At 32.6% G+C, this 142090-nt stretch overlaps 13 protein-coding genes and 1 long non-coding RNA gene across 26 annotated transcripts in view; 7 read left to right on the top strand and 7 right to left on the bottom strand.

Moving 5' to 3' along the window:
• Nucleotides 1-17398, bottom strand: part of LOC11434186 (structural maintenance of chromosomes flexible hinge domain-containing protein GMI1) — a 20637-nt gene extending 3239 nt beyond the window's left edge. The window contains exons 1-32 of one of the 2 annotated variants that reach the window (XM_039831711.1): nucleotides 16918-17398; nucleotides 16433-16819; nucleotides 16106-16135; nucleotides 15250-15336; nucleotides 15104-15159; nucleotides 14386-14469; nucleotides 13581-13653; nucleotides 13203-13258; nucleotides 12973-13081; nucleotides 12800-12865; nucleotides 11602-11688; nucleotides 11356-11406; nucleotides 10540-10657; nucleotides 10313-10374; nucleotides 10094-10222; nucleotides 9179-9275; nucleotides 9059-9093; nucleotides 5521-5596; nucleotides 5243-5428; nucleotides 4879-5037; nucleotides 4367-4388; nucleotides 4163-4280; nucleotides 3970-4086; nucleotides 2970-3073; nucleotides 2618-2798; nucleotides 2429-2537; nucleotides 2240-2334; nucleotides 1087-1185; nucleotides 846-912; nucleotides 476-561; nucleotides 117-398; nucleotides 1-45 (exon numbers count right to left, since the gene is read on the bottom strand). The exon at nucleotides 1-45 is cut by the window's left edge and continues 96 nt beyond it. In XM_039831711.1, coding sequence (XP_039687645.1) covers nucleotides 1-45; nucleotides 117-398; nucleotides 476-561; nucleotides 846-912; nucleotides 1087-1185; nucleotides 2240-2334; nucleotides 2429-2537; nucleotides 2618-2798; nucleotides 2970-3073; nucleotides 3970-4086; nucleotides 4163-4280; nucleotides 4367-4388; nucleotides 4879-5037; nucleotides 5243-5428; nucleotides 5521-5596; nucleotides 9059-9093; nucleotides 9179-9275; nucleotides 10094-10222; nucleotides 10313-10374; nucleotides 10540-10657; nucleotides 11356-11406; nucleotides 11602-11688; nucleotides 12800-12865; nucleotides 12973-13081; nucleotides 13203-13258; nucleotides 13581-13653; nucleotides 14386-14469; nucleotides 15104-15159; nucleotides 15250-15336; nucleotides 16106-16135; nucleotides 16433-16810 — 3264 coding nt within the window. In that variant the 5' untranslated portion in view covers nucleotides 16811-16819; nucleotides 16918-17398. The remainder of the gene's footprint in view (nucleotides 46-116; nucleotides 399-475; nucleotides 562-845; nucleotides 913-1086; nucleotides 1186-2239; nucleotides 2335-2428; nucleotides 2538-2617; nucleotides 2799-2969; nucleotides 3074-3969; nucleotides 4087-4162; nucleotides 4281-4366; nucleotides 4389-4878; nucleotides 5038-5242; nucleotides 5429-5520; nucleotides 5597-9058; nucleotides 9094-9178; nucleotides 9276-10093; nucleotides 10223-10312; nucleotides 10375-10539; nucleotides 10658-11355; nucleotides 11407-11601; nucleotides 11689-12799; nucleotides 12866-12972; nucleotides 13082-13202; nucleotides 13259-13580; nucleotides 13654-14385; nucleotides 14470-15103; nucleotides 15160-15249; nucleotides 15337-16105; nucleotides 16136-16432; nucleotides 16820-16917) is intronic. The other variant, XM_024776237.2, reaches the window with a different exon arrangement.
• Nucleotides 17399-34773: 17375 nt separating this feature from the next.
• On the top strand, nucleotides 34774-39219 carry LOC11431317 (protein IQ-DOMAIN 1). Of its 2 annotated transcripts, XM_003588457.4 has the most exons (5): nucleotides 34774-35007; nucleotides 35115-35234; nucleotides 36449-36742; nucleotides 37841-38233; nucleotides 38406-39219. In XM_003588457.4, the coding sequence occupies exons 2-5, from the start codon at nucleotides 35121-35123 to the stop codon at nucleotides 39057-39059; spliced, it is 1455 nt and encodes a 484-aa protein (XP_003588505.1). In that variant the 5' UTR covers nucleotides 34774-35007; nucleotides 35115-35120; the 3' UTR covers nucleotides 39060-39219. The 2 variants fall into 2 exon arrangements, with proteins under 2 accessions (XP_003588505.1, XP_013465693.1); XM_013610239.3 differs by lacking the exons at nucleotides 34774-35007; nucleotides 35115-35234 and adding an exon at nucleotides 35248-35386.
• A 4488-nt stretch (nucleotides 39220-43707) lies between these two features.
• On the top strand, nucleotides 43708-45873 carry LOC25481855 (uncharacterized protein At4g00950). Its single transcript, XM_013610238.3, has 2 exons — nucleotides 43708-44395; nucleotides 45577-45873. The coding sequence occupies exons 1-2, from the start codon at nucleotides 43832-43834 to the stop codon at nucleotides 45643-45645; spliced, it is 633 nt and encodes a 210-aa protein (XP_013465692.1). The 5' UTR covers nucleotides 43708-43831; the 3' UTR covers nucleotides 45646-45873.
• Nucleotides 45874-52141: 6268 nt separating this feature from the next.
• Nucleotides 52142-55931, top strand: LOC11425660 (protein ABIL2). Of its 3 annotated transcripts, none has more exons than XM_024775195.2 (10): nucleotides 52142-52425; nucleotides 53489-53622; nucleotides 53716-53798; nucleotides 53879-54029; nucleotides 54347-54446; nucleotides 54600-54692; nucleotides 54795-54837; nucleotides 54932-55020; nucleotides 55122-55267; nucleotides 55393-55931. In XM_024775195.2, the coding sequence occupies exons 2-10, from the start codon at nucleotides 53527-53529 to the stop codon at nucleotides 55561-55563; spliced, it is 972 nt and encodes a 323-aa protein (XP_024630963.1). In that variant the 5' UTR covers nucleotides 52142-52425; nucleotides 53489-53526; the 3' UTR covers nucleotides 55564-55931. The 3 variants fall into 3 exon arrangements, with proteins under 3 accessions (XP_024630963.1, XP_039687639.1, XP_013465691.1); XM_039831705.1 differs by having other exon boundaries at nucleotides 53486-53622; XM_013610237.3 differs by lacking the exon at nucleotides 52142-52425 and having other exon boundaries at nucleotides 53362-53622.
• LOC11423169 (uncharacterized) lies at nucleotides 54839-57854 on the bottom strand. 3 transcript variants are annotated; one of them, XM_024775196.2, is made up of 5 exons: nucleotides 57734-57854; nucleotides 57319-57391; nucleotides 56986-57041; nucleotides 56367-56511; nucleotides 54839-55247 (listed from the first exon to the last, which is right to left on the bottom strand). In XM_024775196.2, the coding sequence occupies exons 1-4, from the start codon at nucleotides 57769-57771 to the stop codon at nucleotides 56397-56399; spliced, it is 282 nt and encodes a 93-aa protein (XP_024630964.1). In that variant the 5' UTR covers nucleotides 57772-57854; the 3' UTR covers nucleotides 54839-55247; nucleotides 56367-56396. The 3 variants fall into 3 exon arrangements, with proteins under 3 accessions (XP_024630964.1, XP_039687642.1, XP_003588499.1); XM_039831708.1 differs by having other exon boundaries at nucleotides 56388-56511; XM_003588451.3 differs by lacking the exon at nucleotides 54839-55247 and having other exon boundaries at nucleotides 56214-56511; nucleotides 57734-57853.
• A 1007-nt stretch (nucleotides 57855-58861) lies between these two features.
• LOC120579448 (uncharacterized) lies at nucleotides 58862-62871 on the top strand. The gene is made up of 2 exons (XR_005645292.1): nucleotides 58862-60280; nucleotides 61146-62871. It is a non-coding gene; the product is annotated as an uncharacterized lncRNA (long non-coding RNA).
• On the bottom strand, nucleotides 60289-67205 carry LOC11429786 (putative aminoacrylate hydrolase RutD). Of its 2 annotated transcripts, XM_003588450.4 has the most exons (11): nucleotides 66837-67201; nucleotides 66560-66752; nucleotides 65938-66020; nucleotides 65675-65775; nucleotides 64448-64543; nucleotides 64065-64118; nucleotides 62827-62975; nucleotides 62535-62652; nucleotides 62320-62407; nucleotides 60814-61039; nucleotides 60289-60678 (listed from the first exon to the last, which is right to left on the bottom strand). In XM_003588450.4, the coding sequence occupies exons 1-10, from the start codon at nucleotides 66982-66984 to the stop codon at nucleotides 60834-60836; spliced, it is 1236 nt and encodes a 411-aa protein (XP_003588498.1). In that variant the 5' UTR covers nucleotides 66985-67201; the 3' UTR covers nucleotides 60289-60678; nucleotides 60814-60833. The 2 variants fall into 2 exon arrangements, with proteins under 2 accessions (XP_003588498.1, XP_024630962.1); XM_024775194.2 differs by lacking the exons at nucleotides 60289-60678; nucleotides 60814-61039 and adding an exon at nucleotides 61881-62023 and having other exon boundaries at nucleotides 66837-67205.
• A 3031-nt stretch (nucleotides 67206-70236) lies between these two features.
• On the bottom strand, nucleotides 70237-73246 carry LOC11429785 (uncharacterized). The gene is made up of 3 exons (XM_003588446.4): nucleotides 72958-73246; nucleotides 71146-72002; nucleotides 70237-70955 (listed from the first exon to the last, which is right to left on the bottom strand). Exons 2-3 carry the CDS (start codon nucleotides 71958-71960, stop codon nucleotides 70505-70507), a joined length of 1266 nt encoding a protein of 421 aa, XP_003588494.1. The 5' UTR covers nucleotides 71961-72002; nucleotides 72958-73246; the 3' UTR covers nucleotides 70237-70504.
• A 4342-nt stretch (nucleotides 73247-77588) lies between these two features.
• On the bottom strand, nucleotides 77589-80532 carry LOC11421378 (reticulocalbin-2). Its single transcript, XM_003588445.4, has 6 exons — nucleotides 79900-80532; nucleotides 79191-79293; nucleotides 79036-79101; nucleotides 78774-78935; nucleotides 78558-78654; nucleotides 77589-77829 (listed from the first exon to the last, which is right to left on the bottom strand). Exons 1-6 carry the CDS (start codon nucleotides 80429-80431, stop codon nucleotides 77704-77706), a joined length of 1086 nt encoding a protein of 361 aa, XP_003588493.3. The 5' UTR covers nucleotides 80432-80532; the 3' UTR covers nucleotides 77589-77703.
• A 4309-nt stretch (nucleotides 80533-84841) lies between these two features.
• On the bottom strand, nucleotides 84842-87195 carry LOC11432813 (glucan endo-1,3-beta-glucosidase). The gene is made up of 2 exons (XM_003588444.4): nucleotides 87006-87195; nucleotides 84842-86765 (listed from the first exon to the last, which is right to left on the bottom strand). The coding sequence occupies exons 1-2, from the start codon at nucleotides 87082-87084 to the stop codon at nucleotides 85708-85710; spliced, it is 1137 nt and encodes a 378-aa protein (XP_003588492.2). The 5' UTR covers nucleotides 87085-87195; the 3' UTR covers nucleotides 84842-85707.
• Nucleotides 87196-94142: 6947 nt separating this feature from the next.
• On the top strand, nucleotides 94143-98421 carry LOC11424466 (3-oxoacyl-[acyl-carrier-protein] reductase FabG). The gene is made up of 4 exons (XM_003588443.4): nucleotides 94143-94234; nucleotides 94314-94510; nucleotides 95778-96007; nucleotides 97684-98421. The coding sequence occupies exons 1-4, from the start codon at nucleotides 94143-94145 to the stop codon at nucleotides 97960-97962; spliced, it is 798 nt and encodes a 265-aa protein (XP_003588491.1). The 3' UTR covers nucleotides 97963-98421.
• An 8905-nt stretch (nucleotides 98422-107326) lies between these two features.
• LOC112419151 (uncharacterized) lies at nucleotides 107327-112371 on the top strand. The gene is made up of 2 exons (XM_024776202.1): nucleotides 107327-111820; nucleotides 111949-112371. The coding sequence occupies exons 1-2, from the start codon at nucleotides 107327-107329 to the stop codon at nucleotides 112369-112371; spliced, it is 4917 nt and encodes a 1638-aa protein (XP_024631970.1).
• A 4406-nt stretch (nucleotides 112372-116777) lies between these two features.
• On the top strand, nucleotides 116778-121019 carry LOC112418701 (ubiquitin receptor RAD23b). 6 transcript variants are annotated; one of them, XM_024775192.2, is made up of 4 exons: nucleotides 116778-117049; nucleotides 119878-119999; nucleotides 120095-120256; nucleotides 120734-121019. In XM_024775192.2, exons 2-4 carry the CDS (start codon nucleotides 119934-119936, stop codon nucleotides 120872-120874), a joined length of 369 nt encoding a protein of 122 aa, XP_024630960.1. In that variant the 5' UTR covers nucleotides 116778-117049; nucleotides 119878-119933; the 3' UTR covers nucleotides 120875-121019. The 6 variants fall into 6 exon arrangements, 3 of the variants coding, with proteins under 3 accessions (XP_024630960.1, XP_024630961.1, XP_024630957.1); XR_003008719.1 differs by lacking the exon at nucleotides 116778-117049 and adding an exon at nucleotides 117056-118044 and having other exon boundaries at nucleotides 119418-119999; XR_003008717.1 differs by lacking the exon at nucleotides 116778-117049 and adding an exon at nucleotides 117056-118044 and having other exon boundaries at nucleotides 119385-119999.
• A 7774-nt stretch (nucleotides 121020-128793) lies between these two features.
• On the bottom strand, nucleotides 128794-133338 carry LOC11429597 (WD repeat-containing protein 44). The gene is made up of 8 exons (XM_024775187.2): nucleotides 133170-133338; nucleotides 131515-132726; nucleotides 131299-131389; nucleotides 131022-131179; nucleotides 130888-130939; nucleotides 130537-130616; nucleotides 130331-130424; nucleotides 128794-130210 (listed from the first exon to the last, which is right to left on the bottom strand). Exons 2-8 carry the CDS (start codon nucleotides 132637-132639, stop codon nucleotides 129681-129683), a joined length of 2130 nt encoding a protein of 709 aa, XP_024630955.1. The 5' UTR covers nucleotides 132640-132726; nucleotides 133170-133338; the 3' UTR covers nucleotides 128794-129680.
• Nucleotides 133339-142090: the final 8752 nt, after the last annotated feature.

Genomic DNA, 142090 nt, shown 5'->3' with positions numbered 1-142090 from the left:
ATGTTGTGCAACATCTTTCACATTGGACATTTTAATTACTTGAACCTGCAGACATATCTCACCAATTATAATTCAAAACTGCCAAAACTTTGTTAAAGATAAAAAGAAAATATAACCTTTCGAATCAGACATAGCTCTGTATACTGCGAATATGAAGCTTCAAAGCAAAAACTCCCCTCAATTTCTGGAACACGAATAGATGGAACTGTACAGCGTCCATGCTTAAAAGTGTACCGTATAGATTCATCTGCATTAGAAAGGCCCGATTTAATTGTAAGCATATGAAACTGGCATTCTTGATCGTCATTATGAATCTTCATATCTACATCTCCATCAGCATTGACAATTTCAAATTCAATGTTTTCCAGCTGACCACCAGTGGCACAAAAATCAGGCACCTGAAATTGAACACAATACAGCAGTTAAAATATAAGTAAATACACAATAGTTCTACCAATTGTTTTAAAAAAATAACCTCAGATGCGATTCGCAAGATTCTTCGTGCAAGTGAAAACTCCTGCCTGAATTTTGGTTCACCTTCGAACATAACAGATATGGATGCTGCACCATGAATCAAACAGATTAGATGATGAGAAAAGATGTAACAATGTTACAATTTGTAACCATGAAGTAAAGTTAAATAATAAACTAGTCATGGCATCATGCCCACAACCTCTGACAAATTTAACCTACATCACTGTGTAACAATTTGAAGTTAAAGAGAAAAATGGTAAGTAACATAGGCAGAAAATTTAGATCTGTAGCTAAGGTTGAGAGTATATTTAGTTGACCATGAATCAAACAAATTGTAAGCATATGTAACATCATATTTAAAAGAAACTTACCATTTTCTCCAAAACCTGCTGTTAACTTTAGTTGACCACCAAGATCAATTTTTCCTTTATCATCCACCTGTAGATCAGAATTTTCATTTAACACATGAGGAAAAAACAGGGAAACAAAAGTTCATGCATATATTGATATGAGGATATATACATATATTTCCCTACATATATGTTTGTCCAAGTACAACCATCAATGCGAAATATTTATCCCAGTATACTCGAGTTTGTAAGAAAACATTACCTTGTATACAGTACTGCAATTATTTAACCTTTCAAATCCTTCCAAAAAAATATTAACCTCCACGCCTTCAGACACATGGTTTCTATATGTATCAAACATCTGGATAATAAAAATACAATCAAATATGTCAAATAGAAATATTGGGTTATGCAAATGTTACAGAAACTTAATTTGACAAAGTTAGAAACACAAATATGTGGCTGTGAGTGTGTTTGTAGTTTTACATAGATATTAGCATGTAATTGTCCATACAAAGAATTAAAAAAACATAGGAACAATTTTATTAAGATCAACCAAACCAAATTGTTTTCCATGAGTACATAATGATTAAAGGAAGAATGCGAGTGAAAATGAAATACTTAGCAATCAAATTTAAATTTATAAAAGGAAATATGTACTTACAAAAGTATTAGAGATTCAAAATTTCATAAATGGTATACCTACACAACTTCAGATTTTTTTCTTAAAAAAATTGATGTTTGGATATGCCTACACACACTTGCCTTTTCTTTTTTATTACTATTTAACTAACAAATCAAGCAATCATATGTATATTAAAAACACCAAGTAAACATTTGTGTGATAAAAAACGATGTAAACTAGAACTCTAGAAGGGGAAAAACACCACAAGAAAATTGCCACAAAGCTTTGACCTACAAGATCGGCATTGCAGCATATACTGACAGAAACCGTTGATTGATTCAAAAGAACAAATTGTCCAATAACACCATTTAATCCATATACCATTCAATAGTTTTGTTTTGTTTTTTATCATATCACCATCTACACATTTGATTGAATCTTCCCTGGAATTTCTCTTGTCCAATAACACCATTTAATCCATATACCATTTAAAATATTTGGCTTTCTCTTGTCTAATCATTTTCTTTGTATCTTGAAACATTTGTAGAATTCAGCAGCTGAAGCATTGATCTATAATTTTAAACTTCGTCAAACATTTTATTTGGAACTAAATTTCCAAACACAACCTTCCCATATAGTATTACTTTTAGGTCACAGCACCCATAAGTGAATGAACACAGCCCTCCCATATAATGTTACTCTTAGGTCACAGCATCCATAAGTGAATGAACTAAAACAAATGAATCAGATAAAGACAAAATGTACATCAATATATTTAATTTTGAGATACCTCAAATGCTAACTCCTTGAAAATGAAACCCGGAAGTAGTTGGTCTTCTCTTATATTAGGCTTCAGTTTAGCATATTCGAGATAACCAGGAGAAACTGAATACAAAACAAATAATAAGCATAAGAATAAACAACACTGAAAACTAATTTATTTCCTGATGAATGAAAGACACAAATCAATCAAAATCACCTCGACACGGAAAAGATACTGAAAATGGAACATTTTCTGAAGCAATAATTAAAGTAGTTCTATAGCTAGGCCTTATCTTGTCCAGTTCACTACTTGTAATCATTGCATCCTGTGTTAAACATTCCAAAACAATACAATAGTTATTTATTTTTCAATTAATAAGACTGAAGAAGTAAACATTATGCATACCATAATTTTTAAAGTCATTTTATCAAATGAGAGACGAGTCTTTGCTCCATGCACTTTGAAGTACAGGTCTTTTGCTGCCTGAAGTTCAACAGTCACATCATCTGGAATTTGTTTAAAAGGTGCTCGATTGTCATGGATGTCATAACATGCAATGGCTAAGGATGGAAAGGTAGAACCAACCCTGTACAGTAAATCATTTGTTGAACAATTACATACAAAAGTAAACATTCTTGATCAGAAGTAGAAAAACAGGAAGTTAAAATTTCACAGTATTTTCCATGTTATAGTTTTGTGAAGGAGATACATGTTATAGTCTTACAGAGTTATGAACAAATATCTATAGCCAGCATACCTCACATCAAGCTCTTGACATTGGTCATTAGTTAGAAGTTTGTACTTCAAAGCACAATGAATACGTTTCACTGTCATTCTTTTGTCGGCGCTGATTGAGTCCACCTAGCAGATAAAATCACCAAGGCACTATATTTCATTACATGACACTCAAAACAATAATTTACAAAGGCAAACTACAACTTATAATATATCCTTCAATTAGAATTAAATTAAATAATATAGACTTAACTTGTGATAATGAAATCATGCAATTTTCGAAGGTTAATGAAGATTTTTAAAAGGTCCTTGAAAAATTTAACTGTTCAATTTCTCATAATTTTTATCTCGCTTGAGTTAAAGTAGATGAAATCTTCAAGTAATTTATTAAATAATTAAATGTGACTTATTTTTTTTATTTTTTTTTGAAGGGAAATGTGACTTATTTTATGTCGTGGCATATGACATGTAGCAAAATATATATACACACACACACACACACATATATTTGCTTTCGTTGCTCTTAAATTGAGATGTTTCAACTCTTCACAAGACCCTTGTTTACAAGAGAAGAAAGTAGCTTTCATTCATGAATGTAACATAATGTATATTAATTATTTACACAGGCACCAGACACGCTAATTATAGACACTGAACAAATCAATATCATTTTTTTAGACAAATATTGTTAACATTTCCCTTTTTATAAGACAAATTGGCGTCGTTTGATGACAGATTATCATTTCAAATCTAATCTAAATAATAAAAAATATATAAAAAAACAAAAAAACTACCAGGAATAAACTTTGATGATACCATGTCCACGGGAGGAATGAGAATTCAACTCATATTTAAAGGATTGATTTGTATACACTGACAGTGTAAAAAAAATTACACATGGATCCAATCAAATTATAACAAATATTTGGTCGGATGCATGTAACAAAAAATTACATTGTCAGTGCATAGAAATTAGTCTCATACTTAAAATGAAGCAATCTACCTCCAAATAAAATACTTACCACATCAACCTGCTTTCGTTTATACTGGTTTGTGCCTGGCGAGTCAATGGAAGCAGGCAATTTCTGTTGTATCTTTTTAAGTTGATCCTTCCATTTAATATTATCAACAGCTACAAGCTGCTACGTATTGCTTAGAAGTTAGAAATTATATAGCTTTTCCACCGTATAAAACAAATATACAACAAAATTTAACCTTTTCGGTGTCGATCACGCTTATAGGTAAAGAAAAAGAGCTACCGATATTCAAGGTGGGGTTTTCTTCATTACTGACATCAAGAGAGCACCCATTATCCTCTGGGATATCTATTGGCCTGTAAAATCAAGCAACGCACAGTGAATATAGACAAATTTATAGGATTTTAGTAGGCAGAGTTTTGCAAAAATATGTACAACGAACCTGCATATGATCCGAGCTTCTCCTATTAACAAAAAAAAAAAAGAACATTGAAAGTGGTCAGCTCTAATTAACTTTTCAGTCAAAGCTTAATTTATAGTGTTATGTTAAAATCTTGATGACAGAAAAAGAATATCTCACTTGTCAAAAAAAAGTTTATGCATACCCTCACTCATTACCAAAATGACTCTTTTTGCTTATAGTTTTGCATTAGAAAAGAAAGAAAACAGGTTTCCACTTTTTTTCACTTATTAATACTAATTTCTCTTTTATTTATGGTACAATTAAGTATTGACTAATATTGAATGATATGAAATGGAATTATAATAAATTCTATAATCTGGATTGTTTAAATACATCTCATTGCATTTTGTTCAACACTCCCCTTCTTATTTACCTCTAATTGGGAGATATGGGATGGAACAACCTTTATATTCTATTTCATTCTAGGTTAATTATAAAAACAAAGAGAAAAGGTTATGCTTTACTTTATGTGCTACATTCGGGAATCTTACCACCCAGGTCTCCTTCAAAACCTTCAAGCAAAAAGTACTCTATGGTTGCATAAACATCGCTGTAGTGAAACCCTGAACATGCTCCCCTTAACACTTTAATTTTTTGTCCATGACACCAAGACTTCTCCTTTCTCTTCAGAACCCGATGAACTCTAATGACTTCATAGGAGTAAGAAAAATAGAATGAGAAAAAGGAAGATACGATTTAGTCTAAGAGCAGTAAATATATAAATTTTTAAATTTTCACTACATTGAGACTAGTCTAGTGCAACTGGTTTAATATCCATCCATATCATAAATAGAACTGCCACAAAGCAACAATCATAAATAGAAGCAACTGTCATCAAAGTTTTGTTAGCCATACCATCTTCAGAAATGCCAAGTGCTTCCTTGTTCGCTGGATTGACAACTATAACTGGCTTATCCTCACCGGCATCAGCTTCGTCATCATATTTTCTGTGCATTTCTAATATCCATTCATGATATTCTTGTTCTATTTGTGAAGGAGTTAATATTTTTGTAGCCGTGCTAATTTTGACCGAAACATCTGCTGATTTTAAATAACAGATGATTGAATATTTTTAATATATAAAAAGATAATAAACTTGAAACAGTGACGAGAGATTTATAATCAGAAAATACCGGTCTCTTTATCTGAAATTTTACAGCCCAAGTTCTTCAAAGCAATGGTAAAAGGATTCTGGTGAGCTAAATCCGTCTGAAAAGGCATTAATATTCTGATTATCCTTAAATTAAGATTAACAATAGACAAGACAAGATTGTTGTTGTATATTAGTCAATAATACTATACACATAATAGAACGGACTCATTAGTTTAATATCAAATTTTACTGTTTTCCAACTCACTCTCCCATTGTTTCTACTTTGCAGCAGTATACATGTATACGTAAATATGAAAAAAGCACGAGCACTTGTATTCTCTTGGGAGGAACAATGGAGAATACATGATGCATCTTTATGAGGCACTTGTATTCTCTTGGGAGGCATTAATATTATACATGTACAACAAATATGAAAAAAGCACGAGCACTTGAACTCTCCTGGGAGGAACAATGGAGCATACATGATGCATCTTTATATGTGAACAATTGAATAATATTTCCTTTGACTAATCCTCACGTGAATCAAGCATTCAACGACAACGATTTTATTCTCTTCTCATAGTTGACCTACAATCATTTACATTAATATCGTTGAATGCTTGATCCACGTGAGGCTGAGTCAAGGGAAATATTATCCAATAAAACATATAGCATCAATAAACCATGTATCTCAAAAAGTCATAGGTTGCCGTTCACTATATCAAGTATTAAGAGCACTAGGCCGCTTGAGATTATTTACTCAGATGTATGGGCCAGCTCCTATTAGGTCATTAGATGGTTACTTATACTATCTAATTTTTGTTGATCATTTTTTGAAATATATTTGGTTATATCCATTGAAAAATAAATCAGATGTCTCTATTATTTTTCCTAAATTCAAAAGTGTTGTTAAAAAATATTTTAATTTGCCTATCATTTCTCTATATTCTGACAATGGTGGGGAATACATCAAACTAAAATCCTATCTCTCCTCTAATGGTATATCCCACTACACATCACCACCTCACACCCCTGAATTAAATGCCTCTGCTGAAAGAAGGCATCATCACATAGTTGAAACCGCTAGAGCCCTACTGAATTATGCCAACCTGCCATCTCAACTATGGTCATTTTGCATTCAACACAGGAGCCTACTTAATCAACAGACTACCAACACCCACTCTTAGAATGCAATCAATCACCTTATCACACCCTTCATCACCAAACAAACATTCGCCATCTTCACTCTTTTGGATGTTTATGTTTACCCTGGTTGAAACCATAATAAACTCAAACCTAAATCTATTCCATTTGTCTTTGTAGGCTACTCACCCTCTCAATATGCTTATCGTTGCTTAGATCCTACAACCAATAAATCTACACATCTCGCCATGTTGTCTTCCATGATAACCACTTTCCATATACATCCTTGATACAACCGAAACCCTTCACTTGCTCACATACACAGTCCATCCCACAAAAACCACATACTATCCTACCTCTTAACCTACCCCAACCAAATACAGCCTTGTGCACCTGCATCCATCCCTGCCACCCGTGCTCACTACTCCACCCACATCTTGTGCAATCCCTCAAGAGGCACCCTTGCATTCAGGTATTGCATCAGGTAATGATCCTATTGCTGCAACATCTCTTTCAACCAATCATATTGTTACTCCCAACACTTCAGGAGAAAACAATGATCGCTATCATGTTGTTACTAGATCTCAAAACAACATCTTTAAACCAAACAAAAAATTCTACCATACATCTCTCTATCCACTTCTGAAAATTTGGAGCCCTCTAGTATCAGACAAGCCATGCAACATTCTCATTGGAGACAAGCCATTTCCGAAGAGCTCAATGCCTTAATTCGAAATGGTACATGGTCACTTGTGCCACCACCAGTGAATCATAATATCTGAAAATGGTTGTTTCATATCAAGAGAAATCATGATGGTACTACAGCTAGATACAAAGCACGATTAGTGGCTAAAGGCTTTACTCAATGCCCAGTGGTAGATTTCAAAGAAACCTTGCACCAGTTGTTCGGCCTCAATCCATCAAACTAATTCTCACTATTGTCTTGGGAAAAGGATAGCATATGCATCAATTAGACGTAAACAGTGCATTTCTTCAAGCATCACTCAAGGAAGAAGTTTACATGACTCAGCCTCCAGGACTCAGAGATAAACAATATCCAAATCATGTGTGCAAACTTCACAAATCAATTTATGGTCTTAGATAAGCACCTCGTGCATGGCATGATGGTCTCAAAGCTTTCATCACATCCCCTGGTTTCACTACCAGCAAGAGTGACCTCTCCCTGTTTATATATACCTCAGGTCCAATCATTGCCTACTTCTTGGTCTATGTTGATGATCTTTTGCTAACAGGTAATGATGCCCAATTCTTACACAACTTTATTCACTCCATTTCCAATAGATTTTTCCTTAAGAACATGGGAACGCCACACTGCTTCCTTGGTATTGAACTCATCCCAACAAACAAGGGTCTGTTGTTGTCTCAACATAGATTCAACCGATAAATCCTTGAGAAGTTTGACATGGCTAGCGCCAAACCGGCACCCACACCTCTGTTCCCTACAGCCACACTCACTCTGAATGATGGAACTCCTACCACAGAATCCACTCATCACAGGAAAATATAATAGGAGTGCTGCAATATATTAATCTCACAGGACTGATCTTTCAATTGCCATCAACAAGCTTTCTCAATTCATGTACAAACCAACATCACTTCATCTGCAACATCTAAAGAGACTACTTCGTTATCTAAAGGCTACCATTAATTTTGGCATTTTTCTGAAGCAACCATCATCCTTCCATCTTTATGCTTTCACGGATGCAGACTGGGGTGGCAATATGGAAGATCGCACATCCACATTTGCATATCTCATTTTTCTTGAAAGTAACCCCACCTCTTGGTTATCACGCAAACAACGCACTGTAGCACGTCTTCAACTGAGGCTGAATACCGTGCAGTGGCCACTGCAACTGCTGAACTAGTGTGGCTCACAAGTCTCTTACATGAACTTCGTCTACCAGTGTCAAAACCACCATTGCTACTATGTGACAACGTTGGTGCAACATATCTCTGCTCCGATCGAATCATTCACTCCAAAATGAAGCATATATCTATGGACTATCATTTTGTTAGTGAACAAGTTCTGGATGGCAAGATTCAAGTCTCACATGTGTCAACAAAAGACCAACTCGCTGATCTTCTTACTAAGCCTTTGGCTCACACGCGATTTAATGATCTCCTTACTAAGCCTTTGGCTCACACGTAATTTAGTGATCTTCGGTCCAAGATGCAAGTTACTGATGGCAACTTCATCTTGAGGGGGCGTATTGGATAATATTGCCTTTGACTCAGCCTCACGTGAATCAAGCATTCAACAACAATGATTCTATTCTCTTCTTATAGTTGACCTATAATCATTTACATTAATGTATTTAATCATGTATGTGTATGTGTATGTATTTAAACTCCATTCATTGTGTACAGTAATAGCACATTTATTTACTAATATTTTCGACGATTGCAAGTCTAACCTTTGACTGTGTAGGCTTAAAACCGGCATCGGTTTCTGCAAATTAGAAAGTCTGGCTCAGATGACCAAGCAAAGAAACATAATAAACATAAAGTGCGCATAACATACGGTTATGACATACCAACATAGCATTTTACCCTCAACGAACATCTCTTCAATATGCTTGCCGTATTACTAGTTACTCTTTTGTTCCGTAAGTCCATAAAAGGAAGGAAAGCCTGACCCAAAAGAATTGTAACTCGTCAGCAATCTCTACAGGATTATTTTCGCTCAATTACGAAAAAATAACTAATAAGTTCTAAAGGATTATTTTCACTCAATTATGAAAAAATAACTAACAAATTAATCGACTTAAATAAAACCGTAAGTTAATTGAAAGAAAGTTAATTGAAAGAAAGTTAATTGAAAGTTAGTATCAGTGACTAATATTGATGTTTATAATAATAAACTACATTAAATAGCATGTTTGGGTGTGTTTTTTTTATAAAAAAAATAATAAAAAAGATTTATATTATTTATTTGAAAATAATACCCCTTTGAATATTTTAATTTACTTCATATTATTTATATAAATATAAATAAAGTAGTAATCTTATTAATATTTATCTCATTTGAAATATTTTAAGAAAGGAAATTTAGTGAAATGAGATAAAACAAATGAAATTACATTTATAATTTAATCAGTCAACATCTGTAGCATTTGCAAAATTACGACGACTCGCTGTGATTTTGACATATCCACCGTAATACCAAACATGCACTTAGTCCTTTAAGTATATGAAATCTGTCACTTTAAAATGTTAATGACATATATGACAAAATTTCATATATTTTAGAGATTAAAACGAAAGATTTCGTTACTTTAGAGACTACTTATTACATTTATATAATATAGAGACTAAGTCGATGATTTATTGAATAAAAAATACCAACGTAATGAGGAAAATATTTTTAGCTCAGGAACTTATTATACTGCCAGAACCAAAGCACAAGACAAATTTTATCGACAAATTCCAATAAAAGGTTAGAAGTTTACCCAGCGAGCATCTGGAAGGAGACGACCAAGCCGCCTAACAGAGACCCGACTAAAGTTTTGGAAGTTTTCTTTTATAATATGACCATCATCCTTCAAAGTTTCCAAAACTCTCTCAATACTCTCCTTTCCCTGTAATTACATAACATTCATTTGACTGGTCTTGATTATGAGATCCAAGATAGACAAAGTCCAATACTATAGGCAATTTATTTGTGTTACCTTTGTGAAAGGGAAATATACAAATCTAAGGTGTGCATTTGCTTCTTTGGATTCCCTTGAACCTAAAATATAGTAATTCAAATAGAACTCAACACTCACATTTCTTTAAAGTTAATTAGATGAAATGGATATGAAGTAATAATATAGGACATACTGATTAAAAAAAATATCATTTATCATATCAAAAACTAAACATTGCTAGATAGAGTTATAATTCATGTAGATACCATGGTCTTGATTATAAGACATCTGAATCTGCAGAACAAATTCAGGACCATTGCAAGAATGCAAATTGGTAGTGGCAACCTCCCCACCTTGAATCTCTGCTAGATTAACACAGTTGATCTACAAAAGAACCAAATTTATTACAATCTTATATATGCTTTTCCATGACATCAAGTAACTCTTTCATGGAACAAAAATTACAATATTATGCTTTACAATGTTGAATGTGACAACAGTAAATTTGACTGTAGTAGAAAGGTATATATGATTCTTCAGCATATCTTAGTTGAAAAAGGGAAAAATATGCTTTAATATGAAAGCTTCTTCACACATAAAGTCATATAATAGAAATATAAATTGAGAAAAGGAAAAGAATGATGAAAAAAATGTGTTCATTGCTTGTATTATAAAATCTCATTAATGTTTGACACAGTAAAACTCAAGGAGTAAATAAGAGAATCCTCTGCCAAGATCAGAAATTAGGCCTTATTTTTCTCTCAATATAATCTGCTAAGCAACAAATCAAAACAAAATGTACAAAGCAACAATACTTGTATATAACAGGTTTCCGCAATACCTGATGTAACAGTGTAGTTCTGATTTTTATTTTTAATACTAACACTAATGCCAACTCGGCAAATATAACTAAACTAACTGAACACAAGTATAACCGAGTTACATTGTATTACTAACTTCAAAGAGTTTAGTGTAGTCCTGAGTTTAAATATTTACCAAGTACTTAAGACAAATATGCTAACAGATTAATCCATAATAGTATCATCAATGAGCTAGTTAAGGTGTATCAGTGGAGAAAGGACCTGAAATTCAATTGGTGTGATAGTCCTCCCTTTGTCAGACAAGTCATCATTCTGCATGAATGAAACAAATATAAATGCACATGTTCAAGATAGTAAAAACAATATTTTGTCAAGGAACCATAATGATTAATATTAATTCTTTTATAACATTAAAAGAAAAATGAACATATGAAGCAACAATCATACAAAATTTACAAGATACAGTCACATATGTTCCATTGATTCAATTCACTGGCATGTTCAAACCTGAATGTAGGGGAAGTATATGTCCTTGAGGTGGCACTGGAGTTTCTTAATATCAACATCTTTCACTTTTGGTTTATAAATATCAACCTGCAACAATATAAAAATATTTGTTTAATTTCATCCTTACATATGTTATCCCACTCTTTCTTACTACAACTGCATTTTGAATTTCTTATGTTTCCTTTCTTCAATCTTCTGCAAAAGTAGTAGTAGTACTACTACTACTAATACTACTGCTATTAATCTATACTATATATAAAGAAAACAACCCATTTCAGCCCTTTGGGCTGGCTTTTTCTTTCCAAAAATGCCCTTAATTTTGAATGCAAATAACACATGTAACAAATAGATAAGAATAATATTAAAAAAAAATAACAAACACGATATGAATATATATATATATATATATATATATATATATATATGTCTGTTTTTTTCCGTTATCATTTAAAAAGTGTAACAAACTAGATAACTATATTTATACTTATTTTTTCATTATCTCAATTATACCCCTAAACAACTTTTTCTATAGTAAAGATCGTTGTTGGTTTCATTAAAAAAAAAAAAAATTGGTTATAATTTTTTTGTTATATTGTTGGTGTCATTGAAATAAATAATCATGATTAGTTTGGTTTGTTATGACATGAAAGCAACAAACATTTATGTTTTTAATTTTAATCCAAATCAAAATTTCATACAAAAAACATTGTTAATCATTTTCAAATGTTAGCGCAATAAAAAGAGCGGAAAGACGGGCACATGAGTGCCCGTCTTTGCGCTAGTAATAATAATAATATTAATAATAATAATAATAAGGTAATAATAATAATAATAATAATTTATAATTTTCCTTTCTTTCCCCTCCACTTCAACCATATCATATAGGACTTTCACTTTCACTCCCCTTGCTCTCCTTCCCTCCATTAAATTTCTTCCTCTCCCGGTCCAAAGAGTTGTGTTATTTGAACATCCACATATGTGACAACTTTTGTGACAACCAAAATTTTACAAAGGAAATGAGGTAGTGACACAAAAACCAAAGCAATAGAGAGAGAAAGTAAAAAGATAATGTGAGTATGAGAGAGAAAGTTGTCACAAAAGTTGTAAAAAAATGGTTGTTCAAATATCATTTCTCCGGTCCAAAATGCTGAAAACAGACAAGAGAACAAATAGGCCAAACACGAGAGATGTATATTACCTTTGTAAAGCTTCCTTTAGAACTTTTGACTTCACCATTTTGGGGTGCCCTTATGCCACCAGTTGTCTACATGAAAAATAAAATAAGTAACATGATACTGCTAGTTGAGAATATTAAAATAAGACCTAAAGAAAAAAACAATAGCCATTGCATTGATAAGGAAACATGAATACCTTCCATGTGCCTTCAGAGTTAGATTTATTATTTAACAAAGCTTCTCTGTGAAGCCATAACTCGTAGACATTCTTTACATGCTTTGTCTTGGAAGAAACACGGGTATACCTGTAAAATGATAATAGCAAAAATAAGAGAGAGAGAGAGAGAGAGAAATTCATAAAGAGATAAATTTTGGGATGCTTGAACAGAATAAGACAGAAGTAGATTTATCTTAAAAAAATCATACCTCCCCAGATGCATAGATGCTATAGGTCCCCCATATCCAAACATTCCAAAACAAGGCTGCACATCACAATCAATACAACAAAGCAAACCATAATTTTAAAATTTCTGTTTATAAGCATCACAAACAGCAATGTGTTACTAGAAGTTTAGATAAAGGAAATACTTCCAGTCACCAAGATATGATTTATGCAGGTATGCTCTTCTAGCTTAAAATGCTTATCCTATTTGAGCACGTTACAACAAACGTGTTCAACAAAAATAAAAAAATATTTTTTAATGAAGGTAAGCTATTATAGCTTCAAATACTTCTATTAGGCATGTTACAACAAGCATGTTCAACGATAATTGAAGGGTGAACAGGCACGAAAATGAAGAATACCATTAAGTATGGCGGTTTTCCTCCAATAGCCTGTGATTTTGATTGTCGGTGAAGGGAAGCACCCATCTTTCCCCTGCACAAGAGATAAGAAGTCCAGAATCAAGAGAAGCCAGTGGAATATGCAAACAGACAAATCATAAAAGGCATGGTGCAATTAGATTGAAAGTCACTGAAAGTGTGAGTGTGATTTAATATTTTAAAATTTAAAAGTCTGGTGTGTTTAAGACAAATCTTCATTTATTCAGAACAAAAGCTAGCAATGTTTAAATACTGGGTGTAATTTAGAAAAGTAATATAATGTTTTAGCATAATTGAAATTTTAGGACTTGTTGTTGGTTTTGAGAAAATGTTCATGTTTTCATGTTTAGATTGCATCGTCTATTACTATCTTTAAGCAGTACAATCAATATAAATCTCTCCTTTATATCCATATTTTTTGAGATACTAAGCTTGATTAAATTGAAAAACCTAAAACATTTAACAGAATTCATGACACCCTAACTCTGAATCTCTTTGGCCATCAACGTAAAAGAGTTTAAATTGATCAACCGGCAGAAATCATTAAGCTAGAAAGTGACATATTCTGATAGCAACCAAGGATTTACATGCAATGAAATTGAGTTAAGCAGAGAAAAGTTTACATCCGCTGACCAACTTATCTAGCATGTATCAAAATTTTAAATAATAAAAAGTTCAAAAGGATTCAGAAAGTAAGTTTATTTAACACAAATAACAGGATATGGATATCAGAATCTACTTTGCAACTTCAGAAAGTTCATGAAATAAACTACAATCAGATAGCTACCATTTTACTATGGAATTCTCATCCGAGTCATCCATTCCAGACCCACTGTCAAAAATTGTAATCTTCTTGTTACTCACATTTACTCTGCAAAACAAAAAAGTCATGTACAACAAGTGGTAATTGATTTCACCGGTATAAGAAACCAACCAAGGAAAAACAATAGACAATAAATATCAACTATGTATTTCTCAATATATTTTTTTTCATCTTTTATTACGATAAAAAAAAAATGAGAATAGTTTGTCAAAAATTATGGTGCCAATCAATTATTAAAAAAATCAACAACTTAATTTCCATAGAAATTGGAAACATTAAATATAAAGTAACAGTATTTCCAACATGCTATGAATTTCCTCAAGAGTTGGTAAGAGTCAGAGCTTAACTGCAAATAAACTGAAGTTCTATTGGGCTCTACTTTGACAACTATTATTAACAACAAAACTATGATTGCCAAAAGATATATATGTAGTTTGTCAAAAATATATATATATATATATATATATATATATATATATATATATATATATATATATATATATATGTAGTGTTGCGATCAAATTATCCATTTTAGAAAGAAAATAACTTCATTGGCCCTAAAATACCTAACTCTTTCTACAACATAACACTAATGTTAAACAGCGGATTTTTTTTTTCTCAACTCTTTTCTCAAATGATTATTAAAAAATGATGGTATCAGATTGATGTCATAGGACCGTACCCGATTAGCTTCCTGTTATCTTTCCCGTTGAACCACACAGCTTGCAAAGCATTATCCTGGTAAATAAATGATAGTGTTAATGTTGATATGTGCAAAATCTTTATAAGAAAAATTGAGTTTATAGTCTGTTTTGCTAAGGAGCTCACAATCAAGTCAGTAATAGCCGCTTCAAAATTATAATCTTCAGGAAGCTCCATTAGCAGATCTATATCTGGTGTCAAGTCCCACATATTCTGCATTTCAGACAGATGAACATTAATAGTATCAAAATCACAACGTTCAATTGCTAAGAGAAAATTCCAATTTCATTTTCCCTCCTCTTATTTAAGAATTCAATTTACCTAATGAATTTCTAAAATAAGTATCAAATACTCCAAGTCGTTTACCAACATAACATTTGTCCAACTGGACTCGATACCTTAAGCAAAGTATTAAGTTTGAGCCTAGTGGATGGAAAAAATGTGATTGTGAGGAGAGACCCTGGTAGAGTCTTCGCATCAATAACATGTTAGCAAAAAAAAGTATTCCAAACTTTTGTAACTTTCAAGTGACATTTATGTTCGCAGTTTCACCACAATTAAAAGGTTCTCTTATTTATAAAAAAATGGACTAAATTGCAATTCATGTTTGTATTTATACACGAAGGGAGGAGACCATGGTTATTAAAAAAATAAATGAGAAAGTGAATTTCGAAGGAAAGAGAGTATGTGACCAAGAAAGGAAAGAGTATAACTTATTCTTAAACTAATAAGTTCATTCTTGCATAAATTTTATTCAATTCTAAACACTTCGTCTTTGGGTTTAGTGGAGCTCATTAACCGCCGGCTCTTTAAAAACATTATATATCTGACAAAATTGAATTCTCTGCAGTCAAAGTGAACAGAAATTCATGCATTTGGAACATCGATGACCTTCCAATCTTGATCGAAATATCACCCATGTCCCGAATGTGTATAATCTGATTAAAGGGGGAGGGTACAGAAAAACAACATAAATTCTAACCTCAAACCATTCGGGAAATTCGCCAATCCCCTGATTGACAAGAAATAAAAAAAGCAACTATCAAAATCAAAGTAAAGAAATACACATATACACAAATGTTTGGTTTTGCGGTGACAATAATTGATTTTGAGATAATTGATTTTGACTAAAGTGAGTTAAAGGTAAAGTGGGTTTGTGTTTAAATACAGCTATAAATTATAGCTTCACTCATAATCAATTCTGGAGGCAAAATCAATTCTACTCAAAAACAACCAAACATGTCATAATCAAATATGACCACTTTGGAACCAAACATACACTAAACGAGAATGAGTATTTGATACTAACATTAACTTTAAGGCGTAAAATATGGCACTTCTTAGGAACGAAGTTTCCGAAATCAACAACATCCTTGATCTTATTATCATTGGCATCTTCAAGATACAAATCATCACAGTTCCAATTGATTTCACTTTTCTTCTTCATGGATTCGGAGTTTTTCCGAATTTTCAAATACCTAATTCGAACTAAATGAATAAATTCCTCAAACCGCATTTCATCTTCATTGGGAATCCGAACTTTCAGTTCCACAATTGTTCCATTTGGTAACAACACTTTGAACCTTCTTATCCTTTGAAGAACTCGAATATCTTTAACAGCGTTGTTGGTTGTCATCATCATCACTTGGCGTTTTTTAAGAGGGGGTTTAATCATTCCCCCTTCCATTCTTCAACCCTGTAAAACAGAAACGATTCAACCAACATCATCACCAACAACAACGCAATTTCCATGCTATTTTTCTTCAACAAAAAAAATAAAAATAAATTATATACCTAAAAATAGAAATTAAATGCAATAATGATTTCATAATCAGATATCTAAAAAATAGAAGCTTAGTTAACACGCTTCTTCAGAGTTTTTCAATCGAAGCTGTTTTTTCAGATTTTGAATTGAAGGTTAAAAAACGAGAGCGAAGTGTGAAATGTGGATTTATTTAAGCATATGGTTCGAATGTGAAGAAGAGAGAAATGAGTGTGATTTTGGAGAATGTGATTGTTCCGTGTAGAACAAGGAAATGAAGTGAAATCGGAAATGGATGTTTGGAATAATACCATAAAAGTGATTATGAAAAGCGCTTATGCAATAAATGAAGGTTTGGGGCTATGGAAGGAAGTGAAAGGGTTTTGAATGGGTTTTGTGGAGACTGGAAGAGAAAGCGACGTTGAGTACTTGAAAGTGAGAAGAAGAAGTGAAAACTGAGAAGTAACACGTGGAAGAGAGAATACGACAATTAACATGAAGTACAAGTGGCTTAAGTGTTTGACCTCTTAGGATATGTTATTGATAAAAAAGATTAGAGTTAAATACTATGTTTTTAATCCTATAAAATTACAAGTTTTCAAATTTAGTCTTTACAAATGAGCTGCAGATGAAAGTGAGTTGAGGAGGAATGCTAACAATATAATTTTCAACACTCTTTTTGATTAATTAAAATTTACATTAGTCGCATCAAATTATGTGGGTCCGATATAAATTTAGAGTAGTGATATTTTGACAACCATTTTGGTACAACATTTGAGACAACTTTATTGTTCTCTCTTCTCATTAGTCAAAAACAATAGAGAGAGAGAGAGAGAAAGGTAGAAAGAGAATAAAAATATAATGCGAGTGTGAGAGAAAAAATTGTATAAAAATGGTTGTACAAATATTATTTCTCATAAATTTAATGGTTTCATGTGAATTTTAATCAATAAAAATAGTGTATTGAAAAGTGTATGTTGATAACATTTATTTCTCATGAGTTTGGAATATAAATTTGTATCTTATAATCAATTCTAAAAATCAAGAGTTATAAATAATAGTTTCAAGTAGAATTTGCTATTAGTCCCAAAAATTGATTTTGATTTCTAAAAATAAAATAAAAAATAAAAGATAATTTTATAAAATTAAAATTGCTTTTGGCACTTGAAGAGCACTTCTAAACGTTTAAAAGTGAAACTAAATACTTACATTAGTCGGTTTAATGTTTGATACTTGATTGATATGACTCAGGTTTTATACTTGACTGATGTATATGATTATTTGTTGAAAGATAAACTTTGGATGGATTTCAAATGTTTGAGATTAAGATAAGATTAAGAAGTTTAAAGTTTTGTTAAAACTGAATGAATGAGTATACTTTGGTTAAAAGAAAAAGCAGTTTAATGCTAAAACAAGAGCTGCAGCCTATAAGAAAATTGCTGTAGCCTGCAAGCTATATGAATACTAGAAAAAGATATGAAATGAAAAGAAACAAAAATAAAGTAAGAAATAGTGGGAAATGAAAATATGATCCTATAAAGAAAAAGCTGTAATGAATTGATGATTACTTTAGTTAAGAAAAAAACAAAACTGTAAAAAATGTTGATCAGAGAAAAATGAACAAATAAAGGATAAGGAAAGTAGTAAGAAATAGAGGTGGAAGAAAAGTACATAAATTGTTGAAAATGAATGTAAGACCATCCCCAATGGTTTTTACCATTCAACACCACTTTTTCAATTCCCAACACTCCACGTCATTTTCTCTCTCTTATTCAACACTCATTCAACATTTACCCTCTCAAATGGTTTTTCATTCAACACTCTACCCCACCACTTTTTATCTCTTATTCTTATTTAATTTTTGTTTTTATAATTACATAAAATTATCGATTATAATTAAATTAAAATAATACAATTAACTATTTATTTTTTAGTATTTTTGGAAGAAAAAAAATTTGTAAAATAATTTATTTTTATTTTCTTAATTTAAAATGCAAGTACAACAAATAAGATTAAAACTTCACTTAGTTTGCTAATAGAAAGATAATAATAGTGAAAAATTTGGTTTTTTTTTTTTTGTGTCCAAATCAAATGATCCAAGTCTCTATTTATAGAGAAAAAAAAATCATGAATTTTGGTATTATTTTATTTTTTTTTAAAATTAATTTACAACGAAATAATTGAGGTCAAATTATTAAAATGATAAAAATTCGGACAACCAATTAAAACGCGCCACATGTCCTTATCTATCCAAAAACCGTTTCTCTCTCCGCATCTCTGACCGTTCACGCGCCCGTTTTGGGTCAATTTGCTTGCGCCACGTGGTATCCGTAGCAGGATTAATTGTTGTTGAATGTATTCATCTTCTCTCTCTTCTTTTCCCCCATTCAACACGCATTAAACAAACCATTGGAGACAAAAAAGGAGTTGAATGGCCCATTAAACATACCATTGGAGATGGTCTAAGACATGGGTTGCATGAGTATTTTTAGGCCAATAAAAATGTAACACGTGGCTTATGTTGTTAAAGAGTAGGACTTATGTTGTTAGAGAGTAGGAGTAATGTAACACGGTACAAACTACACAGGTTGCTTGGTATGTTGGAAAGAGAATCTTGGTTTTCAACCACAACCACTTGTTTACACGATGAGAATAGGATAGGTCGAGTTAGGTTTTGCAAGGTCTAAGTTTGGTCTGTCATATTTTTTAAAAGTTTAAACCTAGTTTGTGGTCTGTCATAGGCCTACTTTTTATGCTTGAGTCTGGCCTTCTGAAAGTCTGATATTGTTTGTTAGCCTGTTTAAAAGCCTATATCTTATGAACATCTCTAAATAAGCAATGTGATCTAAGTTTAAATGGACTAGTGAACTAATAGTTCAATTAAATTAAACTCTCTTTTCATAATCAACACAAGGTTTTAGCGAATTCGACTATATATTGCATCATATTTCTATTCTAATTTATAATAATACATTTATATATGCAAAAAATTAATTTTTTTTTTTAAAGAAATATGCAAAAAATTAATGTATACTAATAAAGCTTAAATTATTGAAAAAGTTTACAAATTTATATTTTAATTCAAAGTACAAAATATAAATTAATAATAAATAATATTATTAATATTACTTAAATATGTCGGTTTAATAGCCTTAAAAGGCTTTTTGAGAGCCCTGTGACTTGGCCTTTTAAGGTAAATAGGCTTAAAAAAAAGTATAGGTCTTCTCTATTTAAAAAAAAAAAAAAAAAAAGGTCTGGCCTAGTCTGGTCTGTTGTAGGCTAGACCGTAGATCCCTGTAGGCCGGCCTGGCTTATTCACATTCATGCATGTCTATCTCTATTTAGAGATCATTTTCTTTATTCTGAAAAATATCATTTATCATCTACCTTTGCATACAACGGCATAAACTCAACTAAATATCGATAAAAGATAAAATACTATTATTTATTGAAAAACTTTTAAGTAAAATTTTGTTGTTTTGAAAAGTTGATCTGCATAATTTCATGTATTTGATTTATCCAAAAATAATAATTAAAGAAAAATTGTTCTCTATAAAAAAAATTGTTTAAATATTAAAAAAAAAAGACGCAACCTAAAACTATCTTCAATGATGAGGTCTTAAACATTTAAGACCCGGTACTTATTAAGTGTCTCATTGAAAAGAAAAAATTTGAGGTCCTATAGGATTCAGGGTCTCACTTAAGACCTTCATTCTAAAGTGAAACCCACATTGTTTTAATATTAAAAATTGATATGTAATGATATAAAGTTATTGATAGTTGATTATTGAGTACTTATTAATACTACTATTAAAAATTATAAATAAATGATGTGTGCAGATAACTTATTAAAGTATCCAAAATTGAATATCTCTCTTGTGGATGCTTGAAGAGAAAATTTTTACAACATGTGTGAGATGTGAATACTAAAAAAAGATGTGAAGAAATAAAAGTAAACAAAGAAATAGGGGGAAATGAGAATGAGAATATGCTCCTATATGAAGAAAAAGGTGTGAAATGTTATTGAGAATTGTTGTTGACACATATGTATTGGCTGTGTCACACTAGTAATTTACCGAAATGTTCCTCCGCAGTTAATTGTCGAATTATGGAACCGGCTGCAGTTAACTGTAAAATTTTAAATAAATTTGGGTGTAACTAGTTTTTTTTGGGGTGTAACTAGCACCAGTCTTATTTTAATGTAGAAAATATAACAACATATTATACCTTAAAAAAAATCATTGTGCACAATTATTTTAACGATTTTTTTATTATTATTTGTATTTAAGTAATGTGCAAAACAATATTAAAATGCTTAATTTTTACATTGATTTAAATGCTATTCCTATTAAGATATATACGAATAAGTATAATACTACAATGGTTTGAAACGAACCAAAATAATTATTGAAACATTCAAAATCAATAAATATTATTAATGACAATTTATGGTTTTTGTCAAAAAAAAAAAACAGGTTTGAGGTTTCCTCGACAATTAACTGCCGAAGTTTTCAGTTTTCCTCGGTAGTTAGCTGCAGCTGATTCCATAATTCCGCAGTCAACTGCCGATGAGCATTTCGGTAAATTACTAGTGTGACACAGCCTTATGCAATGTGTCAACAACAATTCTCAATGTTGTTTGCTTTGGTTAGGAAAAAACAGAACGGTAATATATATTTTTGGTCAAAATAAAAAAATGAAATAATAAAAAAAAAAGTAGAAAAAAAAGGTGGAAGAAAGGTAATCGTTGGAAATAAAACGTTTTGGGTGTGTTGTTAGGCCAATGAAAACATAACACGTGGACTATACTAATCTTTTATTTTTGAAAGAACGTGGACTGTATTAATAAATGGTCAAAGTCCCCCAAATAAAAAGGTCAAAGTCCCATCAAAGAAATGGTCAAAGTTTTATTTTGACTTATAAGTACCAAGAAAAATTTGTTTAAATACTTCGTCTAGTCCTATTTATATGAAACATTTAATTTTTTTCATTCATTGTATAAATTATGTATTTAGTCTATATTTTAGATAAGATACATCAATTACTCATGAATCTAAAAAGTCAATTTTTTCTTATAAATAAAATCGGAGAGAGTATATGGTAAAATTAATTGTGTGCATCTAAGATTGTTTATCGAGATTAATCACCGTCAAACGATGATAGTGACAATATCCAACTAATAGCATGAGAACTGAACAAGTGCGAACTGAGAAAATATTTAGAGAAAAACAAAATATATACCTTGAGGAAGTGAAGTATGGGAACTGAACAAGTGTGAATCGACAACAGCGGTGAAATCTAATTACACAGCGTAGTGGTGACGTAGACTGCGGTAAGAGTTGAGAGTTGAGAACGCAAAATTCAAATCAATAAATTACACAAAATTAAAAAATATAAAAAAGAAACACAAAAAATGAGACAAGTTTAAAAAAAAACACACGGGATTTGAAATATTAAATTCTTAAAAAAAAAAAAATATCGAAAAATTAACCTGCAAAAATGGTAGTTAATTGTAAAAGATGGTGGTAAAACAAATATAGTGGTTAATTGAAACTAATAGTTGATCTAATAGTTTACGCTCGAATGTACGATACAATTGACAAGATCAACCCAATAGTTTTCAATAGACAATGAGACCAAAATCAGGTTTTAATAAATAAGGCCTTATTGTCTACACCCTCCGGTCACTAATATAAGCAAAAATTCACTTTTAAGATACATTCATTTAAGGATGTATGTGACATATAATAAAGACCACATACATCATTAATTGAATGTATCTAAAAAGTGGATTTTTGCTTATATTAGTGACCGGAGGGTGTACGTATTAGCCAGTTTTACCCTCGAATTAGCCTAGTTAACGGCAGAGGATCTTTTCTCTTTCTATCCTATTAACTAGTTGCACATTGAGTAAAAAAAAAGATCCACACAAACTAAATTATACAGTTTAAATAAACTATATTAATAGCCAATTTAATGGGCATGAACCATTTAATTTGTTTGGATAGCCAAATTTGAGTTAATTTTGATATTGTCGTCATATGATGTTTTGTCAATGTCCATCTCAAATCTAAATAGCATGTAACCCTAAACTCAATATTCATAAGAAAACCCTAAAACCCAAATATGTTTGCATGTGATTTTCATATTAAAGCTCTCTAAATTCAAACCGAAAGTATAATTCTTAAATTTGATTCTCAGATCTATCAGATTCTCAGATCTAAATTTGTGATTGTCCCCTCATTACTTTTTGCGTTAGCTTATTACAAAACCTGTAACGCTATCCATAAAACGCAGAGTCATGAAATATATTAAAAATAAGAGGGAAATAAACAACAATATGCTTCAGGCAAATTGAAAAATACACCAATTTATGAACATCTTGTTCTTCAACGACCATTTAGAGAGAAATCTATTGCACATATCCCAAGAATAAAGCAAGTTGTTTATGTTACGATATAATTGATTCATCTTGGAAATGTAAACCATAATTAAATTGTATCAAGATCATATACCTGATTCGCCTGTTTGATCTGATTACGCTTGAGCTTAATGTAGATCTAGGTATTCTTTTGCGCCTCAGCAAAATGTTGATTCAATCTCAATGATAGATGTTGCAATCTTAATCTTAGAAGTACTTATATATCATTAATTACTCAACATGGTATTGAGAAAGCGTATAGGTTAGAAAATGGGCCGGCCTAAGGTATTCAAACCCTAACCATGTTAAACAACATATAAATGAGTCAAATTAGATTAAATTAATTTGAACACCTCCTTATTTTAATTTTAATTTTTATTTCTTTTGAAAGATCCTCCTTATTTTACTTGTAAGCTACTCTTTCGCACACGTTTTATTTACACAAAATACTCATTTTTGAAATAATTTATACAAAATACTATTTATTTTTTTTAAGTTTGTAAATGAAAAATAAAACTTAATATTCATAATATAGCACACCCACGTATATAGTTTTTATATCCCTTTAATTGAAAATCTTAATTTCTAAAATACAAATCTATACACTTTAAAATTCAATTTTTGGAGTCATACTTCGAATGACATAAACATGTGTCACCAATGTAGTTGTATTCATATGAAGCAAGTAGTGGATACAGAATAAATTTATTATATACTAGCGTTGATACGGGAACTTCGTGTCCGTTTATCCGCTCTTTTATTGTGCTGATACGTATAAATTACTAACCGTGTTTGTATGAAATTTTGATTTTCTCTTGAAAAACAATTAAAGTTTGATTCTGATTTTCATTAAAAATATAGATATAGATATAGACATTTTGCATTTTTTTTATTGAATCAAGAGTGAGGAAGACATCAAGGAGCCGCTGGACATCCCAATTAGGTCGGTACCCCCAGGGAACTCCAATCCTATACCACTCACTCATATAATATATATAGAAAAAAGGGAAAAAATTGTACAAGAGGGGGGATCAAACCAAACCCTCAAAAGAGAAACAAACAAACAAAATCAAAGAAAAAAAAAATGGAAAGCGAAAATTAGGTAACCCATTACGGTCCCTAAAGAAATCCCCCCGAACAAACTCGGGCATAATATCCCACAAAAAAAAAATAGCAAAAATATGTCTGTGACTAGCAAGCTTGTCCGCACAACCATGAGACCAATATTAGCTAGCAATGTTAAACTGTATCCTCCTCTCCCATATCAAAAACTGCTCAGAAAAAATGAAGAATTGTTGTGCAGATTTTGTCCTTTCTCGTTCACAATAGTCTCCCATTTTTGTAAGCTATAATCATAAGTAAATTGTCTATCAATATCATTTCCCTCACCAGGCCCATCTTGCTTATTATTCTTGCTCTTTCAACATTCTGCCTCTCATCCTTGGGAAAATAGAGACAGATTGTGCGCATAAATTGCAGCCACAATCACTTATCTTGAAAACAACACATTGATTTCTAATGTTCGAAAAAAGAATTTTCATTGAGAAGGATTTGGTAATGGACCCCGGGAGCGGGTTTGATATCATTTCGTTTTCTTCCGGCTACTTTTGGATACAACAGTGGTAAACCCATCTTCATCCACCACATTCGAAACAACGAGAGCCTTTTGAATTATTTCCAAGTCTTTAGTAATAATAGGACAACGATGTGGAATAACGGTAACAAAAGGATGCGATATTTTGCAATCTGCTTGTATTTCCACGCCATTCCTTTCACTGTCAGTCCCCTCATCCTCATTGAGTACGATGGAGAAGGGAATAATATCCTGTTGTAACTGCAAACCTGGTGCAACCACTAAGGGAATTTCGCTGTTACCGACAATCGCATCAGTTGCTTTGTCAAGTGCCAACATATCCAAGCCAACATTTTCACTGTCAGTTCCCTCCTTCTCAATGAACTGATTTGCGATAGGTTGTGGAGTAATCTCACGTTGTAATTGCAGCACCGATTCAATCACTATGGGAATATTATTATTACGGACAATCTCATCAGCTACGTTGTCAAGAGCCAAGCGATAAGAAAATACAGATTTATCACCTATGAATATACTTAATGATAATATGAAACCCTATGAATACAGATTCCACACAAGTGCAATAGAGACTATATGCACGACGTTCGAAGTGTGGAATCTGAAAGCTGGAATCACGATCACAGCAAAGCAAGCAACAAAGCCTCTAGCAAGTCCACACGAACAGTGCTCCTCCAAAACTCGGTGCTAGCCAAGGAATCAGAAGTTTCAGAGAAGTAGGGTTTCTCAAAAACGTGTAACCAAAAACTTCAGCACTAAGGTTCTATTTATAGAACTCCTAGTGTGCTCTGCAAGTCAGAAGTCACTATTAGGCTTCATTAAGCCCAATAACGAGTTTAGTAATTCTGCTAACTAATTAGCGTTATTTACTAAACACACCCCTTATATAAGTCATACTTATATATTTCTCTCTTGACTGTTCTTTGTGTGTTGTAACACCCCGTTTCCCACAAATCAATTAATTAATAAAACATGCATCAGAGTAATTCCCAAACGGGCATGTCATACTACATTTAACAACTCATAGGTAACCTCATGTAATATCATAACAACATCGCATTCAACAAGATCATCATAACCTCGTCATACTCATCAACATAAACAAAGTAAGAGTACACCACCTCTTAGAAAAACGATAAAGTAAGAGTACACCACCTCTTATAACAACGACAAGTAAGAGTACACCACCTCTTATAAAGACAACGAGTAAGAGTACACCACCTCTTATAAAGACGACAAGTAAGAGTACACCACCTCTTATAAAAGCGACACGTAAGAGTACACCACCTCTTATAGAACGACAACGTAAGAGTACACCACCTCTTATTGAACAACAACGTAAGAGTACACCACCTCTTAGAAAACGACAACGTAAGAGTACACCACCTCTCACAAAACACCTAAACATAAACAGTCACCGACAACAGCTTCAACTACGACTTCAAGAACTTAGACAACATCAAGAACTTAAGAATCCAATACTTTGGAATACTTTAGAAAGACAACTTACAACTTTACAACTTAGACCAACACGTACAACTTGATCAATATACAACAGCAACATAGGCAGCACATAAATATTTCAAGATATAACAATGTCAAATAATATTCAATCATCAACTTAAGCATTTTATATAATTCACATAATGCATATACAAATAATCACATTGCTAACAACATCAAATCATATTCATCAGCATATACATTCATATAATAATTCATCAATCATGAACAACATATTCATCACCTAGCAATCATTCAAATATCTCCATATAATCATGGTACAAAGCAATGATAATAATTATAGAAGTGAATAATGAAAAATAAGCAAAGACCAGTTAATTTGATTATATAAAAATAGCAGATCAAATTTAGCTATCATATATTAACAATCATGCGACAAGTAGAACCTTCAAATAGCGACAGAATAACAGTATTATCAGGAACTGAGAAACATTATATGCATAAAGATTATATCACATAGAGATGTGAAATTAGTAGATTATATTATATAATTATAACGTGAATGGAAGAGAAAAGTAGTAACAAAAGCATAGAAATAAAACAAGAAGAGATATCAACACATCATAGTAAGTGCCCTTCTAAAGAAGCTAATTAGGTTTAGTCTCTCTTTGTTTTTTAAAAATAAAAATAAATCACTTTAGTCATTATACAATATATAGGGCACAGGAAGGACCAAAGAAATCACTAGTTCTACCCATCAAAAGTTACGTAGAAGTAAACAATCAATTTTTGAACTTAGCATATGATAGAGAATGACGTAATCTTCTGATCAGCGATAACCGACAAAAGCAGAATCCAAAAATTCTAATAGCAGGAGGAAAACATAGAGGTCAAACCAAATCAAATATTCCATAGCAACCCTAATAATCGAAACTTCAAAGAATATACAAACTCGCTCACTTTTATTTTTAATCTTTAAAACAGAACATAATCATATTGTAAATCATGAATTTAACACATTAAAATACGAATTTTAACATGAATTCGTCAAAAGTTCATGAAAAATAATGGAAAACAAACCCTTTTTTAGAATTATACAACCTATTATTAGAGAAAGCTAGTCTCACCCTTACCTTAGATCGATGAACAAAACTCTACAGAATCTGATTCTCCCCACTTGGCTCTTCTCTTGGTTTTTCTCCCAAAACTCTGTTGTACGTGAAAACTGTTTCTCTACTGATAGTTTCTATTTTCTAATAATTCAGTAAAACATAACCTCCCACTTAATTTCTATTAATTAAAATAAAACCCCCAAGACTCCAATTAATTATATTTCTCACATTATTCTAAATTCCCACTTATTCTATTAAATAGTAAAATAACTCATTTAATAAAATATAACACACCGCATAATCAACATAATTATATAAAATCATATATATAAAAAAAGATTTTAAATCAACCAATAATAATTAAATAAAATTGAGGCGTTACATGTGTGACCCTATAGGTTCTAGTCACGTTGGCAATAATATTAAATCTAATATTAATACTATAAACAATGAGCGGTATCTAGCAACACATCATTGCTACCAAAGTGACAAGAATGTCATGTGATCTGACGAAACATTTTCCATGATAATATTCATGTGTACAATTACTCCTTTGTCTCGATATCTTTATTGATCCCAAGACATAAATATTGTCACCCTTGTATAGATCAATGTTTATATTTCTTGATTCCAAAATATACTGAGTAACGAATCAGTCCAATATCTCATATTGACTTAGTTCTGCATGGCCATGCAATTTTACAGTCATATTTCATCAAGAGGCCTAAATATATATCTCCTATTTATGAGGATGGACAAATAAATCCCATCTAGGACACTCATGTCCCTCAGCATGATTCATCAAGTGCTCGTCAACCAACGTTATGGTTATCCTTTTACAGACAACGTTAGAATGGCAACAAAGCACTTGAGTCCACATCTAGGGATCATAGTGGTTTCAGGTCTAAGAGCGATATACACTATTATCATTGTGAGAATATCTTATGACAATCTCATAACTTACTATGTAGTATTCTCACGGTGGGTTAATCCAGTATAAATATTACTCCTAATATTTATACCTATGTATAGACTTAATATCTCATAGCTATGACCCATGAGATGCGGTCATCAGTCTACATACATAATAGTCTCGACGCTTTGTTATTATCCTTATTCATATTAAAGCTTGACTACGGATACATTTAAAAATAATGTTCTTTATGATAATTTAATCTCATGATTAAGTTACACTTAATATATTATTACACGAACACTTTATTAACATTACTATAAATATAATAAAGAGTGGCATAATTCAGATTTTTTATTTTAAAAAAATAATTAAGAAAATTGCCACGTCATCATCACATCACAAAAGTTGCATAGTTAACAACTGTCATATAGGCGACAACCAAATCAACTACTAAATGGACTCACGTACCTTTTTAAAGACATAATTTTATGCAAGGGTCAATTAATTTTTTTTTAGAAGGGATGAAAATCAAAATTGTTATATTTGGCATTTGCAGGGAACATATTTTAGCCAAAAAAAGAAAGAACAAGGATGAGTGTCTGAATTGTACTACGACCAATTGATGTTAGATCAACCAGGAGCATATATTTCTTTCATTTTATTGGACATACAAGAATAAAAGAAGCAAATTCTAAGGACTGATATCTAATTGTTGAATAAATAAATGATTGCCGAAAGCACCATTCCATCCCTATCCTTGCAACACACATTGATATGAATTGTTTAACTACGACTTTTCATTAACCTTCAAGCTAAAACTTAACCTAACATTAAGAATGATGATGATACCTATATTTATCTCTCTTTTTCTCTTAACAACAACTTTTAGCTTAAGTCTTTATTACATACACACGTTTACACAAATCCTACATACTATTAGAAATATACTTACGCTTTATTTTTACTTTTAAGTTTTGATATTTTTTGAAGAAGACAATCAAGCTTATTACGTTTAATAGTAACTTTTTAAAGCAAACAAAATTCCGTATAAATTTTATGGCAAATTCTATGGTACACTCAAAAATTTGAGTGTATTGGTACACCCAATCAACAAATTAATAGTTAAATGTGTTATTTTTTGAAGAGAAAAATTGTTTTCCATCACCTATAATTATAATAATTAAATCTTATTAACCAAAAACGTCTACGAAATAAAATTTAATTTTTCTGAGTTTTTAGTACTCATAATAGAGAATTTTGATTATTTTTTACAATAAAATGTAAAAAAAATTAGTATGATTTTTATAAACAATGAAATGACGTTTTTTTCTTATGAAATGACATTTTCTAAAATATAAATATCAACAAATAACTCTTTATTCCATAAAAATAATAGTTAATTTAAAATTTTTTGAAGTAGAAGTATCGGTTCACCTTAATTTGCGGGTGTGCCGTAGAAGTTCCCAAATTTTATACCTATGTAACCTAATAATTGAGGTTTACTTACCCATCCATCAATAACGACCTGATGCATAAGCGCATCTTCAATGAGAGATGTTTTAACTACTTTAGTTGGAGAGGAAATAAAAAGCATTGCTATTGAGATGTAAGACTTGTATAAACATTGTCTCTTTTGCATAAATGTGGTTCCATTGTATTCTTTATTTAAATTCTTTCATCAAATTTTAAATAAAAAGTTAATGCATGAATTCAATGTTAAAAATAGAGTGATTTTTTAAGAGTTGCGGAATTGAAGTGAATGTGTTTTATTAGACATAATTAAAAAAAAATTTAAAAAATGAAGTGGATATATGATATGTACGCGGAAAGACAACTTAAACAACCTCTTAATAAGACCATCATTAAAGACGCTCTAATACACCCATCCTTTTTCTTAGAAGAACCTCAATTTGAAAGTATATTCGTCATACCTCCATCCCTCTTGCTCGTACAAAGTTTATTACTCAAACTCAACACATCTATCTTATCTTATACCCATGATATGGTTACCTCCATTAGCCCACCAAAATGAAGTCATAAGCCTCTGAATCTCATTCTCCAAAGGAAGAAGACTATATAACAAAAATATTCATGAAATACGTAGGGATAGATTGCAGCAAATTTGATCATCACATACTTTTTTGGCTTTAGACAAATACCTCTCCCTAAAAGTTTATTTTTGGCCACACCGTATACTTTATAAACTTAAAACGGTCCTTCTTATTTCTCCCAATCATAGATGTGAACGCCAAGTATTTGTCCTTGCCTAGAAAAATGTCAACATGCAAAATATACATCATATATGCTCTTTCATTCTAGGTCTCGTATTTCTACTATAGAATACATTTGACTTTTGAAAATTAACATGTTGCCGCGAGGCTTGTCAATGCGTTAAATGTGAGTTAAAAATTTTACATTGGATGAAATAGTAGATGTTAAGCCATCATATAAGGAGAAGACTCATACCTAATACCTTAAGATCTTGAGCGAAGATGTGGTGTCCAAATTAAAATCACTTATGTGCTTGCTCTCAGCCAAATATTGATCCACCTGGTGTAGGATTCTCCGAAAGTCCCAACAGTGGTAGCAGAGCTCATTTCAACTTTTTTGGGGAGTGAGAGTGGTTACTAGTATTAGAATATCAAGGATTCGAAAAATCTCACACTTTAAGAAGAGAATGTAGTTGTGTCAAGTGTGAGTTAAATAATTCACATTAAATGAAAGAGTGGATGTTGACCAACATAAGCAAGAAAGACTCAAATACTGATGCCTTAAAATTTTGGTAGCTATTAACCCAATATTTTGATCCACCCAAACTTGGCCGAAAGTAAAGAAAAACACATTACTATCTAGCATACTAATAAATCTAAGAAATACCACAACAAACTATACAAGGTAACATTACCGACTATTATTGTCAAAATTGAACAACTCACGGTCCCAGTAAACAACTAAGTTCCTTCTTTTTATTAGCATGAATTTGCTTAAAAAGTAAACAATTTAAATCATGCTAAAAAAAATTACAATTATAACATTTAATATTATTGTAAATTGATTCACCGCTTGTATCAATTAACAAAGAGAATTGTTTAGAAATTTATCGAACTTAGATGAATGCATGTTTCATTAATTAAGAGAATAATTTTTTTTAAACCCTAGCCGTTACTCCTTTCTTCTTATTCTTTTTGTAAGAGAGGTGATTTAGGGGTGATTTAGGGTCAATTTTTGACCCTAAATCACCCATCTAACTCGTTTTTCTATTTCCCTTTTATTGAAATAAGTGATTTTCACATCTATTTCGTTTTTTTATTTTGTGATTTCGTCGTCTTCTTGCGACGTTGGTTTGTTCGTCGTCTTTGTGCGACGTTGTTCGTCTTTCTTGTTTCTCTCAAGTATTTGATCGGTCAAGATTGTCAGACCAGCTTCGATCCAGTGCAGATCTAATCAATGACTTTGACGTCATCCACGTTGCAGACCTGGAGACATGGTTATTCCGGAGATTTAAATATAGTCATATGTGTAGACATTTGTACCTTGCCACTTTATGCTATTAACATGGATGTTGCGAGTCTGTTCACAGATTCATCATTTTTGTTTTTAGCGAATTTGCATTATATCGATGTACTCTATCAATTTGAATGAATGAATATCTTTTACTTTTGTCAAAAAAAAAAAATTTATAAGGAAAGAGCAAAATGACATGGAAGGACCAGGAGACGTCCCAACGAAGTTGACACCCCACTCTAAGCCTACATTTGCCAAGTACTTGCATATATTATTAAAACATAATTAGATGAATACGTATCTCTGTCATTTTTTCGTGTATTAAAAATGACTCTTTGAATCATTCATGTCATGTGAGAATAAATATTATATATATATATATATATATATATATATATATATATATATATATAAAAACATTTATGTATTATGTATCTTTTATCTATCAAATAACTGTTTTTTATTATAAAAAATAGTATAACTTTTTTTTTGACAAAATAAAAAAATAGTATAACTTTTGTAATGTTTTATTATTTTATGAAAAAATTATAAATTACATCATTTGCCACTTTGAAATTAGACGAGAAACATAAACAACATTATTTATTTACCAGCGAAAAGACAGGCACTTACGTGACGGTCTTTCCGCTCTTTTATAGTGCTAACACTAGTAAATTATGAACTGTATTTTATATAAACTTTTGATTTTTATTCGAATTATAATACAAATATTTGTAAATTTTAAATTGTAACAGACCCAAAGAATCATGTTTATCTTTTTCAATAATTATAGTAATTTAACAAATATAATATAAATTTTTATCTTTTTAATATCATTTGTTTAGGGTTATTTCTTTTTATACCACTTATGCACTGTATCATTGTATCACCCATTTCGGGTTGTCTTTGTGGTTTACTTGGTCAGGTACATGCCCCCCAATCTTGTACTTCCTGTTTCTTTTTTAATATATTTTTTTGGTTTAAAAAAAATAGTATCACCAACAATGTAACATTACTATAGAAAAATTTGTTTGGGTTTGGAATTATAAAAAATTCTGCCTAAAATCTCAATCCCTTCATATATAATATTGATAATACTGTTTCGATTGTAGTAAGATATTTTCTATTTTAATGTAATTTATTTTTTAATTAAAATTTAAAATATAAAATAGTAAATAAAATAGTTTAAATGAAGGATAAAATAGGTAATAAAAAAAATCAGGCCAAACTCGTGTATTTTGAAACTTGTTTTCTTTATAAACTCATAATCCTGATTATATTATTTCAAAACAATCGACCAATATAATAAAAAAACAATGAAAAATGTAATCAATCCAAAAATGTAATAAAGCCTTGAGAAACCAACAAGCGCTTTATCATTCTATTTCATACAACACTATTCATTTGTGTCAATAACAAACTCAAATTTTGCTGTAGACATTATAAACAATCAAGATAACCATTATACATTTTTCTCTTTCGTGTGTCAAGTGTTTCGTAATATATATAGCAATTCTCTTAGCATACTATTACAAAATATTTAGTATCTCTAAATATTTATTTATATATATTTTATATTGATGTTCATTCTCCCTCAAAGAAAAGGAAAATATAATTTCAAATCAACTTTGATGTCATATTGACACATCCATCTTGATCATTAATGTGCCAAGTAGGGAGTGGAAAAAATATGGTTATATTCTCAACCAAACTGATAACCAATCCATTCCCCATTTTAAAAAGTCAACCCAATTTGTAAAAGAAAATTGCTCTTCTCCTGACAAAAAACTCACTCCCACTCTGACCAAAATACCCCGTATAAGTTAACTCATGTTCGGTAAGCAGAAATATAACCTACGTGAGTTAACACACGTTGGACTATAACCTAATCGAGGAGCTTAAATAAAAAAAATCTTAAGGACTAAAATAAATAAAAGAAACTTAGGGGATGAAATCAAAATAAGAAAATATATTTATATTTTAATTAATTTGGTTTGTATTCTTCATCTCTTCAACTTAACATTTATCCATCTTCATGGCTTTAATTCAATATTCACCCATTCTTCAGACTCTGACTCTCTTTTATGCAAGAGGTTGTTAGAAAGAGAAATATATTAATCATCTTTTCTTAGAGTGTGGAATTTTTGGGGATATTTTGGCTAATGTTCTAAATTGGCCAGGTATCTTGTGTGTTCTTCCTAGTATGTCTTCCGATTATGCTATTAATATTCAATTCGACGGTTCTTCTTTGTTTCCAAAAAAGATCTCTTCCAGCAATTGATTTGGTTGGCTTCCATTTGAAAAGAAAGAAACTTTCGTATTTTTTGTCACAAGGAATTGGCTTTATTGCAATTGGTAGATAAAATGAAAGTTATTGTATGGTGGTGGTTAAAAGCCATGTCTCAAAATTTGACTTTTGAGTTGAATTCTTGGTGGAATAATCCATTACTTACTTAGCCTTGGATGTTCCATTCTCTAATGTTGTAGCTTCTATTTCGTTGTTTCGTGGTGCTTCCTTTTTAGATCCTTTGACATTGTTGTTTGTTCCATTCTAGACACATTGTTGTGTTTAAATAGCTTTTTAATATAAAATATATATCATTTTAACTTTTAAAAAAAAATTGCATTTACTATAAATAAATACATAAACATTAAAACTAGGTACTCTAGCGGATTTGGCAGGAACTTGGTTTAGGAGAGCTTAATTTTATTTTCCTCTTTGTAACAAAAAAAAAACATTAAAACTAGGTGAAATTGAGAGAAGAAAATCGTTAAAATCTAGACGAAAACATAAAAGTGATAAAGTAAATTAATTAGTTATGTATTTATTGGTCACAAGTAGCAACTAGAGTCTTAGGGTGGCTTCCTCCAACCGTATAATAATACTATGTGCTAATTTACTACTCTATGAGGTCTAACATCCGTGACTTTGATTAATAATACCAACCAACACTTGCGCGGTCTTGCACTTACTCTTTTCACACTCTCTAACTTTTCTCTCTTCTTTCTCTCAATTCTTCATCCACAATAACCTTTTCTATCAATCTCAAAAACTCCATGCACAATATGTTGTGAAGTTATATCCAAATTAAGCAGTAACATTTCTCTCATCAGGTTTGTATTGTACCTTAATTAGTACATGCATACATACATATATATTTATGTCATAGTTTTAGTTAATTTGTTATTATAAGGTTTTTGATATTGTAATAATCCTTCAGTTGCTGATGGGAAGAAAAGGAGGAAGTTGGTTCTCTTCTGTCAAGAAAGTTTTCAAGTCTTCTTCATCTTCTAAGGACACGTCAGTGCCGGTCTCCACGCCGGTGCAGCCGGAGAAAAAGGTCATCAATTCTCATCTTCATTTAATTATAGGATCATATGAGATGTTAATCCTTCTTCATTTCTTTTCAAATTGTCGAGGAATTTTTCGAGCACCAGAAACAATAACGGACTAATGACAAGGACTATTAAGAGATCAGAACTACACGAGATAGTAAGTGGTGTCCTGATGTTTTGATAGTTCAAGTCATTAGTTCGTTATAGTTTTTGGTGCATTGCTCTCTGGATTCTGCGACATGAATTTTCATGTTTTATATTTGGAAGCCTTAGTTTAAGTATTTGTATAACAAAATTATGTATTATGTTTTTGATGTGTAATGTCTTGTTTCATTTGCTTGACTAACATAACATTTTCATCTCATAGAATATAACTCCTAAAAAACCTTAATCTTGCATTATGACATAATTAACCACTAATTTACATCAAATTTCTTGAATTAGTCAGGGATATTTCCTCAATCCTCAAACCCCAAAATGTAACAGAAATTGTATTATATATCAGCATCAAAATCATAACTGATCATAAGCTATTTCTGCCATGTGCATTAAAGGCTTAAAGCAACATCCTTAAGATAAGTGAACATCATGTCATTAGTTTCTTGCTGTAAAGTTTGTCTTTTATGTGTTGCCAGGCTCTTTCTCAGTTCTTAGGACCATCATACCAAATACAGCATGTAATTTATGTTGTATTGTACATGGTCCCCTTTCATTTTCAACACGTATATCACACAAATATGCTTGTTCTGTTGTTCATGTTTATGTGTCACATAGTTATCATACCACCACCTAACCAACCCATCGCATCGTTCATTGAGCTTCAAGTTACTATGATAGTTCACCAAGGTCTAAAATCGCAGTCGTGTTTCTAAGAATAATTGTCAAAATGTGTTTGATATAGTCTCATTCGCAGTCATGTTGCAGAGACGTTAAAAATGTTTATGTTGCGGCCCAAATTACAGTTACAAATAACTTGGAACATTTTGTTTATGATTTTATTAATATATAGATGGTTAATTATTTTGGACTGTCTGATCAAGATTAGACGATTCATATTTCAATGCAAATTTAGATTTTGTTAAATAAAAAGTATCGAACTTGAAATTCATACCATCTTATCTCGATCAAACGATCCATATATGGCCTTATGACAGCACTCAACTCTGATCCAAATAATTAGATTATGGAATTTGATCGAATATTCTTTTTTTGTTTTCAGAAGGAAAACAAAGAGAAATTGGAGCATGAAGTGGCAGAGGAGGTATCCTTTGAGCATTTTCCAGCAGAGAGTTCACCTGATGATGTGACAAATGAGGGGAGTACAACATCAACACCAGTTAGAGATGATAGAAATCATGCCATTGCAGTTGCAGAAGCCACTGCAGCAGCAGCTTCAGCTGCTGTGGTAGCTGCTCAAGCAGCTGCTAGAGTTGTGAGATTGGCTGGTTATGGACGCCATAACAAGGAAGAAAGAGCAGCAACATTCATTCAATCACACTATAGAGGATACCTAGTAAGATCTCATCTATCTTCTATTTAGGGTCCGATTAGATTCACTTATTTGAGTTTATCTATGACATAAGCACTTTTAAAACTACGTGCCATAGTGTATTCAAAAAACGTATGACATGTCGGTATAAGTTGTTTTCAACTTATTTCTATAAGCTCTTCAGAATATCTTACAAAAGCAACTTATACTAACTTAAATGAAAATAGATTGACTTTATTTTATCTTTTGTCATACATAAGCTCTTAAATTATTTACTATCTCAAAATAGCCTTAACTAAGAAAAGTCTTCACATTAGTCAAATATTGAACCATATCTTTGTTAGCTTGTACTATAATAATACAAACCTCATCAATTTTATTTTATTTTTGTTTTTGCTTTTGGGTGGTTGAAATGTCGTTTATCGCTTAAGATCACAAGTAATATCTGAAGTACTAGTTTATTGTGGCTCATAAAAATTTAGCACCTACTACCAAACTTTACATTATGTTTAATAATAAAGTCACCTTAATCATCACTATGTACTTTTTTTTATTTTTATTTTAAGAAAATCATTACTATACTTTAAGATTGAAATTTTATGGCCAATAAACTTGCAGCACTATTGCTACCTGTCCATATTTTAGACTTTTATATGTTGATTATGTTTGAAGTCAATTATCTACCAAGCAATCTATCATTTCAACAATGAATTAAAAAGGAAATGTATAAGCTTGTGTGAAAAGCTTTGGATTTCACTTCCAAGCCTAAATAGGGGACTATGGATTAATTAAGGAAAAGAGGTCCTATTTAGTACTAGCTCTATGAAAGCTGATTATTGTTCATTGAATACTTATAATTTGTGTTTACCTGTCAATTGGTTGCATTGACTAGGGTACTGTACGCTTCTGAGTATGTTATCATTTATGGACTGATGATATTAATAACCTTCAATTCTTGCTTGCATAACGTTTCTTTTATTTTAATTTTATTTGAAGAAAAATGCAAACATGTGTACTAAAGGTACATTTTAGTATACCAAAAATAAAAATTATGTATTAGAAATTGTGACAATTTATTTTTTATTAGTTAATTTTATTTGTTATCATGTGATTTATAAATAGGCTCGACGTGCATTACGCGCATTGAAAGGGTTAGTGAGGCTGCAAGCGTTGGTGCGGGGGCACAATGTGCGCAAGCAAGCTCAGATGACAATGCGGTGTATGCAAGCATTAGTGCGGGTGCAGGCGCGAGTGAGAGCACGCCGAGTTCAATTGAGTCATGAATGTCTCGAGAAAGCAATGGAGGAAGATGAAGAAGAAGAATTTGTGAGGCAACATGAGACTATTACTAAGCCTATGAGTCCCATGAGGAGGTCATCAGTCAGTAGTAACAATAATAATGGTTGGGATAACAAGTGTCAAAGTGTAAAAAAAGCTAAAGAAAATGATTTGAGAAAACATGAAGCTGCAATGAAGAGGGAGAGAGCTCTTGCATATGCTTTCAATTATCAACAGGTAAAGTTACTCAACTCTCTATATCCTAGTTCTATTCTATGTATGCGCGCGCGCACACACAAACACACTTGGTTAAATTTCTCATTTGATTCCTTAAAAAAAAAAATTATCATTTAAAATATCAAAGAGTGAATAATGGAAGGGCGAACATGATGTAGCATTTTGTTTGCAGCAACAACAAAAGCAGCATTTACATAGAAACTCAAATGGTGATGATGTTGATATGGGAACCTACCATCCCAATGATGATGAAAAAGTCCAATGGGGTTGGAACTGGTTAGAACGTTGGATGTCATCACAACCCTACAATGTAAGACACATGGTCCCACGTGAGAGCTCTTATATGACACTTCCTTCAACAACATCAACAACAACAGATAACATGTCTGAAAAAACAGTAGAAATGGACATCATGGCAACACCAAGCAGAGGCAACTTCAATATGGGCCCCATGGGCTTGATGGCCCAAGAGTTTCATGATTCAAGTCCAACTTTCAATCGGCAGCATCAACGACCACCAAGCCCAGGTAGGCCAAGCTACATGGCCCCAACTCAATCCGCAAAGGCTAAGGTTAGGGCTGAAGGCCCGTTTAAGCAGAGGGCTCCATATGGACCTAACTGGAACTCATCGATAAAGGGAGGATCAATTATTGGATCGGGGTGTGACTCGTCTAGCTCGGGTGGTGGAACGTCTGCTTACAAGTTTCCGAGAAGCCCAGGCCCGAAAGTTAATGGTGTTCGTTCGGAGTCTAGAAGGACTGTGGGTGGTAGTCAAGACTATACCGAGGATTGGGCCGTTCCACTTGGAGCCCATGGTTGGGCTTAATTTGGTTTTTTGAAAAATAATAACAAAGTGTGTATATGCTATGTGATTCATCATATATGATGTGGATTGGTATTTATGGACAGTTTAATAATGTGGTTGATGTCATGAACAAGTTTTTGAGATTGTAATTTCTATATTTAATATTTTGTATTACATGTAAGATCGTATTTGTTTTTTGTATAATATTTTATGATGATCAGATTGAAGTAGTGTTTGATTTGATGGACACATTTTATTGACCAGATCAAGATCATAATTCTTAGAAAGCAAACTCTTCTCACTTTAATTTTTCCTCTTCACACACCGCGAAAAAGAAAGTGAGAAGAGCAATTCTTAATTCTTATACAAGGCCCAAATATTATTAAGCCCCGAACATACTAAGGTCCAACCCAATAATGATAGAGGCCCAACAACATGTGAAACACTTGATAATTGCTATTCTCCCATCTGTTTTTGCTTATCCCCGTCAAAATAGCTGAGCCTGAGTTAACTCGCGCATGTGTATTTTCAGCGTGAGTTAACTCACGTAGGTGTATTTTTCAACGTGAGTTAACTCACGTAGGACGGGAATGAGCAAAAACAAATGGGAGAAGAGCAACTCTTGGAACGGATCACCAGCTATGCCTCAAACTACAACACTTTGTAATACCTCCGCGACGCCCAACAACGGATGCCGGAGTTCGACGTTGATGGACCGGTGGCTCATCAACTCTCCAACGGCTCCATACCCTCACCTATAAAAGACTTCCTTCAACTTCAACCTATTTGCTATCATACTAACTAGAATTTCGGACGTACCACACCCCCAACTTCAACCTTGACGGATTGATGCTCGATATCTTAATATCGACCATCCCTTCTAATCACCTTGGATAAATAAGTTACACGATTATCCATAACTTGTAGACGTTTTTTTTTTTTAAAAACTAAAAGGGTTTATAATTTAGAATAACTAAATAGTAGGATATATGTTACAAAATTTTATTCATTACAAATGGGTGACTCTAATTATATTGGATGAGTGCTAATACCATCACGCCAAATCACTAATTAGGAAATTCCTTGACAGCCTCCAAAACATGGTGAGAAAGAGTTGTTATCAAAGAGATTCCCACTTGATTAGAGTTGAGCTTAAAGCGTATAATACATATCCACGACAGCCATTGTATTCCTCGGCAAAAAACCCCACCAATAATAATATGTTTTAAAAAAAAAGTTGATCATGTATTTGCCATGTGTTAATACTTGTATTGACTTTCTATCCAAAAATAGAATTTATTTACATTTGAAGCAATTAAATAATCGAATTGTCTAGTGTCAATGTTTGGTACACACAATGCATGTTCAAAGAAAATATTTGAAGCAATTGAACATTCCTATACAAGTGGATATCCAGTGTGTCAAAAGGGTCGATCCACCATTGAACTGCATGAAAAATGTACATTAAAGTTTTCAACGTTCAATTCCTTGATTGACAATAAATAACAATCACAACATGGGCTTCACTTGTGTGACGCAAGACGGATGAGATTGGTGCCCTAACCAAACATACAGAAACTGCTTTAGGATAGCCTGCTTGCTCAACTTTTCCTTGGTGGCTACAAAAGTTAAAGGAAACGTATACTTGCAATCTTAAAACATGAAAAAGATAAACACCATGTAGAGAAATTAGATAGAAAAAATGAAAACAAGTCATGTTGAACAACTTGTATAGGAAAATTGTTTTTTTAGGCCAAGTAGTCTAGTCATCTGATGGTGAGAGCTCACACATTTAAATATGGAGAAATGTGATGTTTGGGGTTCGAACCCCGACCCCTGCATAAAATATGCAATATCCCTATCAACTGAGTTAAATTCACGATGTATACAAATATTGTTAATGCTATTGGTTCTTTTACTTTATTTTGTTACAAAACTATTGTTGGTTCTTTTTAATATATATCAAAGATTTAACGTATATATCTACTACTAAAGTTGAAAATATAATCGTGTACTTAACAACAAAGGGAGAAAAAGAACTCATGAAAGTAATTGCGGCTTGTTTTTTTTATTGTTCTTATCCTTTCTCTTTTCAAATTTAGTGAGGTTGATCATGTACTAACTTTCTATTGTGTTGGGATAATGACTATAGTGCTAATTCTTTAATATTGCCTTCATTTGATGTTTGGAATTTCATTCATATATAATGCTCTTTTTTTCTTTGACTAGTTTCATAATATGCTTGGTTAATTATTGATAAAGCAACCTCAAAAAATTATCAATATTGGACAACCTTAAGAATTTCAAAAAACTCATACAACTCAGCGACTTTAGATAGAATTTGCATTATATATTAATGTTTTATTTAAAGACATTTTTTTTTCTTCTAAAGGGGTTATTATAAATGTGAGTTGTATTTTTATTTCTTTTTGTTTCTCTAAAAAAATAGATGTGTGATAGAGGTTTTCTATTATTGATTTTCCAACACTTTTTCTAACAAGAGTTGTTCTTACAACATACTTTTAATTTTTATTTTGTCAAGACATTTAATACAGTTTTATTTGATCAAATTTTTAATTTGGTTAAATTATACCCGTGGTCCTTTAAGTTATTAAATTATAATAAGTTGGGTTTTAAGTTTTTTTCGTACAAGTTACATCTTTTAAGTTATTTAATTGTAATAACTTTGTCCTTTAAGTATTTTTCGTATTATATAGGACATTTAAGTTATTTAATTGTAACTTTTAAACACCGAATAACTTACATTTTTAAGATTTTAAATCCCCTAAATTATTACGGTTAAATAAATGACCTAATTGATACGGAAAAAACTTTAAAGATTAACTTGTTACAATTAATTAACTTATAGGGTCTAAATGGTACAAAAAAAAACTTAAAAGAACAACTTATTATAATTAAATAACTTCAAGCTATCCGGTATAATTTAACCTTTTTAACCATAAAGATATACTCTCTCTTTGTCCAACTATATATTAGATTTAAACAAAAAAATGTTCACACTTTCAACTTTCAAGATATATAATTTTAATTTATTTTTTCAATTGCACTCAAACAAAATATTATGTGTATCACTTTGCCTCTTCAAACAAAATATCATGTGTATCACTCTTAAATCATACTTTTTTTTTGTCTTAGTCCATCTGATATTCGCATAAAAGAGTCTCGATATCCAGAGTTTGACAAGGAGAGATAAATAAAATCTAATAAACAATTGTTTTAAACAAACCCAAACTTAAGTTTTCCTCAAACAATTTAATTTGTCTTAACTCATTAACCAGTTTTATCTCAATTATCACTTAATTTTCATACTAACTATCTTACAATCTGGCGTTAATTAACCTATATACATGCATGCTATATCATTCTAATTAATATGTTTATCCCTTTTTGCTGGCAACTCCATTATTGATGATTTGATTCCCTCTTCCCTCAACACCACGTTTGTGCTCCACCATCAATCACCGTCTGCATGCTCAAATCTTTTTTCTTTCTTTTTTTAATTATTTTGTTCTTTATATATTACTATATAGTGTAATTAATCTTAATTGAGATGATAACATAACACGAACTTCAACCTCGTATTAATTATTAATATAAATATATAGAACCTGTATGACATGCACAAATTACCTATAGTTCTATATATGCCTAATACTACAACTGTTTAATCGGTTTTTACTTTATTTCAGTTATGATTTGATACACAGCTGATTTAGTCACCCCTTACCAAAAAGCTGTTATAGATAAACTTCATATATCAACACGTCTTTAATATTTATGCATAATAACTTTTTTAAGGGAATGCATGATTTTCTTAGTTCACATTTATAGTTACTTGTTTCAGAAAACAACATTATTATTATTATTATTATTATTATTATGTTTAAATATAAATTTCAAATGTATCCTCTTATGGCTAGAAGATTCTGTTCACCATTAGTTAGATTAGAATAACTATAAAATATTCATGTGAGCTTAACTCAGTTGGTAGAGACAATGTATAATATATGCATAGGATAGGGGTTCGAATTATAGACATCTCACTTCTTCACATTTAAAATGTGTGAGTTTCAACCATTAGGTTACTTAACAAAAAAAAATTATAAAAATAAATGTGCGAGTTTTAGCTCCTAGACTACTTGACCAAAAATAATTATATTATAAAGATAGAATCTCCAAATAATTTATTTTTCGGATGAATCAAACTATTAAGCACCCTCCAAGATATTCTATTTATTTTTAGTAAAAAAAAAATCCTTTTTTATTTGCAGACCTAATATGATGTGGTGGACCAAACCATTGGTTTTCTTCTATACAATCAGTTATATATTACGTCAAAAAAAGAGAAAATAGATATCATCATTTCACTTAAATTATGGTTGTTATTTTTTAAAGTGCAAATATTGAATGCCGTATCTAAAATATGAAAACGTAGACGTTACATGCAATAGTTTATATCCCATTCATTACTCTTAAAAATAAAGACCCCATTAGTCATATTGCATAGTGACCGTTGATTGTCCTTATCCTCACTTTAGAAAGAGTCAATGTAGGACCCACACAAGGACTAATCCGTCATTCCATTCCATTCATAAACGCGCATGTTCTCCCTTCTCGTGAAATTATAGGAGCCTCTAAAATTCCACACTCTTCACTATGTCCCTTTAAATACTCCTCACCACAACCCTCTATAAATAAACACCACACATCAAAATATTTCACTATAGTTCTATCTGATTCAGTCTTTGTCGCTTCGATTCGTGTAAAATATCATGACTTCAGAGAATAATAAGAAACCTGATCATGATGATGAATTAAGGAGCAACTACGACACACCAAAGAAACTTTCTCTACCAACAATATTAACACGGCCGGGGTTTTCGTCGGAGGCACCAACTCCACCACCGCGAACAACGGTTATATCGATACCGTTTAAATGGGAGGAAGCACCAGGGAAGCCTAGGTCATGTCATACACGACCAGAGCTTAGAGAAAGAGAAGTTAACAACGTTGTTAGAGCTTTGGAACTTCCTCCTAGGTTGTTGTCTTTGGAGAGGGAGAGTACTGGCAATATTTACGCACCATCACCCACAACTGTTTTGGAAGGTCCTTACGTTGGACGGGCTGTGTCTTTTACGACGTCGTATAGGGATAATAATAACAAGGACAGTGTGAATTTTGGGTCTAGTAGGTGGGGTGGGTTGAAGAAAAATAATAGAATTGATCGTGAGGGTAGTTTTGACTTTTCAAGTTGGAGTGTTGAGGGTGGTGATAAGGTGAAGATCACAAGAGTTAAGAGAAGGGGAAGCTTCTCACATGGAACTTCACATTTTTGGGTATGTCTCTTTTCCTATTTTTTATTTATTTTTATTTTATTTTATATATCTTATCCATTCATGTTTCACTCTTTATTTAGGATAGTACTTTAAAAAAGTTTTTTTATAGGTTACTCTCTAAAGAATAATTTATTCAACAATTAATGGAAATTAATCATATTAGTAAACTTGACAGATGGAGTTAAAGTTAGCTTGTAGGTATAAGTTTTAAATTTACATGTGGCTAACTTTTATGCAAATTAATTCTTGATATAAATCATTGATTATGTGCAATCATTTTTGGTCGGTTTTTTGGATGATTTGTGAAATTGTTAGTTAAAATATTAATGGAGTTGATACACACGGTTGACATGCTAGTTGTGAAGGTCATTTTTTTCTAACTTTGATACAGTGTTGTGGTCCATCCCATTTATGGTTTTTGGTTTTATGGTTGCTACTAGTTGGTATAAAATCGAACTCCTACTATTGTGAATCATGTATAATGCTTAGGAAATAAGGTATTTTGTAGATAAAGGTTACGTTCAACTAGAGATAAATGGATCTTCCTGTGAAACTTCACTAACATATGGTCCATTTTCAGCATGACACTAAAAAGTTTTTGCTTTTTCTATTAAATACGAACATGTATCTAAAATATGATTGGTTCATCTTTAAATTTTAAAGAATACTAGCTTAAATTAATGTCTAGCCTATGTCTAAATGATATTGATGTTTTATTTTTAATTAAAATTAAAATAATCTTTGACCATACTATCATGGCCGGCCTAATGGGGTGACTATTAAAATCATTGCATTAGGCCTTTCAATTTTTTGTCTATTTAAGTTCATGGTCCAATTCTTCCAATAAAAGTAGTAAAACTCGATATTATCTAGTCTAGAGTTAACTTCACGACACTAGGGGTTGAAATATGACGTCTAAATACATTCTTTTATCTATAAATGTGATCAGAGAGAGTATATCGAAAAATAATTACGATGAATGTAGAACTTTACACTCATGCATGATGTTTGTTTGGTAAAAGAAAAGTTGAAGTTTCACTAGAATAGATAGATAACAAGAAATTAGTGCTATTGTATTGCTATGACTTTTGGAGTTTGTTGCGTATGAACATTATCATTAAATTGGTTTGGTTGTTGTTTTAATATTTTCTTACTATTAAGAAGCAATTTTATAACTGCAGGCAAGTATTTATGGAAGCTTTAAGCAAGTGGTCCCATGGAGGCGCAAACAAGAAAAACAACAAAATTGATAACGTTTGATGTTTAACCGATCTAAAGTTAGAACCGTCTCTCTTACCTTTTTCCTACAAATAACATTACCACTTTTATTTGTATAGTAGAAGCATATGAAAACATCAAAAGTAGGTCTAAATTTATGGTTTTATAAATTATAAACCATGTCTTATATTACATATAAGCTAAAAAGTATATGTATATCTTATCGACGACACGTACTTTTTTGCTTATATTTAAGTTCAGAGCGAGTACTATATAATACTAGTATATCTTAGGAATGAATTTCTAATGTTAGATTATGGAAATGTGTTAACAATAAACAATAATAATATTAGCAATGGGACTTGATCCCTATATTGTGTTTGTATGAAATTAAATCACTATATTACTCATGTCACAGCTTCATTACTTGTTTTCTTTTAATTCTTTTCTAAAACTATAAAATAAGAACTGGAAATTTTTAATGATTTGTTAAAATGTAACCAACAATGTCAGTGTATAATTTCCATATAAAAAATCGAACATATGGATCTCAATTGAATCAGCAGTAAATTACTCGGCTTAGTGATGGTCCGACAGGTGAACAAGATTGAAATATAGGAAATACTTACTTCGTCCTCTAAAAAAGATAACTGTGAATTTTTTTGGGGCCGTACTCAAAAACTTAACATCTTCCTCAAAAACAACAGCCGTTTTACTCCTTTCTCAATAAACCTAGGACTGCCCTACTCCTTTCTTCCTCACACAAATTCCAAATCCACCGTCGCCGTCATGTAGATCAAATGGATGGTGGTGCGATGAGGGTCTCTGTCCTCCGCACCACCGTACCTTTCCGATGTACGGTTGCTCTCTCTGTCGTCGTAAAGGTTGGTTTGTATTTTTGGTGTTTTGTTTGTTTCGCTTGGTTGGGACGTTGGTGGGTTTCGTGGTGTGTCGTTGGATGCTTCTCGGTGGTTGTTTGGTTTTATTGGAGCTACTATTTGATTCGTTTTCTCTCTTGGTTGTGGTGGAGATTATGTTTGATCGCAACATAGGTGGTGATGGTTTTGATGGATCTTTGGTTGTGTTAGTTTGTGGTGCTTCATGACGGTTTTCATGGTGGTGCTGAATTTGGCTCTTTTGTGGCGAGACTCGTGGTGGTGGTGGTTTTTGGTGGTGATGCGCGTGGTGGCTGGTGTTGCTTTTTAGTGATGGTTAATGGTGCCTTTTGTGGCGGTCAATGGTAGTTTGGTGACGATGGTGGTAGTGATGTTGATTTTTGTGGTGGTGTTTGTGGTGGTTTTTGGTGGTGGTTAGGTTTTTTTTCCTTGTTGTATGATGGTACAAGGGTTTGTGGTTGACTTTTGCGGTTCTTCGAGGTGTGTTTTGGATGAAGGTGTTTGGGAGAGCTAAGGGTGGTGTTTAGGGTTTTATTCCCGACTATTTTTCAAAAGTTGTTGGTTGTTGTGTAGGTTTTTAAGTTGGTGTTCAGGGGTTGTGTGCGAGCAACGGAATATGGGCGGTGAAAGTTGTTTTTGTGGTGTTGTGACGACGTTTGAGGATTTTGGTACACCATATGTTTATGTTGTTTTGTTGATCGTGCTGTTAGCTTGGTTTTGGTGTTTCTATTAATTGATTTCAGATATAACCCTTTGCTAGGAGGCATTTCCTATAGTTTTTTTTTGGATTTTTTCTTTGATTCACGGGTGTATGGATTTTCCATTGGGGGCTCCCCATCTATCCTTTGTATGTTGCTACTTTAAGACTCCTAGCATAGCACTTCTTGTGCTAGTTAAGATTCATTTCGATTTTAATAAATTCCATTTTAACTTTTTCAAAAAAAAGATTGAAAGATAGGACATGATAAAACTATTATATCATCATTTAATCTTTTATTTGGTGCATCAACATAAAATGATAAATTAAACTAATTTCTAATCTTATTCTACTCACCCTTTGTTATTTTTATCTTATTGAAGGTCATTTTGAGAGGACCATGGGTGCACCATGTTTTTTGGGGACCATATCAAGGGTTGCCTTATAATAAATTATAAGGAAGCCTCTAATATAGACCTCAATTTAAAGGGACCATGAGTAGACCTCAATAACTTACTTGCTATAGCAAGTCACAATTATAACTTTGTGGTAAATGCTCTACCACTAAACAACTTCACATTATTCTTTAAACACAAAATCTAGTAATTTAAAACTCATCCTGAAGAATCTCAACCCACTCCATATAATATGTTTTCTAGCTACCTAAATAAAATATTTCTTTCCAAATCACAGATAGATCTTAACAATTTAAAACTTATATGCACTGTTTTCTTCCCCATTTCAAGCAATGTTTTTATGTCTTTAATTATCAACAACAGTAGGCATAACAAGAAGACTAAGAACATATACTAAGAGCATATTTAACAATTACATTTTTAAAAGTTGAGTTAAATTAGCTAATTTCAATTGGGTCACTTGTTCAACAACTTCATCAAACAATACATATATAGTGGAATATGTAGAGTATTTGACGCCAACCTCAAAAGTATACATATATATAATAAATATATTAAAGATCACACATTTAAGATTATGTTCAATTTAAAAGGGAAGAAGTCATTCATCACAATATTTATTTTATTTTTCTGATGTGTTGATAAAATTATATGGTTAGGTAAAAATATTATGAGAACTTTGTCACTATATAGTCTACATATGCTTTACAATTATCACATTTGAAACATAATATTGTCCATTTTTATTCAAAATCTTGGCGACAATTGCAACACAGTTAAACACAATATCATGTAATTGTAGTTAAAAGATGCATAAAATTATATTCCATTAAAACGAGTAATAGTTAGCGTGTGTTTGGTTCTGCGACGATAATAATTAATTTTGATAGAATTGAGTTTAGGTAAAAGTAAGTTAAGGGTGAATTGGTTTATCTTTGTATATAATAACACAAAATGATTCTTTTTTAATACAACACAAAGTGATTCTTAACATTTGAGGTTGATTGAATAATTTGATTCAAAATTTCTTTTGAATGTATAATTATCAAAATGGGTTTTAAAATTAAATTTTATTCTATTTATAGACCCATTTAAATTAAAATAATATTGAATTATTATTAAGAACTTTTTTATATTTCTTATATTATTTTATATATTTTCAATCAACATATTAAATCTTTTCACATTCGACAACATAAAAATGTTTTTTTAATCTCTTGGAAAACACTCAACTATTAAGATAAAATGCATAATTTTGTTTATAAAAAAATAAATGAGTATCTTAACGGGCCCACCGTAAAAGAAAATAAAATATATGGATTTTTAGAGCCCAACCCAATTCCCCTTCCTATTTTTAACCTAGAGATAGATTTCTTGCGGCAAGAAACACAGAGTGCGTAAAAAAGCGTGGGGAAGATACAATGATATAAAAGTTGCTCCTTAGATAAGATTTTGGCAAAGAAAATCCGAGAATGATGCTCCTTCCAAATGATCCAAACATAGTTCATCACACTTCGAACTATTACTAGTAAGTTGAGGGTGAATCGGAAGGAGCATAAATTTTATGAAACAAGTGGGAGCCAACAAATTGAAACACATGCAAGCCCACGTCATTAGACATCACACTTCGAACTCTCAACCAATGCATAAAATCAATCAAAATGCTGCCAGAGAAAGCACACTCCATAAATAGTTGATTAATAGTTTCCTCCTTTTCGCAACCTCCTAAGCATAGTTGCGAATCCAAGTTGATGACAACATGATGCACCAAATTGTCTTTGGTGGGAATCCTCTTATTCAAAAGCTTCCAAAAAAATAATGACACTTTCAGTGTAACCGCTTTGTTCCAAATAATCTTTGTGAAAGACTCGCGTTTATGTTGTTTCCCCCGAGTTAATGACTGATACACACCTTTAACTAAATAACCATAATTAGGGTCATGTTTCCAAATCCATTTGTCTGACACATTATCATGCAAAACAATGTTATCGAGCAAAGAAATACACTCACCCACCTGCTCTTTCTTTCAAAAACATAATCTCCTCCTCCACCTCGACCTTGAACTGAAACATTATTATCTATTGCGAACTCGTTGATATTTAATGTTGTAGGAAATTAGAAAATAAACTTTTAATTATAATTAACTGTTGGACATTATGAAAATAATAACAAAAATTATAATTTTTAGTCTAACTTTTAATTATAACTAAAAATGTTGGATATTTTAAACTAAAAATTATTTTTTGTGTGTTAATAGAAAAATCCCTAGGAGTACAACACAAAAATGGCCATAACAGCTAAGTGATTGGCAAGTAAAAATTCTCTTTGGCTCACCACTTGTCCATAATTTGCTATACACAAGAACCAACTATGGTACTGTACACAGATAAATATCCAAATTTTAAATCCCTATTAATTTTTTTTAAAGGGGTAACCATTTGAATTAACTACAGTTTTTTTGAGGTGGAATTAACTACATGCTGGTTTATGTACCTTTTAAAGTGTTATACTTCAACCTCGAGAAACTCATATCGATACTTGGAATTACAATTTCGAACAGTGTTATATTTATATTGTTTTTTGTTAGATTCAAATTTTCAATTTAGTTTTGACGTGATCTTGATTATTACATAATTAATTTATAAAATTATTTTACACTTATCAATTATATTTATATTGTTTTTTGCAAGGTGCTCTGCTAACTGGAATTGCCCTCCGACAAACATGGAATCTCTCCTCCTAAGAGATAAATTTGGAACTTAATTTCTATGTTAAAAAGATAATGATTTAATAATCATATGAGATTAAAATACACGCCTTTAAAATCTAAAATCGGGCCAAAGCACATAAATATTAATTGTTTGTCACACATAAAAAAAATCATCTCTAAAACACTTACCTCGAATATCATTTTTTGTGGTGAAAAATCCAATAAGTAACAACAACAAAAACTAAAATCATAAAATAAATAAAGAAAAATGTTAACAAATGTCTTTAAAATGAAAAAATTATTTTAAAAATAATGTATTCAACACAATAAAATTTTAAGAAACAACTTTTTCTATATGAAACTAATCAATTTTTTTTTATAAAAAAACTATTAACAACTGCCTAAAGAATTTTTTTTTTTTTAATAAGGTGCCTAAAAAATGTTATTCATGGGAAATAAGAGTGAATAAAGAGAAATGATATTTGAACAATCATTTTGGGATAATTTTCTCTCTCAAATTCACATAATATTTTTACTTTATCTCTATATTGTTTTGGTTTTTGTGTCAATACTCATATTTCTTTGTATATTTTGATTGTCCCACAAGTTGTCAACAAAAATGGTTGCTCAAATAACATTCCTTATGAATAAATAAAGGAAAATAAGAGATGAAAAAATCTTTAAAGGAAGTTCATGATTGGTGTCGCTTGACTCCCTTCACTCATGATTGAAAGGAAGTCCAAAGCACTATATTTAAAGGTAAAAAGCAAACTCTAGCGTATACTACTCATTCACTTTTTTCATAAATCAATGGAGCCATTGACGGAATTGAGGAAGAAAAATTTAAAAATTGACAAAGATAAGGAATCCACAAGATGCAAATGATGACAAGTGGAATGACCACGAGGGCCAAGTTATTATGCTATTAAAATAGGGATGGCAATTGGATCCAGACTCGACAGATACTCGGAAAAAATATCTATAATGGGTAGAGTAAAACTCCGCTTTCATGGATATGGGCACGGGTCCGGGTAGTACCCGTAAATTTAAATGGGTATGGATATGGATAAGGATACTATACTACCCAGTCCCGCAACCCCGCATATACATATTTATATAATATTATAAACCCGTGCCCATACACATGAATTTAATTGGTGTATAATTAATTAATTTATTAAGCTATTTAAGCCTAAACCTAAACCTAAACAAAAAACTACTTTATACAATAACAAACTCCATCATGTCGGTGTACAATCGGTTAGGGATATTTTGGATGTTTTTTATTTGACTAAATACTACGATTTGTACTCTTTTATGAGTTAATTTTAAAAAATTTGGACCATAATTTTATTTCAATTGTGATGTTTTTATTGTCTTTTCATAGTTAAAGTGCGGGTAATGGGTGCGGGTATGTGCACTTAAGTACCCATAGGGTATGGGGAAGAGAACTAAAGTTGTTGCCCACGAGGGTACGGGTATGAGTATTTTTAACAAATGCGGATATGGGGAAAGACACTGTAGTACCCTACCCATAGGGTATCCATTGCCATGCCTATACCAAAAACAAAAGGGTCTTTTAGTTTGTAATTTTGTACTTCCATCCCTATATAAGTTGAAAATTTTAGAAATTTTTACGGCAGTAAGATTTGAACATTAATTCATCACCATGTAATATTAATATTAGATCTAATATTGATTAATTAATTTTTTAAAGCGATCATCGCTAAAAACAAGTTCAACACAAAGTGATTTATGTGTTTGGATCGTTTATAATATATCATACTTCCATATAACCCAACATGCTTGGAACATAACTCACCAAATCTTCATCACTTTCTCAACAATGCACCTTTAGTTGTTGTCTTGTCACAAACCTTTCTTTGATGAGTGTATCACTTTCCTCAAACGCAGTACCAAATCATTCTAATGCATTGATTGGTGTGTGGTCTAAAGTATGGTCCACAACGTGCTCTCTTTGACATTTTCTCCCGCATTTGGTTTCATAATGAACATGTCTTTTTATTTCTCTCATTGTGTTTCAATCTAAGCTGAAAAACAAGACCAAGAAACTCACTGAAAAAGAGTTCAAGGTGTGTTATTGTTTCTTAATTCCCTTGCATGCCATGTTTCTTTCTTACATTCTTTGTTCTTACATTCTTTTACGTTGTTTGAATTGGGGTGAGTGAGTGAGAGTGTTGTTGAGCTTAATTTGACAAAAAAAATACCTTCATAGAAGAAATTAAACTACTGTCTCCTTTAAAAGCTTCCTCATTGTTTTGTTTTTATGCTTGTTGAAGTTTTTGATACTTTTGAGGTTTATTAAGGATTGTTTCTTTGCTTTTGAGGGTGAATTGAAAATTTAGTACAACATGTGTGTTGGTGAAGTGCTTTTGAGGGTGAATTGAAAATTTAGTACAACATGTGTGTTGGTGAAGATTTACACAAGATCATAGGATCCTATTCTTTTGTTTGATTTCTTGTCGGCCATGGATAGAGTTCTAAATTAAGTCTTTTTCGTTATAACAATATAATTCTAAATATCAATGGCGGTTATGCTATGAAATTTGATACTGCAACAAAATGTTGCGGCTATGAAGCACGTATACGGACACAGACATCGGACACGACATCAACACTGACACGCCGACACCACTAATAATTTGAGAAAATTACATAATTCAACATAATCATATATGTCGGTATTGGACACAGAGATACATCTAATTTGAGAAGTGTCTGTGCTTCATAGTGTGGTGGTTACTGCGGTTGGATATACCTCGAAAACCTTTATATATTGCAGCCATAAGTGCAGCTGCTGACCGCAATTTAGAACTACGAGTAAGAACTATACTTTTATATAAGAGTATCATCTTTTTGCATTTTCTTTATCATAGTGGTTGTTAGTTTGATGCTGTCTCCTTTCCCTTTATTTGTATTCTAAAATAATGTTTGACTGGTTGTTGTCATTAAATAGGACTCATTATAGCTTTTAATTTTGAACGATTTGGGCCTCTTAAGAGGTTTTTTTATTTGAATTTTGATTTGTGATGATATATATGTCTCTTTTGTCTTCACCAACTGTATCTTGTTTACTTTTGTCTCTCTTCTAACTTGAATTTTCATGCACTTTCTCAATGTTATTGATGAAAGTAGGTTTACTAGTAATAAACCTTCTTCCACCTTTTTCATTCATGGGGAAGATTGCAACACAGCCTCTACCTCGAATGGCTTCCAATTATGATGAGGTTTTCATGCATCAAACCTTGCTCTTTGATGATAGTCTAACGGTAACTTTGATCCAGTAATTCCTCATTAATTTCATACAAGAGTTTCTAAGTGTGATTTATTAACTTTTATTATTTTTTCATCTACATTTCTAGGATTTAAAAAATCTTAGAACACAATTGTACTCAGCAGCTGAATATTTTGAACTCTCATACACCAATGATGACCAAAAACAAATGTGAGTTAATTTGCTAATACTATAGTATCCTTTGTACTCTTCTTTATTTTTCATGATCTCTTATTGTATTTTATTTGCAGATTGGTTGAAACATTGAAGGATTATGCCGTCAAAGCTCTTATAAATACTGTGGATCATTTAGGTTCTGTGGCCTATAAAGTAAGTGACTTGTTAGATGAGAAGGTAACCGAAGTTTTTGGAGAAGATCTGCGTTTATCATGTATCGAACAGGTATGCTTAGACTTTGTTTCAATAAACAACTTAATTAAGCGCTTATAACATAAATATTTATCACATAGGTACTTATGTATAAGCTATTTCTAAAAGCAAAGATGAAATAAAGTTAAACTGTTTTCAATTTAAGTAATAAGCTATTTATGCAAGCTATCCCGAAAAGCTAATGGAAATAAACTGAAAAACAGCTTATGGACTCGACAATAAGGCACTTAAGAAAGTAACGTGAAAAACATTATGGTGAATTTCCATTTGGAAAACTGTTACGTTTTGCTGAGAACATAGCATAATTTTTCCATAATGTTGTACATTAGAGAATAAAGACATGTCAAGGTTTTATGGATCATGAGGGGCATACACAGCAGTCTCTAGTGATCAGTACTCCAAAACATCACAAGCGTTATATTTTGCCAGGTAAGTTTATAAATTATAAATATATTATCCTCAACTCTATTTTGAAATTCTTTAGGATTTTTTTTTTTTTTGCTTCACCCTTTATATTATACATTAATATTACTCATGCTACTTGATTTTTAATTATAAGATTTCTCATTTTCACAAATTCAGTTGGGGAGACCTTGCATGGTACCAACTCAACAAAATCAAAATATATAGGATGCCACCTAGATGATGAAGATGATTGGCATCACTTCAGGAATGGTATTCTATCTCATTTCACTCAACTTTTTTCATTCCACTTTTATAGGATACAATCTTAAGACATAAGTTCATATATCTTGTATTCTGATTTGTATCTTGAAGCTGTTCGCGCTACAATAAGAGAAACGCCAACGTCTACCTCGAGGTACAAACAAAATCAGTATACTGTTAAGCATGCCAATTCTCAATTAAATTGCACAATTGTTTTGATACAATTCTTTTCAATCATGTTGTTATAGTAAAGGGAATTCTCCATCACCTTCTTTACAACCTCAGAGAGTTGGAGCTTTTTCATTCACTTCACCCAACATGGCCAAAAAGGATTTAGGTACTATATACATATTTAATAATATGATATGATATATAGTTCATTAAGAGTAAATATTTTATTCTGAACTGAATTGCAATCTTAATATGTATGTGAAATAGAGAAGCGGACAGTTTCGCCACACAGGTTTCCACTTTCGCGTACCGGATCAATGTCAAGTAGATCAACAACACCAAAGACTGGTAGATCAACTACTCCAAACTCAAGCAACAGAGCCACAACAAGTCCTTCAAATGCAAGAGTAAGGGTAAGTGGAAAGCTAATTAAAAAAAAAATCTTGATAACATGAATCATGATTGCATTCTCATCACATTAAAATGTGAATATTGTGGTTTCTCTGACTGCGTCTCTGTTATGATTCCTTTCTTGCAGTATCCTTCGGAGCCGCGCAAATCAGCTTCAATGCGACTATCTTCTGATGTAAACAACATCAGAGATATTGACCAGCATCCTAGTAAAAGTAAACGTCTTCTTAAGTCCTTACTTAGCAGGCGCAAGTCTAAGAAGGATGACACGTTATACACGTACTTGGACGAATATTGACGATAGTTTAATACAATTGCCTATAGAATGCAAGGGAAAGAGTTTACAAAGAACAGAAACTGTACAAAGGGTTTCGGGTTTTGTTCTATGTAGCACTAAGACTTCAGATTGAAGGTGTGTTTGGCGTCTGACATTGATATGACATCAAGACATGTGGTTACATTCAGCCACTTCCATTTTCTTCAATTATTATTGTCAGTGTTAGTGTTGTGTTTGATGTTCGTGTCGGATTGTGTTATATAGGTTTTGCTTGCCTGCTTTTCCCATATTATTGAATATCTTGCACCTCTTTGTTTCTTATTTTCTTATATTTTAATGTTCATTTTTTTATGATTTGGAATGAACATATATATAGTAATTTTGTTTTTTTTCTCTGTGTTGCTTTTACATTATTATAATTTGAGCTTCACATATTTTTTGTGTGTGATGTCTTAATGCAATTGTTCACCAGCTTTAGTTTACTTATTTAGTTCCGGTTCTTTCTTCATCAGCTCTTTTAATTTTAAAAAATGAAAAACATTATGTTATCAAGGAAATAAACCTCATTTCTATTTCCTCGCAACTAGTAGAAACAACCTAAATTTAACTAACATACTATATATTGTAAAGTAGAAACCAATGTCTGCTAATATGAGTTAGAAGGGAATTGATTTTTTATCAAGAAACACATCTCAGGTCTAAATTCATCCAATTCATCTCAGGTTTAAATATTCAATTCGCATGGCATAATAACCTACAGGTCAAATCCTCCACGTATACAAAAAATGTCTTAGCTTAAATATTCATACAAAAAGTAACAGTACATTGTAACATTGAAAGTTGACCTTAAGAAGTCACAACTCCATTCCTTGACCAAATTCTTCAATTGTTTTGGTTGCAAGAGTAAGGACATCTACAAAAGCACTGAATGATGCCCGAAGAAATCTGGCTTCTATTGCCTCGAAGTGCCTGAATATAAAGGATTCCAATGAGAGGTGAAAAATTAAACAAGAAAAGACTACACATTCAGCACTCCAGCATGCCCTTAAACTAAATCAAGTAATGACAACAATAAATAAATCTTTTCAGATACAAGACAGCTAGAAATCAATGACTAACAGAGAATTTGCCTCATATTATTCCAGATGATCAATGAAAAAAAAATTCATTACAGTTAAACCAAACAATGCATTCATACATAGAATTTGCTTCAAACCATTCCAGATGATATATTCAAAACTTTAAGTATTCATACAAAGAAAGCACTTCATACTCATACATAAAATTGAATACAATGCAAACACATTACAAACAATTTCATTTAAAAGTTAACTTTAAGAACATAACACTGAACAGTTATTGCATTAGAGGAAACGGTGAACTACTGATTCGACTTTAAACTCTTCCACAGAAACCAATTATCAACGCCAAAGGAATACTCACACAGATAGTTTTCCATCAGACACTGCCATGATTCGTTTTACTTTGTTAGGTTGCAACTGTAGAAGACATAGAAAACAATTGTGTTATGTGAAGAACTAAAAATTGGACAAGTTTTGTAACAACTTTTAAAGTGGTCAATGCAATTAAACCATTAATGTAACTTCATTAACGGCAAATTTGGGACGTGATTAACCATTTATGTAACTTTAAGCATTCAAATTTACATGTAGTTAAACACCTAAGAAACCACGTCCAAATTTTGTACCTAAATAATTTTTTTTAAAGAAAAACAATGCCAAAAATTCATAAAGCTCAAATGTTAAGACATTTCACCTCCTTATCAACAGCTAAGGCAGCATATACAATAGAAGCATTCTCTTGAGAACCAAAATCCACTTCCAAGTCACTGCAATTGTCAATCCATTTTTATTAAAAAATAACAATAATGATTGTCATTTTTCACTACTAATTTTAGTTCTTAAAATCTTCCAACAATTCTTTAAAATAATTAAAAACGTGATTTTGATTTCTTTTGTCTTATGACCTATTTGTATTAGCTTAATTGAATTTTTAATTAATGGCATAAGATTTTTCAGCTTATTTTCATAAGTTATACGGAGTCGCTTACGAAAGAACATTATTATTCATATACATAAAACAGATTAAATTAATCACTGGTTAATGAGAATTAAAAACAAAAAAGCAAGAAATAATAACTGAAAACTCGGTAGGATTGGATGATTATAACCTGGTAAAATCCCATTGAGATTGGGATTGGGCATCCATGTGTGCGACTCGTCTGCAACAACTTCAAGGGCGAAGAAGAAAACGAAAACAAAATGCACTGCACACTCATATTTACATCGGACCGGGTTGAGCTGATTTGACCCACTTCCTTATTGGATAGTCCAAAACTTTAGGAAAAAAAAAAAAAAAAAAAACACGGTCTTGTTAACGAGTGTTCCCGCCTTTCTTTCTTTAAGCATACCAAATTTAACAAATTATTTTAAAAAGTCAATTATTATAATTTCCAATGCACTCAATACACAATTTTTCATTAAGAACTTACTATATTTCCAAAAAAACATAAGGCAAAAAAGTTTCTCGCACTTTCTATATATTTTTTTTTATCAATTTACCCCTTACTTAGATTTTGGAATCCAAATAGTTTAAAAACTTAAGGCAAGCATGCAACTATGTTGATGGTTGACAAAAACTTATGAAAAAACATGATTTGAAGTAACAACCTGATAATCAAGGAACGTCAACCACAACATTTTCGTATGAGTGCAAATGTAATGTTGCTATAAAGTCCATACTCATTCAATTTCCTAGGGCACTGATCTATTATTAATTAGTTTTTAACTATTTTTATAATTTTTCAAAAAGAACAATTTTAATAATACTTATGTAAAGTAATTGCTCATGATCCTATTTTTAAAACATTTATTTCCATAATATCAGTGTTTGCAGTTCAATTTTGAAGTAAAATATTCGATCCAAAAATCAAAATAGTGTGTGACTTCATTTTTTTTTTTTTACAGCAGTTTAAATAATTTTCTTGAATTAAACTTTCGATTTGATGCAATCAATTAAATAACATCAACGTTCCCTCAAAAAAAAAAGTTAAATAACATCAACGTATAACACTTTGTAAAAAAAAGAAATGAACATCTAGTATCGCTGCAAACTAAACCTTTCAAAAAATAAACGGGTTAAATTGAATTAAATGAAATAATATCCCATGGATAAAAGTCACGACTCACAAGTGGCTAGGTCCCCTTGAGCATATTCCATCGGAATATTTGGTTACATTTTCCTTCTAAATCGAAAAAAGGTATATTATATAGGTATAACAAATATTCTTTGTGTCTCTCTCTGTCTTTCCTTTTTCATATTAATTGTGTGTGTCTTCTTCTGAGGTTGCATTTTTTCAGAGCTCTCTAAGCCAAGCCAACATGCATGACTCTCATCCACACTGAAAGTGAAACCAAACCAAGTACCAGGTCAGGGTACGTTTTCTTGCACTCTACATGTTATGTACTTACGAAGTTGTAGGAAATGAGAAATAAATTTCATTCTTCATTTTTTCCATTTCTATTTACATGTTCCTACTTTGGTACTATGAATATGGTGTTATCTTGTTTATCATAGTACGTGCTTTAGATTTTAATTTATGTTCCCCTTCCATGTTTTAGTTTTTTAACTTTTTTTTTTTTTTAAAGGGCTTACATGTTTTTTTAGTTGTTTTTATATTACATTAATCAATGTTTTAGTACACGTTACGATGCATGTTTTATTTTTTTCCAAAGATTTTATTTTATTTTATTATCGTTTTCTAATAATTTTGAGACATGCTACTCAGCTACTGGTAAACACAGGCAAGCTCATATGATTGAGCAAAATTGGTTTTTACTTGATTGTTAAGCAATGTTTTTTGCTGTGTTTTTATGCTCTCAGCAATTTTCCAGCTAACATTTTGTGATCCCAATTTGACATCCCGAATCTGAAAATTGAGATCTTCCATGGTTTGTTCGTCTGTTATATCGTAGTTATTGATAGCACATCACTTGACACTCTAAGCTGTTCCTACTGATTTGCAACTCAAAACCAGCAACCACAGCTTAATAGTAGAAAAATAATCTTGTTATGCTAAACAGTGTCCGAGGAGGCACCGGTTAAACATCCAAAACAAGAAAGTTTTATAAAAATGTAATCATTTTTTGATCAAAAGTAACACTTTATATTTCTAAGACAAACTTTATATTATACCGTACCATGTCAGTATCTAAATCCATTTCAAACATAGAATGGAAATAATAAAATCTTGTAAATTATTTAGTGGCATCAAATATAAAAATGTAAGTAAAAATGGATAAAATATAAGTTGATGTATTTGATATAAATTTTGAACTAGATAATTGACCAATTTTTTTTTCATATATTTTGGAATGGAGAACGTATATCTAACTTATGTTCAACTGTCTAATCATATTCCTTTTTTTTTTTTTTCGGTTAAGAATCATAATTCAACTATGTTGCGGTATTTCTTGTCAAAAATACACTGGTGACATATCTGGTATTTATTATTGACTTATTTTGACGTTATATTGTTGCCAGTACTTGCTAGAACGCTTGGTTTTTTTCTTTTTTCTTTCTGGGATTTTATAAAAATTTAAATTAAAACCAGGGTTTTGCTAAGGTGTCCAAGAATGATGTTTTATTATTCCATTAAATTGTTGGGTCTTTCTATTTTTCATTACCTCGTGTAGGAATTCATGCAGCGTTAGTTAAAGTGAGTGATTTGGTCAACAATTTTTCATAAATTATTTATAACTGTCAATGAAGGATTTTCCTATTCTGAGGTCATGAGTCATGACATCCATCGAGTGGTATGAAGCAGATTTTTTATAGTTTAATAATCTGTTTTAAATGTACAACATTATATTATTACAGTGTATCAAAGAAAAGTGGATCATCCAATCCTCTTCTCTTTCCCTTTGATGTATTGGCTATACATTCATCATGTCAATAAGGGCTATGTTTGGTGTCATGATAACTCACTATCTGGGAGAAATCCTAGTCCACCCCCTGAGGAAACAGAGTCAAAATTGCCTTAAACATGATCCTCATCGAGCTGAACCCGTGTTGTGATCTTCCACTCAAGGGTTTACAAAATTATAAATTACCCACCTGCAATTAGTTAAATTATTAAATAAAATATCTAAACAAAACCTGCATAGTAATATATGATTAGCGTCTGTGTGAAAAATCTAACATTGTCCATGCAGAGTAATTAAATTTGTAAAACAAATACTTATAGTTTACCTAGTAAAAAAAGAAGGGGTTTATTGACTGTCAATGTATGCAGTGGAACTTCCAACTCGAACTGGCTTTAAGCTCCTTACAAGCTTTCTTCCAAATTCAAATACCAAAATAAGGAGGCTAAGGAAGTATAGTATGCAGAAATGCAGTTTTTCTATTATGTACTCAGTGGAGATGTTGTTTCCACTCTGATTGTTTTTGACTAATAACATCCTTCTCTCTTTCCACCCTGCACATGTAGAGAAGACCTTATTAGAAAAAGAAAAAAGTTTTGCAAATAATCAAACTAAATAATATCTCCAATGACACTTTATTCTCTACAATCGTCCAAATAGGTTATTGCAATTCAATCATCATAAGCTCAGACTCATAGCATCATATCACAGATATGATTAGTTAATTGTTTACAATACAACAAGGGATTCATGAAAATACTAGAGACTCTATAAGCCTATGACTGGATTCATTAGAACATATCGCAGTTTGAATTAAGGTATGTTTGGATTGACTTACTTGAGCTTATCTGATAACATAAGCACTTTTGAGACTGTTTGGGAGAATCTAAGAAAACAACTTATGACATGTTGTAAGCTATTTTCAGCTTATTTTCATAAACTCTCCAGGATAGCATATATGAAAACAACTTGACTTTATTTTATTTTTGTTATAGAAATTGTCTTTAGATGTGCTTACATGATAGGTGTTTATGCTATAATCTTTTAATTAAGTTGTTTATCTAAACACAACTTTTATAGATATGCCATATTTTAAATAATGCCATATTTTAAGTAATTATGTAGTCATTCAGAATTTTTGTTAGAGCTTATTGGGAGCAAGCAGACAAACCAATAAATATTAGTTAGTACCCCAGTAAATATTGGTTATGTACCTCAGTAGGGGAGGACCTTTTGGTCAACCTGCTTGGTAACTTTCTTTTCTCAAGTCAATTTTTCATGCAACCAATCTTAATCTGACTATATTTTGTATTGGGTGTGAATTAGAGCTAGTTCATCATATATGAATTCACCTGTTGTAAACACACCTGGGACCGGGTATGCACTAATGAAACTAGCTTTGTGCTGTATGTCTGTAAAGATTTGGGCTGTTGGGTGCTAAATAAACCATCTCATCAAGTAGGAAACCAACTAAGAGTTCAACAATCCGCAAATGAATATTGGGTTCGCTGCTGAGAAAAGAGAAACTGGGCGAAGTCCTATTTCAGTTACAAAACCGGGTGAAGTCAGAGAGAGGAAATTACTATGGTTCTTTACAGTTAGTATTCTAACCAAATCAAACTTGTACTAGGGAAAACCTTCTTGGGTTATCATGTAGACTAAAATGGCAAGTCATATATAGTTAGTAGATTTTTTTTGACCGCGTAATTGTGCCCTAACCCACCAACCAGGTGAGTCTCTGCTTGGAGGTCAGTCATGGTAGGTGTCATGTGTGATCTAATGTTGGGTTACAAAGCGCAAGAAACATTTTTTCCTGAAAAAACGTAATACTTACAAGACTGTGTATTTGGCAAGTTAGTCCAATCATGTGGGATCATCTTCACTTCTGAGGCCTTGATCAAGTCAAACAGTGCTTGATTAACCTGAATTTTGAAATGTTTTAGCTCATTTTCAATGCATCTTTATAGACAAAGAACAATGTGCAAGTTCTGCAGTAAGTGTGCTATATACAGTTCAATTCATTAGGTATATATTACATGCCAATTATACCTCTTCAGGCCGCTCATGACTCACTAAATGACCTCCGTGAAGCTCTACCAGCCGAGCCATTGGATGAAACCTCTCCGCAAGTCTTCTTGCATAATATAGCTGAGCAATTATATCAGCCCTGAATGTGCAGCAATCTCAAGTTAAAACTATGAAATCGATACTAATGTGTGTGACTGGTGTGCAGCATTTTCATGCATATTTTGCCTAATGCATGTGCAAATAATCTGTCCTGATTGAATGTCAAGTTTCACTTATAAAGCACTGCATTAATGTCTCTATACACAGTACACACCTGCCATGAATGACTGAAACAAGAAAACCTGCAGATTTGATTGCTTCTATCTCTTTTTGAGTCATTTTATGGTTCCAACATGCACTGAGTTGACCGTCAAAGCCATAGTTAGATTGCATTCCACTACTTGATATACCTTTAACATATTGCTGCAAGAGAGGATGACAATGAATTAGAAAAACTTGAAGGAAAAGGAAATCAAGTACCAAAATGGGAGAACAACATGCGCATAGATTTCTAACTACATATAGGGTGTTTGGAAGTTGAGAGGGGATAACTAAATGGTGATTTTATTTTCCCGAATTTGGATGTTCAAAATGAAATAGGGCAGGGAAATGGAGTTTCTATAATAAAACAATGATTCATTCTAATACATATTTGTTGAATTAACCTTCATTAGTGGACTACAACATTCAAATTATAGTTCAAAAGTAAAATTTAAAACAAAAATAGTGAAAATTATCTCTTATAGATGCAAGGATCTCATGGTAAAGAGTTGCTAGTTGATGTTTTTATCAACAGAATACATTTTACTAGGTCAGTGTTCAATGTACTCATCCAGAAATCATAAGTGGGTTAGAGAATCTCTAATCGGACATTAGCTGGCTTATATAATCATTAGTGACATTAATTGGCTTCAAGTCTATATTGATAGATTTATTAGTTAAAGAATCCTTGATAATATACATTAGACTGTTGTCGACTTTTACTGCATAGATATGGATAGGTTTGAGATAGAAATATTGATGTAAAAGTGGCTCAATTAATTTCTTCAAAATTTCCCAACTTAAGAAAACTCAATGTTGGTAACAGAGTATCCCTCACGTTCCTTTCCTTCACCGAAAACTCCCAAACCCCCATCATTATTCTCTGTCCAAGAATCTCTACGCGTACACACATGTTGTCCATTAGTCCTGTTGTTAAACTATGAAGCTACCAATCAAGAATCATATGAAACACAATTAAAACATATTTTAAACGATACAAGTCCATTACTTCTGGTATATCAGACAATTTTTGTGCATTTTTAGTTATGTTGCATAGTTATGTTGCATACCGTTGCAATTTGAACACTTTGATTGCAGCAAAGTAGATGCAGCTATCCGCATAAGTTTCAGTTTTCTTTATAAATATTTTTGTTACAAACACACCAAATGAAAGCACCAAAGTATTAAACTTCCAAGCATTCTAAATATCATCAAAACTTAACTAAGTTATGCTTATTTAATGTACTGTACCTGATACAATATCGTTCTCCTTTTCACGGTTCCAACATATTCCTCAAGATATTCCTGCACATGATATATAAAATTTGTTTTTGATATTCATCCTAAAAATAGCACATTAACACAGATTTCTAGGCTGTTAACAACAGTAATTCAGACTTCAGAGTAGACCCAAGACTGGAAAAACAAGATAGCCTTCTTCAACTTAATGTTAATATTCATTACAAAATGATAATCCAGACTCTTTTATATCATATATGAATACACCTTGAGAAATTCAATTTTTTAAAATCACTACTTTAATGGAAGTTTTATATAGCTGGGGAGAGGGGTTAGGGAGACAATTTGTTATATGTTGATGGTAAATAACCAATAAAACCAAGAACATGTTTTACTTGTGAATAGTGGGTGTCCAAGTCAACTTCAGCTCTTTGCTCAGGACTCTTTGCCTTCAAGAATCGGTAAGCAACGGAGATTGTTCGTCGGTCAAACTGCAAAAATTAGAACAAGAACCTCTTATAAGGACAGGAGGTAACTCCAAACTAGTGCAAAGACCATAATAGTTCATAGGAAACCATGTACATGTGTCAAACAGATCATAACTCCAACATTATATATCTAATTGCAGATACATTCCTGTTAAATTTGTACTAAGCATTGAAAAAACTGCAAACAGCTGAATCTAGAGTTGAGGAATTACAGTTTTGTTCTTTTACTTCCTATGAATGGTTTTTTTTTTCTTTCTACGGCAAGGGTTGAAGAATTTTTTCACGGTTCATCAAATATCTTCCTTTGATTGTTATCAACGACAACTAATTAACATTATATATGTTACATATATGTTGCATACTATTAACAATACGCCCAGCCAGAGATTAGGTGAAGTTTCCCAATTAACAATACGCCCAGCCAGAGATTAGGGGAAGTTTCCCAATATGGATGATCCTCAGACTTAAGTCCTAACTGCCATAAATTAATCCAACCAACCTTAAAAATTGTCTGATGTAATCATATTCTGATTGATCATATGCTTTTAAACCTTGCTACTCAGCAAATTATCTTCCAAACTAATTTGGAAGCAGCATAATTGCAGCAGGGTCCGGACTAAACATTATTTATACATTTAAGCACTCAAACATCTAAATTTCAGCACTACGAAATTCTCACTCAAAAGCATAGAAAAAGAAATTCTCAACTAAATTTCCCCTAAAGGTTTGGATGATTGATAATTGGACTCAATTGCCACCCTCAAGGATCACCTAAAATCAGTAGTAAGAAATTTCATTTGTTATGTATGCAACTCCACTATCCTGAACTACGTTTGTAATTAAAAAGCGTGACTAGCAACACCCGGATTGCAATTGGTGACTTTGTGGAGGGAAAGTCACGGCAAATTTCTCTCCTATATGACTCTCTCTCTCTCTCTCTCTCTCTCTCTCTCTCTCTCTCATCCCAACTACCACTTCTCTGTCACTTATCTCTCATAAAACAACCTAAAATAAACAAAAGTCATCATACATTTCCCTCCACAAAATCACCCAATCCCATTCCCCAATGTAGTTAGTTAACTAGCGCTACAAAGTTGCATCACCAATATATACAAGTGTCACATAATATAGTACCTTTGGAAAACATTGAAAACCACCACCTGTTGCATTGAGCAATGCCATGGAGAGAACTCTATCAGGAACCATTGCTGCTAATTTACAAGCTATCATAGATCCTGTTTCAATACAAACCTAATTAAAATCTGAACACAAACAAATAAACCTAACCTAACCAAATCTTATCTTATAATAAATTATCTGAATATTTACACACAAAAAAACACTAAAAAAAGTTAAAGAAAATGAAATTTTGGGAAATTAAGAGACAAAATTCTCACCCATGGAATGCCCAAAAACATGTGCCTTTTTCCAACCTAAATGATCCAACAAAGTAATTGCATCCTTTGCCATAATCTTCGTTCTGCACCCAATAATCATTCTCATCATTCACCAATATTCAAAATTTAATTTCACTTCTTGTAAAACTATGTTTAGATTGACACTGGGTTTAGCAAAGTCACAGTGACAAACTTGATTTTGTCGAAGCCACAAAGTGTAGCTTTTGCCAAAATCATGTGATTCTGACAATTTGATCTTTTCTATTGACATAAGTTTTGTAAGGCTGTTTGGAAGAAGTGTTGAAAACAACTCATGACAATTATCGCAAGTTTTTTTCAACTTATTTTCATTAGTTCTCCCGTATAGATTATAAAAAACAACTTATGGCATATACAAAAAAAATAAAAATAAAAACTTTGTTTTATCTTTTGCTATAAAAACAGCTTATACAAACTTACACATGAGGTTTAACCTGCAAATAAGTTGTTAATCCAAACATGTCCTAAATCATTCAAACTTTGTATACTTGATATTAAAGTCGTGGCCGGTGTTCGACTAGTGTAATTACATTCAATAAACTCAATTTTATAGCAATGAAATGAAAAAGGTGGAAGAACATACGAGTAATCGGACTTTCTAATGGGCACGGAGCTCCGACCAACGCCCCGATTATCAAAAGCGCAAACCTGAATACCACCGCCGGCCTCATTATCACCTTCACAACTCCAAACGGCGTCGTCTTCATCATTAGGTACGTTTGTTCCAGTAAATCCCTTTATTTGTGGACCCCATCCTTCATGCGTCGAAGCCAATCCTAACCATTCAAATCATTCTCCACAAATTCAGCGAAATTCAAAATTGAATAAATAAGAAAGATTAAGATGAATGGAGGAGATACCGATGATGAGAAGGACTTTGGTAGGACCGCGACCGTAGGTTCTGTAGAAGATTTTGACGTCATTGTTGAGATGAGCATCGGCGGGTGCGACGGCGGATGAGGAGGTGGCTGGGGAAGATGTTTGTGTTCCAACGTCGCAATACGGCATCGTTGTGGTGGCGCTTGAGGAATTGAATGGAAGAGGAGAGAGAAAATAGAAAGAGAGATGAGAATGTGATGATGAATGGAATTAAGAGAGAGAGAGATTTGGAATTTGGCGGGTACAGGTGGAAGATAAGAAGTGGGTAATGCCACGTGGGACGGTGGTTCGATTTGGGTTCGGCTTAACGCGGAGTGTGTCAAAGTCAACAAAATGATAACTCCTCCATACTCCAAAGTTGAATTTCAAAATAAAGAAAAAATGAATGAGGCTGAGGACGAGGATGCTACTAAGCTTGGTCATAAAAACGTGCTTATTTTTTAAGTGATTATTTTAATCGCACGCTCGATATCTATATTTTTGCTTTTTTGGTTATAAAAATGCTTGTTGAACAGAAATTTACTTTAGTTGATTGCTCAAAAAAGTTGCTTAATTGATAGTATGAGGGAGAATATTTAAAAATAATACTGTCAACCTTCCCTTAAAAAATGGAATAATATCTATCAACCTTATGTTTATTTGGATGGATTGGACTTGGTGTAGTAGACTTGAGAGAACTAGTACAACTTGTGGAGGCGATTTTTATTTGTATTTTCTATATGATCGTTGAAAAGAAAACTTTATTAAATAAACTGATACAATGGTTTTTAGGCCGTTTATTATTTTTCTTTATTTTAAAAATTGATAAACTTGAACAAATAAAGCATTGAAGATTTGAAGAAGGTACGTTTCAACGACTAGCTGACTTGGAATTGATTTTTATAGATAATAATATTCAATTTCTTACCTGACTCGCGAATAATAATTTATTTGGTTGAATGAGTTAAAAATTTAGAGTTTGAGAAAATATTAACATAAAAGTCAAAGTATTAATATTTGTCACTTAAAAAAAAACTCTCATTCGATCATGATCTATCAATATGAGTCATCCTCAAAGTACTACTATCATCAACAGCACAATGCTCCATTAAAAATTAAAACTCTTGAATTTGAAATTTGAACATCTTATTGAGATCAAGATGGTCTTGCTCTCATGTCATGTCATGACTGCATGAATGCGTGTAGGAATGTATATTGTCCAAATTCTAGAATCACCTAATTACACCATATAGGGGTGTGTGTGTTTGAAAGTGAGAGTGCACCTTCTGGTCCATTCCCTCTAAATCAGTGTTCTATTGTGATTCACTTATATTGTCTTGTTTCAACCACATGAATGTAAGTTTGGCGTTATTGATTAACAAATGTTTGCTGCGATTTATATGTACGTGGCAAACAACTCAATATCCACCTGTGAGATCATTGAAAATTTTGTGTGTATCAATTAACCAACGTTTTAATCATTTTAACTCATAAATTTTGAAACGTGTATGTCCAATCTAACCATTTGTCTGTTTGCTGCGATTTAGATGAATGTGGCATTCAAATCATTTTTTTAAAAAAATGTTGTAGAAGAAATAATTTTATTTAATTAAAGTGGTATTAATAGACATTTTACAACGGATTTGACCCGACACTTGATGAAAAATAAACAATAACAATTCTCTTAAAGTAAGGTAAAACTTGTTTATCTTTGTCATGGGGTTAGTTTTATTTAAAGACAAATTAAAATATGATGTTGCTCATACTTTTTCAAGGATATCAATGTAGGATAATACTTGGGTGACATTATAGTTGGTAATATTGGTTAACCACAATGTCATCCAAGTGCTATCCAATGTACCATAGATTTTATTCTTTTGAAAATAAATTAAGTTTTTTTCATTAAAAAAAACATATTTTAAACTTTGAAGGAATTGAATACATCACTTCCAAGATGATATTTCTATATTTAATTCTGTAATATATTTCTTTAGAGCACTTATTAAAATTTGCAAACAAAATACAGCTAGGTTGAAGAGTCCAATCGGAAACAACAAATTATTGACCAAGATTTTTATGAGGCTGATACACCACATCTTTGTTTGAAACTTTGCATTTGACTTTCATCAACCTCCCCTAAGTGCGAGTCTCACTTAATACTATACTCGCACCTCAACTCAATTACTAGCCAATAGAACACATCATCTGATTCTAGAATACACTAGAATACATCCCAATTACTTTTGATACTAATAACTATTATCCTATAATACACTCCTGGTACTCTTTGCTACCATTTGTTGACCATTGCAGAAAACTCCCCACTGCTGCCTCTTGTAAGAGTCTGAGCCTTGCCTCAATCCCAGATTGGCTGATCATCCTCTCGGACCAGCTATTGATCTGGTAAAGTAGCTCCGGGATGGGGAACTACCTCTTTGATGGGTATTGCAATGGCTCTATTTGTTATATGTCTCTCCACTATTTTAGAGATTTATAGTACATTCATCTCGTTCGTATTTTGGATACCCATAAAACCATCGAAGACTATTGAAGTGACTAATTCCAGGAAATTTAGCAACGTTGAGGACAAAGAAATGTTGAAGTGACTATTTATCTAGTAATAACATAAGTCATACAAGTAAAGCTATCTATACCTTCATAAGAAAAAGAAAAAACGTGAATAGTGATTGGATTGATGATAAAATAGAATCCTGAATCTTGAACAACAATTTTATTGCTGATAAAGAAAGGGAATTCTTGGTTCAGTTCTCGACCTTAACGACAGAAAAAAGGATTGATTAAATTTTATTGAGTCTGACTAATAGGGATCATTTATTAACGTTGTCGATGGATCCTAGCAATACTACTGATACATAAAAGGATATTTATGTATACCCCTTCTATGAGTCGCTGCTAATTCTTCAACAGGCACGGGGTCAAAGCCCTAGCTCCTCCCACTGCTCGGGAACTTACGGTTTCATGTTCTATTTCACTCACCGACAGGGTTCTTTTCACCTTTCCCTCATGGTACCGAGAGAAGCCAGGGCACCAGGAGCAAAAGGATCAGTCTAATCCCGCTCGCTCACTGTGGTTGGCTGGCAACTGAGTCTGAAGTCCCTCACACTCGCAGTGCAATCATGATTGTTTTTTAACTGATTTTTTTAATTTTCAATTTGCTTTTTTAATCATATCTATTATAGCTAATGCACTTCAAATTTATATGGATCTGTCATTTAAAACTGATTAGTTTTTCTGTAACTGGTCAGCTGTATAAACAATTTTTTAAATCTTAACCAATATTAAAACTTATTACTTTTTGTGCAACTGGTTTTGATAATTGGTTTTCAGAAGGAAATCCATTTTTAGCCAAGTGGTTAGACTGAAGTGACTAGTAAGTTTGAATGGATTGAGAGCACTCGAGTTCGATCCCTGACTGAATTAGATAGTTACATCTAGGAAAATATTGACAAATTTGTTCAAATCTGGAAAATTTTAAATATGAATCTGTAGCAACTCCTATCTTACCCATACAAAGTCTATCACAATCTAGCTATGGGAAAATAGAAACTTTGTGCACATGTGCATATATATCAGTGGTGCGTGTTTTTCTTGACAGCATTCTACAATTTCAGGGACCAAATTGATGATTCACTCGGATAGATAATATCATTCAAAAGGAAGGAAACATGCATCCAATGGTCCAACCAAGAAGCAAACCTGCACCAGCAAGAGCCAAACCAACAGCAAAAGCGAAAATACATTTTCCGATCCCTCGTCTGCTATTCTTAACCTTTCGACGATTTTTCCTATGTTTTTTTCCTTCGTAGGGAAAGAGGTTGTTCAACAACGGCTGGTTTTTGCTTTTGTATTGAAGGCAAAGATTCTCCAGCTGCAAAACATGTAGCCATTGTTTATATGCAAATAATTGTGAAGCCTGCTTGAAAAATAGAGACAATATATGTTCCTTCTCGTCGCAGGCTTCTTGTGCTGCCTTTTCAGCCTCTCTCGCTCGAGTTTGGGATCGACACAAGGCTTTTAGTAGTTCTGCCTTTGCAGCACTCTCGGAATTCACTTTGCTATTCTTGTTGCAGCTTGAATCAGAGTCTTTGCTTTCACTGGAACTGAGGTATTAAATGGCAGCTATTAATTCCGATTCCTAGTATGCAAATTAATTTCAAAATTTCCAAGTGTAACATTGTGCTAACAACTTATTTTAAGAAAGTGTGATAACTTTTAATGGTAAAACTCCTCTAAAATACAGTGCGATCTTAACTCACTAAATTAACATTGTGTTCGTGTATAGAGCATTACCTGAAAGTTCTGTCAGAATCCTGAAATGAACAGCCAGAAGTCAAGGTTGTAGACGTACAACCATTCGAATCAGAAGAACACATCTCCAATTTTTGGTTCAAGGACGACACTTGATTCTCCTCCTTGTCAGTTTCTCTTGGCTGAAGAGTATGTATTTTCCTAAAAGGCTTAATGTTTGGCTCTGGGAGATCGCAGTTCTCGACATACTCAAATGATTTCTTAGCAACCAAGGAAGCCAAATCGTCTTTTCCTGTAGTGCGCCACCAAGGCTGAGATTTTTCAGCTCCCAACCAATGTGGTTCAAAATCAGACGATGTACTTTTACAATGTTCCGAGATCAAGAAACTAGTAGCATCATCTGAAAACCAGAATTCCCCTTCATTTTTCTTCTTAGGTGTTAAATACAAGTCACTGTTCAATGAAGCCTCAATTTTCGACGTTCGAGTATCACTATTCTTCATATATTTTGGATAGACATTCCATTGCTGCTCTATAGCTGCAGTAGCAGCATTTCCAACAAATGAAACAGCATCGAAGTTTTTGACAGTTTGATCACTCCCGATACTGACATTGTCACCATGAAGTCGGGTACTAAAAGCGTCGAGCTTAGACTCCAATGTATTTAGATGTTGACATGTATAATCTGTGTCACCGGCCAAGTTGGTTTTCACATGTAGCCACCATTTCATGTCAGAATCAGTGGAATCACTAGTTGTAAAATCAGGCTCCAATTGTTTTGAAGAAGTAGGGGGCATCATGAAATCTTGTGTGAAACAATGGTTAACAGCACAACGGGCTCTAGCTGCAGATGCCATTACTTCTTGGTTTGATTATGACCTATTTTATGGAGAATCCATCTGTTGAATCAGGAGGCAATAAATTAGAAACACTAGATGCAATCTATCCACACCAACAAACAAAACCTCAAAGCTTATGTAGACGTAAACTCAAAATCGCCAGTTTATTCAGAGTAAGGCTAACACATAATCATTTCAATCAAATTTATCCGAAAAAGAAAAAAGTAACAGAAAAGTAGGTCCATATTCAACTCCAATTGGTGTAAGGATCAAGATTCCTTGCACGCAATAATCAATCTCGTTTATTGATTTGTGATCAGACAGTTTAAATTACATATTTACCAAACCAGTTTTAAACAATCACCAAGTCAGTAATCAGTTTTTAACGATCTCGACCATTGGTTGTCGGTAACTTTGTGACATAGTTACTGCAAGGAATATGTATCCTTGGTGTAACCAGATGTTTCAAAAGTCATTGTAGAATACAAATTGGGCAGAATTTTTCTATGTATCTTTTCGTAGTCAATCAATAAATTTACAAAACAAATTCCAGTAACTATTTCAACAGCACGTATTTTCCTCCCAATGAATATCATAGTGTATTTTAGATTTTAGAATATAATATAATCAAGATTCTTTGACTTTTATCAAGAAGATTTGGTATACAAGAATCTATCCATAACAAAAACAAATTACACATAAACGTCACAAATGGAATCAGAATTTTAATAGAAGTTTTAATTTGTTTGATCTCTCTTACCAAGAGCAAATAAGCCAGAATCAGATGATTCAACTTTCATGATTTCTCTTACCAAAAGCAAAAAAAAAAAAAAAACTCACAAGAACAAGAATGATTCTCTAACCCTCAAAGCAAAATTTGCATGCCTAAAATTCCAACACAAAGCCTTTCATAAAAATAACATGTTACAATAAGATATCAATAAGATCATAGAGAATTTTATCAAAAACATATATATAAGATCATACAGAAGCTTAGCACAAATATATAACTTGCCTGTTTTGCTTATGCAGACAACATGTATCTCTGAATTTGAGGGTGATCGATCAAGAAGTAGTAGTTTTACTTAACTTTCAAGATATCAACAAAAATACTATACTATATACTAAATACAAAATTTCCTTGATTCCATTTATGTGGGGTCGATATTATCCCATAACTATAAATTGATATTATTTTACTTTTTTTGATGTTAAAGTAATTTGGACTGTATTTTTGACTATATTATATAAATCCTTAAACCAAATAAATATCTATTTCTTTGTTGTTCTTCTCTTTCCAATTAGTGTCTGTTTTTATTCTGTTGTGTGTCTTTGTGTGTGACTTTGGTGTCACAATTATGAGCAAGATTGCGTCTATCTTTTTGGCAATGCTTGGTTTGAAAGTTTCAAGGAAATTAAGTTTTGGAAATGGGGAGCTAGCGGTGTGACACTACGTGGGACCATATGTTTCTGACACGCTTCACCTTGTTAAGATGTCTTCTTCTTTTCATATAAAGATGTCTTAATCACTCTTTGCTATTTTTATTTCTTCTTAAAACACCATTGGGTTCTTTAATTTATTGATTTTTGTCATAAAGTGATTAATTAATCATTAAACATGTGCATTATTATTTTATGTTCATTTAACTCTTTTAAAAACAGCTTACGTGTATTATCAAAGTTCACTGCTCTTAAAATTAGGGTTAGTATATCTACTATTCAATCTTGTTTTGAAATGAAATTGATCGATTATTTAATTTATAATATTATTGATGAAATTTATATGTCAAATTTCACATATTTGATGTCATAAGCACATTTTGAACCTCTATCCAACGATAATTATGTAAATGGTTTGTTATTTTTTCATCAATAAGATAAGAGATGGCTGATTTGAAACATGCCAACTAGGTTGCAACCTCTGAGATATCCTCATTCTATGTCGCCTACTCATAATATATATATATATATATATATATATATAGACACACACACACAAAAGAGGAGGATCAAACCAAAACCCTAAAAAAAAAAGTGTCCCACAACCACCATATTCAGTTCACCTTTAGATCAAGTGTTTTAGGAATTGAATTTATTGAGTTGTTTCTACTGCCTCTTCCTCATATAAGGTGTAAAAGCTTCTACTCTCCACTATCTAAGATTCATTAAGTAGGAGATGGAGGAGGACTAATAGACCGGGTTTGAAATGTTGCCTTAGTGATTTTCTTCTTCTGGCTCTTTGATAGGTAAGGTGTAAAAAGTACTTCTCAACCCTTACTCGCAATCATCAATTGGTTAACCAAGTTGACCTCCTTTTGAAGAGTGGGGCATCTATGAGCTTTGTGCACAATGGGTGCATCGACCTCATTAGATGAGTGATCAATAACGCTTGCATCTGCATTAGTAATCGTATATGTGGGTGATGTAATTGTATTGCATGGTACCAATTCAAAAATTGAAGTGTGTTCAACAAAAGTCGGTCTAACAATCTCCTCTGTGACACTCTGCAAAGCTAAAATAAAATATGTTCTAAACTTATCTGATGAGAATGGGGGTGACGCTAATAATTCATCTCTTGTGACTAGTTGTGCAACACTAGTAATAACAACATTATTGATAACCGAGGTATACATTGTTATTACTAGTGTTTTGAATAATATTGTTACAAGAGATCTAAGCAAGGGCGTTCCAATGGCACGGGAAATTCCACATAGTGTTTTGTCCATCAAATACTTCAGGATATCTTCAATAACCGCATCCAAACTTGTGTGTGTCTTTGATGTTGTGTTAAAGCATTGGAATCCTTCGTTCGTTAAAAGAGACGGAGGACACCTAATTTCATGTTGGCCATACCCATTGCCCAAACCGAACACAAATCCTCGAATGAAGCAAATGAGAACTCGTAATAACCCCTACGAAGTAACAACTTCCATTTTTCGACGGTTTTCCATTGTTTTGTGAGTTTACCCATGATATCCTTAGTTGCGTAGGGTTTACCACCCTTATTCAAGACAAGCCTCCCATGCAGATCGCGCTTGCAAGCCTCGATTCTTTCGACATAATCATCTTGTGCTCTTTTGATGCAAAGTGCATCCCCTCTAATACCCGGCAGTGCGAGATAAGCAACGCTATAAATTGCATTAGATGGAGACAATGGTTCACAAATGAAAGTGGTTGTTGTGCCGTTTTAGAAGAAGTGGTATCCGCCACACAGGGCCAAGGCCATGCAAGTGCAAATGCCATGCCTCAGCCACGAACAACGACGCACTGTGATGCAACCCAAGAAAGGTGACTCGTTAATCCCATGTCGATTAGGTATTACTGTTGGATTCAACTTCAACTTTTTAATCCCACGTCGATTATAATCAATTTAATGTTAGATATATAAGAGAGTATTCATATTTTAATTTTTCTAATTTCTAAATAGTATCACATCAAACAATTTGATTAGATAGCGACTCATATTTCTATAAGAGCAATGATATTTGAACAACTATTTACTAACAACTTTTGTGACAATCTCATTTTTCTCTGTTTTTATTTGTCAAAAACAATGAAAAGAGAAAAATGAAGAGAGAGAGTAAGAATATAATGTAAGTATGAGAGAAAAAGTTGTCTAAAAATTATCACAAAGTGATTGTACAAATATCATTTCTCTCTCTATAAACCCCACCTATTAAACCGCCTACTATGCACCATAACCATGGCCCACCATTGACATAACATTTTATTTTTGTCCAATCCGCATATTAAACCATATTTTTTTGTTTGAATTATATATATGTAAATAAAAACTTTAAGGACGCATGAAAGAGAATTGCTGTTCCCACTTTTGGTTTGGCTGTGCCACACGAGTAAATTACTCAAATACCCTTCGGCAGTTAACTGCCGAAGTTTTAGAAATACGGCTGCAGTTAACTGCCGAGGAAAACTTCGGCAGTAAACTACCGAGGAAAAAAAAACTTCGGCAGTTAACTGCCGAGGAAATCTCAAACCTGAATTTTTTTTTTTTTTTTGACAAAATCCATAAATTGTCATTAATATCAATTTTTTTTTTTTTGACAAAAACCATAAATTGTCTTTAATAATATTTATTGATTTTGAATGTTTCAATCATTATTTTGGTACGTTTTAAACAATTGGAGTATTATACTTATGTCTATATATCTTAATAAGAATAACATTTAAATCAGTGTAGAAATTAAGCATTTGAATATTGTTTTGCACATTACTTAAATACAAATAACAATAAAAAAATCGTTAAAATAATTGTGCACAACGATTTTTTTTAAGGTATAATATGTTGTTATATTTTCTACATTAAAATAATTGTGTACAAAGATTTTTTTTTTATTTAAGTAATTTGCAAAACAATATTCAAATACTTAATTTTTACACTTATTGAAATGTTTTTTGAGGACTTAAATGTTAAGCCTAAAACAAAGAAAAATGAAATAAAAGAAGAAAATTTCGTGAAAGTTCTTTGGAAATAAAATAGGCAAAAAAAGAAGAAGATCAAATGAGTAATACAATTAAAATAATTGTGAATATTTCCGTGAAAAGGAAGTAAAAGAAAAATTCCGAGAAAGTTCTTTGGAAATAAAATATTCACTATTGTTGAAGATCAAAGCAGTTATAACAAAAAAAAAAGATTTAAAGGAGTAATACATTTAAAATAAATAAGGAAGGCAAATCAATAAAATTAAAAACGAATTATTAAGAAAAATCAATCAAAAATGATAAAGACCGCGAAATATTCTCAAAGAATAAAAAAAAAAAAAAACAGATTTGAGGTTTCCTCGGCAGTTAACTGCCGAAGTTTTCAGTTTCCTCGGTAGTTTACTGCCGAAGTTTTCCTCGGCAGTTAACTGCAGCCGGTTTCATAATTCGGCAGTTAATTGCCGAAGGGCATTTGGGTAAATTACTCCTGTGGCATAGCCAAACTAAATGTGGGAACAGCAATTCTCCGTATGAAAAATGAGTATAGGGTGAAAAAAAATCCTCTAAATTATATATATCCGATCGGTGGTTGTCTTACTTTTTGTCAGCCCATAATATTCTTAGGTCACTTTGTATAAAATAAAATAAATTTTAAAATTTTGTTGTTGTGCTTTGCACATGTGATCATCAAGACTATCAATTAAATCTATAAGCTCCTTACTGTTTTCTCACAACTCACAAGCTTTCGTTGCTGCTTCACACATTTGGAGCTCCTACGCAACTTCAACTATTTGCTATCTATTCCACTATGATCCAAACCGACCTTGAAATTTTAATCTTGATACACCAATCATTTTATCATAAAGTCTTCTTCCCTTTCTTGCAAAATCAATAATAATCAAATTTGTACAAAATCATGTTCCATATAGTAGAAAATATATTTGTTATTTTGGTTTTGTATAAACAAATTCAATACCCTTGATCTTGAAAAGTTGATTGTTCTTGTAAGTTTACGTGTTAAATTAGCTAATTATCTCTTATATCTCCAACATGTTATTTTCTCTGCTTATACTTTTGTAACTCGCTAGATAATGACATTCTGCCAATATATGTCTAAAGAATATTTACTTATAAGACATCTTACCCAAAGACCAACTTAAAATGTTAATTATGCATACATCAAGTTAATAAGAAAGGCCAAAAATATTTCAATTTGAATTTGTTTGTATTCTTTTTTTTTTTTCTTTTCTTTTTTTCAAAACCAAAATCAGGAAGAACTAGTTCGCTACTTCATTTATACATGTCAAACAATGATTTCTAATCATAGCTCATCATGATCATCATCATCAATTTCCACATGACCATCTGCATGAACTGTGTTAAAGAAAGCAAATTCATGATCTAGCATCTCATCGAGTGTCAATTTTCTATCTTCATTATCATCAGCCTGCATCAAATACAATCAACAATCTCACATATGCATATAATCTAAATTTCCTTTCTCTTAATTATGATTCTAAATTGCAATTGTAATTGCAAAGTTGGGAACTTTGATATAGTAGCAAAGTATACACAAACTAATCCTGATTGTCTGAGGTTGATGATCTCCCGCACTCACAAAGTCGGCATATTGGCGGTCATTGTATCGAGATCAACATCCATAATTGGATTTTGACTTTCTTAAACTAAAATACGAAGTTTAAAATCGAAAATCTTAATTCAACAATCATCTATGTATCGACTATTTGAATGTGGAGAATACCAATACGAACAATCCAATTTACAGACAAATGTGACCCAAATTGCAATAGCAATGTGTTTGCGAGACCTCCAAAATCTTTTTTTTTTTTCAGTTGCGTATTGCAATTTACAATTATACTGTTAATATATTAAACATATTGAAAAGAAGAAAAAAACATGTTTCATATTGGATATATAAAACTCTCGATAATAGTTGATAAAAAAGATGTACGAGATTCATGTGAGTTTAACTCAGTTGATATCGACAATACATAATATATACAAGGTCAGAGTTCAAATCTCAAACATCCACTTATTTATCTTAAAATGTGAATTTCTAACAACTAAGCCACTTAACAAAAAGAAAATTTCACGAACACACCCAAATTTCAACAAAACACAACTTTACAATTCAAAGAAAAGTGAATTAATTACCTCATTCATCAAATAACTTGTGTAATATTTAGCATAAGCTAGCTCTCCAGGGTAGACGTAAGGAATAATAGGAAACAATTCTTCAGGGGACAAGAACCTGTCAAACACATAACACAGAACACATAATAATAAATTTAATTAGCATGAAAATTGAACAAAGAGAAATCACTAAACTTTCAATTCATGTTTCGTGCTATGAAAAAAAATAATACATACTGATCTTTGTTCACATCAAGCTCAGCAAATTTGTCCTTTGCAGTAGGTATATCCCCTTCTCCATTGGTTTCAAAATCCACATAACTTTCATATGTAACATATACATTGTCTTCAAATTGATTGAAATTTATTTTCCCATCATGTTCATAATCATCCATGTGCCTGTCTTACAAACAAATTAAAGAAAAAAAAATGTTATAATAATAAAATAAATAAGACATAAATTTTGTGAAGAAAAATGCTCAAGTTTAACAAAGCTTACTTAAATTTATCATTCACCATCCACTTCAACATTTCTTTATTTTGGCTATCTTCTGGGTGCAAAAAACTGTTCCAACAAGATGAAAACAACAAAAGATATTAAAAAGAAGAAGAAAAAAAAAAGAAAAAAAAAATGTGACAATTATTTATTATTACTCTCTAAGCTCGGTGAAGTTAAGAAGGCCATTGTGATCATAGTCTGCAACGTCAAATTTCTCCATCAACCACCCTGCTTCGCCATGTGCCATATTTTTTTTCTCTGTTTTAGAAGTCAGTTATCTATTGTCAAATATAGATTAAAATACAATTATTGACTAAAAATTTAAGTTATTATGTAAAATTTCATACAAAAATTTGAACATTTGACTTACACCTTGTTAGAACAATAACCAGTAACATAAAATTAAAGAAAGTGAAAAACGCTCGATATAGTTTACATATTTTATCAATGATGCATATCTCTGCGATTATAGAGAACTATAGTTTCATTTATTTCTATGATAAATAAAATAAAGGTTTCGGTATTACAAACTATATATGGTGCTATGATTCAGATTGCAACAATACCTCTAAACATATTGTCTCTCTTTAACGTCTATATATGTGTCATACTCAACGACCCTCATATAATTGTTCGATCTTGATGGACTTAAACTCTGAATCTTCAATAATTTGATTAAGATCGAACAAATGAAATTGTGTGACTTTGTGTGCATCACTCTTATTTTAATCATGTAAATATGAATATAATTAATAATATTGACAAAAAAATTACCAAGTTGACTTCTAATTAACTCATTTCACAAGGAAATTAACCAATTGAAAACAAAACCAATCAAGGAAACAAAAGAAATTAAGAAATCACCTATATCTTTTTCAGATAAGTCAGGTAGATACTCCCTAAAAGAAAGAGCCAAATCCCCATTCTTATCCTTAGATTCCAATTCAACTTGTGTAGCATAATCCAATCTCTCCAAAGCCCTTTGAGTAACCCAACTTTCTAATTCATTAAAACCAACAAACCCATCTTTTGGATCTCTATCCAACAAAGGAAACAAAATAATCAACCTTAATGTGGTATTCAATGTTCCACCTGATGTAAGATATTCATATGTCTCTTTAATCTCACTAACCGTTGTGGTACTGCCCAAACCCGTACGTGGTGCAACATTCTTATTATTATCAAAATCATTTTTGTGTTGTTGGTTTTTTTGTTCTGACTCTCTCTCAATCTTTGTCACAAGAGGGTCAAAAGTTGGTGCTCTTTCTAATATTTTGTAACCAAACCTTCTATTATTTAGGCGACCTTTTGATTCTTCAAGGTTCAATGGGGAAAGAACTATGAAGATCAATAATGTGGCGGTGGCTATTACGGTGTAAACCACCGCCTTTGACATTTTGTAAGGTGCCTTAGTTTTGAGGTTCAGAGAAACATTGGAGCTATGGAGAGGGAGGGAGAGAAAGAGAGATAGGTTTGACAGAGAAGGATGGGAGGGAAAAGCGGTTATTGATGGTTGAAATTTAATTAAGGGTGCATAGAATAATGGTTGTAATGAGACAAGACCTATATGTGTCATATTTTTTGCAATGTTTATTTATGTAACCAAATTGGCTAACTAAAAAGGTATTGTTTGCTAAATGTTATTTGCATTCCTTCTAAAACAAATATAAATTACCATGAGACAAATAAATAAGAAATTATAATAATATTGATGAAGTAAGAATTTAGCTAGGTTTGATTAATGTTCTCAACTATGATTTTTTTTCTTCAAACGACTAACATTGATGGAGAAACTTTATCCCTCGGTTGTGGGTTCCTTAACAGCTCTAGTAGAGTGTTAAGTACAATTGTTATTGAATTTTGAGCTACTAGTTCAAGAATGCATAAAAACGATAAATAAATGCATAATGATAAGAAGATAAATAGAAAAATAAGTTTTGTGTTTGACTGAATGTGTCCAATTACAACGTGCAAAAAGACGTGGCTTACAGTGTCCCCGCCTCTACCCGGTTAATTTTGTGGTTAATGCGTGATTCTCCCCCATTAAGGGGATCATGGCATCCTACAATCGAATCTGAGTCACCTCCTTCATGGTACCATCCAATGATATGGTCTTTGGTGCACAACTTCTCCAAATGAATTCAAGTTACAACAACATCTGACTTAAGATTAAATTGCGTAGCTCATTAAGGTTAAGGTCGTTAATGGTGAAACTTGAATGAAATTGGGACTTCATGAAATGATCAGGTTATCCAAGATTGATATAACCATCCAAATGTGTTACTTATTTTCCCTTTTATCCTCTTGGTTAGTGGATTCCAACACTTTCATTTTCCCTTGGATGGTGATGACTCCTACCCTCCTTGACATTGTTTCCATTCTTGGCATGCCAATTACTATGATTGAAGCCCATGTCGCTCATGATACTTCCATCCCCTCTTTTAGAATAGCCTTACCGGAATCAGTCCCAGATTATGTCAAATTCTTGCTTTACTAGTTCAACAACTACTTCATTCGTACCATTTATATTTAAGTTGTTTGGGAAATGCTATTGTAGATTGCTCGTCTTCAAGCCGACAAAGATGTATCTTGGGGCTCCTTGTTCCTTGCCACTTTTTACAGTTCCATGCACTACATGCTTGATCGGCTAAAAGATCGAAGTTATAAGGATAAAGAATGTGAGGGGACTCATCTGTTTACTCCAAATTTGGCTTCAATTGTACTTTTCACAATACTTGAGTTAATCATTCAAACCTGATTTAGTTTGTATAGAAGATCCAACTTTAGGAAAGACCTTCACTTTTCAAATGATCTTGATTTTGCCACTTTTGTGGCAAATTAGCTGGCTATTATGGCCCATATATAAACATATTGTATTCCAATTTTGTTGAATGAAATCAAACCATCTTGGATATTTGATGCACGAAGGGGAGATTTATCTACTCATGCTCAATTAATTATAAATGAAAATTGATCTTATGTTCTAACAACCAGAGATCTAATTTGTGGTTTGAAACCCACTAGCTGATTCAATCAAACTTCATTAGAGTATTATAGTCTTCAATGTGTTTCCCGTCAATTTGGTCTTTACCAACACATTCCTCTTGATTATCCCAACTATATTTTGGGAATATAATTGATGGGAGAATTATTACTTTGTAATTATCTCGCAAGTGTATATGCACGCCAATTTATCCTACTACCTCAGGTAGCCTCCTCGTCATATGTACTGGTCTAGATTAAAGGTTAGCATGATTGTAATTACCATTCACCATTGGTTGCCCTTAGGGTTAGTCGTGACAAAAATACTAGGCTGGGAATAAGGAGTAATATTTACCTATTGTATAGGAATCAATTGAACTTGTTGAGGTCATATCTATGCAATGGTCGGGTGGCATTGATTGAAAATACATACTCTATTTCCCTTATACTCTAAATTACGGAGTATTGGTGACAGAATTGTCACAATAATTGGCTTTTCTGTTCTCCCACCCTTGGCTTGTTGAACTTCATTGTGAACCACATGTTTAACATTGTTATCAAGTGATTAAGAGGCTGCATACATGATATCATGTATCCCCGTGTCGATGTGATGTAAAATGTTGTCCTTACTGTTATATTAATAGGTATTTCAACCGATTGTGCCTCAAAAGTGCTAGGATGAGCCATAAATGTTGGAATTCCCATAGTTTTCTTTTATGGCTCATTTAGCCTATTTGGGCCTGACCTTCTAGTTGTTGATGATGACAGGTTATCCATACTACTAAAAATCTTTCTAGACCTCGGGTGCATATGTCAATCAAAGTGTTGACATGGGGAACTGAATTTATTATTGGTAATGGTTGTATTGTACCCCCGTGTGTGGCAAAAAAATTGAAGGAGCAAGAATTTTGCCAAGGTTTGGTGTATGTCCTCAATTATGATTCATTTTCTTCAAACGATTAATACTGAGGGAGGAACTTTGTTCCTGAGCTGGGGGTTCTTTAACTTCTCAAGTAAAGCCTTTTTTAAATTTTGAGCTATTAGACTAAGAAATGCATAAAACTGATAGATACATGAAAGATTGATAGACATAAAAATAGTGAAACTTAATGTGTGTCTATATATATATATATATATATATATATATATTAAAAAGTATCCCTACTAACGAAATGATGTGGCCTACAATGTACGACCTCTGCTCCGCTAATTTCACGAGTAGTGTGTGAGTTTCCATCGTTGATGGGATCATGGTAATATTTTTTCAAGCGTAATCATTTAAAATCTATCAAATAACAAAAAAAAAAAAAAAAGACTTTGAAAAAGCTAAAAAAAGAAGGTAGATTTGCCACTCTCCTACTTTGACTTTACGAGTCGAACTTCTCCTACTTGCACTATCCTTTGTCACGTTGAGGATCTCATCAACCAAAAGTTGTTGTGTGGCTGGGGTGGGGGATTAAGGCATGTGATCTTCTCTATTGATGATATATACTTGAGCAATATATTTGTACGGCTCTTTTGAGACAACTTTTGGAATAACTTTTTTATTATCTCTTTTTATTGGTCAAAAACAATAGAGAGAGAAAAATGAAGAGAGAGAATAAGAATGTAATATGAATATGAGAGAGAAAGTTGTCCAAAAGTTGTACCAAAATGGTTATACAAATATCCTTTCTCTTTCTCTATATACTTTGAAGCAAGTACTCTATTTTAACTTTTCTAAGGACGTCCCTGTTTTGGAAAATACCTTTAATTCCTTAAAATTGTATATTTTTTTTTATAGACTAAATGACAATAATCATTAGAAACTCATACATAAATAGAGGAGTTGAGGTTTGGAAAAATGTCGATATTCTACCGAAGTTAAAATTTAGACCATTTAATAAAAACAAACACAATTGTAGTCTCTTATTTATCGTTAAACTTTTGACACTTGGGTGAATCGAACCGGATATCTTGAGGAGGAATACATTCTCAAAATACCAAGTCAATACCATCAGTCCAACCCAAATGAGTTATGAAATATCACTTGTTAAGAGCGGTAATAGATTCAATCTTGATCGACGCATACAAAAAATCACTTGTTATTAGAGGTAGCTCCTCATGTGGATCTCATAACTTGAAGGGTAGTTTTGACTTCTGAATGGGATACCTTAGGCAACCAAAAAGTAGATACCCTTTGCGGTATATCATTCAAACATTTTTATTTAACTATTAACTATATGGTTGGTTGGTTTTATTTGTTGGGCATGGACCTTCTTTTTTTAGCTGCCATTCTATAACTACCGCAACTAAAAGTCCTTTCTATTTTTAACTTTTTGAAGTTGACTGTTAAATATCAACAAGACTCACCTCAACAACTTCACTATTCAGATATTTTTGTCAATATATAAGGACCAACATTGTCACCAAAGAACTCAAACCATCTTCACATAACATGTTAGTTGAAGTGTACTCCTCTTTGTAATGTTTCTTGCTCAAATGAGTATTCCAATCACAGTTGCAGATCTTTGTTTTCTGCTGACTGAGATGCTCATTTGAGCAAGCAGTGTTAGAAAGTGGGAGGTTGTTTTATGGTGAACCAATGTATTCTTGAAGGTAACTACATAGACTAATCATTTGAGGTAATTGAGATCTATTTAAAAGGTTTATCTCTCATAATGTTTTTTCATACACACTTAATTTTCCTAACATAATTTTGTCTTGTTAATAAAATTTGATCTTGTTTGATCATTAAATCGGAAACCTTAGTAACCTATAGTACTAATATAGACTTTTAAAAGGCTTCATTTACAAATTTGTCTTAAGCATCAATATCAATATGTCTTGGATCAGCTCTGAGAGCATCATTAACAATTCATTATTATTCAAAAATTTTAAACATTACTACATTTACAAAATAGTAGCTAAAAAGAAGAAAAATAAAAAATAGGCCATAGTTTGAACTTTGAAATGCGTCCACTTGGTTTCAGGAAATTGTTCCATAGGTCTCTCATGTCTGCTAAAAAGCCCCTTAATATATCGGAACGTATATCTTGATAGGTTTGTGTCATCAGGGTTGAGCGATCTCCTGGGACAAACCTAATGGGAGATATGTTCCAATCGGCTTTACTTTTATCGGAAGCTATCTCCTTTTCCGTCTTTTACGGGGGTTGAGCATCTGGGAGTGAGGGGCTATATACTAACCTAATGTGTATGGCCCACCCACTTTAATTAATCGACCCAGCATTCAAGCCCAATAAAGAATATTGTTTCTTTTGCAAGGCATTTATGTCATCCCATCATTTTTGGTGCACTCATCAATTTCTTGGATGATGATGAAAATGACTACAGTAATGGCTTGCTGAACTCAATAACTGTGATCCAAATTGTCCACTGTCAAGGAATTTTACATTTGCCACTTTCAATGAATTTGAATCCATCTTATCTTTGTCCTGATCAATCAAATTGCATAATTACGACCAATGCAAGATTTGAGGTCAATTTCACCCACTCCGCGCATTTCTGAAAAACCACACATGATTTCCAAAATATAAATCCGGACGGCACAAACACTCTTGATTTGTCGCAAAGTACACATTCAAATTTCAAACGAAACAAAAACTATATTTTCTCCGAATGTGCAAAATCTGAAATGATTTGTCGCGCGTATTTTGAGGCTGCTAGAAATGAACAATGAGCCAACAAAATTTAAGTCCACCAACCAATCAAGAAGCTCAAGGCTGTCATGAATGACAATATTGCTTTAGAATGACTGTTAGCAACAGCTACATTTTTTCTCATTATTGGGACGTCATCATAGACAAGAGTCATGTTGGGTCGGAACAACCCAAAATTCCTTTCACATATTGGACCGGGCTTTAGATTTTCATCAAACAAAGCAAAAATATATGTCTCAAAAGTCCGGTTTGGCATGAGAGGTGTTCCAACCCCAGAAGTAACATGTCTTATAAGATTCCCATTATAGTCAGAAGCACTGTTCCCATCGACACCAATTTGGGCCGAGTCGCCTATCGTAGGCCAACCCGTTTCGCCAATAACAATCTCAACATCCTCAAAGCCCAAAACTTTCATAGCTGAATAAACAGCATCAAGTTGTGCATCAAACATATTAGTGTAATGTAATTTAGTATTATCATCCAAAACCCCTGAATTTGCACGGAAAAGTGCGTAATCTAGGTTGCTTGAAGTGCAAGCAAAAAAAGGATAAGGGTTAACCATGAAAGGTGAATTTGTATCTTTAAGAAACCTAAGCATTGGTTTGATTATATGTATATCATAGCCTTCTCTAAACCTACCACTAGATGGTGGACTTGAATTAGACAAAATACCTAAAGAATGTGGTGTGGACACTTTTATAAGGTTGTCTAATGAAGTTGTTATAAGGGCAGTGTGTAAAGTTTGCATGGCAGGGACAAGGTTGGTAATAAAAAGCTTGTTAGCTGTTGATAAAACTTCATTACCTACTAAGATTCTTATGATGTTGATTGAAGGAATGAAGGGTTGGACATTGGTTTTGACCCATTGTTGAGCTAAGGTTAAATTGGTTATGTTGGGTATTTGGTCATTAGGTATTGTTATGGTTATCTCAATTCTTGTATTTTCAAATGCTTGTAAGATTTCTTGGTTAGCATCAAAGATTCTCACCTTGTTAATTATGGTAGAGTGTAAGAGAAATTTTGCAACTTGAGATGGTGGTGGAAGGTTGTTTGCTATTGTGCCATAGTTAACACCAATTCCTTGCACTTCTGTAAAAGATTGCAAAAGGAAAATTTCAATCATGTGATTTAGTTATTTACACTAATATGTAATGGCATTTTTTATATTAGAATCAAATTATAAATTAAGTTAGTCCTTAATATTAGTGTTTAAAAAATGTGGTTTACAAAATACTAAAATGATTTCTGAAAAAGAAAATTCTTGTTGATTGACCAAAAAGGACTAATGTAATTGAATTATAAGAATCAAAAGGGTATAGTTAGGCTCACCTTGGAATATAGTTAAAGCAAGAAGCACTAAAATCCCATTTTGTATTGAAGCAAAGCATATAACAACCATTTTCTCCATGGATGTGATGTTGATAAAAAGGAGTGGATGTTGATGATTGTGAATTGAAGGAAGTTGTGTCCATGAAGAAATATCCTTGAGATATGCTTTGCTTTGTGAGATAAGATAGAATTTTTTGTGTTTGCTTGCTTAAGTTAGTCACATGAATTATTTTACTATAATTATATACCTCCTTTTCCTTTGAATCTCCTCTTTTTTATTTTTAATCTCTTAATAAAAGTATTCATCATTATTAAATATAATTTTTTTTTGCCTTATATTGATCAAAATTGAAGGACATTTTTTACTAATTGAAGTACAGTTAGCATCTAAAACTAAAACATATAATAAAATTTATTTTTTGGTGATAATACTAGCTGATTTTCATTTTTTGGTGTACATAACTCATGACTGAAACAAAAGCAAAAAGGGAAAAATGTTACTTTTAGCTTTGGCAAATGGGAATAATCTTTCCTTCCTGTGATGGAGAAGGTTTGTCACATCATGGAAAGGCACTCCATCAAGCAATCTTTGTCTCCTAACAAACATAAATAAGTTAATAAAGGATGTGAAGAAAACTTGTTCTATACTTCTATCAATATGATGGTACTTGATCTTAGAGTTAAAGATTTGATGCATTTACATCATTACATAGGTACTTTGATGAGCATTAGCTCTCATAGTATTTTGACTTGGTGCTGAAATACTTTCAGTTTAGCATTTATGTATTTGGCTGTGTTAATTTCTCACAAAGAGGGGTTAGGAATGATAGAAGCTAAATAGAGTTAGAATTAGCCATTTAAAACCAGCTTTGAGTTAGGTGGTTAGAGATAGAAGTTACTAGTTAGTTTCTGTTACTCGTCTATTTTCTAGAATGGGCCTGCTCTATTGTATGGTATAGCATTTGGATCATTTTACAATAAAATTTTGATTGTGTTAACGTTGCAATGCATAGTCAGGATGGATTTAATATGAGAAAGGAGAGTTGTTTTTTATCATAGGAAAGTTTTTTTCAACCATTAAATTACATAGAAACATTGATCTTACTATAGTCAGTCTACACTATATCTTTATAACTTGTCTTCAACCTACCTAGTCCCTACCATCTCCCTCTTTTTCAGATCCTGAATTTTTGTTTAGCTACCTTGGTTTCTTAGTGTTTTTCCCATCCATTGCTCATAAAAAAAAATTGTATTATATTTATACCAAAAATGCTAAACATCGCGACACGCTCATCACGAGTATTTCACGAATTGTACTGAACTCATCTTTCATGACAGCAGAATTGTAACAATTTCATTTATGCTTTTGAAGCTACATCCAACTGGATTAAACTAACAATATATGATCACATGCTTGCAATATAGTGAGCTAATGATGGTGGTTTATAAAGATGCCTAGTAACAGTAGTAGCAAAGAGACAGAAGCGGTGGCCTTATCTTTTTTGAGGCACAGGTGGTCTCCTTTGTTGAGGGATATTTTTTCAGATCTGGAATCAATTACATTTATTTTACTAAAAAAATTCTAATTTTGTTCTTTGAATCTCATCTACAAATCTCATAAGACAAAATCAAGAATAGCAAAACTGCAATAAAATCTCAGTTGTATAGAAAATCGGAGAAACAAAGATGAAGAACAAAGGGTTTCTAGATTTCCATAACCTAAGACTATTTTATTTGAATCCAATAGCAATTTTATCAACTTCAATAAAAAATCATAGAAACAAAGATGAAGAACAAAGAGTTTTCAGATTTCCATAACCTAAAACTATTTTATCTGTGGTATGTGGAACTTTCTTGTTTTTTATTTTATTTTAAAGAAATTAAATTAACAATGAAAAGTACAAACAAGGGAAGAAGTAGAATTTGGGACAGTTGAGTTGTTGCTCATGGAGGTGAGTGAGATGGAGGGGAGAGAATGATAATTGATGATGTGTGTAAAAAATATAGTGTAAAGAGACTATGATAAAAATGTGTTTCTTAGTTGATCTAATGGTTAAAAAATAACTTGTCCATGATAGGAAAAAAGATCACTTTCTCAAGTTAAATGCCACTGCATAGTCATCCTCGTAACTGGAAATGAGTCGAGTCGAGTCAAACTCGTCTGAGTTCGTCTCAATAAAAATTGATTCAGTTTGAAACTCAATTTGAGTTCAAAACAAACTACTCAGTAGGTTCAACTCGTTTGCATATTAATTTTTTTTTTTTTGTCAATATTTTTTTCTTGAAAATAAGAGAAGGACATAGAATTAAAAGCCATTGATCTTAACAAATAAAATGGACGAAGATACTGCAATTACTATATAACAGGGCGTATCCTCAAAATCCAATATATAACATCCCTTGTCATGCTTTGATTTTATAGACAACTCTTTTCTTTAGTTCGCCGAGTCTTCCGATGTGGGCCATTTAGTTGCAAGGTTCGAATAACAACGTTACTATTAGCTGCCCTCAATGTTTGATGGATCATTTTATCCTATTATTATTTTGACAAGATGTTTATCCCTTCAACATTACATTAATTTTTTTTATTTAAGATCCATTTTAATATTAGAACAAGCTACAAACAGCTTAAAAAAGAATAATACAAATGCACATTAAAATTAGCACATGTAACAACGACAAAACTCAACATAATTTCACATCTAGAATTAAAAATATCTTAAAAAAACTCTTCCATATCGAAATTCATATGTGTGTATAATCGTGTTAAATTATGTTCAATTGGATGTGGCTTATTATTCTTAAAAGTATGTGAAGTTTAGAAAACTAAATCAAGATAAACTATTTAAATATATAGAATGAATTATATAAAGTTGAAAATATTTTTAAGTATTTTATATATATATATAATCGAGATAACTCATGAACCAAACGAGTCTAATCAACTCATTTAATTAACGAATTTTATTTTTAGTTTAAATTCGGCTCATTTTGGTTTTTGAACCAAGTTCAACAAATCAATTATCGAGTCGAGTCTCGAACTTTGTTCGAGTTTGCTCGATTCATTGTCAGCCTATTGATAATCGTAGTGGCGGAGACACCACCCGACGACCCCGGACTCAATCGATACTTTCTTTATACTAGGTCCAACCCAATAACTCAATAACCCACTTAAAAAATAAATAAAATTGGGTAAACCGTTACATTTTAGCATAATTAGAAAATTTTCTCAATACATCAAAATCTCAAGATGTGCTATTATAACGAGAGAAATGCTAAGAAAATTTTCTTTTTAACATTCACTATTTTATTGAACAAAGCTCATGCAAGCATTCAAGTCTTTTGTTGTTTTCTTGCATAGATGATAAGACTAAAAATTGAAGGTATAAATTTGGTTGTCAGTCTCCCATATTTTATTTTATTTGCTGTTTTAAATTTTATTTGGCTGCAAAGACTTTTGTATGGATATGATCATCATAGTACATGGGAAGAATTGCATATAATTTTTTTTGAGGAGCAATTACAAGTAGTTGTTGCACACAAAAATGATAAAGATCACTTCTCTGCATCTATGATCATTTTGTCTAATCAATCAAATCGTTTTCTACAAAACTATGTGGCTAATTTATAGCCTGTTAAAACACTTTCCAAAAACTTTTTTTTAGTTTTTAAAAATTTGAAAATTAAAAATTTGTTTGCTAAATTATTTTTAAAAATATAGTTTTAGAAACTATTTTGAATTTTTTAATTTTGGGGACTAAAAAACTAAAACATGTAAAATGATAACTATTATGAGAAGAGGACGTATATATTTCAAAAACTGAAAACAAAAACTATTTCAAAGAGGCCCTTAATTACTCCCTTCCATCTTATTTATAGGAGAATATTTGATCAACAAAAGTTAATGTACCTAGTTCAAAATTCAGTCTAAATACATAACTTTTGTTGACCCAACTCTGGAGGGAGTATTATACTTTTACCAACATGGATTATTTATCTTGTGTTAACCATTCGGCGTTAGAAAAATAAGTCATGATAATCGAGAGTTTGACTAAGAGATAAATACAATATCAGAAAACATTATTTTATCCATAAATCAAATCCAAGTTCTCCCAAACATTCATTTGGTTGAGCTTATTAACACCATTTAAGCCAAATTGGTTGGTTATTATACACAAACATGAATTGAATATATGGGAAAGGATTAAATTTCGGTGAAACAATGTTCGAGTTTTTGATAGAAGTATATGTATAAACCTGTAACAAAAAAAGAAAAGAAAAACAGACAAGTCATATCAAAATTAAAGTAGGTATAGTTGGCGAGAACAAAACAAAATCATAATGTTCTATCATGTATTTCTAGCCAAATCATTGGCCTAAGTCTTTCTTAGTACATGTTTGAATTCAATTTTGGTATATAAAAGCGATTAGGCTGCCTTGAGTCACTTTCTCATACGACCTACCTTAAAATTGTTAAACCATCCATGTTGTAGCCAAACCTTTCTTAGTACAAATGATGAACTATGGATCAGGGCATCTAGTCATGGCTTATTCCACAAAATAGAAGAGTAACAGAAACCAACTACTAAAACTAACTACCTAACAGAAAGCAGATTTATAATTAATTCATTCTTTCTCTAATTAGCTTCTATCAATATCATTCCTATCAGTATTTTTAAGGAGAGGAGAAGGCAAGTAAAAGCTAGGCCAAACAAAGCCGAAATCTTAGCCTAACCTTTAACAATTCATGAATAACTTGTTTACATAAATACAAAAGAGAAAATTAAGAGATAAACGAGCTAAACACAGAAAGTTAAAACGACTATTTGCTAACAAGTAAAGTCATCTATTTTACAATTGACACTTCAACTTTAATTTGGTTATCTTGGTTTAAGGTGCGTTTGATTTGCTAAAAAATAAAGGATATGATTAGACAAAGGTGAGTTTGATTTATAAAATTGTTTCAGCGACAAGATAAACTGGAGGCAAAGGGACATGATAAAAACAGAAATTTTTGTCCCTCACCAAACCACAATGCACAACTTTTTGTCTCGCGTATAAGTTGTCTAAAATATCAAAATAACATTTTTTCCACCAAAAATTGTATAAGATAAAAAAGTATTCAGTACCATAAAAATTTATCTTGTGTTGTTCTGCTTTATGTTGTGTTGTTCTATCTTGTACTATTTTGTCTAATACTTACTGTTTTGCACATCAAACGCACCCAAAATACTAATAAGGGTAGACAAATAAACTTATATGGTGTTAAGATGTTGGGTAACATGATTCTCACCATAAAATAAACTTAGTTAGATTCTTTGAGCAGTTTATTTTGGAGGCAAATCCACCCATTAAAAAAGAAACTGATATTTTGTTGCCGACTTGAGAGATTAGTTTCATAGAGTATCTAAATTGTGGGGATACATTGAGACGTATACTAGAAGCCAGACACCATGTTTACACCTAAAAATATTCTATGTCTTTAACTGAAAGCGGTCAACAACCGAATTAAGAGTAATTGATGTCTAGATAGCAGAATAGGGACTAGTTAAACTAAGGACAACCAAATACGAGTGAGACAAGTCTTTCATCGTTTCAAATTAAAAAGTCTCATGAATATCGTTAGGGTGTAAGAATTAGCCAAAAACATGTGGAAGTGATTATTCAACCTCAATGACCCGTGTTACATGTTTTAGCTCCACAAACAAAAAAACAACAAGTTTTTCAAACACATGATTAGAGTGTGGAAAGACACATCCCCGTAAGTTTAACTCAATTGGTAGAGACATTACATAATATATGCAGTGGTCAGGTGTTCGAACACCGACACATCACTTCTCCACATTTAAAATGTATGAGTTTCAACAACTAGACAAAAAAAAAGTGTGGAAAGACATCCGGATCACGAAAACAAAAAAGTCGTAAAAAAAATGAGGAAGTAAGGCCAAGTAATGACACTATTCACGAGTTTAGCCAAATAATGACAAATAGGGCTAGATTTTGTAGGTCGTAGTGTTTGGCTAGTAGGATACGAGCCATGTATAAATCGTACATACTCCTTCCATCCTAAAATAAGTCACATTTGAAAAAAAATATAGTTTGTCCTAAAATAAATGTCGATTTTAGTTTTCAATGCACTTTTTTAATTGTACTCTATAATCTTCTTTCAAAAAAAAAATTGCACTCTTTTATATTTAATTAATATTACGTACATAAATTACAATTCATTATTCTTTAATTCAGAATATTTCAAAAAAAAAAAAAGAACCATTCTTTAATTCGGAAGTTTTTATTCCGAGTTTACCTTATTTTTAATAGATGTTTAAACTCAATTTTATAATAGACAAGTCATATCACATCACAATAGGTATAATGATCAGGAAAAACCTAGCCGACCTTAATTGTTCAGTGAGAGAAACTTCAACTTCTCTATAAATTTCTTTCTCTTTCACTCATCTAGGAGGGGGTGGTTTTAAGTATGTTTTTTTACCTAGAATCCCCCCTCTACATCTTTTTCCCCTTTCTTTCAATCTAAATAAGTGATTTTCACGTATATCGTGCTTTTTCTTTTGCATTCTTTGGTGATTTTGTCGTATGAGTGTGGCATTGTATTGTTTCGTCGTCTTGTGCAGTGTTGTTTGATTTTACGACTTGTTACGGTGTTCGTTTAGTACATGTTGAAAGATCAACTTAGTCAATCACAAATTCAATCAATGATTCAAACTTCAACGTTGCATATCTAGACGCATTAATATTGTGGTGATTTAGATTTTAATATATGATCTGTAGGTTGTTATTGTTGTATGCTATTAACTTAAAAGCTTAAACGGAAATTTACATCGCAAGATGGGACAAAACAATGCTCTATTTCTAGCAAAATCATTGACCTAAGTTTTTCTTAGTACAAACTTAAATTCAACTTTGTTAGATAAAATCAACTAGACGACTGCCTTTGAGTCGTCACTTTCTCTTGCGACATGCCTTTAAATTGTCGTCAACTATCCATGTTGTAGCCAAACAAGAACGTGTTTCACAAATACACATTATAATAATCACTTATAAAAAGAAGCGCGTTTCACCAAGAACGTTAAACTATTATTACTCCGATCAGCATTGAAACGAAGAGAGCATTGAAAAATGACGAATCCAACAAAGAGAGTATTACTCGCCTCAAATGGCGACGATATTTCTCATGGCATTGCTTTCAATTTAGCCAAACAAGGATGCAGGTGTGAAATTCAAAACTCTTCGATCACCTTCATATTTTTTTTTCTTCATTTTTTTTAATGAATTTTTGTGTATTTTCAGGGTGGTTTTGATGGGAGAAACAAGTAGCTTAAGAAGAATTGTACAAAAAATAACGGAATCAGTTACTGATTCTGTTGTGGAAGTAGTTGAACTGGATATGGAGAATGAAAATGAATCTGTTTTTCACGATGCGGTTGATAAAGCTTGTAAGATTTTGGGGAAATTGGATGCTTTTGTTAATTGTTATTCTTATGAAGGTAAAATCAATACCGCTAATTTATTTGATTTTGTAAAATTCAGTATTAAGTTAAGTCATAAGTTATCCAAGATAGCTTATGAAAAAGCTCGTAGTTTATACGGAAATAATTTGACTTGATTTTATCTTGTGTAATAAAAATGACTTATTCATAAGAGTTTATTTGATAAGTGCTTATTTTATAAGCAGATGCAAATTAATATATTCAAACAGGACCTAAGTTTAGGTGTTTTTTAACTCTATAATGCCAGATTGAGTAGTTTAAGGGTCTGCTTGGATTTACTTATGTGAGCTTATCTACTAGTGAGACTGCTATAAGGGTCTACTTGTGAGACTGTTTTGGAGAACTTATGGAAACCACTTATGAGTTATGACAGGTTCATAAGTGGTTTTCAGCTTATCGCCATAAGTTTTCCAAGATGGCTTATGAAAAAGTTTTTAGTTTGTACGAAAATAATTTGACTTTATTTTACCTTGTGTAATAGAAATGGCTAATTCATAGAGCTTATATGATAAGCATTTATGCTATAAGCTTAAAATTAAGGTGTTCATTCAAATGGGGCCTAAGTTTGGTGGTGACAATGAAGTTTTATCGTTGAGTTAAAGTGAAGTTTAAAGACAAAAGTGGTTCTGCTTGGGAAAACTCAACCTATCAAGTTTGTGATAAATATGACTTGTTTGGATTTGTGTAACCCTTCAAAATCACTTTCAATAATATGATTTTGGCAAAAATTTAGAGATTGGTTACTTTGATTGAATTAAATTGATATTGTCTTCAAAGTTTGACTATAAAGTGATACAATTTAGTTTTTGCATTAGTTTATTACTAAGTTTTAGATCAAACTTGCTTTTAACCAAGCGCTTAGATTTAAGTAGTCAATGAACTTCAATGAAGGTCGAATGATCCGGAGTATCTGAGTTCAAACCCTAACTGAAATGATCTTTGATCAGACTTTAAATTCAATTTTAATCAAATCAATTTCGTTGAAAACCTTGTATAGCATATGCTGAACCAAATGCTCTAAGTCCTGTCAACATGTTAGGCATTATGAGGCTAGTTTAACTAATGTCTGCACCTTCATGACTGTTTTGATGAATAAAATGTGACTTTAGCTCAGTTTTCATTATCAAGAGACTAGTTTCAATATATTAGACCATTTAGGGACTATTTTCTTGTTTTCGTTGGTTTCTTTGATCTACTTGAGAACCCACTCTGTTTGTGTGAACCTATGAGCTTAACGAATTGGGATTCTATTAATCTGAAACAGGAAAGATCCAAGATCATCTCGAGTTAGCAGAGAGTGAGTACAAAAAAATAGTTAAGATAAATTTTATGGCTGCATGGTTTTTGTTAAAGGCTGTTGGCCAAAGGATGCGAAACTTCAACAAGGGAGGGTCCATTGTATTTATAACGTCGATAATGGGTTCAGAAAGAGGGCTTTATCCAGGTGCCGCTGCATATGCCTCAGCCTTGGCTGGAGTTCAGCAGTTAGTTCGGGTAAGAGAACATATATAAGTAACTTTTGTTTTAAATTTATCTTTTTGTTCTAAAGATGAAATTATGATATAGTCGAATCATTTATATGAAAACCATCTTGTCAAATTTGACCTATTTTTTACTACTACTATTATGTCCCATTCCCCCCAGAAATCCTTCTGAATAAGAAATAATATTTTCATGACTTGGTGAACTTGTATATGATGTTGTCCTTGTGTGATGAATTTTTTTGGTTTGCCCTACAAATTATTGACTTTCATCAAAGATCAACTTTTTGTCTGACTTTTATTAGAAAACTTGTTTCAAATACATGTCAAACTGATTTAGCCCTAAGGATTCATTTATATAGTTACTTTATGGCTCATGGTCGAAACTTCAATTACTGCATTGTTTGTGTTGGGTATATTTTTCATTTGGATTATATCTTGGTGGACTTGTTTTCTACATTAATACAACAAATTTAGAAGTTGATATACTCTTTGGAGTTGTCACTGCATGGATTGCACATGAGACGAGAAGAAATTGTATGTTTACACTACATGCTAGAAAATGAGCTGTAAAATAATAATTATGAGAAGGATTATGATGATGGGTAACTGATATAGAGTACAGGGTTAACGGGGTATTGGTAAAAAAGAATCAGATAGAATTTGATCAAAATGAATTCTGAGAAAAACAAATGAAATAATAAATCTTTAAAAGGGACAGGTTGATATGTAAGGTAGCTAATTCTCTTCTCAAGGGCTAACTCCCTTGCAACCATCTCAGTTACTATACAAAATGAACACCTATCTCTACTGTGAACTCTCCTTTTCTTTTCATATTCATTAATCTCTACCCTAACTTATTACCAACAGATTACCCTAACTTATTACCAACTACTGTTATTTACAACCAATCATTTAATCATCTAACTGACAACTCTATTCGTTGTCCCCTCCTCCTCCTAGAGTGCACTGTTTATTCTCTCTCTGTTTGACCTCATCTTGTCCTTTAATTATCATCATTGGAGTTGCATTGTTGTAACAAAGGTTTAATGTTAGGAATTTGTTTTGAATAGTGACTCTATCCTCCAAAGTGGCTTTCCTGCACCTTATTACTTCTTTGATTTTGAGTGGTAATCCTCTGCTGTAATAGGAAATTGATGCTTTTTTTATCAGTATGCACATTGAATTTCTTACTAATGAGATAGGGACAAAATATGAGGTGCATGTTTAATCGAGTTAATCTGACTAGTTTTCCCTAAGCAAAGGAAGAAGGTATTATTTGGTCAGTTGAGATGATTAAGTCAAACTGGGATTGTTTACAGCTGACAAATAAATTTCTATGGCTGATATCGATGTGGCATGATATAATTTTTTTATGGGCTTATTTATGCCTATTCTTAAGCCGATACTGGTACTTGAAGATCCTAACCATCTGTTCAAACTTCTGTAATTTTATCCTGCGGTTGGATTAGTCGACATCTCATATGCAAGCCATGTCCTGTGAAGTTTCTCCATTATAGATTATTGTAGCTTAATTAAGAATAAATTGGCTATTGCACAATTCAAAAAAGCTTTTACTTTCTTTTTATATTTGGAAATATTAGAAAGTCTAGTGATCTTTAATCGTATCTTCAACTCAAACATTAGTATCTGCTATATAAGTTGAGTTTATCAATTTGTTTTGTTCAGGCATCGGCTATGGAGATAGGTAAGTACCAGATCAGAGTTAATGCTATTGCAAGAGGCCTTCACCTGGAAGATGAATTCCCATTATCAGTGGGAAGGGAAAGGGCAGAGAAGTTGGTGAAAGAGGCAGCACCACTTGAGAGATGGCTTGATGTTAAGAATGATCTAGCTTCTACAGTAATCTATTTAATCAGTGATGGGTCATGCTACATGACAGGAACAACCATATATGTCGATGGAGCACAGTCTATAACCAGGCCTAGGATGCGTTCCTTTATGTGATTGTTTCAAAGGTTGTTTGTTCATGCATCTGATTAAATCTTCTACACACGACACAGATATCACACAGTTAAAATTTGGGTTTGGTAGCAATGTTTTGCTATGCCCATCCATAGATAGGACATGATTTGTCACAGTTAAAATTTTGGTTTTGTTCCAATGTTTGCCTGTGCCTTTAGATATACACGGTATATGTTAAGTTGCAGCTTCACTAAATAAATTTGTGGGAACATATAATTGTATGTAATGTAATGCTCTAATGAATGAACCATGGTGATAGGGCCCTGGAAGAGGTGTGGAAAATTCATGTTTAGAGAAATAGAGGAAATAATGGGAATATTCATGTATTTGAGAGTCATAGGAGAGAAGTGGATAATGAATCGTGTAAGCAAAGTTTGGTTATAAGAATGATGGGTGGAAGGAAAAAAGTGTCAATTAAAATCATTCAGTTTGTTAGGGATAGAAAGTATTGATTCTCTAAAGGAGCTTAGCTATGTAGACTTTTTTATTCTACTGTATTTTCCTTTGATTTTCCAAAATAATACATTATTTGTTTTTCATTATTGATCTATTTTGGGTTGGCACCTTCTTTTCCCACCCTGTTGAGTTTCTCGCGCGACCTATACAGTTCGAATTATAGAATTTAAATGACATAAACACCCTATAAAATCCTCAAAAACACGTTAACATATTTCAAATTTTAGAATTCGACTAGGGCATGATAAGATAAACTCATAGGATGGGAAAGTAACCACCTAATGGGTTTCCATCACATAGTTGTATGGTCGATGTCGTAAGCAGAAACGAGAGACCCAAATACAATTAGAAAATTTGGATGAAAAGAAGGTAGTATTGAAATAATATCATGTTTCTATTCATATTAATGCTCAGAAGCTTGCTCTAGAAAGAAAATGCTAATGCAATGAAATTATTCGGTAAGTGCAAAAAAAAAAAAAAAAAAAAGCAAGGGTATGAGAGATTATAGAAAGCGTGTGAAAATTCATTTTGTAGAGACAATCCTTAAAAAAAAAAAGAGTTAATTTTAAAGGATAATGATTTAAAATATTTATCTATTAAAATGAAAAGTCAATTTAATTGTTGTTTTACAACATGCACTCTCCACTCATTGAGTTCTAAGATTGTGCTCTTTATATACTTTGGAAGTTAACGAATAACAACATAAGATGACTCTACGATGCAAAAATCTGGTTTTCATGAACACGGATACAATATTGGTACCACTTCGCAGTTTTTTTTTTTTTTTGTGATGGCCGGAGTTTGAACTCCGGACCTTGCATATATTATGTTTTGTCCTTATCAACTGAGCTAAGCTCACGAGAACGTACCACTTCGTAGTTTGTACAACTATAGGATTTTCAGAAAAAATTAAGATATGAAAACAATAACATGAATTTGGGACTACTCATTGCTTCAGTGAGAAAAACAGTTATAGAGGGATGGACCTTGTAGTGTGTCATCTTAAAATTTAAGGTTCGATTCCTTCCAATGACAATTTTGATGAGCTAATTTTAATTTATTTGTCCAATTTATTCAATATTTCATGAAATTGACAAGTTTCAACTAATGTCTTTCCATTAATAGTCATGAGAGATTTGTTTGACGTTTGTTTTTATAGTTTTTTTTATTTTTTTATGTGAAGAATTTCAAAAACCCGCAGAATGTCAAAAAAATCGTTATTAAATTATTTTTGAGGTAAAGCTATATGAAAGCAGATAAAATATGATTATTTTTTCATCTCCTTAATGCATTTAACAAACATTATATAAGAATGTGTATAACATTTTTAGCTTAAATATATGATCGGAAAGAATATCATATTCGCTTATAATTATATGTTTGAGCTAAGAACGCGATCCATATCCTTACATAAAAAAATTTAATTTGTGAAATGCATTTAAGTAATGAAAAAACAATTTTAGACATTCTTTAATTTGTAAAACTCACTACGATAGATAATCAAGAGTCATGGAGATTGGGAGACCAACTAATTTGAGTTAAGAAATAAAGAGATGGAGATCCGTCGAATTCTAATTTAAACAAATTGACCCAACTACAACATTTGTCATTTAAAAAAAGAGCCCATGCTAAAAAATCTCTCCAGGACACGTTCCATGGAGAGGGGGAGAGAGCATGCCACTTATGTGGAAAGACATTGAAAACTGGAAATATCAATGGAATGGGAAAAATAATATTAAATTTAATTGAAGGATAAGTTTGGAATAATAGCATTTCATATGATAATGATAGTTGAATTTTATTTATATTTGAGATCTTCAATTTTGACATTTTTGTTGCTTATGATAAATGATTTGGAAGTAGGAGACGAATTGCTTGGTTGTTCCGTTCCAGCAAAAGTTAGTTGTATGAAGGAGATGAGAATGAAAATGGTGCAGGTAAGGGTTTGAAAAAGTAGAACAAAAATAAGCCTCTCTCAAAACTCTAAAAAAAAATTCTCTTTCATTCTTGTTCTCCTATTTTTTTCTGCAAAGCTTGCTCTCTCTTCTGATATCTTGTTCATAGATATACTCACAAATTTGGTCAAGATCCTTGTTATAATATGTCAAAACTTGTGGTTAGGTGACACAACAAATTGTACTCCCTCACTACAAATGCTAAAAGGATTGTGGAGTGGGGCCAAAATTGCAGGGTTTGTTGTGTTTTTAGCAAAATGGAAAGAGAAAAAAAAAAAGGTAAGTGAGAAAGAAAATTTGGAAGGATGTTTAAAATGTGAAAACAGTGGTTGAGGTGTTGTTCTATTTTAAATTTAGTTTATAGGTAAATAAGCATTGATTTACATGCTATATACTACAAAAATGAAAGATTCATGAGCATCCTTCATGAGGTTAGTGTATGTATGTATGTATGTATGGTCTAATACTATGTCAAATTTTGTTTGGATCAATGAATATTGAATGCAAACAATAACTTCATTGCAACATGTCAGATTATCTAGTACCTAAGGACCAAAAAGGATTCATTCTGTTAAATGAAACACATGGCTTATGAGTTTTGTTTTAGTTCATTCAAGCCTCAATGTTATCGTATAATTATAACATTATTTAAAGTATGGTTGGGGATAGGGCAAAATTGATTCAAGAATTATACATTAGATTTTGACATATCTGCATGTCCTCAAATAGAATTGATTTTGTCTTGGAATTAATTCTAATTTGATGCTAAGATTTCTTTTTATTTACAATGTGATTTTACATTGAAATTTAAAGTTTAAGTGACTTTTACATGTATCTTAATAGAAAATATTTAACATTTGACTAACTTTTGACTAAAATTAATTTTACAAGTCACCGTAAAACTAAATATGCACCGAAATTTTTTTTCTGCTCTTTTTTTTTTTTTGGTTGGTGTTGTCTTCTGTATGGAATCTCATATTTGTTTCTCAAATTTGTTAATTCTTGTTAAGTTGTATTGAACTGAGCTTTTCACTTCAGTTATAAATTTGTTATAAATTAAGTTAATTAGTTTGTTAAGATAGTTGGAACCGTCAAGTTTGTCAAAAAGTGTGGAGAATATTATTTAGAAAAAGTTCACCTTTTTGTCTTGATTAATCAACTAATTATCTTCCCCTAAAACAAAATCAACCAATTATCATTATGGTTTCTACTATTACAGGATATAAAATTGGTTCTAGGGATATATAACTGCTTTTGACATGTTTAGATATTTTTCGGTAGAATTGGTTTTAAATTGAACGTGATTTTGACACTCAAATTTATTATTCAATTAACTTTTACTGATATATATCCAAACATAAATGATTTACATTTCACTCGTTTTTATTTAAAATCAATTTTACAAAATTAAATCATTAAAAATCAATATTTATAGTTTTATACTACATAACCAAACACGAGCAATGAATGGTCCTATCTTGCAAAAACTTGAAGTGGCTTGACAACTTTCTTAACTTCAACAAAGAAATAGTACATAATTTGTTTTTCAATATTGATCTTTTTTCTTCCATTCGCTACTTTCTGCAATTCAGGTTCCCATCACATAGTTGTATGGTCCATTCTGTAAGCAGAAATGAGAGGCACAGATACAACTGAAAAATTTGGATGAAAAGAAGGTAGTACAGAAATAATATCTTGTTTCTATGAAAAATGCTAATGCTATGAGGTTATTCAATAAGTGCAAAAGAATAATAAGCAATGATATGAGATACTATAAAAAAAATAGATAATGCACAAAGAAATTGGTCTTGAGTCACACAAATAATCTTTTTTACATTCAAACACCTACATTTTCCTAGAATTTTATTCACCATGCAATCACCAATGTAAGTATGGTTTTTACCCTCAAACACTCCAAGTTTGCAACCTGAAATTAAAGGATATGATCCTTGTATGTCACCCGATCCTTGTCCTTTAGGAGAGCTGAGCATGGCTTTAGCTTAAACCTAGATTGAAATACAAGACTTTGTTACTTGAAAATTTAATTGTGTGTGAACATTAGGGAGGAGTAAACGGGGATGATATCGAAAACGGACTGCGTGGTTGAAATAAACTCAAGGGCATTACTATGTTGAAATTCCAATGGCGGCTGCGTTTTAATCCTCGCTTATATAAAACATTTTAGTCACTTGATTTCCGGCTCGAATACACTATTTTTTTGAATTATTTACAACGACCATAATGGGAATGACACTTCCCACTACATCAGCTATAATCTCTTCCTAATGTAGTGAGATGTATCATTGTCACGATAATCGTCTAAGAAAGAGTGCATTAAAGTCAACTCAACCAACTATAATTTTTCATAATTGCGAGGAAAACCAACTGCCACTAGACTCTCACCCTATTAATATCCTAAATTTCCCTTAACCACACAAGAAGGTCTTCAATATTGTTCTCGTTATTATTCCTGCCAGTGTTAATACAAAGAACATATCCAACCAAAGATATAGCATATCATGTGTCTTCACTCTATGTTTGACAACTTATTCAAGAGAAAAAGAAAAGATTTAAGATTATCTCAATTGTGTATATGAAAAATATGATGTTGATTTCAAGAGAGAAAAATTTGAATCAATGTTGTGTGAATTCTTTTTTATCTTCTTTTTCTGATGTGATGCCTCTTTAACCATTTTTACAGGGCATAAGAAAATCTTATCAAATCAGGTAAACAAAAGGATGTCTGCCCTTAAATCGAGCCAATATATACTAAACATTTGTTAGCAATAATCGGTCCTGTAACGGTATCCATTTTCTGTGGAAATCTGCTAAACTTGTTTCTATTTTTGGAGCAACAGAAAGCAAAAAAAAGCACATGTTCAAGTAGAATTGACCATCTCAATCATGAAATGTTTGAAAGATTAATTAGCAGACAAGAGATTTTAAATAGGTTAGCCAAACCAATAAATAAAACACAAACACCTCCTAGCATTTTATCTCAACAAACTTCAGTCAAGCCACTGACACTTTAAAGTTTAATCTATTTTTCTAAGAATCTCTTGTTTTAACCAAAGAGACTCTTACAAAAGAATGTCTCATGGGCTTTTTTCATGTTGGTTTTCTATAAACATTTCTTCAATGACTAATCTTATTGGAGACATGTCAAATATTTAACATGAATATCTCTTAGTCATAATTTAAATTTTTAGTTCGTCGAATTTTGAGGGTTTAGCTCTTTTGCTAGACCTAACTAAGTTGGTGATTAAATCCAATTTTTAAGAAAGAATAAAATGGAATTGGCTCGAAAAAACATAAAAAAAATCATAAGAAAAAGTAAAAATTTAAATGAAATTGAAATAAAATGAAGGAGACAATTTGCACTTTCCTTGTGTGAGCGGTATGTTTGGTCGTGCCATTTCGGCCATGTAGATGTGTATGGCAGTAGTGGGTTGTGAGGAATGGTTTACAAAAATTTAGTTGTATGAAGAACATGAGGAACTAAAAGTGATTTTCATTTGTTCTACAAGTTGACATCATATGTGTAATTTTCTCTTTTATGTCAACAACAAAAACATTTGTTGACTCTTCTAATGAACCTTTATTGATGATTCTTTTTGCAACATTTTGAGTTGCTTTAGGAGAGTTGAGCATGTCCTTTAGTTTAAACCTAGACTGAAATACAAGATTTTGTTACTTGAAAATGTAATTTTTTTTTCTACATGAAAATGTAATGTAATTTTGTGGGAACACCAATGAGAAGTGAACGAGGATGATGTCGAAAATTGATTAGCGTGGTTGAGGATAACTCCGGGGAATTATTGTGTCAAAATTTCAACGAATGTGGTGCAAAGCTGTCTTATATAAAACATTTTAGTCACTTGATTTCGGTCTCGGATGCACTATTTCTTGGAATTTACAACAACAATCATGGGCATGACACTTCCAACTACAACGGCAATAATCTCTTCCTAATACAGTGAGATGTATTATTGCCACGATAATCGTCCAAGAAAGAGTGCATTAAAGTTAACTCAACCAACTATAATATTTCATAATTGAAAGCATATCAACCGCACTTGCTGAACTTCCACCATACTATAATATCATAAATTATCTCAACCACACGAGAATCTTCAATGTTGTTCTCATTATTGTTTCTGCTAGTGTTGTTACAAAGAACATATCGAACCAAAGTTATAGCATCTTGTATCTCCACTTTATGTTTGACAAATTATTCGAGAGAAAAAAGATTTAAGATTGTCTCAATTGTGTATATGAAAAATATTATGCTAGATTTCAAGAGAGATAAAAATTTGAATCAATATGTTGTGTTAACTTCTTTTTATCCTCTTTTCTGATGTGATGCTTCTTTAACCATTTTTACACAACGATTTTTACACAGGATAAGAAAACCTTGTCAAATCAAGTAAATAAAATTAAGGATGAAGAAAATGGTTGTGAAAAAAATGGTTTGGCTTTGAAAGGGTTATGAAAAAAAGGAGAACAACAAAAATAGGCCCAAAAACCTCTCTTAACATTTTTCCTATTTGATTCTTGTTCTCCTATTTTTTTCTACAAAGCTTGCTCTCTGTTATGGTTTTTTGTTCATATTTATACTCATAAATTTGGTTAAGATCCTCGTTAGAATATTTTAAACTTGTGGTTATGTTATGTGAAACAACAAACTGTACCCTTCTCTAATACTTATAGGACTGTGGAGTTGTTCCAAAATTGTAGGGTTTGTTGTGATTTTAGCAAAAAATGGAAAAAAGGAAAAAGTAATAGTAAGAAAGAAAAATTGGAAGATTTTCAAATTGTGAAAACAGCCTTATGAGTGTTAATTTTGAAGTGAATACCTTCATAAGGTGTTAGTTTGTATGGTCTAATAGTGTATCAAGTTTTGTTTAGATAAATATTGAATATACACAGACATGTATGTTCAAATGATGATTGTATTTATTCAACATAAAAACTTCGCTGAAACATTTCATATTATCTTCTATCTAAGGATTAAAAAGGACTCTTTATGTTAGTTCATCCTATAAGTATAATAAAATTATTGAAACATATTTTTGCTCTGTTTGGTTGATATTGGCTTCTGTACGGAATCTCTTATGTATTTCTCGCAATTTGTTGTTGATTCTTGTTAAGTTTTTTTAATTCAACTTTTAACTTCAGCAATTAGTTTGTTATAAATCTATTTAATTAGTTGGAGCTGTTAAGTTTGTCAAAACGTGGGGAATATTAGTTAGAAAATATGAATCAACTACTATATAAGATTATGTGTAGGTTTGATCCTAGTCTTGGAGGAGACAAAATTTTTTTTGAGAGGTCTAGAATTGATTTTAACATGATTGAATATTTTGTAGCATTGGTTATAAATTTATTCTAAATTGATGTTAAAATTTGTGATTTTCAAACCCAAGTGAGTTTTCCTAAAAAAAACTCTAACGTGAGTTTTATTCACAAATTTATTATTGTGGTCACTATTACAAATATGTATTCAATAATCATTTTACATTTCACATACTTTTAATTGATATCAATTTCACAAAGTAAAATCATTAAAAATCTATATTTATACTACATAAACCAAACACACGTTATTTTTCCAACAAAAAAAAACTATCAAGGGTATTGTACTGTCTTGCAAGTACTCTTAACAAAAAAGCATGTTAGAGTCTCAAATCAATATGATTAATTAGGGTTTCAAAACAAAATTGGGATAATAAACACAAATTATATATGAAAGAATATATGGATTATTTACTTTTTAAGATTTGCATACTTTTTACGTAAAATGATAATGCATATACTTGGAGAAAAGAAAAAATGTTTTGTCAATATAAATTAGTTTACATTGACGTTCGATAAAAATTGAGCATTTGACAGTTATTTTAAAAATCACGATTATAAACTCTGAATTAAACTATTTTTAGAGTCAATGCATCTGAATTAAACTCTATGACTTATTAGATAATAAAAATCTAGGAATGAAGTAGAGTCAGATGGTGATCTACCAAATGCAAAATAAAAATTACAGACTAAGTTAAGAATGACTGAACACTAGATCAGATGGCGATCTTAAAAAATTGGACCGTCATGGCGAAGTCAACAATAATTATTGATTTAATAACAAACAAATACAATGATCAAGATTTCATATGTTTCTTACCATTGTATTTGACTAATATGTTTCTCCCAAGATTACATCAGTCTGTACAAGTGTAGTAGAATTCTTTTCTACAACTAGATTTCATTTGTGTAATTTTTTCTCTTGATGTCAACAAAAGACAGTTGATTTGTTGAGACTTCTAATGAAACCTCTTATAGGATTCTTTTTGTAACATTTTGAGTTACTTTATGAGACCTGAGCATATCCTTTAGCTTCAAATTTGGACCGTCATAATATTCCTAAGGGCTTAAAAGCCCTCCAGAAGGGCTTAGGCGCCCTATAGAAGAGACCTCGGAGGTCTAGGCGCGTCCTCCTCAGGACGCCGCCCACCTCGGCTTCTAGAAACCTCTAGAAGTCGCCCTAAACCGCCTAAATGAGCTAAAAAGACTAAAAACCCTGCTTTCTTAGAGCTTAAGTCACGCAGGAAAAAGCCCATTAACAGACTATAAATAACCCCCTTGGGGTCATTCTAAAAGGATCCATTATTCAGTCTAAAAACCCTAGATTAGAACCCTAATCTGCGATTCTTAACCCTAGAATCTTTACCGTACTTTTTCTGCAAGTACAGTTGGCGCCGTCTGTGGGAAAAGGTAAAACTAACCTTGACCACGAGTCTTTTTATCGAATTTCCGATCCAAAGACCGAACCAAGTCGTAGTCTCCTCTGCGATTTGGTCCCTAACCTTTACTCAAACCTAAATCGCACCTCACGTACGATTTAGAGAAAAACCGTCATGACAACACCTGAAGAAGCATAGACAATGAGGAGTCAAATCGCCCAACTGTTGGAGCAGAATGAGGCACTTCTCGCCTCAGTCGAAACTATCCAACAGGTGCAACAGCAAGAAAAGACCGACTCTCATCATGGCGATTTGGATGAGCCAGAACCTCAACCGTTTTCAACCGAAATATGGAACGCTCCGGTTCCCGATAACTTTAAACCGCCCCAACTACCAACTTTCGATGGAAGAAGCGACCCTTCAGAGCATGTAACCGTCTTCAACACTCGAATGTCCGTTTATGGAGTTGCTGACTCCCTTAAGTGCAAACTTTTGGCGGGAACTCTTGCCGATGCAGCTTTGCGTTGGTACATGAGCCTTCCTCGTTTCTCCATCGTGGGCTACCAAGACTTGACGAAGAAGTTCACTCAACAGTTTTCCGGGACCCGCCACCGGAAGGTTCTATCAACTAGTTTGTTCAATGTCAGGCAGGGGCCAAACGAATCATTAAGAGAATACCTCGCCCGCTTCAACGACTCAACAATTAAAGTCTCCAACCCCAACCAAGAAGTCTTTGTTGGCGCTTTTCAGAATGGTTTACGGGCAGGACAATTTAATGAATCACTCGCCCAAAAACCCGCTGACTCAATGGAAGAGATAATAGCCCGTGCTGAGTGCTATGTGAAGGGGGAAGAAAGCAATGCTGAAAAAAGGGCTAGAGATGTTAAGGAAAAAGGAAGCTCCGGTGGGGAGCGAAGGAACCACTACGTTCCTCCTAATAGAGACAGAGGAACGTTCAAGAAGCCGTATGAAAGAAACCAGCCGCGCTACGTTCCCGAGCACTTTACCCCTTTAAACACTCGCCCTGAGAAAATCCTCAAGGAAGTTTTCGAGTCCAAAATCATCCCGCCACCTCCTTTCAATCGCTCGAAAACCATGGGTCAGGACAAGAACGCTTGGTGCAAGTACCACTTGATAGAAGGTCATAACACAGATGATTGTGTTCATCTAAAAAGAGAGATTGAGAAGCTCTTACTCAATGGGAAATTGCGTGGGTATGCTAAGGAGAAACATCACAGTGAGAGGCGAGAAGATAAGCCTAACCCTGAACCAAAGCACACTTTACACACAATTTCTGGAGGTTTTGCTGGAGGCGGAGAGTCCAGTAATTTGAGAAAGAAGTACGTTCGCCAGGTAATGCTTCTAGGAGACAGTCCTTCATCGCCCAAAAAGTACCCGCACGTTACTTTCTCATCTGAAGATTTCGGGCGAGTACTTCCCCATGATGATGACCCGCTAGTGATTTCCGTTCAGTTGTTCAACTGGGAGATTAAAAGAGTTCTGATAGACACTGGAAGCTCGGCGGATGTTTTATATTTCGATGCTTTCTCCAAAATGGGTTTAAGTGAGGAACAGCTCCAGCCGTTTAATGGAACCCTCTCAGGCTTTACGGGCGAAAAAGTTCACGTACGGGGATACGTCACTTTAAAAACAATTTTTGGCACGGGAGACCAACAAACATCAATTAAGGTAAGGTACTTGGTAATAAACTCGCCCAGCTCCTACAATGTGATCATTGGTCGTCCCTCTATCAACCTTCTGGACGCCTTCGTGTCCACAAAACATTTGTTGATGAAGTACCCGCTCGACAGCGGGCGAGTAGGAGTGGTGCATGGCGACCAAAAGATAGCACGCGAATGTTATCACGCCAGCCTCCGACTTAAAAAGCACAAGGAGTTCGAAGTCCAGGTTATTGACCTCGATCCCCGTGAGGATTTTCCCCAAGAAAGGATAGAACCTATCGAAGAAGTAAAAGACGTTGTTATTGGTCCTTTGCCACACCAAATCACAAAGATTGGGACATCCCTTAGTGGGCTAGAGGAAGAAATCCTGGTTCAGCTTTTAAGAGAAAATGTTGATTTATTCGCTTGGGCGCCTTCGGACATGCCCGGAATAGATATTGGGGTGGCCTGTCATCATCTGGCGGTCAGAACATCTGTCAAACCAGTAGTTCAAAGGAAGCGCAAGATGGGAGAAGAAAAAAGAAAGGCAGTGGATGAAGAGGTCAAAAAGTTGCAGGAAGCACACTTCATTTGTGAGATAAAATACCCCACCTGGCTCGCCAACACTGTCCTCGTAAAGAAAGCATCAGGAAAGTGGAGAATGTGTGTCGATTATACGGACCTTAATATGGCTTGTCCAAAAGATCCGTATCCTCTCCCAAGCATTGATCACCTGATAGATAACGCGTCCGGCTATAAAACCTTGAGTTTCATGGATGCATATTCTGGTTACAATCAGATTAAAATGGACCCGTTAGATGCTCCCAAAACCGCCTTCATGACTAATCAGAAAAACTATCACTACCGGGTTATGTCTTTTGGTCTACGAAACGCCGGAGCAACTTTTCAACGATCCATGGATACAATATTTAGCAATCAGATTGGAAGAAACCTCGAGGTTTATATTGATGACTTGGTGGTAAAAACTTCTGAGAAACAATCCCACTCAGTTGATTTGAAGGAAATTTTTCAGCAAATTAGGAAGTTCAGCATGCGCCTCAATCCCACGAAATGTACGTTCGGAGTTCAAGCAGGAAAATTTTTGGGTTTTCTCTTAACAAAAAAGGGTATCGAAGCTAATCCGGACAAGTGCCAGGCAATCATTAACATGAGAAACCCATGCAATATCAGAGAAGTGCAACAGTTAACAGGTAGGCTGGCGGCTTTATCAAGATTCCTATCTTGCGCCGGAGATAAGGCTTTTGCCTTTTTTGCTACAATAAAAAAGAAGGAGGAGTTTGAATGGAATCAAGAGTGTGACGAAGCTTTTGGCAAGATCAAGCAGTTTTTGACTACACCGCCCATTCTACACCGCCCTACAAAGGGGGCGGGCTTGTTCTTATATCTTTCGGTTTCTGAAAACGCATTAAGCTCAGTACTGGTGGAAGAATCTGACGAACGAGAGAAGCCGATTTATTTTGTGAGCAGAGTCCTCAAAGGGGCAGAATTACGCTACCAGAAGATTGAAAAATTAGCATTGGCTGTTATAATAACTGCCAGGAAATTACGCCCGTATTTTCAAAGTCATAAAGTCGTCATCAGAACAAATTACCCCGTGAAACAAATTCTGGGTAAACTGGACTTGGCAGGAAGAATGCTATCTTGGTCTGTCGAGTTATCAGAGTATGACATTCAGTTCGCCCCTCGAAATAACATCAAGTCTCAAGTTCTAGCAGATTTCGTGGTGGAGTTTACATCGCCGATCCAAGAGGCCGTCCCTCATGTGTGGTTGTTATCAGTGGACGGTTCCTCCAATATAAAAGGAAGCGGGGCCGGCATTATCTTGGAAGGGCCGGGCGACTTACTCATTGAGCAATCTTTAAAATTCGATTTTAAGGCTAGTAACAATCAGGCAGAATATGAAGCTCTGATAGCTGGAATGTTGTTAGCCCAAGAGATGGGAGCCAAGAATCTTAGAGCGCGAAGTGATTCTCAATTGATGACTAATCAAATTTCTGGGGAGTACCAAACCAAAGATCAGCAACTGTCCAAGTACTTAGCTAGGGTACGGAAGCTAGCTGGTGATTTTCAGTTCTTTGAAGCCATTTATGTCCCAAGGGAATCAAATTCGCGGGCTGATTTGTTGGCTAAGCTGGCTAGCACCAAGAAGCCTGGAAATAATCGAACGGTAATCCAAGAGGTAATATCTGCTCCTAGTACCGATGAAAAGGCAGTTTTCGAGTTAAATCAAGAGCCTGAAGGGTGGATGACTCCGCTGTTGAAATTTTTGACGGGATCTTTCGTCGCCAAAAATGATGAATATGCTCAGTTAGTTAGAAGAAGGGCGACCAAATTCGTGGTGATCGCCGGGAAACTCTATAAGCGGGGAAGAGCTTCACCTTTGCTTAGATGTTTGGGCGAAGGTGAAACGGAGCTGGTCCTCTTAGAGGTACATGAGGGAGTTTGTGGAAGCCATATTGGCGGGCGATCTCTGGCTGCAAAGCTATTACGGGCTGGGTATTACTGGCCTAGAATGGCTCATGATTGTTGTGAATTTGTGAAGAAGTGTGATAAATGTCAACGTTTTTCTGATAAAAAGAACGCTCCTGCTAACGAGCTCACGTCTGTTTTTTCTCCGTGGCCTTTCCATAAGTGGGGGGTTGATATCGTGGGACCTTTCCCACAAGCCCCTGGACAGTTGAAGTTCCTCATTGTGGACGTGGACTATTTCACAAAATGGGTCGAAGCAGAAGCAGTCTCAAAAATCACAGCGGAACGAGTAGTGAAGTTTTACTGGAAGAAGATTATCTGCCATTTTGGTCTTCCAAAATATATTGTGACAGATAATGGGACACAGTTTGCAAGTTCTAAAGTCGTAAATTTTTGCAAGCAGCTGGGGATAGAAACAAAATTTGTCTCCGTCATTCACCCTCAAGCCAATGGTCAAGCAGAATCCGCTAATAAAATGATAGTTAACGACATCAAAAAGAAGCTAGAGGACGCTAAAGGTCTTTGGGCAGAACAATTGCACGAGGTAAGTCATATATATATGTAAAGAAATTATATAATAATTTTTGACATTTGAATGCTTCATTACCAAGTAGATTAACAACTTGAAAAGAAAATAGTAAATAAGCATCGTGAATAAAATGTCAAGCACAGGTATTATGGTCATATCATACAACTCCTCACTCTACCACTGGGGAAACGCCATTCACTATGGTATACGGTGCTGATGCAATGCTCCCAGTAGAAATAGATACCCCAACATGGCGCAGAGAGCATTTCTCTGAGGAGTCCAATGAGGTGGGAATTCGGTGTACTATGGACATGATTGATGAAGTGCGGGAAGCAGCACACATCAGGGAATTCGCAGCCAAGCAAAGAGCAGCACGAAGATACAACTCCAAAGTTATACCAAGAAGCATGAAGGAAGGCGACTTGGTTCTGAAACAAGTGGTCGCCCCAACCAGGATTGGAAAGTTACTGCCTAGTTGGAAGGGTCCCTATAGAGTAAAAGAAAAGCTACAGCATGGAGCCTATAAACTGGAAGAATTAAGTGGAAACCCAGTTCCTAGAACCTAGAATGTTGTTAATCTGCGACATTACTATAGTTAAAATTTTACTATGTTTTCTTATTTTCTGCTTTTCGAACAGATATTATAATAAACAGGTTTAGGGGCGCACTCTTTTTCCCCTGCAAGGGCAGGGTTTTTAATGAGGCACCCTAAATTCTTCTTACTTCTTGTGCACTGTTTTCTTTCCATTATTTAGCTTTGTGTAACAGAAGAAAAACGTTCGACAGAAAGCCTTTTCAATGGCGACTGAGACGCCAAAGATAAATTCAAAGCCAGTACGACCTTCTTAAAGGCAACCTTCTTAAAGGCGACTGAGACTCAAAGATAAATTCAAAGCCAGTACGACCTTCTTAAAGGTGACTGAGACTCAAAGATAAATTCAAAGCCAGTACGACCTTCTTAAAGGCGACTGAGACTCAAAGATAAATTCAAAGCCAGTACGACCTTCTTAAAGGCGACTGAGACTCAAAGATAAATTCAAAGCCAGTACGACCTTCTTAAAGGCACTGAGACTCAAAGATAATTTCAAAGCCAGTACGACCTTCTTAAAGGCGACTGAGACTCAAAGATAAATTCAAAGCCAGTACGACCTTCTTAAAGGCGACTGAGACTCAAAGATAAATTCAAAGCCAGTACGACCTTCTTAAAGGCGACTGAGACTCAAAGATAATTCCAAAGTCAGTACGACCTTCTTAAAGGCGACTGAGACTCAAAGATAATTTCAAAGCCAGTACGACCTTCTTAAAGGCGACTGAGACTCAAAGGTAATTCCAAAGCCAGTACGACCTTCTCAAAGACGACTGAGACTCAAAGACAATTCCAAAGCCAGTACGACCTTCTTAAAGGCGAATGAGACTCAAAACTGGTATGACCTTCTTAAAGGCTACTAAGATTCAAAGCAACAAGTTTAAATGACTGCTATATGAGCAGAAAGCTTAGTTTCATCAGAAATTCAAAGGAATGAATCCTCATTAAGAAGATTAAGTCAAAATTTCGATAGAGAACGAAAAATTTCTACAAAAGACCTTTTTTGACAGAAAATAATAAACATAAATTACTTATCATATCAGAGTTTGCCAAAAAAGGGCGGCTATTACAAAATGAAGCGCCTAAATAAAAAACGACAAAATTTAAATAAAAGTTCGGCGACTATAAAATTCTCCATTCCGGCGAAGCACATTTAGGGCTCTTCGACTAGCTCGCCATCTTGCACGATCTTCAAAGAGTTCAGTTCCGATAGATCCAAATCTGGATAAAGGTGCAGCACCTGAGACTTCGCTCTTTCAAAACCATCCTCGAAATAGCTAACGAGAGCCATTCTTCTGTTCTCCACGTCGTCTTTAGCTTTATCCAAGTCGCCCTGTAACTTGGCATTCTGAGTCTCAAGAACTTTCTTCTCTTCTGCCCAGGCAGATCTCTCCTTCTCCGAATCAGCAATCGTCTTCTCCAGAGAAGACTTATCCCTCAGAAGTCCTTCAACTCTTTCCTCAAAGGCAGTCGCCTTGTGCTTGAATTTTTCCACATCTTTTACTGAGTCCTGGTATTCTTTTTCCAGAGCCTCGTGTTTTCTTTCCATGGATTGAATATATAGCAGAGTACGTAGAGCGCTAGTCCCAGCATCTTGCACTAGCTCGTCAAACTTTCCATGGAAAGCGGCATCTTTATCCACGGCGGAAAATGGAACATTCTCCTCCATGTAGCGACGATAATCAAAATCCCTGTGCCAAAATGAGGATTCAAAAGCCGCATCCGCTTCAGTTGATAACACTCTTCCGCCTCCTTTCCTTCCTGTTTTCAGTTTTTTCTTCGCCGGCGAGGTTGACAGGTCGGTTACCTCGCCGACAGTTGTCTCCACTTCATTCACCTTTTCCGGCTCTATTCCTAAGTCGCCCCCAGCAGGTTCAGAATTAGAAGTATTTTCTTTCCTTTTGGCTCCTTTACGAAGGATGACCCCAGCTGGATCACTGGCGATATGCTCTCCAGAAGCGTTTTTTTCTTTGAGAGCTTCCAAATACTTTCTCCTCTCCTTTCCAGATAGAGGCAACATGGGTACTGCGAAACAAAGAAGACGTTATTAAGCAAATGCTAACATATCAAAAATCTACAAAATTAAGGAAAGCATACGTAATTTTAAAAGCATAAACTATTTTTTGCAACTCACAAAGGTACAGTTCAAGGTCCTCAGAATCCCCTTCTTTGTTCAAAAGTTTCCGAAGATCGGTGTGAAGCATTCGATCCAGGAAACCAACTACATCTTGTTCGTAAGGCGACATTCTTTTATAGTCGTAGCCAGAAACAGCTACGGGTTTTGTAGTCCATCCTAAAGGAAACCTTATCTCGCCCTCCACACTGGCGACGTTCACTAAGGAGTCCTTAGCCGCCTCGACTCTCATAAAACTTTTTTTCCAATCTCTTTTAAAATTTGAGGCAAAAGCAGGGAAGAGTTGTTTTCCGGGATGAGCACTAATAGGAACCCAAGAACCTTTATCTACTCCTTTGGTTCCGTAAAAGTGAAAAAAGACCCCGGCTGTCGGAATCATGTCCAACGCATCACACAGGATCTCAAACCCGCGAATAAATGCCCAGCTGTTAGGATGTATTTGAGTAGGAGCAACATTGAGAAGTCGCAACACATCCATTTCAAAAAGGGTAAAAGGTATTTTTACCCCGAACTCCTCCAAGACCACGCCATACATATGAAAGATTTCCTTTACCCCTTTTGGACGAACTGTACACACCTTCTCGCCGGGCGGACATGGCGAAAGGACGATATCTTCTTCTCTCATGGTCGATGAAACCATAATTTTGCTCCTAAAAAAATCAACTTTTGATTGATCATTGTATGCAAAATCAAATCGCTGAACGTCGTCCGAAAAACATTCGGCATCTACCTCCAGACATGCAAGTTGTTTTTCCTTCCCAGAAACCATTTTCGGAGGAGTAGTTGTTGTATTCCCTTGTCCAAGAGGGTCTCCTGAGGTTGAATATAGCAAAACACAGTCACTATCGTCAGAATCGCTACAGTCACTCTCGCTCGAAATGTCGGAGAAAGTCATGTGACTAAAATAAGTGGAATCATACACTTTCCAATCGATTAAACCATTTTTTCGAGTCGCATGATTTAAACACTGTAAACGTAGTTGTTGCCGCTCTACAGGATTCGAAGGAAATACTTCTTTCCCACTCTCGTCGCACTCCCTAACAACTACCATGGTTTTGATTAAACAAAGTAAAAAAGGAGGAAAGGAAAAAGCGGATTACCTGAATCTATGCGGACGAACAGGCAAAGGTTGATGAAGCAGAGAAGGAACGTTCTTTGACAAACAGACAGACGCGTACGAAGGACTGAAATGAAAGGTGAAGGTCACTTTCGCCTCTTTTAAAAGGAAAAAATTAACCTTTCACTTCCTCGAAAAACGTGCGCGTTCAGCAGATCATCAACACGTGTTGAAGAATAAACGAAACGTTAGCACGCCATCTGAAACGCAAAGGTCAGTCGAGCTGGACCGTTGGATGAAAATAAAGATTAGGTAGCGATCCTCTCGCCTAAAGCCTGAAACCGCCGAGGAGGTATCTTGAATTATTTATCACTTCGCCTTGTTCCAAGCCTCGTGCTTGGGGGGCTGTGGACCGTCATAATATTCCTATAGGGCTCAAAGCCCTCCAGCAGGACCAAATCCACACTATTCATCACTTCGCCTTGTTCCAAGCCTCGTGCTTGGGGGGCTGTGGACCGTCATAATATTCCTAAGGGCTCAGGCGCCCTATAGAAGAGACCTCGGAGGTCTAGGCGCGTCCTCCTCAGGACGCCGCCCACCTCGGCTTCTAGAAACCTCTAGAAGTCGCCCTAAACCGCCTAAATGAGCTAAAAAGACTAAAAACCCTGCTTTCTTAGAGCTTAAGTCACGCAGGAAAAAGCCCATTAACAGACTATAAATAACCCCCTTGGGGTCATTCTAAAAGGATCCATTATTCAGTCTAAAAACCCTAGATTAGAACCCTAATCTGCGATTCTTAACCCTAGAATCTTTACCGTACTTTTTCTGCAAGTACAGTTGGCGCCGTCTGTGGATCCTTGGCTGTGTGAGGATATTATACTTGAAACTTGATTACTCTACGTTCAATTCTTGGATTTTGAAATTCTTAGAAAAATTCTTCCAAGTCAATTCTTTATCATACAAAGCTTCTTATAAGTCACTACAACATTTAGGCTATAATGCAACGTCACTTTTAAAGGAGTCAAATAAAACTGTTGTCTAATTTGACAAAAACAACACAATTTTAAATGGTAGTCTTATTTAATCTAAACAATAATAACACAACAGTTTTAATTTTAATAATATTTAATTATTTTACTTTTATTTTTTTAATTTCTTTTATTTTTACATGGAGAAGAATCCAAATTTTCATTTCACACTCTCTCTCATAAGCACTTCACGTTTCTCTCCATCCTCTCTCACTTTTCCATCTCTCTCGCTTGCATCTCATAATCACTTCTCAGAATCAATTCAACACAAACACTTACCTCTCTCTCATAAGCACTTCACCGAATCACTTCTCACAATCACTTCTACATAATCATTTCAGATTTGCCATCAAATCACTTTCAGTTGCTTCCTAACAACTGCTTCATCACATCGGTGTTCATCAGAATTGTTGTTCATCAGAATCACTTCCCTCACAAGGTTAATTCTGATTCATATTTCATATTTCTAGGTTTTTTGTTTTGTTTAGGTTAATTTCAATCTGAATCTGATTTGATGTTTAGAGTAAGAATGAAAATAAGCTGACACGAAAATATGATTTGATGACATGAAAATTAGTATGCTAGAAGTAAGCTAAATTTGAAATATTTGATGAAATAAGCTGATAATATGCTAAAATCTGAAACTAGGCTGAATCTGAAATATTTCCTATAAGCTTTTTTGATTTCTCGTAAGCTTGCTCTAAATCTGATTTTAATGTTTAAGTTTATTGAATCTAATTAGAGTAAGCTCGGTTGATAATCAGAATGTGATTTCTTGTAAGCTGAATATGATTTCTCGAAAGTTTTGGTTGAAATTTTGATGTTTAATTTCGTAAGTTGATTTTGATTTCTCGTAACTTTATTGAAAATCAGATTTTCAATAAGCTTAGTTGATTACCAGATTTTGATGAAATAAGCTGATAATAAGCATCATCTGAAATTTGAAATGTTTCCTCAAAGTAAGCTGATTTTTATCAACAAAAAAAAACTAATTAAATAAGCTGATAATAGCTATAATCTGATTTGTTGACATGAAAATTAGTAGACAGGACTTTTAAGTTGATAATATGGAATGAGAATAAGAATTGTGATTTTTAAGTTTTTTTTAGTTAATCTAAATAGGAACGAGAATAAGCTTGTTTGTAAGTTAATTTGAATTGCTTTGTTTTTTGTTGAAATGAGAATTAGTAGAAAATGATATGAAAGGATAATATAAAAGCTTACTCTAAATCTGATATTGATGTTTAAGTTTATTGAAAATCAACTAAGTTTGGTTGATAATTAAAATATGTTGAAGTTTTGCTTAATGAGAATGAGAATTTTGAACTAATTTCAAGTTTTTTTTTTTGTTTCTTTTGGTTTATTTGTGGATGATTTATCTACCGATACTTCACTGAGCATTTGCGTTCACTTTCCGTATCTCTCGCAATCCAGGTTTGTTCACTTTGTCGTGTTTATTAAGTATCCCATGTTGCTGCATTTTGATTAGTTTGGTTACCATAAAAATGTTGTTGAATATTTTAATTTGATTGAATCCGTTCACGTGTATCGATTGTGGTACTAAACTATGGGTTTTGAGTCTATGTATGCATTATGAATAGGCGTTGAGTCTGTTAAGTTGTATGGTCAGTTACCTTTCTATTGTTTCAAGTGTGGCAAGGTCAAGTGTGCTTTGTTGCAGTTGGTATAAGTCATGTCTGTTGTGGTTTCCTCACCTGGTTTGTTGTGTTTTATCTCTGCGGTGCTGCTTAGTCCGTGGTTTGGTTTTTGTGGTTTTGGGGTCTGTTGCAAGTGTTTCTTCGGGGTTGGCAAAATGTTGTCGCTGTTCGGTACTGCAGTAGTGTTTTGGGGGTCCTGTTAGTGTTGTTTCGGCGGTCTGTAGCAGTCTCGCTTTCTCTGGTTTATTGTGTCTGTTTTGGCTCTCAACTGGTTGCTTTGGGAGAGTTTGATTAGCTTTTTGTAATTCTCTTTTTCTTTGGTTTGTTCTTCCTGCTTTTGCAGTGGTGTTGTATTGTTTGTGTTCCTTCTAGGTATGTTTTGTTCTCCCTGCATACGTTACTGCTACTATTTCAGTTGTAACTTAGTCTCTAGGATGGTATAAATAAGGGCAATCCATCATGTATCATCATCTAAGTTTGTTGTAAAACTGAGTGTTCTCTTTTGAGACATTAGAGTGGATTCTTTATTGGCTTATGAGTTAAACATCAATGAATGTATCTCTCATAAGTAAATTTGGTCACTCAACGTGGTTTCTTGTTTTTATTTAATAATATGGAGTTGAATGTATATTCTATTAGTCTGTTTGGTTTATCAAATTGCTATAGAAAATACACTCAAAAATATTTTGTAATTTTGATACATCAAGATATTATAGTGACACCACCACCAATTTTTAGAGATCAAAATTTCTTGTATTTCTAGTGAGATTGCTTGTATTTCTGTACCTACTGTTCTTAGTGTAGAAACTGTTTTGCAGCATCCTTAAATTTTCTTCTAACCAAGGAAACAAAATAGTGTTGATCATTTATAAGTTTCTAGCTTTTGGCTCATCTCTTTAAATACACTCCTTGACAAGGCCTCGGTTAAATAGTAATGTACTTGATTAGTAAAGATATTACTCAACATGATGAGACTTGAGTCAATATAATGCTTTAATTATCTCTTCAGAATGAATAGGATTATTAGTTTTATACTTACTGCCATGTTATCCTTGAACACGTTGAATCCAAAGTTATGCATTTATTAAAAGTTCCTGATTCATATAATAAAACTAGATGAATGATAAGAGATTTGGGACTTGATTATAGTAAGATTGACGCATGTCCTAATGACTGTATGCTATATTGGAAAGATCATAAGAATGACATATCATGCCATGTTTGTGGTGCTTCACGGTGGATTGAAAGTACTACAGAAAGTGGTCAGATTGAGGAAAACAAGAAAGAACACAAAGTCTCAACAAAAATATTAAGACATTTTCCTTTGATTCCTAGACTGCAAAGGTTGTTTATGTGTTCAGAGACAGCCACTTCATTAAGGTGGCATCATGATGATTGTTCCAAAGATGGAAAATTAAGGCATCCTGCTGATGGACAAGCATGGAAAGACTTCAATGGTCATCATCCTGAATTTGCTCGTGATTCACGTAACATACGACTTGGATTGGCTAGTGATGGATTCAATCCATTTAGAGCAATGAATTTGAAATATAGTGCATGGCCTGTTATACTGATTCCTTATAATTTCCCACCATGGTTGTGTATGAAGGCTGAGTATACAAACCACCGGATGCTTCGATTTCTTTGATTCTGGATCAGTCAGTCATGAAGCTCACAGTGAAGACTCTGAAAGGAAGCCATTTCGAAATCAGAGTTCATCCTTCTGATTCTGTATGTTGTACTTCTTTTTTCTCTCTTTTTTTTCTTTCCAATTCTATTAAAATTCTTTGATTGAAGAATTCCCAATATTCATTCAATTTTGTTAGATAATGGCTGTAAAAATGAATATTGAAGACATTCAAGGAAAAGATAATTACCCATGCAGACAACAATTGCTAATTCACAATGGAAAAGTTTTGAAAGATGAAACTACTTTAGCTGATAATGAAGTCTCTGAAGATGGCTTTCTTGTTGTCATGCTCAGTAAGGTATGGATCTCAAATGTTTGAAGTTAGAATATAATATGTCAGGGATGATGGAACCTTCATGGGTAGAAACTATCAGAATAGTTCTCATGTGATACATGATCTCACCTCGAATAGTAGGAGGACGAACAAACAGAGACAAATCTGAATATGAAACATAAGCATTTAAATTAATATAATATGAGGCCCTTTTTTTGGTATGCTGTCAATTGTCTAGCTCTGGTCCTAATTTGTCCTTTGTTGTGTGATAGTTTCTGTTTTGCCCCTTAAGCTAGTATTTGTTGTTCCTGTTTTATCTGTTTTGGACTGATTTTCTTTTGGTCTTGTTCCGGTGTTGTATAATGATTCTTTGCAGTAGTAAAAATAAGATAATTGGTGTGGTTTTGGGAATAAGGGGATTAGTCTTTTTTGAATGAACTATCTACCACATTACAACATTGTGAGTGTAATAGTGAATTAATTTTTATTTTTATCTTGTAGGTAAATAATAGATCTATGAGTGGTGAGTGTTTCGTTGATAACTCTGAAGAAGAGGATGAAGAACACTTATTTGATGAATCAGACGAAGAGGATGAAGAACAATTCTTTGATGACTTGGACGGAGATGAGGATAAAGAATAATTTGACTCATTAATTCTTGTTTATTTTCATTATTTGATGTAATAAATTTCACATTGAAGGCTAAATTGTCGATATTAATGACAAAATTGATTAACTTTGGTTAGACATTTATTTTAATGTAATAAATCTCACATTGAAGGCTAAATTGTTGATATTCATTTCAAAATGATTGACTTTAATTATACATTTATTTTGATTCATACTAGATTTTTTTTTTGAACAATTGATTCATACTAGATTATCATCTATAATCAAGTTCTCTAGAATTTAATGCTTGATGTCACAATTTAAGCTCATAAAAAGTTGATATGTGCACTTTTCACATTTTAAAACTTAAATGGTTGATCAATGAATAAGCAGGTTGAAGATATAATGATGAAAAATTATGTCTTTTTTTTCTCTAAAATCAGTGACAACGGTTTTTGTTGTTCTAAACTCATTTTTTAAGTAATTATAGACAACGGTTTTTATCTGTTGCGTTTTCCTGTATGCAACAAATCCGTTGTCAGATGAAAAGACAACGCCTTAGACTACAACGGAAAGAAAAGCATTGCCGAAAGGTAAAACAACGGTTTTATCAACTATGGCTACGATTTTAAGCCGTAGGTTTAGACCAAAAATGTTGTAGTGTACCTTCTAATAGCTTTCTTCGATAATTGTTGGTACAACTACTTGACTATGTTGTTCTTTAAATTAAGGGTTCTTTTACGAGTCCAAGTTGAACTTGATTTTGTTATTTTAAGGGATAATGATTTAGAATATTTATCTTATAAAATGAAAAGTCAATTTAATTGTTGTTTTACAGCATGAATTCTCCACTCATTGAGTTCTAAGATTGTGCACTTTATATACTTTGTAAGTTAACGAATAACAACATAAGATGACTCTACGAGGCAAAAATACGCTTTGCATGAATACGAGTACAATATTGGTTCCAATACGTACAAATGTAGAATTTTTAGAAAAATTAAGACATGGAAATAATGAAAACAGTAACATGAATTTTGGAGTACTCTTGCTTCAAAATAAATAAAAAAGTTATATAGGTATTTGGGGCGCTAACACAGCACTAAAATACACAACTATGAGAGCCGCAAATCTTCCATAATCTACTTCATTGACACAAATGTTACGTTAAATCTTTCTTCATGAGAAGTTGTTAAACCTAAAAGATGTTGTTGTTGCTTGAAAATGTAGTTGTGCGAGTAGGACTGAAAAATTTATATTTATCTATCCAATTTATTTAATATTTTCATGAAATTGGAAAATTTCCACTGAAAGTTAAATATCTAATGTCTTTCCATGAATGTACTCTCTCTCCCCCCTCCTTCCCTCCCTTCTCATGAGTACTTGAAGAGTCATGAGAGATTGTTTTTGCACAAATTCTTATTTAACCACCTTTTATTGATGAGTAAATGTAGTTATTATCTTATTGTTATAGTTGATTTTTTATGGTGTGTTTTATAGTTGTTTCGTTTTATGTGAAGAATTTTGTAAAACATATGAAATGTCTAAAAAACTTGTGATTCAATTGTTATTAAGGTAACTACATGAAAACAAAGACAGAGATAAGATAGGAAATATAATCGGTGTTTCATCGTATAAATGCACGCACATAACAAACATTATAAAAGAAGGCTTAAATAATTGCTACAATTAAGTATAAGACTCGAGAGATTGTCGTATTCCCTCAAATTTTATATTTAAGCGTAGAAAAATCTAAACCATCTAAAATAAAGTTGGTTAAATGCGTTTAAATAATAAAAAAATAATTATACTTCCTATTTGGTTATTATTTACATGTCTGTCTATTTATTACAAAAACAATAGAAGTACAAGTCTTTTGGCATTCTTAAGTTTGTAAAACTCTTTAACCAAGAGTCCTTGTTAATTAATTCTAAATTTAATTGAAGGGTAATTTTGGAATAATAGTGTTGAATATAATAATGTTGGATTTTTTTAATATTTGAAACCTTCAATTTTGAAACTTTTTCCTACTTCTAAAAAAACATTTGGAAGTAAAAAGAAGGTGAAGAAGGAAGAGGATCGTGAGTGACTGGCATTGTGAGGATGGTTCACCCACAGTTAGTTGCATGAAGAAGATTGTGTGTGGCTATGGAGGGTTGTGAAAATTTGGAACAAAAAGAGGCCTCTCCCAAAACTCTACATTATTTTTCTCCTATTTTTCTACAAAGCTTGCTACCTGTTTTGATTTTTTGTTCTTATTTATACTCACAAATTTGGTTAGAGTGCATGTTAGAAGATGTCAAAAGTTATGGTTAGGAGAAACAACAAATTGTATCCCTCTCTATAGGTGGTGCCAAAATTGGACGGTTTGTTGGGATTGCAGAAAAATGTAGAAATGCTTGGAGTATCTGAGTACTGTTTTTAGCAAAAATAGAAAGAAAAAAAAAAAGGAGAGATTATTAAGAGAGATTTTTCTCTTTCCCCTTCTTTTCTCTTCTTCACCAAGTTGTATCTATCACTCTTTAAATTTTAGAGAGATTATTAAGAGAGAGAAAAATAACAAAGTAAGATCAAGAGAGAAATAGACACAATTTGGTGAATGAGAGCGAATGAGGAGAAGGAAGATGTGATTTGAGATTGGATTGTTTTTAAGGTAAAACTATATAAAAATAAGGGTTAAATATGTTTTTGATCCTATAAATATACCAACTTTTCGTTTTAGTCCATATAAAATTTTCCTTCAACTTTTAGTCCCTATAAAATTTTTAATCACTACTTTTGGTCCCTATTTTGAAGTTAATATTAGTATTTTTTTAATAAAATTGTACAGAAATGTGTATAATATTGTAAAAATATTTCCCAAGAAAAATTAGAATTGTTTAACAAAACATAAATTTAATACGAATTTTTATCCATAAAAATTCATATTAAATTCATGTTTTGTTAAAAAATTCTAATTTTTTTTTTGGAGAGGTTCTTATAATATTATAAATTTTTCTGAAAAATTTCATTCAAAAATATGAATTATACATATGATTTTACTTTAAAGGAGGGACCAAAAGTGAAGATGGAAAATTTTTTAAGGACTAAAAGTTGAAGGAAATTTTTAGAGGGATTAAAACGAAAAATTGGTATATTTATAGGGACCAAAAACATATTTAACCCTAAAAACAAAGACAAAGGTAAAACTATATGAAAACAAAGGCGAGATAGAATAGGAAATATGTCCCGTGAGCATAGTTCAGTTGGTAGAACAATGCATTATTATATGCAGGGGCCGGAGTTCGAACCCCGAACACCCCACTTATTCACCTTATAAGATGAATTCTAGACAATAGGCTACCTATAAAAAAAAAAAAAAAAAAGGAAATATGATTAGTGTTTCATCCCATCAATGCATGTAACAAACATTATAAAGAAAGTTTTGATCTCTGCTGCTTAAGTATAAAACCCAAGAGAGTATCATATTCGCCCGGGTTATATATTTAAGCAACTAGAAATTCCACACCCTCTACAAATGTTGGTCAAACACATTTATATATTGATGAAATAGAACTGCAAGTCTTTTGGGCATATTAAGTTTGTAAAACTCTTTACGCTAGACAACCAAGAGGTTTTGTTATACAACCTTTGAGTTCATGACACTATATTAAAAGACATTGGAAACTGAACTTGGGAAATATCAAAGGAATTGGAAAAATCATTCTAAATTTAACCGAATGGGTAAATTTGGAATAATAGCATTAATATTAGGTAACTTTTAACATGGGAATGAAAACTTCTAATTCCCAGGATAGGTGACGGTTCCATCCGGTTTAATAAGAAATAAAAAAAAAACAATGAAATAAGTTTTCTAATCGTTTTTTGATTTTGCTAGCTTACATCCCCCAATTCCTAATGTATACCCATAATTATTTTCATAACAGAGGTTAGTTGCAACTCATTTCTTTCCACCTTCATTTCAAGAGCTGAAATCTGACGAATTATAACAAATCCAGTCTGAAGTATATTATCTTCTTCTTCTTCTTTCATTTTACATTGATCTGTTATATAACAACATATTTCATTACCAATAACACACACCCTACATTCTGATCATAATTTTCTCTCTCTAGAGGAGAAGAATAGCTCAAAGAATTGAATCATGTGACACCCTTTTGGATGAATTGAAAAGGGTTGAAGGGAATTTGAGATTGGAATAGAAAAGGTAAAAGATTTGGAATTGGAAATTGTTGAAAATTGAAAAGTGAAATTGTTGTTCTGAAATTGTTCTAAAATTGAAATTGTTCTGAAATTGGAATTGGAAAGTGAAGTTGACACTGATGAAATTCTGGCTATATTATATCGCTGATGTTGTTCCTCCTTCTTCTGATGCAGGAAAACAACCCTTTTAAATTTTAATATTTAATCAAATTATTATTATTTTAAGATGTCATTCATAATTATTATTCAATATATTAAATTTAAAACTATTACTTAATAATATCGTGTGGCAACATATGGATTAAATTCCCTAAAAAAAAATATGGATTAAATTTTATATCACACGTTATTATTTAATTATTATTTAATTAAAACAAAAAAAAAACATTATTATTTAATTAAGAATATCGTGTGGCAACATTATTATTTATTATTTAATTAAATTCCATGAATTAATTATTTATTCCAAACCAAATTGCTGCTAAGGCCATGAATTCATAAAAAAAAAAAAAAAAATACAACAAACAAATGCTAAATTATTATTTAATTAATTGGTGGGGCCAAAAATTTTCTTACACAATGACCAACAAGTTGCAACAATTACCAAGTCTTCCACCATCTCAGCCATCCAATTAAAATACAATTAAATCTATGGTTGTTTTTGCAACTTTTCCATCATGGGAAAAACTTTCCTTTCCCATACTAAACCCCACCTTAATATTAGGTTCGAACGAACGGACACTCCACTTATTTATCTTAAAAAAAAAAAAAAAAAAACCTCCCAGTCAAAATGTTAACAGAATGTCTATCGTGTATACAAACGGTAAGTGGTCCACCAAAATCACATTAAGATGTTTAATATTAGCCGTTTGATCGATTTTAAAAAATTACAACCACTAGATCACCCATTTATACTAGTGCACCATCAACACCCAATTTTTTTTATCTATGTTCATCTTCATCAACATCTTCATACATTCATAAAAAACTTAGTTTAACCCACAAAAACAATATTTAACCAACAAAACCATATTTGCTGACATAATTTAACAATAATTAGACAAATGTTAATAATTAGTTGTTCGATTAATTTTTTTCTTTACCCGAGTTTGAACTAGAACCTCCAACTCATTATCTCTTAACTTATACCTAACCCCCAATTTTACAAATATGTATCCATAAATATCTAATTTTACATTCTACCCACTTTTAACTAAAATCCCTTTTTATAAAATCAATATTATATTACATAACCAAACACACGCTATGAATGGTACTTTCTAATGGTTTGAGAACTTTCTTAACCTCAACAATGAATATTGCATAAATCCAAATGCTATATATATTACCTGGCAGGTGCTCTTGAAAAATAAACATGTGAGTGTCTTAAATCAATTTGATGACTAAAGATTCCAGAACAAAATTTGGGAGAATAAAACACAAATTATATAAGAATAAGATTACTTACATTTTAAGATTTACATACTTTTTATAAAAAAACTCGAATCTATAATTGATTTCTTAATGTGTATGACTTAGAGAAATGAGGGCATGCACCATCAATATAAATCAGTTTATATTGAAGTTCAATAAAAATCAAGTATTTGACTGTTATTTTGTTTTTTCAAAAAAAAAAAAAAAAGGTTATAATATACACTCACGTGACATATGATGACTTTTTATTGGATGGCGGTGTAAAACTATCTTCATAGTTCATGCATCTCTATTAAACTCTATGCCTTGCAAGATAATAGAACACCCAAACAAAAGTAAAGTCAAGCCTAATGCAAAATATAATCAAACCATTGATGAATAAGCAGCAAAAAGATCCCAAACTAGGTGACAGTTAACATGGTAAACTTAAAAGATTGAATCATTATTGTGAAATTAAAAATAATTATTGATTTAATAATAAACCAATACAATGGTCAAGATTTAATATGTTTCTTACCATTGCACTTATCTAATTAGACATTCATATTAAACCTTGACAATTTTATTGACACTTAACATTGGATTAGATTTCAGATCATTTTTTAAAAAAATAAAATGAACCGTAAAAGTAAATTTTAATATTTTTTTATTAATATTATATATTGCATCATTATCTTGATGGTTGATTTTTAATCTTAAATATTTCATTAATTTAATTCATATTATTACTACTTCTTATTTTGTGTTATATATTGCATTATTATATTATTGGTTGATTTCTAATATAATCGATCATTTTCATTTTGTAATGTTAATTTTTAATATATTTTTGTTATTTTTTGCATCAAATTTAGTATGTTACCTTGTATGTGTAATATTAATATTAATAAAAAAAATTACATATTGCATTTAGATATCCAAATTAAACCGTATATTTAAATCGAGTTTTATTAAAACAGTCATCCGAACCAAACTGAATCAAACGTGATTTTTATTTTAGATTGGATGACTTTTTACTTTAAAATCGATGCAAACTCCACAAACACATCTAACAATTACTAAAAACTAGTCAAATTATCTACTAGTATAAATAACTTTTGACAGCTGCAAATCAATTCATAAATATCAAACCTTTGTAGGAAGTGTGTTGAAGAAGCTTATGAGGTTGTGGGCTGTATAAAAAAAAAACTCCAACCCAAATATTTGGGATGGTCACTCAATAGACCGTTAGATTGCTCACAGGTCCCTCAACATATCGGATTGTAACTCCCGTTTTATTTATTTATTTTTTGTGTAAATTTTGATAGGATTGTAATTTCTGATCTATTTTTAAAAGAGCAAATAGTCATTTTTGTTTCTGGCTCTGCACCTCGCTGTTACATAGGTTCTTGATTCAGGATTAAATACAAACAAGTCCTGACTCTACACTTCTGTTATCACTTTACACTTCTGTTATCACTTTAGTCCCTACCGTTAAAAAAATCTGTTAAGTTATGATGTGGCACGTTGACAAGGAGTATGACGTGTCACGGGGACTAAAGTGAAAGTAAAAAATGATCACTTTGATCCACGAATCGAAAATCAATATCCTCAATTTACTGTAGATCCCTAAATGTGTATATTTACTGTCAGTTAGGTCCCTGAATCGAAAATCAATATCCTCAATTTATTGTTAGGTCCTTGACTGTGTATACTTACTGTCAGTTAGGTACATGAAATTTCACTAAGATCCTTGACAAGTTGTTAGTTTAACATGCTACTTATTGACAACACTAAAGTATCTCTGCTAAATACCAAAATATTATTATAGGTTAATTATGTTTTAGGTCTCAATAAATAGGCGTGTTTTCAACATTAGTTCCTATTTAAATTTTATTAAATTTTTGATCCCGAACGTTTTTTTCGTTAGCAAAATAAGTCCTCGCTGTTAATTTTTGCTGATGGAGCAAACGGTGAAACACACGTGGATGCCACATCTGACTTTTTTTTGTTGGGTTAAATATGTTTTTAATCATATAAAATTGAGGCATTTTAAGTTTAACCCTTACTTAATTTTAATAGTTATTTTAGTCCTTACAAAAATACTATGATGCACTCAGTATTAGTCTCTGCTCAATACAAACTAATTGCTGGTATTGTGGAGGAGTAGAGATCGAGCTATCACCCTCCTTATCACTTCACTCGTTAACTCTTCACCTCAACCAACTTTATACCCCCAAATTTGAATGGCTGTTGTGTTAATTATTTCCCCTACTTTTCCAATACATCTTTGACCATTTTATACAATTATGAATTTTACAAAGGAATACAAAATCTTAGAAAATCAAAAGGACATCAGCCTTAAAATGAGACTATATACACAGAACATTTGTTAGCAATAATATTAATGTCAGTACTGTAGCCGTAGCCATAGGCTATAACAATCAGCTACACTTGTTTGTATTTTTTTATAGAGCAATAGAAAGCCAAAACTGCACCTGTTCAATTAGGATTGACCATCCCAATCATCACCCTTCCAACCTCAGGCATTTGAGGGACCTACCATGAGATGGATAGAAAGATTAGCAGACAAAGAGATTCTAAATTGGTTAGCCCAACCAATAATTAAATCCACAAAACACCCCCCACCACCATTTTATCTCACAGTAAACTTCAGCCACTGCCTCTTGAATGAATATCTTTTCCTCTCTCTCTTTCACACAATCTCTCTTATTTTAACCAAACAAGAGTCTTACAAAAGCATATCTGATGGGGCCTTTTCCATGTACTGATATATGACTTTGCACCTCTTTTAAGGGCCAGCATATTCTTGTGTGAGGTAAAGGCAATTTAGACTCAGTGCCAAGACAAGCAACACTTAACCACTTCTTCATTTTTCAGATGGATTACATTAGAACCACGGTTGTGCAGCCACTTGTCATGAACTGATAAGTCATCTGAATCCCCTGAAATCCGAAAGTGGAAGCTCGAAAAGTTGAAAATCTGCAATTATCGAAACTGCAGTCTTTTTTAAGGTTTGACCTTTGACTGCAGCCTGCTCGGTTATCCTTTTGATGCTGTCGACGTTGAACGTTGCTTCTGAGTCTTGAAGAACATTAGCAGCCAGCAATTTTCCAAGGACAACATGCCGAAGCAAATCCATAATTGAGGAAAAGGACACTTCATAAGTCTATTATCCATTCCAGGAAAGACCACTTTCATTTCAAAGGAGTACAGGTAATCCGTAATTGTGGAATGATTTTATTCGCCCATCCCAACCGGCAGTCACAATTACTAGACCCCATGCATGACAATTGGAAGTACTCTTGCATGAAGATTTCAAGAACTTGTATGCAGATTTGTGCAGTGAAGATTTTTTACTCTTAGGGCTTGAAGTAGGAAGTTTCTCCTCAGGATAAGTTGCGGAACCTTTCGGAATAGAATTCAAATAAAAATCTTGGCTTAGAGAAAAAGAAGACGGTGGATCGAGGCATACAGCTTGAGGTGGCCTCTTATTTAGTACATCCAATTTTTTAGAATTTTCAATGTTATCAGATTTCAAACCACCCCAAGGTACTGCAACAGATGCATTTGAAAAAAACCGCTCGCAGGACTTAATCTTCTTAGCTTTTGTGGAGCGAGACTCGTTGTCACTAACATTCCACAGATATACATTTGAATCTTCACAGGCTGATAAAATGTGTTTTCCATCTGAAGTAAAAGATGCGGACATTAAGCTCCCAGCATTAAGGCCTGACAACAAAATATAGAAATCCTTAGAATTAAAACATGAAATAAACTAAAAGTTCAAATTTGATAGATAGATAGATATTATTGAACCAAAACTTATAAAGTGGGAGCGAAACAAAATACCTTTAAATTTTTCAACGACATTAAGACCTTCAATGATTCTGACTTGTGAATCATCACAGGTAACCATAACTTTGTTAAAATCTTGTGGAAGAAACTGAAAAACATATAATCAATAAATTAACTATGGAAAAAGAAGCTTCTATCTATGGAAAAGACAACAGAACTCAATTGGTGTAAAAAAGGCAGAAAAAAGAAAAAAACAATACCTGAAAGCCGGTTATTCCTCTTCCAGAAGATTTCTTTTTACCAAGTAAGCATAGTTGTGATTGCATCCGTAATTGATTATCTGATTCAACCAAAAACAAAAGCAAGCCCAACAAGTTATTATCCCTCTCTTCACAAAACAATTTTGAAGCACTTGCTAAACTGGTGTATTAAGCACAGACACCAGACACGATACTTAGGTTGAAACTGACATGTTGACACCGATTATAGTTTGAGAAAATTGAATTTTTATATGTTGCATGTCATGTCCGACACGCATCCAATATGAAGTACCAGTGCTGCATATGCAGATAAAGGAAAATACGAATATATATTTGTTATAAAGAAGATACCTGATACATTGTAAAACCGACAATTGCCTGTCATGGAGCCAATAATCCCTACCTGTATAAGGTAAACAAATTCACATGAAATTAACTCCCATAGAATCTTCATTTCTTCCGAAGGAAATGCAAAAAAATTATACCTGTCCATCAGGCCGATAGCACACTGCGGTGACAATTTCCTTGACATCAGTCCAATCAACAACATGACAATCAGGAATTCCCCATATGCGCACTTTTCCATCTATTGATCCGCTAATGAAATAATCATCATCCACAGGATTGAATTGTATGCATGTCACTGTCAAACATTAACATATGAAGATACAATTAGTGAAGAAACTCAAAGTGATACCAAATCAAGAAGTTAAAGCTAAAAACTAGAATACATAGCAAGAACAGAAAGGCGTTGAGGCATACCATAGTTACTGTGCGAGAAAACTTTCAAGCAGCAGTCATGTCCCACTTGCCATAGACGAACAGTTTTATCAACCGACGAAGACAGCAAATACTGCATCAAAAAAGAAAAAATAGAAAACCAAATCAATTTCCAATTTTTCATAGAATTTTGAAAAAGAAAAATACAATAATGTATTATTAGCTCAGAAAATAACTGAAATTATGACATTGACTCACATTATTCTTTGACCAAGAGAGATCCAAAATTTCACCTCCATGACCATGAAACTCATGAAGTGGTTTCTCCATCAACCGGAAGACCTTAGGAGGAAAAATGATGCAAGCTGAATCTGATGTCTTTTTCAGGGTCTTCACATTTGTAATTTTATCCTTATCCATAAACAAGGGTGTCAATTCCGAGAGATCATTCACTGTAAAGTAAATACAGGATGTATCAACTTCTGGAATGTCAATTTCATTATGCCTCTCATCCTCAACAACTTGCCACAATCGCACAATTCCATCTTCGCCGGCACTAGCAAGATACTGGCCGTCAGGACTAAATTTCATGGTAAAAATTGGACCTTCGTGTGCTTGAATATCTTGTCCCATATAAAGAGCTGAAAGTTCCTTCCTTTGTTTCTTGCATTGACGAACCTTAACTCGCTGAATCCTACAATCCGAAAATGAAACACCGTCTTCGTGTTTCCTGTTATCAGATTCTCCTTGTTGTACATCCATCATGCATGTCATTGAACGCAATTTTCTTAACCAACTCTTTTTAACCCTCTTTGTCCACGGCTCAAACACACCGGTCTCCTCAAACTCCTCACCAAACTCATGTTGGTAACTGGTAGAAGATACCTCAGCGGCGTTCACAGATTCATCCGAAACCACTAACTGATCCAAACCTACTTCCCCTCCATCATTCCTATCTTGGCATGCCGAATTCTCCACCAAAGCACCAAATTCTGAAGAATTCATGGAAGACAAACAAGACATCGATAACCGACTTGAAAAGAAATCCTCCATAAAACCATTACTTTTGGTCACACTACTGCCACCATCTTTCATTCTATTTATCTCATCTTCTCTTTCATAACTACTTCCATCTACCGAATTCTCAAGGTTTTTCTGATCCAAACTCAATTCCATCCACTTTATAAACTTACTCCTACGCTCTCTAACACTACCCGGACTCCTGGTCCACCATTCATATCCAAAATCTCTCAGCAAACCGTCCCCCAAAGGAGGACCAGAATCAACTTCATGGTTGTCAGCAACACCATTTGCATCTGAGATTGACACAATATCATCTTGAGCATCAAAAAATTGAAATTCTTCTTCGCTGAACCTAGCCATTGTGCTTCTTATTCAACCCATTAAATCACCTGAATATTTTTTTCAAGCTGGTGGGAATGTAGCAAAATCCTTATCTACACCCCCAAACTATATATACACACACAAACAAAAAAAACACAGATATCAATATTTGCAAACATGAACATGAATTTTTTATTCAAAATGATAAAAATAAGAATAAAACAGAAACCAAGAGATCCAACAGAGATCCCAATCAAAACCCATTGAACCAAGTCATACAAAGAACAATGATTCCCAATTTTTTATCACAAAAATCATTAGTAAAAAACAATAAAATATATATAAATTTTGAAAAAATTGAAAATTGAACCCATGTTTTGTAACACGAAAAGGATCAAAATTTTCACAACCCATCAAGATATTTTTAAGGAAAAATCAAAAGGGTCATGTTAGAAGTAAGAAATTAATAAGAAAAAAGGAAAATTGTACTTGGTTGGAAAGAAGAAGAAAGAAAAAAAAAACATTTTTAAGGTTTATTGAACAGGGAAAAAAAAACATGGGGTGCTTACATAGATGTTGTAATTTGGTTTGTTTAATGTGAAGAAGATTGTGTCTTGAAAGTGAGGAAGACGCAGATCGAAGCAGCAACCATGAAAGATTGGAACATTCTCTCTCTCTTCCTCTCTCTGTGTGTGTTTGTGTTTCTCTCTCTCTCAAACACAGAGAAGAAACACAATGGAAGAGGAAAAACCAAAATATTTATATAATGTAACAAAATTATAATGTTTTTTTTTCGTTCATAAAAAAACGATAGTAAATTAACAACGTTAATCAAACTGTTCGATTGAGTACACGTGTATTACAGTTTTATTTTATGAAGAAAAAAAAAATTGTATGTAAGTGCATGATGTTTAATCTAATGTAGAGAAAAATTTTAAATGTCATTAGAAAAAATTGATCCATTGATAGACACATTGCAAAAACTTTCAAACTTTTCACTTATTTATTTAAAAAGTTAATTTCTAACAACAAATATTCAAATAGCATTTATTAAGAGAATTAAATTTAATTCAATAGCAATAATGAAGATTTTCGATTCAAAACTTGTCATTTTGTTACAAGATGAAGTCCTAGAAATTATTGTCTTTTGAAAAGTGTTATGAACAATTCATTTTTAATATTTTACTTAACGTACCTCCGTAATTGAATGAAATCTATATTAAACGAGTCATTTTATAAGGTATTTCTTTTATTCTATTCTTTTAGGTGACTTATCTTACTTTTTAAAGGCAAATATATTTAATTATTTGATAAATAATAATAAAGTATTTGATTGAACTCCAAAGTTTAATAATGGTAGGTTTTTAATCCAAGAGATCTCGGATATAAGTCTACTAATATTTTTAAAGGGAAATAAGGTTTTCTATAGGTTGAACTGAGATAATATCCCTTTACCTTAAATTTTTGTTAGAAAGAATAATAAAGTGTTTGATTGAGTTGTTTGTCTAAAAGAAAAGGAAAGAAAATTAATCATGTGTTGTTTCTCTAATATACATTAATTAAAGTTATTTTATTTAATTTTTCGGTCAAATACTTTACGTGATTTTGCTCTTTATAAAAGTGGTAAAGTAAATAGGTAGACATAATTTAAATTTAATTTATCATTCAAACAAAAAAAAGTGTAAAGAAACTTCTTTTTTTTTTTCTTTCTAATACAAGTGTAAAGAAAATTTCCTTCAAAAAAAAATGTAAAGATTTGTTTTTTTAGGGAATGTAAAGAAAGTTGAAAAAGCAAACATGCGCATTGAAATTGGTGAACGGATGGAGACATCCTCTCCATTAAAAATTTTCTCAAATTTTCTCCATTTTCAATTTCCACTATTAAAAATACAACAACCACTTTTCATTATAATTTAATTCTCACTTTCTCTCTCATGATTGATGGTTGAGATTCCACATGAGAAAACTTTAGAGAATTTTCAATGGAGAGAATCTCAATCCGTTCATTTTATTGCATTAATTAATTAATCATAATTACAAGAGTTCACTATTTTTTTAAAAAAAATTCAATTGTTGTTTTTAATTTTATAGAAAAAACATGTTTTAAATTCTCATAATATTTTTTTAGCACTTTTAGTCTTAGTTGATAAGTCAATTTATATGTACTTTTTAGCTCTTGTCGAAGAACAAAAGATTTGACCGATGTAGATGCAATTCAGCTTCAACGGTGGTTCATGGTTCGGGTTCAGAAACATTTTTCAATATATTTTGTTGGTTCAACTGTTGAGAACATTTGAAAGTTTTTGGAATTGATCTTTTGAAGATTAGGAATTTCTCTATCTGGGTTGGGACACTTGGATATGTATTCTTTACGACAAGATTACTTTCTTGATGTACATTGTGGTGTTTTGGGGGTTTATACTCTCATTTACAAAGTTTTGAGTTCACCTCCTGGTCCATCTTTATCTAGCTCTTTCACAAATTCACCCAAACTCTTGATGGAGTTTCATCCTCGGCTACAATCCATTGTGCCACTATCTGAGTGATTATATTTATGTTCAATTGTTCTGTTATCTATTTCATCCTTAAACCAATAGAGCTTCTAGAAAAGGGTGGGTCTACTTATCCTAACGCAATTTCAAGATCTTTGAGCCCTTCACGTAGTCATTGAACAATTTTAAAGGCAAGTTTTATCATATCAGTTTGATTTTTTTTCTAGAGCTAATAAGGCGTTGTATTCTTCCAAGAAAAGAATGACGAAACCAAAAAGGTGATAATTTGGGTAAACGGTTTTCATGTTCAAGCGTTGTTTAAGAGTAGTGATACATAGACCACCTTAGGTGGCATGTACCACTTATACACCCATACACAATTGTGACATGTGTCCATGTGGTCCCCACATACACAAGAAACTCACATTCACACACTCTCACATGGAAGTGGTACATAGTGTGTATGGAGAAAAGGGTGTTCATGAAACATTATCCTTGTTTAACATGATTCCTTTTTGTTGATCTGGGGGTCATTGGGAGAGGTCGCATGACAAAAATGTTTTCCAATTGGCTGATATGGACCTTGATATTATGTCAAAGATAAAGGCATGCGTAATGTCGTATGGACAGAATGTCTTCCCAAACATAGAGGTAAAGGAGGTGACGACTATCTGTTACAAAGAATTGAAGTTCCTTTCGAATAAGAGTGGTGTTGATGAAGAAAGACATCTTCTTGCTAATATAACCAACATTATCTTATTAACATAGGTTCTTCACACACACACACACACACTCTTCATTGAGACATCTCTATTAGTTAGAGTTCAGATTTGTGAAGTGATGGATAGATTGGAACTACATATGCTGAAAAGAAATAAAAAGATTGATTCATTTGCGAAGGTATTGAAGAACAATGCTTCCCAGCAAAAGGCGTTGAAGGAAAAGCTGGAGGAGTTGGAAAAAGCAGTTAAGCACGTGGAGTTAGAATTGACCTTGAAATAAGATTTCTGGCTTACGTGAGGTAAGAAGTTATATACTCTTATTGTTGCCTTGAAGAAAGCAGATGAGGCTTGTGGTGCCAAATTAGAAGAACTTCAGGTACAACATGAGGCTAAGTTGAAGGAAATGTTTGAGACGGATACAAAAATTTAAGAGAAGATGGAGGCGCTTGTGTGTTTAATGTTTAGTGTTGCCTTAAAAAAAATTGACCTTGAAATAAGATTTTTGTTTTATGGATTTTCTTTATAAAAAAAATTAAAAATGATGAGATGAGGAAGATGAAGACTTGGGTTTATGGATGAAGGTGGGTTGAATATCTGAGTTTAGGGATGAAGATGATGGATTGTACTTGCCACATCATAAATAAACGAACACCTACACATTTTTGTATTAGAAGTTTGTTAGAAGGGTAACAGTGCAAATGATTGAAGAGTTAAAGGATGAACACAAAACTAAAATAACTTAAATGGCCTATGTATTACAAACCCTAAACTTAAAGAATTTGTGGTGTAATTTACCCTTTATGTATTGTACTACATATAAATATTCTTTGTAGATAAATTAGTACCATATTATCTATATTTCCATGAATATCTTTTAAAGTATTTTGTAGAATATATATATAGTAAGAAAGAATTGTTCGTATTTAACGATGACACGTTAACAAAAGTATAACAAGCGGCACAAAGTATTTAAGGATACTATAGTCGATAGTTTTAACATATATTATAATATAATATAATATAATAGATAATTGAGGTTATCAACAGTATGAGAATCAGATTATAAAAATATGTTACATGGATTAATGTTAATGCGATTCATTTTTATTTACTAACAATGCATTTTTTTATTAACATATAATCAAACCACATTTTGATGTCATTTTATAATATGATCATTATTAAAATATCTTCACAATTATATACATTGTGAGAAGTGATTACATGTATGTATAATTTTGTTTTTTTGTAAAAATATGTGGGAAATAGTTTTGCACTGACATTGCATACAGATAAAGTATAATATTATAAAACATTTGATTATATATTAAACTATTAGGGTGTGTTTGGATTGAGGGTTTAGGACGGGAAGGGAAGGAAGAGTTCACTTTTAATTTTTAAATTACAAACAACGTAAAATGTTTTTTTTAAAATAAATTAAGTTTGTTTGAAGTATTATATAATCATTTATCATATTGTTAATTCAATTTCTAAAAATTATTTTATATGTCCGTAATTTAAAAAAGAAAAGTAATCCTCCCCTCCTAAATCCATCATCCAAACACATCCTTAGTAATATATAATTTGAATAGTTATTATTTGACGATATATAACTTGACTCATCCTCTATTGTATATTATTTAGATATTTCAAAAGTTTTAAACGTAGTGTGTCCCATATTTTTAATTGAAAAATATGGAAAAATATTTTAGCAGACAATTATTAATTTTATTTATTTGTGATAATATTTGACTTGGTCTAGAGCTCTTTACCTTATTATTGACTTGGTCCAACACCACTAAGTCTTATTTTGTCATGTCATAGTTTATCCTATAATTATGCTCCTCATTCTAAAGAACATTCATCACTCACACATCTTATAGAAAAAATGCACACAAAACAACAAATACTCTTCTTCCTCCTTTTTTGTTTGTTTCTTTTTGGATTTCATATTCTAGATACAAAAAAAAAAAAAAAAAATCTTGTGAGTTATGAGTTCTCAATTTGTAGCAGGGTTTGCATGTTGCACTTTGAAGAATCAACATATTATACGGAAAATATTTGAAGACAATGCGATCAAGTCGGTTCAAACTATTTCAATGTTTATTTATTTTGCATGTCTTCATGGTACACACACAAAGAGAGATAAGATTACACTGTAATTTTATAAAAAGATATGGTATATGATTGATCTAGGTGTATATTGAATAATGAGATGATTCCATCAAAAAGTTTGCATTTTGTGAGGCTTTATTAACTTATAATATACTTATAGTTGTTATACAAATGTACATGTGTAGTTTTCTTATGTTGATTCGAAGAAGAAAGATGCATTGCAATATGAAGTTAATTGAGATAAATCTAAATTTTTATAAAGGCTTAATTAAACTCAAACACTTATGATTAATTTTACCTTAACTGATATTCATTATTTGCTTGAAGTCAATTACTTCATCATGAGCAAGGAAAAAGGTACTCAAAACTCAAAAGCTACCAATAATGTTGCAATAAATAGCAACAAAGCATCCACTATGTTGATAATTGTTAATGAAGTTAACAATCTTGTTAATGCTAACAATAACATTGAGTATGCTAGTTAGGTTATTTAGCCTGAAATTCATGGAAATTTGGTTCATAATATGATGTTTTGAACTCAACCACAACATAAGGATGATTTCAATCCAGAAATAGAAACCCTCTATGATAAAAAAAAAATAAAAAAATTGATAAGAATCATGATGATGATTCAGACTCAGTTGACACTTAATTCCGTGATGAACATTAAGAGGAAGTAATGACATATTCACTTCCTTTGGAAAATCATGTATATAAGTTCTAGTTCATGAGGCTTTGGTAGTTCTATTATGGTGGCAGACTCTAACTTGTCAAACTTTAGTGCAAATTTTATTTGCGATATGCAAGTTTTAGCACTTGTCGCTACTTTGACTCAACAAGCTATGTAATTTTTGAGTGAATTCTACGCCAACATGACTCAGAATGAAGAGTTTGTTGATTTAGATGGAAATGCAAATCGACAATTTCAATTGGTGGTACCAAGACAAAAGAAGAACAAGTTAAAGTTGTAGGGAGACTGAGACTAACAAAGGGTTCGTGATAAGTGCTTCTAAACGTTTGTCTTACTAACTTTTGAAATTTAATAGAATAAATGTTGCCTCCTTGTGTTGTGTGATACAAGACTGTAAAACCACGCAGTATCATCAAGCTTGCTATTTTTTTTTTGATAAATACCGTCTTTTTCGATCACTATTTTATCTCGTTTGGATCAATGATTCTCAAAGTTTCTCTAATTCGATGTATAACGATTAAAACCCTTCCGAAATCATTTCGAATAAGTAGCCAAATTGCGAGGTCAAATCGGGTCGTTTACACGTCAACATCGACCCGTTTCATAGAGATTCAGGTAAAAAAGAAAACCGGTTAAGTTTTCCAGAAAAAAGAGAAACTTGGAGATCTTGATACTGCAAAAATCATATGGTACGTGCACATGTTTTTTGTTGTTGTTGGGATAATGTCGTGGTTAGTACTACTCTTGTTGATGGGTATGGTAAAATGAGTGTTGTTATTAATACTTCTCTTGAAGCTTCATCTTCCACGATTCGCTTCTCCGTAAGAACATAAACAAAATCTCCAAACACGAAATCCCTCAACATTGATGAAACCCGGTAAAGAAAAAAATCTCACTAAGAACAATAACAACACACAAGTGATTAAATAAGTTCGGAGGAGATTGAATTGGGTTCTCATTTGGCTATTGCGAAGAATAAGGAAGAGATTGATGACGTTGATGAGGAGAAGACGACCGAGATGAATGTTGAACTTTTGAGAAAGGGGTGGTGGATGACGAGGGAAAAGGGAGGAGAAGAGGAAGATAAAAGATTTAAGGGGTATTTTCATAATTTGGTGTTAGTTTGAAAGTCTCTGGGATATTTTGGTCTGTTCACACTATCTTTTGCTGAGTCAGCGAACCACTTAACCAATCAGCAATGCCACATCACCTAATTAGTGACATGTCTGTCATTAAATAGCTTCATAGAACAAATGTCAAGTGATTAATATTTGCATGTTAGATTTAAAACGATTAACAAATTTAGGAACCAAAACTCAAGTAATCCCTATTTACAAACAGACTAAATATATAAATAAGCTTTACTTTATTAATCAAGGTGAAAATTACATCTCTTCATTCCCAATGAAAGAACAGCATCTATATCCATAAGATGGATTTTTTCTTTTTCATTTTAGCCAATAATAAGTTCATGAATATCTCTTGTTTAGTGATAAGTGCTTGACGCTATAATTTTAAAAGAGACATGAAATTCAAATTTATGCAAAAATAACTAAAAAATGTTCATCAATGTCACATTAACTAATATTTTTTTTCCTATTTGTGATTAAAAAAAATCTCAATAGCAATGTGGCATACAATCTATAAAACCGAGTGATTTTTGTTTCAAAAATGCTAAATCGAACAATGAGATCAATTAATCAGATTAGATTATTTATAAACTTTTCTCTCAAAAAAAAAAATTATTTATAAACTTTCTTTACTATGCATCATCGAACTAATCATCAGGTAGTTGTTGAAATACATTATCAATCAAGTCTTGTATGTTAATCTATATGCCTAATAACAACATGATTAGAACTAATGATTTGATTTGCTATGGCCAAGTTAAATAATTAATATTTGTTTTTATTCACTCGGACATTTTCTTTATTTTTGTCTTTCATCATATGTATATCTTCATGCATTATCAATTCTTCTATCAGTGTCACGATTAGAACATATCTAATTTTTTTTTTCACCAAACTAATCTCTATCATGAAATATGTGTGATATACAAGGTGATTTTTTTTTTTTTTCCATACACAAGAGTAAAAAATTAAACATATTGTCGTTTAAAGGTAACTGATCTTTTTTGTGAAACCTATTAAACATATAAAGTATGCATTAGTTAAAGTTCAAACACTTGACAACTTGATTATGGAGTTCAACCCTTACCATTTGAATTAGTCTATTGTTAGGTTAGACACATCTAAATTAATATATAATAATGAATAAAAACCGAGTTAGAAAAAAATATATTACAAAATTGGACTTTTTATAGGAGAAATAAATGACTGGAGTTGGAAAAAAAAAAACATAACAAAAGAGTTATAAATCCGATTAAGCTTATTGGGTTCTGAGAAAAATTTAAAGAACTCTTGTGCAAATTTGCTAATTGTTTGGAAGGTTTCCAATATCATCCAAATTAACTAGTTAACTTTTTTAATGACAAATTATCAAAGCTGTCCTAAACATTTTGACGACCTTATTTTAATTTTTTTTTTTTAAGAAGTTAAATTAGTCCATTCAAATTGGCAGATAATCGAACCTGAGACTTTAAGGAGGAGCACACCCCCAAATCTCAAGTCAATATCAGTAGGTCAATCCAAGTGGGTTGACCTTATTTTAATCTTAAAATCGAGCCTCTAATAAAAAGGAACATTTTGTTGAGCCCTAAAAATTATTTAAAAATATTATACCTTCTATCAAATGAAACATCAAAAACTCAAAATTTTGAGACCTTGTGTTATAGGTCTCTTTACACTCCCTAATAACCCGCCCAGCAAATTACATGTATTATAATATGAGGCACCAAAAACAACCTAAACCAAAGGTAACAAATAGGACAATCCAACCAACAAAGTAAGCCACAACCCAAAATAATTAGTATTGTCACTTAATTTTTTATGATTGTTTTAACTTCTATAAAGAAGATGAATTGACGAACACAACAGGAGCATGTTAACAAAGATTGGGCAAGTATCTTTCTTTGAGGATCTCCACATCTTCAATACATACATGTTGGCATTTCCAAAAAGTGATTAAAGGACGTTTATTCTCTAATGCTTAATTTTCCTTGTTTTCGAAAGTAAGTGAGAGGCAAAAAATTGCAAAGGAAAGACAAAAGTAGGTAGGAAGTGATAATTTTCTTTGAGCCTTGAGAAAAAATGATACATATGATATGTAACAGCAAAAATAATCACAATCACAGTAAAAAAAAATCATAACAAATTTAAAATTTAATATAAAAAGAAATAATCATAAAATATACCCTCATCCCTTCCGGAACATCCGATAAAATTGGAACGATACAAAAAATCATAAAATATACTCCCATGATCGATATTCTTAAATAAAATGTAATCATTGGGATAGACAATTTTTTCCCCATAGCTTAAGTCAGTAGAGCATGACACTTTGTTTGGCTT

This window comes from Medicago truncatula, chromosome 1 (assembly GCF_003473485.1).
Source record: "Medicago truncatula cultivar Jemalong A17 chromosome 1, MtrunA17r5.0-ANR, whole genome shotgun sequence".
Classification (NCBI taxonomy): domain Eukaryota; kingdom Viridiplantae; phylum Streptophyta; class Magnoliopsida; order Fabales; family Fabaceae; genus Medicago; species Medicago truncatula.
This window is presented reverse-complemented; position numbering and strand designations above follow the sequence as displayed.

What these genes read in the sequence shown, in the direction of transcription:
- LOC11431317 (XM_003588457.4), top strand. Translation starts at nt 35,121, where the DNA reads ATGGGAAGAAAAGGAGGAAGTTGGTTCTCTTCTGTCAAGAAAGTTTTC. An exon ending in CGGTGCAGCCGGAGAAAAAG is followed by an intron (nt 35,235 to 36,448) that starts GTCATCAATTCT and finishes TTTTGTTTTCAG; the next exon opens with AAGGAAAACAAAGAGAAATT. An exon ending in ATGCTTTCAATTATCAACAG is followed by an intron (nt 38,234 to 38,405) that starts GTAAAGTTACTC and finishes TTTTGTTTGCAG; the next exon opens with CAACAACAAAAGCAGCATTT.
- LOC25481855 (XM_013610238.3), top strand. Translation starts at nt 43,832, where the DNA reads ATGACTTCAGAGAATAATAAGAAACCTGATCATGATGATGAATTAAGG. An exon ending in ATGGAACTTCACATTTTTGG is followed by an intron (nt 44,396 to 45,576) that starts GTATGTCTCTTT and finishes TTATAACTGCAG; the next exon opens with GCAAGTATTTATGGAAGCTT.
- LOC11425660 (XM_013610237.3), top strand. Translation starts at nt 53,470, where the DNA reads ATGTTATTGATGAAAGTAGGTTTACTAGTAATAAACCTTCTTCCACCT. An exon ending in GTTTATCATGTATCGAACAG is followed by an intron (nt 54,030 to 54,346) that starts GTATGCTTAGAC and finishes GTTGTACATTAG; the next exon opens with AGAATAAAGACATGTCAAGG. An exon ending in CAAGCGTTATATTTTGCCAG is followed by an intron (nt 54,447 to 54,599) that starts GTAAGTTTATAA and finishes TCACAAATTCAG; the next exon opens with TTGGGGAGACCTTGCATGGT.
- LOC11423169 (XM_024775196.2), bottom strand. Translation starts at nt 57,771, where the DNA reads ATGGATGCCCAATCCCAATCTCAATGGGATTTTACCAG. An exon ending in TCTCAATGGGATTTTACCAG is followed by an intron (nt 57,392 to 57,733) that starts GTTATAATCATC and finishes TGACAATTGCAG; the next exon opens with TGACTTGGAAGTGGATTTTG. An exon ending in TCTGATGGAAAACTATCTGT is followed by an intron (nt 56,512 to 56,985) that starts GTGAGTATTCCT and finishes CTTTATATTCAG; the next exon opens with GCACTTCGAGGCAATAGAAG.
- LOC11429786 (XM_003588450.4), bottom strand. Translation starts at nt 66,984, where the DNA reads ATGCCGTATTGCGACGTTGGAACACAAACATCTTCCCCAGCCACCTCC. An exon ending in CAAAGTCCTTCTCATCATCG is followed by an intron (nt 66,753 to 66,836) that starts GTATCTCCTCCA and finishes TTGAATGGTTAG; the next exon opens with GATTGGCTTCGACGCATGAA. An exon ending in GTTTCAGTCATTCATGGCAG is followed by an intron (nt 62,653 to 62,826) that starts GTGTGTACTGTG and finishes CTGCACATTCAG; the next exon opens with GGCTGATATAATTGCTCAGC.
- LOC11429785 (XM_003588446.4), bottom strand. Translation starts at nt 71,960, where the DNA reads ATGGCATCTGCAGCTAGAGCCCGTTGTGCTGTTAACCATTGTTTCACA. An exon ending in GATTCTGACAGAACTTTCAG is followed by an intron (nt 70,956 to 71,145) that starts GTAATGCTCTAT and finishes TTAATACCTCAG; the next exon opens with TTCCAGTGAAAGCAAAGACT.
- LOC11421378 (XM_003588445.4), bottom strand. Translation starts at nt 80,431, where the DNA reads ATGTCAAAGGCGGTGGTTTACACCGTAATAGCCACCGCCACATTATTG. An exon ending in AACTTCACCGAGCTTAGAGA is followed by an intron (nt 79,102 to 79,190) that starts GTAATAATAAAT and finishes TTGTTGGAACAG; the next exon opens with TTTTTTGCACCCAGAAGATA. An exon ending in CTTGATGTGAACAAAGATCA is followed by an intron (nt 78,655 to 78,773) that starts GTATGTATTATT and finishes TGTGTTTGACAG; the next exon opens with GTTCTTGTCCCCTGAAGAAT.
- LOC11432813 (XM_003588444.4), bottom strand. Translation starts at nt 87,084, where the DNA reads ATGGAGAAAATGGTTGTTATATGCTTTGCTTCAATACAAAATGGGATT. An exon ending in TGCTTTAACTATATTCCAAG is followed by an intron (nt 86,766 to 87,005) that starts GTGAGCCTAACT and finishes AATCTTTTACAG; the next exon opens with AAGTGCAAGGAATTGGTGTT.
- LOC11424466 (XM_003588443.4), top strand. Translation starts at nt 94,143, where the DNA reads ATGACGAATCCAACAAAGAGAGTATTACTCGCCTCAAATGGCGACGAT. An exon ending in TTAGCCAAACAAGGATGCAG is followed by an intron (nt 94,235 to 94,313) that starts GTGTGAAATTCA and finishes GTGTATTTTCAG; the next exon opens with GGTGGTTTTGATGGGAGAAA. An exon ending in TAATTGTTATTCTTATGAAG is followed by an intron (nt 94,511 to 95,777) that starts GTAAAATCAATA and finishes AATCTGAAACAG; the next exon opens with GAAAGATCCAAGATCATCTC.
- LOC112419151 (XM_024776202.1), top strand. Translation starts at nt 107,327, where the DNA reads ATGAGGAGTCAAATCGCCCAACTGTTGGAGCAGAATGAGGCACTTCTC. An exon ending in GGGCAGAACAATTGCACGAG is followed by an intron (nt 111,821 to 111,948) that starts GTAAGTCATATA and finishes TGTCAAGCACAG; the next exon opens with GTATTATGGTCATATCATAC.
- LOC112418701 (XM_024775192.2), top strand. Translation starts at nt 119,934, where the DNA reads ATGAAGCTCACAGTGAAGACTCTGAAAGGAAGCCATTTCGAAATCAGA. An exon ending in GAGTTCATCCTTCTGATTCT is followed by an intron (nt 120,000 to 120,094) that starts GTATGTTGTACT and finishes CAATTTTGTTAG; the next exon opens with ATAATGGCTGTAAAAATGAA. An exon ending in TTGTTGTCATGCTCAGTAAG is followed by an intron (nt 120,257 to 120,733) that starts GTATGGATCTCA and finishes TTTATCTTGTAG; the next exon opens with GTAAATAATAGATCTATGAG.
- LOC11429597 (XM_024775187.2), bottom strand. Translation starts at nt 132,639, where the DNA reads ATGGCTAGGTTCAGCGAAGAAGAATTTCAATTTTTTGATGCTCAAGAT. An exon ending in TCGGTTTTACAATGTATCAG is followed by an intron (nt 130,617 to 130,887) that starts GTATCTTCTTTA and finishes TGGTTGAATCAG; the next exon opens with ATAATCAATTACGGATGCAA. An exon ending in TGTCGTTGAAAAATTTAAAG is followed by an intron (nt 130,211 to 130,330) that starts GTATTTTGTTTC and finishes TTTTGTTGTCAG; the next exon opens with GCCTTAATGCTGGGAGCTTA.